The sequence below is a fragment of the Schistocerca serialis genome, chromosome 4, assembly GCF_023864345.2.
Source record: "Schistocerca serialis cubense isolate TAMUIC-IGC-003099 chromosome 4, iqSchSeri2.2, whole genome shotgun sequence".
In the NCBI taxonomy this organism is placed as follows: domain Eukaryota; kingdom Metazoa; phylum Arthropoda; class Insecta; order Orthoptera; family Acrididae; genus Schistocerca; species Schistocerca serialis.
This window is the reverse complement of record NC_064641.1, coordinates 117,557,378-117,679,273: the sequence shown is the minus strand read 5'-3', so window position 1 is coordinate 117,679,273 and position 121,896 is coordinate 117,557,378. Positions and strand designations below refer to the sequence as shown.

The following is a 121,896-nucleotide window of genomic DNA, read 5'->3' as shown; positions in this document are numbered from 1 at the left end:
TGGATCTCGATCAACGCGAGCAGCAATGTCGCGATACAATAAACAGCAATCGTGATAGGCTACAATCCGACCTTTATCAAAGTAGGAAACGTGATGGTAGGCATTTCTCCTCCTTGCACGAGGCATCACAACAACGTTTCACCAGGCAACGCCGGTCAACTATTGTTTGTATATGAGAAATCGGTTGGAAACCTTCCTCATGTTAGCACGTAGTAGGTGTCGCCATCGGCGCCAACCTTGTGTGAATGCTCTGAAAAGCTAATAATTTGCATATCACAGCATCTTCTTCCCGTCGGTTAAATTTCGCGTCTGTAGCACGTCATCTTCGTGGTGTAGCAGTTTTAATGGCCAATAGTGTAGGTTGTCTGGCCGCAAGTAGCAGGAGGTGCCCTCCAGTGGCGCATTTGTGAAATACGCCACTGGCCCGTCTCACACAGTGGTCCAGCTCTCCCAGAGTTTCCCTATTATTTCAGTACCTCTTATCTGTGAGTGTGTGCGGTGGCTGCCTATGGTACGTTTGTGGGGTGTCGATTCAGTTAGCTACGACCACGTTTCATTTAAGGAGGCTGATAAATGGGCCCTATCTTTAGAAGAAGGGGAGGGACGTCGGCACAGCGCTGTGACAAGTACGAAGTGTCGGATCGTGCTGGCGGACGCGGTGAGGCGATGGGGCCACAGCTCAGGGGTGGCGGTCACGTAGTCGCCATCAGCCATCAGCGCCAACGAGACCCAATTGGCGCAATGAGAGAGGGAGATCGCCGCGGCGGTTCGCCCCCACGCCCACACACTTCGCCTCACTCTGCGCCGAATCGCCGCCCGGGCCGCACACTCGCTCCGCCTGATCGACGCCTACACGAGAGGGAAAAATAAAAGGACAAACCGGTGAGTACAGCCGGGGCCCGGACACGGCTGCAGCTGGCGCCTCGGTATTAATTGCCGCTGAGCGGCGCCTTCAACTGCTTGTCGTGAGATGACTAGAGCAGCATCTGTCGCGAGATCTTCGTGCTGTCCTCAACTTAAGCCGGGTTCACACAGGCAACCAAAGGTATCGCCACTGCTAATGGCGAACTGCAGTTGCTTTGTAGTGTGAACTCCTAGTTTTCGGTGGCGTCATTTAAGAAGCGCAACTTTTGTCACGCCACAAATAGTTGAACTCGGCTCTACTTTTTTGCGCCATTTTGCCTTCTCCATAATCGAATAACGTCATTCGATTGCTACCTCGCGGCTGGATTCAAACCTTTCTAGTGCGTATTCGTTCGCAGATAGTGCTTTTGTTTGTGCGTTTGCTATTAACATGTCGAAAAAGTGGTCAACAGCGGCAATTATGAGATTCTTGGAGGTGTATCAAGAACGAGAATGCCTTCGGAACCACAAAAGCGAATCATATAAAGACAGAAATTTGAGAGATGCTGCATTAATTGAAATAGTAAACAGTATGCGTGAATATGTATCTGGAATTGATGTAGCTACAACAAAATTAAAAATTCGAAGAATTCGAAATGCTTACATGAATGAACATAAAAAAGTACTGAAATCACTTAAGAGTGGTGCGTCTACAGACGGTATTTATTAACCCAGCCTTGCTTGGTTTGAAGCTGCAGACCGGTTCTTAAAACGTTTAGTCGAGACAAGAGAGACGAGAAACACTTTGGTAAGTAATATTTTACATTTATTATGTTTCCAAAACATCTTATTTAGTAAGATGCACAGCCGTTTAATCAGCTGAGACAGGTGACGCCATTTTGCAAACTGCGCAATTACGAAGAATTTGTGGCGTGAACGGTAGCTCACAGCGCCACTCCAGAATGACTTCACTTGTGGCGATACTTTCGTTGCGTGTGTGAACCCGGCTTTACTCCAAATACTGTTCCTACCAGTCGCGTTTTGTGCGCCAACTCTAGCGCCACAGACCAGAAGTAACCATGGGTCAGTAGCATCAGGACGTCAGATGGTTAATTTGTCCAACATAGCTCACGTAAATAACAGTGATAAAAGTTTGGGTGGATGGTGGTCTGCAGTTACCATCTACTTGATAAATGATATTTTTTTTTCAAACATTTTAAGCTAGGTATACACGTGAGAGTTTTTCACGCTTATAGAGTTTGCGAGTAAAGGCGCGTTTCCATTGAGCACAGAACATGTTTTTGTCCGGAACATTGTGTGCAACTTGTTCCCTCAACATGTTGACAACATTGTTCGCATTCCCGTTTACACTAGCGGCCAACATTTCTACGTATTCGCATAGTCTGCTGCGATGAACTGACAGGTTACTTTGTGTATTCACATCAAGAGATACGCTATGTCAAGTGAAGAGGAAGAATTAATGACATTTGGTGATGCATTAATAATACTTAACGAAAGGAACAGACGAAGTAAACGACGTAGTCGTCGTTGGTGGACCAAAACATACTATAGAAGACGTGGCAGGAATGACATGCTTTGTGAGCTGAATTTGGAAGACGGTTCTGGCTTTTGTAACTTCACTAGGATGTCGCCGTCAGATTTTGAAATGCTGTTGAATATTATAGAACCAGTTGTTTCAAAGAAAGACACAAATTTCAGAAAAGCAATCCCTCTATACCAAAGACTTGCTGTTACTCTTCCTTTTCTGGCATCAGGAAATGGTTCAAATGGCTCTGAGCACTATGGGACTTAACATCTGTGGTCATCAGTCCCCTAGAACTTAGAACTACTTAAACCTAACTAACCTAAGGACATCACACACATCCAAGCCCGAGGCAGGATTCGAACCTGCGACTGTAGCAGTCGCGCGGTTCCGGACTGAGCGCCTGGCATCAGGAGACTCCTATCAAAGCCAGCCATATCTCAAATAGTTCCATCATCAATGAAACGTAGATATTTAAATCCAAACCACTGCGTTTCGTAAAGTGTGTCAGTACCACATCCAGAATTCTTAGTTCCCTCTATTTTTCTTTTCTCTCGTCGGTACTCAGAAAAGAGACATTTAATTTTTTTGTCCAAGTCACTGCACCAGCAGTAACTTTTTCCAATGAATGATTCCGGCCGGAGTGGCCGTGCGGCTCTAGGCGCTACAGTCTGGAACCGAGCGACCGCTACAGTCGCAGGCTCGAATCCTGCGTCGGGCATGGATGTGTGCGATGTCCTTAGGTTAGTTAGGTTTAATTAGTTCTAAGTTCTAGGCGACTGATGACCTCAGAAGTTAAGTCGCATAGTGCTGAGAGCCATTTCTTTGTAATGAATCATGTTTGATTTTAGTATTTTTGTAACCTGCGCGACGTACATTCCACAGGCACTCCTCTGCCTCATAGAGCGCTATCAACTGGAAAATTTTGTCTTGTGACCACTCCATTTCAAATAAAAATGAAGGGACATAAAATAAACGCACCACTACACTCCAGCAAAACAAACACCAAAACACTCACTCAGAGCAAACGAACACTAGCGCTGCGTAGCGGAATTTAGTGGAAGCAGTCCACGGACAATGTTTCTTTTATCTCTACCGACGCAGCCGTGGAAGGAGGAGGAGGGGGAGATTAGTGTTTAACGTCCCGCCGACAACGAGGTCATTAGAGACGGAGCGCAAGCTCGGGTTAGGGAAGGATTGGGAAGGAAATCGGTCGTGCCCTTTCAAAGGAACCATCCCGGCATTTGCCTGAAGCGATTTAGGGAAATCATGGAAAACCTAAATCAGGATGGCCGGAGACGGGATTGAACCGTCGTCCTCCCGAATGCGAGTCCAGTGTGCTACCACTGCGCCACCTCGCTCGGTGCAGCCGTGGAACACTGATTTTATGTTGCGAACATGTTGCCAACATGTTGCGAACATCGGTAGTTTATTACTAGCTACGAACAATGTTGCGAATAATGTAGTAAATAATGTTGCGAACTCAGTGTAAGCGCGCCTTAATCGTGCAGTGTAGGCAGCAGAGACAGTCAGCTCGCCAACAGTGTCCGAGAATCCAGCAAGAACAGCCGCGTGGGGTAGCTGCTTGGTCTAGGGCTCTTGTCACGCGTCTACCCCCGTCGGAGGTTCGAGTCCTCCCTCGGGCGTGGGTGTGTGTCGTTCTTAGAGTAAGTAAGTTTAAGTTAGATTAAGTAGTGTGTAAGCCTAGGGACCGGTGACCACAGCAATTTGGTCCCATAAGACCTTACCACAGATTTCCAGATTTTTTATTTATTTATTTATTTATTTATTTTTCAGCAGCATCTCAGAGAGTCGCACTCTGCGAGTTCAGACTTCTCGTGTAGGTAGTCGCCTCCATCTCTCGATAGCTATTCGCCGTAGTTCTCAGACAAAGAAAAATAACTACACCGGCATTGTCGGGAGAGCAGAGAGTACTGGGAGGGTACAGAATGTCCATACTGCGTCCCAGAATTGTGCCGTATTCCACATTTTGTACACTACCACTCCCTGGTAATATACTTTGCCGTACTCATGTTCACTTTAAATAAAATCACCCACGAAAGGGCGTGTTTTGAGCCATAATATGTAGTAGCTATGTCATGTTTCTGAGGGAAAAAATCGCCCGTTTCACCTCCTAAACGAGCAATGCCAGCAGTTAGCCTGTTCCGAAAGTTCCAGATTTAAATAATGTTACGCGGTAAGTATCATATAAACACTTCACAGACAACTACATAGAAGTAACAAACGAAAATAAAAAAATTGTCGCTGAATATACTCGATCCCGCGTTATAATACGACAATGTGAAAGAGAGACCGGCGCGCTACGCACTGTGTCACATCGACTCTGTAACACGCTGCTCTAACAATGCGTACCGCCATTGCCGGGATACGCACTGTGAAGTGAATATCAGCGATGAAGAAAGAGGCCAAGAAGTGGACTCCGGGCGAAGTTTCGCATTTAATTAGTTTGTACGAGGACGGGCCAGCGTTATGGAATGTACAATTTCTCAGGTACAGGAACAGAGGTAAGAAACAAAGTTTGCTGGCCGAAATGGCTACAGTTTTTAACACCTCCACAGATGAAATTTACCAGAATATGAACACTTTAATGAATCAGGTATAAGAATTTTATTACTTAATTTGATTAACATACAGAAACAAGTGAAATTATCTTTGAAAGTAATCGTTTTGGAACTCGGAAAACTGCCGTTTAACCTCAGGTGACACAGTTGTATCTACAATTTTATGTGACATGGTGTTTATTGATTATATTATTGTTCTAGGTGTTGAAAAACAGACCTTCAGGAACTGACGAGCGATTCCGTAAGTCAATACACGTAAAAACGTTCAAATAACTGTATGTCCAGAAATTCTTCATATATCAAATATCCACCCTATTTGGCATTTGAACGTCTATGGGTATCAATATAAAATTGCTGTAATGTTATTTCGTTACAGTTGTTACTTCGCCAAATATTAATGAGAGTAAACGACTGATGCTATAAATATTAGTGTCACAAGCCGTTTGTCTTTAATAGTAATCGATTTACGCGTACTAGTTTCCAGACTGGCAATTTTGGGCCAGTTTATAAAAAGTATTTCTTCCTTCTCCATCGCTAGCATTCTCGTACAGTTTCGATATTGTTGTGAATTTTGTGTCACAAGCTCTGCAATGAGATTCTTGCGTGCTCTCAGCACGAAAAAGGTAGTTTATGTTTTTCTCTTGCCACTATAAGTATGAAAAGTACAGCTGCACCCCGCTCTTCCATCGCAACCTATCCCTTCAAGCACGTAACTACGACAGAAAAATCTCGCGGAGAGTGAGCTCTCAGCTCTCACAGACATTCTCATCCTGCTGTGTATAAACACTTCTGACATCATCTCTTGGAAGACTCACAGGCAACTCTCACAAAGATGTATCATACAGTAACTATAATCGAAAATTCGTCCCGAGTATAAACCATTCTGCGAGTACTATCTGAGAGTACCAAAGTGACTGAGAGCAAAATACTCCAACTATGATTGTCTAAGCTGCGTACAAATTATTTACTATTCGAACGGTTTTCTTACTAGCCTATCATCTGGATCCTTGTAAATGGACACAAAATTGCCAAACAAGGCACTATTATGGGTAAATCCGTTGTTTTTCAAGACAGACTGCTTGTGAGACTAACGTTTCTAGTATCGGATACGTTAATTCTCTTTGGTATTTGGTAAGGTAACAATTACGATGAAACAATATTATGCCAGATTTGATCATGATACCCATACTCCTTCAAAAGCCAGTGCGGATATCTGATAAATAAAGTATTTCCGGACATATTTTCATTTCAACGTTAGGAACCGCTTGTAAATTCCTGAAGCTCTGTTCTTCAACATTCAATATAATAATATAATAAACAATCAATAAATACGTCATAAAATTATAGATACAGCTTTTTTACTTGAAGTTAAATGGCAATTTTTCGAGTTCCAAAACGGGTACTTCACTCGTTTCTCCATGTTAATTAATCTATGTTACAAAACTACTTTGCCCGATTCCTTAAATAGTGAATATTCTCACACAGTTCTTCTGTGGAGCTGTTAAAAGCTACATCTACACCTAAATGGATACTCTGCAAACCACATTTAACTGCCTGGCAAAGAGTTCGTCGAACCACCTTTACAGTTCTCTATTATTCCAATCTCGTACAGCGCTTGGAAAAGACGAACACATATATCTTTCCGTAACTGCTCTGATTTCCCTTATTTTATCATGGTGATCGTATCTCCCTATGCAGGTCGGCGTCAACAAAATATTTTCGCATTCGGAGGAGAAAGTGACTGGAATTTCGCGAGAAGATCCCTCCGCAACGAAAAACGCCTTTGTTTTAATGATTTCCATCCCAAATCCTGTATCATGTCAGTGACACTCTTCCCCCGTATTTCACTATAATACAAAACATGCTGCCCGTCTTTGAACTTTTTCGATGTACTCCGTCAAGCCTATCTGGTAAGAATCCCACACCGCACAGAAATATTATAAAAGAGGACGGAACAAACACTGGAAGCAGTTACTTCTGTAAAATATCTGGGAGTATGCGTACGGAACGATTTGAAGTGGAATGATCATATAAAATTAGTTGTTGGTAAAGCGGGTACCAGGTTGAGATTCATTGGGAGAGTCCTTAGGAAACGTAGTCCATCAACAAAGGAGGTGGCTTACAAAACATTCGTTCGACCTATACTTGAGCAATGCTCATCAGTGTGGGATCCGTACCAGATCGGGTTGACGGACGAGATAGAGGAGATCCAAAGAAGAGCGGCGCGTTACTGAGATGTTTAGCAAACTCAAGTGGCAGACTCTGCAAGAGAGGCGCTCTGCATCGCGGTGTAGCTTGCTGTCCAGGTTTCGAGTGGGTGCGTTTCTGTATGAGGTATTGAATATATTGATTCCCCCTACTTACACCTCCCGAGGAGATCACGAATGTAAAATTAGAGAGATTCGAGCGCGCACGGACGCTTTCCGGCAGTCGTTCTTCCCGCGAACCATACGCGACTGGAACAGGAAAGGGAGGTAATGACAGTGGCACGTAAAGTGCCCTCCGCCACACACCGTTGGGTGGCTTGCGGAGTATAAATGTAGATGTAGATGTAGATGTAGAACAAGCGTAGTGTAGGCAGTCACCTTAGTAGATCTGTTACATTTTCTAAATGTTCTGCCAATAAAACGCAGTCTTTGGTTAGTCTTCTCCACAACATTTCCTATGTGTTCCTTCCAATTTCAGTTCTTCGTAATTCTAATTCCTCGGTATTTAGTTGAATTTATGGCCTTTAGATTTGACTGATTTATCGTGTAACAAAGTTTAACGTTCCTTTTAGCACTCATGTGGATGACCTCACACTTCCCGTTACTTAGGGTCAATTGCCAGTTGTCGCACCATACAGATATCTTTTCTAAATCGTTTTGCAATTTGTTTTGATCTTCTGACGACTTTACTAGTCGATAAACGTCAGCTTCATCTGCAAACAAAGTAAGACGGCTGCTCAGATTCTCTCCCAAATCGTTTATAGAGATAAGGAGCAGCAAAGGGCCTGCAACACTACCTTGGGGAATGCCAGAAATCACTTCTGTCTTACTCGATGACTTTCCGTCAATTACTACGAACTGTGACCTCTCTGACAGGAAATCACGAGTTCCAGTCACACAACTGAGACGATATTCAATAAGCACGCTGTTGCTGTAGCCATTTCAGCCACCAAACATAGCTTGTTATCTCTGTGCCTTTAGTCCAGTAACAGTAAAATCCATGACGCTGGCCTTTCCTCGTAGAAACTAATTAAATGCGGAACTTCTGCCCGACTCCACTTCTTGGCCGCTTTCTTCATCACAAGTCGTCACCGACATTCGTGACATTCACTTCAAAATGCGTAGGGATGGCGACATTGGTCTCAACTGTCCCGACAAAGCTGGTACTCGTTTACAGAGCAGCTGCTTGCACTGTCTGTGTGTCGCAACAGATGATGCGTTATTCTTTCGTTCAATGTAAGATCGAATCTTTTCGGCGACAATTTTTTTTCGTTTGTTATTTGTATAATGTTTATGATGATTTTACTGGTTCTTTCTTAAGTTGCATTGTTGTATAGAACTTTCGAAATAGGCTAACTGCTCGTGCTGTTCGTTTAGGAAGTTAAACGGACGGGCAATTTCTTCGCTGAGAAAGATGCCACGGCCACAAATTATGGCTAAAAGCACGCAGTTTCGTAAGTACTTTTATTTACTGTTTGCGTGAGTGGGGCAAAATATATTATTTAGGTGTAGTAGCGTAAAACCTGTCAAATACGGCGCGAATCCTGGACGCAATATGGCCCCTCTGCACTCACATGGCATTCTCTTGTCTCCCGACGATGCTGGTATAGTTTTTCTTGTCTGAGAGCTATGGCGAGCAGCTCTAGGGAGATGGAGGTAGCTGTCTAGACGAGAGTTCTAAATTCGCAGAAAGCCACTATCTGTGGTCTTGCCCGCTCTATGTCAGTGCGAGCGAGCCGACTCTCGGCGGTGTTTACACGGCATTTATCTACTTTTGTGGCGGCGTTCGTAGCGACAAACAATTCGCTGTAGAAACGGCTTACGAAGTCACCGCCACACTTTTAATAGCGGGCCGACCGGTCCGCTGGAACAGTGAACAGAAAGATGAAAACCCAAACACTGATTAAATAAAAGTCGGTACTTATCTTTATTAACGAAGATACAGAAACAGTAGTGAACTCCGTGTCTACAGAAATCTGTCTAGTTCGAGTCGGAGCGGCTAGGTCAGCGTCGGCTGACGACAAACAACAACTCTGCTGCGATGAACACACAACTGACTAGCAAGTACACAATTCGGTGGCGAGTATACAACTGAGCGGCGAATACAGAACTGTCCTAGCGCTCGCGACTCCAACGCTTAAGAAACCAGAAGCCAGCGGTGGCGCGCGCAGACTTGCGGCGATTTCCTGTCTCGCTGGCGCTGCTTATGCGGACGGCGTCCGGACTTTGATGCTGCCAACCTTTTGGCAGCGGGCTCGGGTGGCAGTACTGGCTAGGATACAACACTCCTCCCCCCCCCCCCCCCCCAAATCGCCGCACCGTCGTTGAATAATGACGTGGCGAGCGTCGACGGCGGGGGAGGGGTCTGGCCGCAGGCGTAGCAGAAGAGACCGGGGCGGAGACTGTTGTCGGTGGCAGTCCCCGGTCCGCACCCCAGCATTGGCTGCGCGGGGCCTCGGGAAACACCGACTGAAAACCGAGGTCAGGGTGCACGCCTGTGACCACGGGCGCAGCTTCTGGTACTGGACGCGACGGGGCGTCGGGACCCACGAAGAGAGGCAGCGTCTCCTGACGCTGCGTCGACGGCTGCTGAGTGGGCGCCGGACAAGGCGCTGCGGTGTCAGACTCCTTGGGGGTGCCCAAGGAAAGCGGCTTCAGGACAGGCTGCACAGCCACCGCTTGGGAAGGCGGCCCGGCTGAGGAGTCGACGTCCATCAGCTCCGAAGGCGGTGGCGACTGAAGAGGGACCGCAGGCGCCGGAGCGACCACCTGGGGCGCTCCCGGATGAAGCTGCGCGGGAGGCATCAACGGGACGGGCTGTCGGCGTGGTAGCGGCAACGGCTGCTGCTGCTGCCCTGGGGGCGGCAGCGAAGTCGGAAGGCGCGGCTGGAACCCGCCGCGGACCAAATCTGTGGACAAAGAACGAGCGGCAGAATCCGGGCGGCCAGCGCGGCGCAACTGGTTCTGATGCCTCCTGTGCACCCCAGTAGCACCTTGAACAGTATAAAAACCGCGACCCTGGACACTTATCACGGTACCACGTTCCCAACGACGGCGACCGTGATAAACTCTGAAAAAAACGGCGTCGTTGCGCTGAAAACGCGTGCGATGCTCAGAAGCGGCGGGTCGATCCGGGGGGTGCAACAACCGTAGTAGGGTGCGATGACGACGGCCGTGGAGAAGCTCCGCAGGCGAAGGGCCGTCGCGTGGCGTGGTCCGGTACGACGACAGGAACGTGATGAGGGCCTGCTGACGAGAGTGCGTAGCACGAAGGCGGTCCATATGATCCTTGAATGTACGTACAAAACGTTCCGCTGCACCATTCGATTGAGGGTGGAACGGCGGAGTAAGAACATGGCGAATGCCATTGGCAGAACAAAAACTTTCAAATTCAGCAGAGGTAAATTGTGGACCATTGTCAGACACTAAAACTTCTGGAAGACCCTCAATACAAAAAATTGAAGTCAACGCCTGTATAGTTTGTGCAGACGTTGTAGACTGCATGGGCACAACAAACGGAAAATTACTAAATGCATCTATCACGATGAGCCAACGAGAATTCCAATATGGACCAGCGAAATCAATATGTACTCGCTGCTAGGGACCGGCAGGGCGTGCCCACTCAAAATAGCGTTGGGGCGGAGCAGCTTGGTGTTCGGCACACGTCGAACAATCTGTAGACATCTGCGTAATCTGCTTATCAATACCGATCCATGTACAATGACGGCGGGCAAGCTGCTTGGTGCGGACCACTCCCCAATGACCTTGATGCAACAAGTTGAGGACCTTGGATTGGAGCACTTGGGGAACCACTACACGAAGCTGGTCATTCTCGGTGCGTAACAGCAAAACTCCGTGCGAAACAGACAACAGATGACGTTGCGGATAATAGCGACGAACCACAGGATCCGATATGTCCTTTGCCTTGGACGGCCAACCGCGTTGAACAAAACGTAATAGTAAACTCAGATGAGGATCCGTAGCTGTCTCACGTGCCACCTGACGATAATCAATCGGAAAATCCCGGAGGGATTGATGCTCATCGGCGTCAATCTGATGGCAAGAGTCGTCAGAGGAATCGAAGACATCATCCGCAGCAATCGCCAACCTAGAAAGCGCGTCAGCGTTTGCATGCTGAGCTGTAGGTCGATACAGTATCTCATACTGGTATTGTGATAACAAAAGAGCCCAACGTTGTAGTCTCTGAGCTGTCCGCTGAGGAACTGGTTTAGACGGATGAAACAGTGACGTCAGGGGCTTGTGATCTGTTACTAAATAGAATGGTCTACCATAGAGGTAGTGATGGAATTTTGTGACACCGAACACAATAGCCAACGCTTCCTTGTCCAATTGGCTATAATTACACTGAGCTTTGTTTAGCAATTTAGATGCGAACGCATTAGGACGTTCGGTGTTACCGACTCTGTGAGACAACACAGCACCGAGGCCGAAAGAAGAGGCATCACAAGCTAACACCAGAGGCTTGTTAGGGTCGTAATGGACCAGACAACGATCATTCAATAAAGCCTCTTTAAGCTGCTGAAAGGCTGATTGGCAATCAGCTGACCACACAAACGGAACATTCTTACGGCGGAGACGATGCAACGGTGCAGCAATCTGTGATGCATTAGGTATAAACCTAATATAATATGTCAATTTGCCAAGAACTGCTTGCAATTCCTGCAGATTGCGAGGGGCGGGCAAATCACGAATAGCTGCTAAATGTGACTGGGAGGGATGAATGCCTTGAGCATTAATAACATGTCCCAGATACTCCAACTCCGTAAGGAAAAATGAACATTTATCGATGTTGCAACGTAGGCCTGCCTGAGACAACGCTGTAAACAAACACTCCAAATTACGGAAATGTTCAGCAGGCGTCCGACCGGACACAACAATATCGTCTAAATAGTTGCAACACGATGGCACATTAGCCAGAAGTTGTGACAAAAAACGCTGAAAAACAGCTGGAGCTGACGCACAACCAAAAGGCAAACGCAGAAAACGGAACAACCCCAACGACGTGTTTATGACAAAATACTGTTGTGATTGCTCGTCGAGGGGCAATTGCAAATATGCTTCACGGAGATCAATTTTGGAAAAGAAACGAGCTTCCCCTAACTTATCCATCAGCTCGTCCGGTCTAGGCAAAGGAAAAGAATCAATGACAGTCTGAGGATTAACTGTCGACTTAAAATCAGCACACAAACGTAACTTGCCAGACGGTTTCTTTATAATAACTAAGGGAGAAGCCCACTGGCTCGCTGAAACGGGTTGAATAACACCGTTGTTTTGCCAACGACGAAGTTCATCTTCTACAGGTGCCCGGAGGGCGTGAGGCACTGGACGAGCACGACAAAATCGAGGCTGAGCGTAATATGAGCGGCAAAGTTCGCAGCACAACCTAGTTCGTCTTTAAATATGTCACTGTATCGTGTACACAAATCGGTTATGCTGTCTTGAGGAACAACAACAGAATTAATTTGCAACACATTGTCTTGGATAGACAGGCCAAACAAGTCAAACCAGTCTAATCCGAAAATGTTTACACTGTCTGTAGCGCGGAGCACTGTGAATGAAACTGTTTTTTGTATTGCCACGGAATGTGGCTGGCACGCTACATACACCTAACACAGGAATTTGTTCTCCTCTATAAGTAGCCAAAGAATGTTTTGCCGCTGAAAGTTAAGGGCGGCCGATAGCCGCATACGTAGCACTATTTATGAGAGTCACAGACGCACCAGTGTCTAATTGAAAATTGAAGGTCTTATCCTGGATGCGTAGCTTCACAAATAGTTTATTACACTGTCTCTGGATCGGTGCAGTGGAGGCGGAAGACACAAAATCAGCGCGTTTAGCGCGTGTTCGCTGCTTACGACAACTCGTGGGTTGGGCGGGTGGAACAACTCCCGCTTCACTTGCAGTCTGTACATTACGTTTTACAGCGTTTGAATTACGCTTGGGTCGCATAGCAGAGGGCTGGGTGGGTGGCTTATTGCGAACAAGTTTAGTACCCACACGAACCGTGGAAGAGTCTTTAAACGCGACCTTCTGGGCGGGCTGGCTTTGAAGAACATGAATATCCATGGGCTGGGCAGCACTAGAATTGTTCTTGCGTTTACGCAAACAAACAGTCTGGATATGTCCTTTCCCTTGACAAAAGTGACAAACCGCGTTTCTTAACGGGCAACGTTCACGAAGATGAGCAAGAACACACTTAGGGCAAGACTTAACTCTATCATTTTGCACACGCGGCTGACGAATGTGTTTAACATGACGCGGCCGGCTAGTGTTTACAGTCTGACTCTGCCGGTGGGGCCGTGGGCGTGACATAACTTGCTTGGCACAGGCAATTTGAGAAATACATGGCTGATCTAACTCACACTCAGCATAGTCAAAAGTATCTTGGGCTTCAATGATGTTCATCACAGTCTCTAATGACGGGTCAGGCAACTTTAAGATAGCAGCACGAATACGAGAATCTGCAATGTTTTGAGTAATAGCGTCTCGTAACATGACATCACTGTAGGAAGCTCCACACACACAATTAAATCGGCACTGACGGGTGAGGCCCCGTAAATCTGTTAACCACTGTTTATTAGATTGATGTGGCAGTTTCTTTAATCTGAAGAACTTGAATCTGGCTGCTGCCACATGAACTCGCGACTCGAAATACTCAGCAAGCTTGTTAACAACAACGTCATAGTCTAAAGCTTCTGGCTGGGATTCCGGGAACAACTTACAAAGTAGTCGATAGACTTCCACGCCTGCAGTGGAAATTAAATAAAGCTGCCGCTCAGTACCTGTGATTTTGTAGACTGTCATGTGCGCCTGCAACTGCGCGAAATATTCTCGCCATTCTTCTCTTGATGCATCAAAAGCACGGAAAGGTGGTGCTGCCTGTGCTTGTTCCTTTTGTGTTGGTGGATTAGCCGCTTGTTTGGCGATTGCTTCCACCAGACTTTGTATTTGCTGACTCTGTAACAAGATCAACTGCTGTAATTCGGCAGACATGGTGAACACAAATTAAACCAGCCCGGCACACGAGTTCGGAAGTCCTCGTCGCCAGTTTTGTGGCGGCGTTCGTAGCGACAAGCAATTCGCTGTAGAAACGGCTTACGAAGTCACCGCCACACTTTTAATAGCGGGCCGACCGGTCCGCTGGAACAGTGAACAGAAAGATGAAAACCCAAACACTGATTAAATAAAAGTCGGTACTTATCTCTATTAACGAAGATACAGAAACAGTAGTGAACTCCGTGTCTACAGAAATCTGTCTAGTTCGAGTCGGAGCGGCTAGGTCAGCGTCGGCTGACGACAAACAACTCTGCTGCGATGAACATACAACTGACTAGCAAGTACACAATTCGGTGGCGAGTATACAACTGAGCGGCGAATACAGAACTGTCCTAGCGCTCGCGACTCCAGCGCTTAAGAAACCAGAAGCCAGCGGTGGCGCGCGCAGACTTGCGGCGATTTCCTGTCTCGCTGGCGCTGCTTATGCGGACGGCGCCCGGACTTTTGATGCTGCCAACCTTTTGGCAGCGGGCTCGGGTGGCAGTACTGGCTAGGATACAACATCTACATCTACATATATACTCCGCTAGCCACCAATCGGTGTGTGGCGGAGGGCACAATTCGCGCAAAAGTCACATTTCCCTCCTCTGTTCCACTCGCGGATCGCGCGAGGGAAAAACGACTGTCTGAACGCCTCAGTACGAGCTCTAATTTCCCTTACCTTTGAATGGTGATCATTGCGCGATTTGGAAGTTGGTGGTAATAATACATGCTCTACATCCTCGGTGAAGATCGGATTTCGGAATTTAGTGAGCAGCCCCTTCCGTTTAGCGCCCCGTCTATCTGCAAGTGTGTCCCATTTCAAACTTTCTATGAGATAAGTAACGCTCTCACGATGGCTAAATGTACCAGTCACGAATCTTGCCACTCTTCTTTGGACCTTCTCAATCTCTTGAATCAGACCCTACTGGTAAGGGTCCCATACAGACGAACAGTATTCTAAGACTGGACGAACTAACGTATTGTAAGCTAGTTTCTTTGCTGAAGGACTTCATCGCCTCATGATTCTACCAATAAACCGCAATCTAGAGTTTGCCTTACTCGTTACTTGTGTAATCTGATCATTCCATCTGAGATCATTTCGAACAGTCACACCCAGATACATGACGGATGTTACCGCTTCCAAAGACTGGGCAATTATTTTGTACTCGTACATTAATGGGGATGTTCGCCTTGTTATACGCAGTAGATTACACTTACTAATATTGAGAGGTAACTGCCAGTCATTACATCACGCATTTATTTTCTGCAAATCCTCATTGATTTGCTCACAACTTACGTGTGACACTACTTTCCTGTAGATTACAGCATCATCGGCAAATAGTCTAATGCCGCTGTTAATACCATCAACCAGATTGTTTATGTAAATCGTGAAAAGCAGCGGACCTATTACGCTGCCCTGGGGCAGACCTGAAGTTACGCTTGTTTCTGTTGAAGTCACCCCGTTCAGGACGACATACTACTCCCTGTCTATTAGAAAACTTCCTATCCAACCGCATATGTCATCGGATAGACCGTAAACGAGCACTTTTTGGAGCAAGCGACAGTGCGGAACTGAGTCGAACGCCTTTCGAAAGTCGATAAATATGGCATTATCCTGGGAGCCCGTATCTAGAGCCTGTTGCACAAAGAGGGCCAGCTGTGTCTCGCATGACCGCTGTTTCCTAAAACCGTGCTGGTTTCTGCAGCTGAGCTTCTCAGAGTCTAGAAAGGTCATTATGTCTGAACACAAAATGTGTTTCATGATTCTACAACAAATCGATATCAGTGAAATTGGCCGGTAATTATGTGCATCCGATTTTCTACCCTTTTTATAGATTCCTGTGAAATGGGCCTTCTTCCAGTCCCGTGGAATTTTCCGCTGTTCCAGTGATTTATTACTCGCAAAAGTTCTCTGGGAGTGCAAAACTCACACGTGTATGCCTGGCTTATACTCGTACTAATAATATCCAAGTGAGCATCACATGTACTGACTAGGAGCTGCCAGCGTGATGTTTGTCAAGAGGAAAACTTTAAAAATAACTTTAAATCAAAAGAGGAAAAAAACGACGCATCATGAAGGAGTTAACCGAATGGGCCGGAAATCTAGATGTGAAGTACATGTACAGACAAACGAATGATTCCAATTTCAGAAAAACTGGATGATTGATTCGAGAGAAACAGCTCCATAAATTGATCAAGTCAATAACGCGTAGGTCCACCTCTGGCCCTTGTGCAAGCAGTAATTCGTCTTCGCATTGGTTGACAGAGTTGTCTTGACGGATATCGTGCCATATTCTATCCAACTGGCGCGTTAGGTCGTCAGAATCCCGAGATGGTTAGAACGGTTTGCCCATAATGCTGTAAACGTTCTCAACTGGGGAGAGATCAGGAGGCCTTGTCTGACGAGGCCTGGTTTGCCAAATACGAAGACAAACAGTAGAAACTTCTGCCGTGTGCGGGCATTATCTAGCTGAAATGTAAGCCGAGTAAGGGATGGCATGAAGGGCAACAAAATAGAGCGTAGAGTATCGTCGACGTACCGCTGTGCTGTAAAGGTGCCGCGGATGACAACCAAAGGGATCCTGCTATGAAGAAGGATGGCACCCCAGACCGCCACACCCGGCTGTCGGGCCGTATGCTGGGCAACAATCATGTTGGTATCTCACCGTTGTCCGGAGCGCCTCTAGACACATCTTCGGCCTGGAATCTCACGGAAAGGAGTAAAACTGTCTTCACTGATGAGTCCCGCTTCGAACTGAGTCCCGATGACGTGTCTGGAGACGGTCCGGACAGTGGTGGGATACCAACCAGACTGTCGCCCGCCATGTTGTTGTTGTTGTTGTTGTTGTTGTTGTTGTGGTCTTCAGTCCTGAGACTGGTTTGATGCAGCTCTCCATGCTACCCTATCCTGAGCAAGCTTCTTCATCTCCCAGTACTTACTGCAACCTACATCCTTCTGAATCTGCTTAGTGTATTCATCTCTTGGCCTCCCTCTACGATTTTTACTCTCCACGCAATCAGGAGTGAAGGTCTGGGGTGCCATTTCTTTCCGCAGCAGGACCTCTTTGGTTGTCATCTGCGCTACCCTTACATCACAGCGGTACGTATAAGATATTCTACGCCCCGTTTTGTTGCCCTTCATTTCAATGTTATATAAAAACGTAATAATGAATAGTACTTAAATTCCGTTCCAATAAAGTGGAATTTATCAATTGAAGATATGAAGTCTATATATGAGTACGCTACCATTTTATTTTTAGCACCTTTATTTTCACAAGTCCGTCTTGATCACATAGATTTTTTTTACACTTTATGACCGGTTTCGGCTTAATGCCATTGCATATAGTATATCAGTATATGTTTTAATGACAGACGCTCGTTTAGCCAAGGGGGAAAATTTTTTAGCTAAAGACAATGCATACCGCATTTTAATCTTTATATTGGCGGCATTGGTTTACTATGTACTCTGGCTAAGTGCCCTCTGCTGGCATTAGGTTTTTGTCCAAATAGTGACGCAATCGGAATATCAGCACGCACATGTTTAACTTGACTATGATTTATATCGGAATATTTTAACGGTATGTATGGCTGCCATACATGGCTATAAATATTTTATATTTCATGCATCACTAATACTTGTATAGATTTAATCTTAACTAATTGAACCTGGTCGCTTACATATTTATAACTACAACAGATCTAAAGACGACAATAAGTTGAAACCGATCATAAAGTGTAAAGAAATAAACGTGAGCAAGACGGTCTTGTGAAAATAAAAGTGCTAAAAAGTGGGATTTGTGTATTTACTGTTTATAAACGCTTGTCAGAGACTGAAAAATGTTAGGAAATGTGTGTTTGTTATATTAAGTTATTAATTAAAATTATGTTAGTGTAAACTGTATGAATTATACCAATGTTAATATTTTTAAGTATTATTATAGAGATTATGATCCATCTCTCCTTGTCTAGTTTACGATACGTGCGCTGCAGGAAAGGCATTAAAACGTGGGACAAATCTTATAAAAATAATTTGGGCTGCGGAAATGGGACAGGATCCGGGAATACAATTTTAAATGGGAACAGTATTGTCTATAAAATAGTAGTAAACTATTGTAAATACCTGTTCTTGTTTATTCTTTTTCGAAGACTCGCTCAATAACGTTTGAATATGCCACATCTAATCTTTTAACACTTTTAAAAATTAATCTGTTTCAGTTACTATAAATTATTTAAGTTTAATGCTGCATTTCGGTGCAATAATAGACAATTTGCTCGCTCTCCTCTCTAATGTTGGAATCGAACTGCTTCAACAAAAAATGGACACATATCATCTTCCCTTTCGGAATGAAAAACATTAGAAGGTAGGCAGAGACATACTTTTGATCGTTATCTGTGACTTTACATTATTTCACATTGAGGTTAGTCATTGAATTACTATTTTAACATTTTATTGAAAATTTGCGACATAATTTCTGCCTATGACGGAAGGTAGAAAGCATACGAGATGTTACAGACTTTCTCACTTAAACTGTATGAAGAACCATAAAGCAAGCAGGGCAGGAGTTGTTATACAGTACCGTTACGAGAGCCACATTTTAAGTTTTTGGCACTATTGAGATTTGATACTAGTATTCTTTTAGTGCCATTTGTCGTTAAAAAACTGCAGCTTAGAAAACGGTCAAATAGTTTCATTGAAGCGAGGATTTAAAGAAACAGTCTTCTAATGAAACTCAAATTTCATCGTTGAACGATTTTTTACGATTTTCGTAAAGCCCCAACTCAACAACAATACCACGAATCGTTTCGTTCAATTTTGGTAATTAGTCACCTTTAGAAAAGACTGTTTAAAATTAGTTTCCGCAGTTGCTTTTGGTCATGCTTCCGTCGACGGTGAATTTCGAGAAGATCAACCAGAACCTATTGCTGAGCCGAGAAACGTTGATGTTGTGCACGTTATTAAAAAGCGTAGCCGTGTGACCTACTGTTCGATAGGCGCAATCTTAGTCATACATTCGATTCTGCATGAATAATTACCTGTAAAAAAATATGTTTCCGATGAATTCAATACAAAAATATCCTCGCAGGTACTGGTGTAAGGAAATATTTAAAAAAAGTCGACTGAGGAAACGTGTAATCCGTATACTACGCACTAAGCGTGTTGCCACCCTTGCTGTTCATATTGTATACTAATGACCTTGCGGAAAATATTAATAATGAGCTCAGATTTTTGCAGATCGTGCAGTTATCTGTAATGAAGTGCTCTCTGGAAAAAACTGCGTAAATATTCAGTCCGATCTCGATAAGGTTTTAGAGCGGAAAAAAAAAAAACAAAAAACCGGAAACTTACTTAAGTTAAGAAATGTAAAACTGTGCACTTCTCAAAACGAGAAACAGTAGTATCTTATTGCTTTAATATCAACGAGTCACTGTTAAAATCGTACAACCCATACAAACAGCTGGGTTTACAGTGTCACAGAGATACTGTGTGCACTGTAAATGTACATTACAGATTTTTAGACATCTATGGAAATGCCATTTCCAACTCTTTATATTGATTTCGAATTCAATCGGGGGACGCTGCGGGAATTAGATTAAGAAATGAGACGCTTAAAGTAGTAAATGAGGTTTGCTATTTGGGGAGCAAAATAACTGATGATGGTCGAAGTAGAGAGGATATAAAATGTAGACTGGCAATGGAAAGGAAAGCGTTTCTGAAGAAGAGAAATTTGGTAGCATCGAATATAGATTTAAGTGTCAAGAACTCGTTTCTGAAAGTATTTTGTATGGAGTGCAGCCATGTATGGAAGTGAAATGTGGACGATAAATGGATTAGACAAGAAGAGAATAGAAGTTTTCGAAATGTGGTGCTACAGAAGAATGCTGAAGATTAGATGGGTAGAGGTATTGAATGGAATTGGAGAGAAGAGAAATTTGTGGCACAACTTGATTAGAAGAGGGGATCGGTTGGTAGGGCATATTCTGAGGCATCAAGGGATAACCAATTTAGTATTGGAGGGCAGCGTGGAGGGTAAAAATCGTAGAGGGAGCCGAAGGGATGAATACACTACACAGATTCAGAAGGAGGTAGGTTGCAGTAGGTACTGGGAGATGAAGAAGGTTGCACAGGATAGAGTAGCATGGAGAGCTGCATCAAACCAGTCTCAGGACTGAAGACCACAACAACAACATTTTGATTTGAAAATGGGCTTTGCCCCCAACTAGCCATCGTATGAAAAATAAAATATTTGCAACCTGAACTGGCTTTTCGTTCTATTGATTAACAGAAGCTGCTGACCCGAGCTACTTCAGCAAGCTTGAAGTTCATGCGATGGAATGATTACATAGGCTCAGTCGTGGATAAAACAGGAATCGTGAGGATAAGATCGGAATAATTACTGCGTGCACAGTGGCATTCATACAATCATTCTTCCCGCGCTCCATACGTGAATGGAACGGGTACAGTGGGACGGACCCTCTGCCATGCACCTCATGGTGGTTTGCAGAGTATAGATGTAGATGTAGAAGAGGGGACGAAATTTGAATGTATTCTAACGAGCCGGAAACTAACTAGCAATAACGGTTTGCGTCTTCCAAGATGACCCGGAACCAACAAAAGTCGTTTTTCGCGAAGCACTTCCAAGAAAATGGTAAATTGTTTTTTCGGTTGCTCTCGACGTGTCCCAACTACTGTGGATGATCGAGAAACAGTTATTGCCGAATGTAACATACCAATTTCTTCGCAACAAGTCATACATTAAATCAGGAAAAATAACGTAAAACAGTTCATTGCTCATATAATGTCACATATCACAAAATTTCAACACAAAGAACTTGATAGTTACATCGACCAATCTCGACAACAACTCGAACTGTAATGGCGCGTTTGGCGCCTAAAATTTCTGTAAGTATTACGTACATAGCTTCCAGGTCCTTCCAGAACAGAATATAGTTGAAATGAATTTTATTATGACTGTCTTGACTGAAACTACTTTTCAGCTATAATCTACATAATGTATTCTGGAAATAATTATCTATATAAAGATTTATGCTGATAATAATTAATACTGAAGGTTGCAAATTTCGACTATATAAAAACTATCAGTTTCCTGTTTCTGCATAATTGTCCACTGCAGTATCAATAGTAAAATTAGAAAAATGAAAGCAGAAGTTTTGTTTACAAGAAAAATAAAGCATAATATTAGTTGGACTGTTAATTGTTTTTGACTCATTTAAGTTAACAATTGTGATTATTAATTTTCATGGTTCAAGGTCGATGGTGCTAAGTGGATCAAAAAATAAAATTATATTATCAGAAAAATAGTGTTTGATGATCAAATATTTGCAAAATTAGCTTAAGATGTAGAATATATCATTTAAGTTTAAAAGTGAACTCAATCCGAAATTTATAAGGAATCGAATATTTCAATTGAAGTACTAAAGTTCTGAGGAGGCAAGATTCATTACACTCCTCGCTATGCGAAATCCAGCTTTGAAAAATCTGATTGTTTGGCGGAGAATTCACTAGACTTATGACATGATGGCTTTCTTTTGCTCCCTTGTGTGAAACTTATTTGCTGGATTTATTCCAGTTTCTGTCTTCCAATAAGGTTTTTACCCTCTAGCGCCCCTTCAGATACCAAGGAACGTATTTCTTGATGTTTTGACACATGTCCTGTCATTCAGTCCTTTCTCCTTATCAGTGGTCCATGTGTCCCACTCCTCGGCAATACTGCGGAGAACCTCCTCATTACTGTCTTACCAGTGCACCTCATTTTCAGCATTGTTCTAAAGCTTCGATGCTGTTCTGTTCCCATTTTCCCACAGTCCATGATTTATGTCCTTACAATGCTATTTTCCAAGCACAGTACTCAGAAACTTCTTTCTCAAATTAAGGGCACTGTCTGATATAGTACTTTTGGCCGTGCTAGTCTACTTTTTATGCCATCCTTGCTTCGGCCGTTATGTGGTTCTTTTTTGATCCACAGACAGCAGAATTCTATCACTTTGACTGCTTAATAGTCATCAGTTTTGATGTTCAGGTCATCGCTTATCTCATTTCTGCTACTCAGCATTCTTTCGTCTTTCTTCTGTTTACTCTCAATTCACAGAGTGTTCTCGTTAGACTATTCAATCCATTCAACAGGTCCTGCAATGTTTTATTCTTCTCGACTTTCACTGAGGATAGTCATACCATCAGCGATTCTTATCACTGGTATCCTTTCACAATGAATTTTAATATAGCTACTTAGTCATCATTTTATTTTTTACTTGCTTATTCGTTGTATACATTGAACACTAGGGGCGAAAGACTGCATCCATGTCTTAAATCCTTTCTTATCCGAGCACTTCGTCTTTGGTGTCCTATTCTTATTTTTCGCTTTTTATGGATTACACCGATTTTTCTCAGAACTTCGAATATCTGGCACTATTGTACAGGGCCGAACACTTTTTCCAGGTCGACAGATCACATGAGCGTGTCTTGATTTTTCCTTAAGTCTTGCTTTATTATGAAGCACAACGTTAGAACTGCCTCTCATGTTCCATTACCTTTTCAAAACCAGTCATCTAACTTTCCTCAAATTTATTTTCCTGCCTTCTCTATGTTCTTCTTGTCACCAACTCGGGTGCAAGAGACGTTAAGCCGATTGTGCGTTAGTTCTCGCACTTATCCGGCCTTGCCTTCTTCGGGATTGTATGAATGATGTTTTACCGAAAGTTTGATGGTTTATTTCCAGATTCATATACTGCACGAACCAACCTGAGTGCTCATTGGATTACCACTTGCGCAATAATTTTAGAAATTACGAAATAATGTTCCCTAACCCCTATGCCTTGTTGCCAGGCCCTTTTAAACTCTCCCCTATGTTGTTCTGACACGCCATCAGACAGCTCCTTCCCCACGTAGAGTTTTCAGTGCAGTCTTTCCAACTGTCCTCTCTATCCTCTGCGTTTAACAATGGATTTCCTCTTGCCGCATTTGGCTCAAACGACAATTTTCTTCTATATCTTCGCACTGTTATTGCATCTTTGGCTTTGTTGATCTTGCTATTTTGTTTATTCGTGAATGACTTACATTGCTGTATTCATGAACATTTTTGACTCCCTTTTTTCGTCGGTCAGTTGAATTACTTCTTCTATTCTTTCTTATTTTATGATTTCTTCTATTATTCGCACTTCCTTGAAACTTGCGCAGACAGGTGCGCAATACACTGCAGCATCCATTTTCAATAAGCTACCACAAGAATTCAAAAATCTTAGCACTAATCCACGCGCTTTCAAATCGAAACTGAAGACCTTCCTCATGGGTAACTCCTGTTCTGTCGAGACGTTTCTGGAAAAATTAAGCTGATTCCTATGTTATAATGTTGATTTGGTTTTCTTAAACGTATGGCTTTCCTCTGAGTTTATAAACGTTTTATTTTATCTGTTATTACTCTTATGCTGTAATTTCACGTACTGACACATTTCGTGGCCCTGGAGATTTGCTCCTCAATTTGGTCCTATGGAACTAGACACGTAAAATGAAAATAAATAAAATTACGTAAGATTTCTTCCCAGTTTCTTTTATTGTACATATATTTGTCTGTGCAACTTCCGTCATTGTCCTTTTAAGAGATGCCATTCCTCTTCTACGTAACCTTACAAGATCGGAGCTAGTACGCTGTGTGCAACGAGTCGAAGCCACGACCCATCCTGAAGATGTCATCCACACAAGAAGGCGAAACGTTTGGTTTACCAGCCAGATCCATTCCATCACAGAAAAGCAGGCTGGAAAATATTAACATCTGTACCATTTGTGGCATCGAAAGCTTATATTTTGCGATTTACACTATCCAGCAACTCGTAGAATACTTTTTGACTATGGGTTCTGTAGTTTCTAGGAACAGCCTTGGAGAAACCAAGACCTGTTTGAAAAATACAGGGTGTCCATAAACTCCCTTTACAACTTCAAAATTTTATTACAACGGCAGTTGTTGAAATATTTTAACATCATTTCTTTTATTGTAATCATTGTTTATCAAAGTGTTTTGACAATGTTTAATAGACCTCTACATGGGCGCCTTTAGTTGCACGAAGCACATCAACACGGTACTCGATTTCTTGCCATGTTCGCTGTAGCATGGCGTCCGTCATCAGCGGTGGCAATGGCAATTACGAATCCTTTGCTTCAAGTCAGCAGTGCCCCGTATCTGTGTTTGATACACGATATTTTTTTGCATACCTCCACAAGAAAAAGTCCAAGAGAATGATAACGTGGCGAACGCGGTGGCCAAGGAATTGGCCCATCCCTCCCAATCCATCTGCCTGGAAATGTTTCGTTGAGGAACCGACGAACATGCAGTCCCCAATGTGGTGGTGCACCGTCTTGCTGGAAAATGATAGTTGGTTGTAAGTCAATCAGTTGTGGTGCTACATATTCGGTCAGAAAGTCGAGCTAAACATCTGCAGTAATTGTTGACTCGTTGAAGAAAAATGGACCAAATATTCGGCTGCACATTATTCCACACCACACATTCACTTTTGGACTATCCCGGTGAAGCTCTCTAGTCACATGGGGGTGTTCAGATCCTAGATTCTCACATGGTGTTTGTTTAATGTCCCAGAAACATGAAATGTTGCCTCGTCACTGCAATAAACTCGCTTGAGGAACGCTCCATCCTCCGAAAGGCGTTCCAGCATGTTGAGTGCAAACTCTGTCCGTTTTTGGCCCAAGTGTCTGTAACGGTTGTACTTTGTAAGCGTACAACCGTTAATTTCTTGTGGAGGACCTTATGCACAGTTGAACGTGGCAGTTGCAACTGTCTGGCAGCAGTGCGGATGGACTTCGTAGGTGAACGAGTGAAGGCGTTTAAAACGCGATCGAGGTTTTCCTCGGATGTTCTAGGTCGCCTGCTCCTCCCTTTATCCAACACCGTCCCTGTCTCCATAAATGCGCCATGCACAGATTGAAGGGCACGATGGTGGATCTCTTCCGTACTTCGTTCTGAAGTTTCGTTGAGTCTGAACATACGATTTTGTCTCAATAAACCAGGATACATTGTGCCTTCCCTTGAGGAGTTACCATTTTATAGAGGTTCAGTTCCTTCCATGAACAATCTGAAATACAAAAATTTTTTATTTTTGGACAACATGGTTGTGGAGAGAAGCAGCGATTAGTATAAATAATCAATAATTCAAGAACAGTCTTAATCGCATTTATTATCGTTATAATGCCGCCAACCGGTTTCAACCCGACGTAGGGGTCATCTTTTGGGCGTTTACACCATTGGTCGACTGCTGGTGGTGTCACTCCTGTCTACATAACATGCAGTCGACCAATGGTGTAAACGCCCAGAGGATGACCCCTACGTCTGGTTGAAACCGGTTGGCGGTATTATAACGATAATAAATGCGATTAAGGCTGTTCTTGATCTACTGACAAAATTTTTGTATATGTAAAAACTTTAGTAAACAGTGATTACAATAAAAGAAATTTTGTTAAAATATTTCAACAACTGCCGTTGTAATAAAATTTTGAAGTTGTAAAGGGACTTGATGGACACCCTGTATATCTATACTCACAAGCCATCTTACGGAGTGTGGCGGGGGATACTTCTGATACCATCCTCAACCTGTTCCACTCGCGAATGGCTCGTAGGAAGAATGACTGTCGGCAAACATCCGTATTTAGCTGTAATTTCTCGAGTATTCTCGCGGTGGTACTTCCGTGACACGTATACGAGAGGAGGTCATTTGTTTCCCAATTGCTCCCGGAACTTACTCTCTCAGTATTTCAACAATAAATCTCTCCGCGACACAAAATACCTGCCGCGTAGCGTCTGCTGCAGGAGTTTGTTAATCATCTCCGTAGCGCTCTCGTGTCGACTACCGACCCCGTGATGAAGCGCGCTATTCGTCGTTGGGTCTAGCGTATATCATGCAGAAGTCGAACCTGGTAATGGTCACGGACTGATGAGCCATTCTCAAAAATCAGTCGAACAATTGTTTTTTAAGTACCTCTTTCGTGGAAGAATTACATTTCTTTAGGTTTCTTCGAACGAATCTCAACCTGGTCTCAGCTGTTCCCACAATTATTTTAATGTTGTCTTTGCACTTTACATCGCTCCAGACGGTTTCTCCGAGATATTTTGTGGTAGTTACTGCATCCAGTTAGAGTTCGTCAATCCCATAATGTAACAGTAATGATCCTACTCGCCAATTTGTGAGCAACACGCTATATTTCTTCTCGTTCAGGCCCCTGCACTAGAATTGTTGATATTATTAAAAATATAGGGAATCCGTTATATCGATATTTAAGAAATATCATAGCCGCCTCGATCATGGATGTATCGTAATTATGTATCGATATATAGCCGACAAAATACGACTTACCGGCCTACAAAAATATCGGCTGCACTAGTAAATATACTGCGTCTTAGAGCTGTACATTTAAGTGCTGATTTATTATTACATATTCTGTACAACAAACAAGCTAGCAGTCTGCTTATTACCCTTCGAGCAAGAATTGAATGGAAAACGATGCACTTTCACACTTGGCAATAAGCACTTTACAACGGTAACTCCATGTAAGTGGCACAACAAAAGCTATCTGATGGGTCTGTCGTTTGGTTCCGTCACATATCGGATCTGTCCAGGTTTTTGTTTACCATTTTCAGCATCTGTTTTTTAAGAATGCCGACGTGAAGAAATAACACACTAGTTGCGCTAAAATTGTTTTTTAACGCGACTGGTATGCTGTCTCTTCACATCGGGAATCTTGTATTCCATTTAAACAGTTCCCCCCCTCCAGTGCAAACCGTCCTACTTGTTTGTGCCATCTATATTTGCTTCTCACAGTCAAAGAGAAAGACTGGACGTGATGGAAAATCAGAAAGTAGCAAGACTCCTTGACACACTGAAAATAAAATTATGTTCTACTACAATTTCAACAGAACAGTTTCAAATATTTACTGAAAATTGCGAAAAAAATATAATATAAAATAAAAACATCGGAACTCGAAGCTGCCACTTCGATGTCGAAACATCTATATATCGGAAAAACAAATAGCGGATCTCTATCGATATTTTCGGAAGAAATATCAATATATATGTATATAAAAATCTAAACTCTGTCCGAACAGGCCATGTAGGCCCAACAGTACCAGTGTCCTCAGCCCACAGGCGTCACTGGATGCGGATGTGGAGGGGCATGTGATCAGCACACCGCTCTCCCGACCGTATGTCCGTTTACGGAACGATATATATATATATATATGAATGGTGTAGGATAGGGCTGTTGATAAAATACATCACACCGCTCTCCGGGCCGTACGTCTATCTACGAGACATATATAGGGTGAGTCGCGCAAGACGTAACACCCCCTTTATTCCGGGGGCACGTATCGGCATGCGGTTTTCGGCGAATCATAGCGGACTATGGGGCACATGCGTTGGTACGTGCACAATAATCACAACGTTTATATTGACAGAGATAATGAGGCAAGAACTTGTTTTTTAAATGGGACGCTATACTTTTTTTTACCATCATTCGAACGCTCTGGAAAAGACGCGTATAGTGATGTAACGCATGTTGGTATTGTGATTCAAACTTTGCTTAAAAGAGAGCAGATGAGGATTTACTTTCGTAGCGTAGGCCGTTCATGCTGCATAGAGCACGGCAACTCGGCCTGCGGGTCGCGCGAGGCGTGTTTACAGTCTGCAGCCGCTTCCGACCGCCTCGACCTCCAATCGTACAATATTTCCCAGCGTCTTTTAAGCGAAGCTTGAATCACAATAGGCGGCCGCTGGTGGCCGAGCGGTTCTGGCGCTTCAGTCTGGAACCGCGCGACCGCTACGGTCGCAGGTTCGAATCCTGCCTCGGGCATGGATGTGTGTGTTGTCCTCAGGTTAGTTAGGTTTAAGTAGTTCTGAGTTCTAGGGGACTTACGACCTCAACAGTTGAGTCCCATAGTGCTCAGTGCCATTTGAACCATTCTGAATCACAATAGCAACATGCGTTACATCACTATACGCGTCTTTTCCAGAGCGTTCGGATGATGGTAAAAAAGTATAGCGTCCCATTTAAAAAACATGTACTTGCCTCATTATCTCGGTCAATATAAACGTTGTGCTTATTGTGCATGTACCGAAGTGTGTATATATATATATATATATATATATATATATATATATATATATATATATATATATATATCGTAAATAGACGCGATATATTTTATCAACAGCCCTACCCTACACCATTCATCGATCCTTCGCTAAGGCCTTCTGACGTTTCAGCATTCCTAAAGAAAACAGCACATTTCACGAACAGTCTCTGAATAGTCCCGAAATTATGTTTACTTATGACGATTTCGTCGTTTAGATTTAGAGTTCCATCTGCAAGGAAGTCCTCAATGCCGTCACAACTCCAGTCTGATGCTCGATAAGGTCGTATTTTGTTCGCTAAACCAAAGAGCAGAGGCGTACCGAATGCTTTCCTGAAGTCAAGCCACACGGCGTCGACCTGCATGCCGTTGTCTACAACGCTGTGGATCCCGTAAAGGAACAGAGCGACCTGAGTTTCGCACCATCTCTGTTTGCGAAATTCATGTTGATTTTTATAGAGCAGATTTTTAGTTGTCAAAAAACGTCCTAATTCGTGAGCATAATACGAGTTGCATTCAAGTTCTAAGGCCTCCGATTTTTTTTTCTCCGGACTGGAAAGAGATAGAAACATGCGCATTGTTTTAAAATGAGGCCGCGTTCATTGTCAATATGTCCCAGAGATGGCAGCACCGTACAGCAGATGGAATTTTACCGCCAGCGGCGAGAATGAGAACTGTTTTAAATACTTAAAATGGCGACGTTTTCCTCACTTGAACAGCGTGCAATCATTCGTTTTCTGAATTTGCGTGGTGTGAAACCAATTGAAATTCATCGACAGTTGAATGCGACATGTGGTGATGGAGTTATGGATGTGTCGAAAGCGCGTTCGTGGGTGCAACAGTTTAATGAAGGCAGAACATCGTGTGACAACAAACCGAAACAACCTCGGGCTCGCACAAGCCGGTCTGACGACATGATCGAGAAAGTGGAGAGAATTGTTTTGGGGGATCGCCGAATGACTGTTGAACAGATCGCCTCCAGAGTTGACATTTCTGTGGGTTCTGTGCACACAATCCTGCAGGACGACATGAAAATCATCCAGGTGGGTGCCACGAATGCTGACAGGCGACCACATGGCTGCCCGTGTGGCATGTTGCCAAGCAATGTTGACGCGCAACGACAGCATGAATGGGACTTTCTTTTCGTCGGTTGTGACAATGGATGAGACGTGGATGCCATTTTTCAATCCAGAAACAAAGCGCCAGTCAGCTCAATGGAAGCACCAGATTCACCGCCACCAAAAAAATTTCGGGTAACTGCCAGTGCTGAAAAAATGATGGTGTCCATGTTCTGGGACAGCGAGGGCGCAATCCTCACCCATTGCGTTCCAAAGGGCACTACGGTAACAGGTGCATCCTACGAAAATGTTTTTAAGAACAAATTCCTTCCTGCACTGCAACAAAAACGTCCGGGAAGGGCTGCGCGTGTGCTGTTTCACCAAGGCAACGCACCCGCCCATCGAGCTAACGTTACGCAACAGTTTCTTTGTGATAACAACTTTGAAGTGATTCCTCATGCTCCTTACTCACTTGACCCGGCTCCTAGTGACTTTTGGCTTTTTCCAACAATGAAAGACACTCTCCGTGGCCGCACATTCACCAGCCGTGCTGCTATTGCCTCAGCGATTTTCCAGTGGTCAAAACAGACTCCTAAAGAAGCCTTCGCCGCTGCCATGGAATCATGGCGTCAGCGTTGTGAAAAATGTGTACGTCTGCAGGGCGATTACGTCGAGAAGTAACGCCAGTTTCATCGATTTCGGGTGAGTAGTTAATTAGAAAAAAAATCGGAGGCCTTAGAACTTGAATGCACCTCGTACATGTTCCATAATTCATCGATTGACGGAAGCGATAAAGGCCTATACTGTTGTGCATCGATCCGCCGGCCCTTCTTACGGCTGAGAATGTCCTGCGCATTTTTACCATCACTTGCTACGCTTAGCTGCTGCAGCAGCCTAAGCAAACTGCTACTAGAAGTGGAGCACGTATTGTCACGTAATATCTGTAGAATCTCACAGATGTCACATCAGGAATTCTTACTTTGCACTACTGATCGATTTGTCTATTCCACGATCTACAAACATACTCCGAAAACCACCGTATGTGCCACAAGTAGCCGTTTCTTTTCCTTTTCCGCTGGCAAACAGATCGAGGGAAAAACGACTGTCCGTATGCATCCGTGTGAGACCTAATTTCTTGTTATCTTTATTGTGGTTAAGTGAAATGTATGTTGGCGGCAGTGGAATCGTTGGGCAGTCAGCTTCCAATGGCGGTTCTCTAAAGATTCCCAATAGCGTTCCTCCAAAAGAACGTCGCCTTCTCACAAGCGATTCCCATCTGAGTACCAGAAGCATCGCCATAACACTTACGTATTGTTCGAACCTATCAGTAATAAATCTAACAGCCCGCCTCTGATTTCCTTTCATGTCTTCCTTCAATCCGAACTGGTACGGATCCTAAACACTCGACCGGTACTCAAGAAAAGGTCGCACTAGTGTCCTACATGCAGTATCGTTTACAGATGAGCTACACCTTCCTAAAACTCTCCCAACAAACTGAAGTTGCCCATTCGCCTTTCCTACTACAGTACTCACATTCTCGTTCCATCTCATATCGCTTTGCAGTTGTCTCAGTATCTGCTATTTCGTTGTTCGCATCGTGATGAGGAAGGACGTACTGCAATAAGAAATTTTGCAGTGCAAGCCTTTTGGAAGGCTTAATTTACTATTTTGGCCTTCTACCTGTCATATTTCTTTTCGGGCCAGTATGCTCTCTAAAGTAGCTGACAAGGGAACCTCCCCATCGCACCCCCGTCAGATTTAGTTATAAGTTAGCACAGTGGATAGGCCTTGACAAACTGAACACAGATCAATTGAGAAAACAGGAAGAAGTTGTGTGGAACTGTGAAAATATAAGCAAAATATACACACCGAGTAGTCCATGGGCCACATAGGCAACATCATGGAGACCGGCAGCCCAGGAGCGCCGAGGTCCCGTGGTAGCGTGAGCAGCTGCGGAACGAGAGGTGCTTGGTTCAAGTCTTCCCTCGAGTGAAAAGTTTACTTTCTTTATTTTTGCATAGTTATTATCTGTCCGTTCATTCATTGACGTCTCTGTTCACTGTAATAAGTTTAGTGTCTGTGTTTTGCGATTGCATCGCAAAACCGTGCGATTAGTAGACGAAAGGACGTGCCTCTCCAATGGGAACCGAAAACATTTGATCGCAAGGTCATAGGTCAACCGATTCCTCCACAGAAAAACACATCTTATATATTCTATACGACACTGGTGACGGCATGTGCGTCACATGACAGGAATATGTTGTCGACCAACCTAACTTGTACACTTGGCGAATGGGTAAAAAGATTCTTCTACCTTGCCCGATTTACGTTTTCTTGTGAATGTGATAATCACTCCCAAAAAAAGTGATGGAAACATAAGAGTTTGTCACATATACTGAAAATAAAAAATTAAACTTCTCACTCCATGGAAGATTTGAACCAAGGTCCTTTCGTTCCGCAGCTACTCACGTTACCACGAGACCACGACGCTCCTGCGCTTCCAGTGTCCTTGATGTTGCCAATCTTCCATGAACTACTCAGTTTGTATATTTTGCTTATTTTATCACAGTTCCACACAACTTCTTCCTGTTTTCTCAATTGATCTGTGTTCAGTTTTTCAAGACCTATCCACTGTGCCAACTTATAATTAAATCTGAGGGGGGTGCGATGGGGAGGTTCCCTTGTGAGTATGTGATTTCGGTCCGCCCGCTGGCTTTACATTGGATCGAAACCTCTTAGGATTTTTAGTCTGATCAATTGCCCAAATTGTACTTTATTTAGTGAGCGGTGTCCGCCCCCGGTAGTTGAGTGGTCAGCGCGACAGCATGTCAATTCTAAGGGCCCGGGTTCGATTCCCGGCTATGTCAGAGATTTTCTCCGCTCAGGTGACTGGGTGTTATGTTGTCCTAATCATCATCATTTCATCCCCGTCGACGCGCAAGTCGCCGAAGTGGCGTCAAATCGAGAGACTTGCGCCCAGCGAACGGTCTACCCGACGGGAGGCCCTAGTCACACGACATTATATTATTATTGAGCAGTTACCGCAATGTTCCCCTTACGCTCTTTTGACTATGACCGCTTAAATCTGTGATAAAGTTCTCTTAGCTTTCGTAGGAACCTCCTAACACATCTACTGACCATAGGTGAACCTTTGCCATCAGTCATTATCTTTATCGGGATATACTAGTGTAAGGCGTATTGTACAATGCTTTTGAATTTTATCCCTTGTGTTTCACAGCTTCTTTCAGACTACTAAATATCTGATGCTGACTGATTCGTTCCTTCACAATCTGTTTGTTGCTAAGCCAAAATATTTTGCTAGGTTCTTTAAAAATCCTTGCAACATCTGCAGTCGTTGATGAAGCGTTCTTTCATCGAAGTACGAGGTCTGTCTAAAAAGTATCTGACCTCTGATTTTGCCGCGCAAAATAGAGACGATACCGCGGCGCCATTATACACAGTGAAGGAAGAGACCTTTATGCGCCGACCAGAGTGGCCGAGCGGTTCTAGGCGCTACAGTCTGGAACCGCGCGACCGCTACGATCGCAGGTTCGAATCCTGCCTCGGGCATGGATGTATGTGATGTCCTTAGGTTAGTTAGGTTTAAGTAGTTCTAAGTTCTAGGGGACTGATGACCTCAGAAGTTAAGTCCCATAGTGCTCAGAGCCATTTGAACCATTTTTTACACCTTTATGCACATAATTGAATTTTGTCCCCGCCTTCAGGCGCGTCAGTCGCTGCCTGTCGGTCGCTGAGTGAGGTGCCACACAACGTGTTCGTCGGATCACCGATTCTCTCAAGATGACTGAACGTGTTGAGCGAAGATACTGCTTCAAATTGTGCCAAAAGCTTGGTGATTCCCAAAGCAGGTGTTTGGAGAAGATGCGATGGTTGTAACACAAACGAAGGAGTGGTTCAACTGATACAAAATGGCCGCACAACAACGGAGAGTGAACAGCGTTCTGGCAGGCCCCAAACAGCTCGGAGCAGTGTGCGATTTGCAGGGGGGGGGGGGGGGGGATGGGGGGAGGGATTTCCCCCCCTCTGCATCAGACCATCCCCTCCTCTGGTTTTTTAGTTTGTGCATCCCAACCTGGGATGTTTATTTCCCACGCACTGGAGTAAAACTTTACAAATAATTTAAATTTGTGGAGTCTTACTACTAATACTATTAATATGTTTCAGTTTTTTATTATAAAAATAAGCACAACTTTTCACAAATGTGCCTCTGCTTTTTGAATTCCCCTCGTATATCTGTACCCGTATGTAGATGATTTTGTAAATAAGCTTTACCTATAATGTACTTTTAAAGATATAACAAGGGATGGCTCTTCTGATAGTGCATACGCGTCAATAGTGAGTTTCGGCTTTAACATCTATTTATAAATAGCTCTTTAACCATGCGTAATGCCACGGTCCAAGCTAGTAACATATATAATTCTAAAAAACCCCTGAGACATCCCCCCCCCCCCCCCCCCCCACTGGTTAAAGCACAAATCGCACCCTGGCTCGGAGTGCATCTGTTGTTGAGAGGGTGCAAAATTTGGTGATGGCAGATCGTCGTTAGACCGTGCAGGAGATTTCCCAAAAGGTTGGAGTGAGTAAAGATTCTGCCCATGCAATTTTGCGTGATGATTTGAACATGCTCCGAGTGGCTGCGAAATTCGTGCCCAAGTTGTTGTCGGCGGAACAAAAAGACCCCCGTTTTGACGTTGCACAGGACCTTCTGGACACCACCAACACTGATCCTGGGTTTCTGAACACCGTGATAACCCGAGATGAGTCGTGGGCGTACGGGTACGACCCAGAAACAAAAAGACAGTCGTCGCCATGGAAGCATCCCGAGTATCCAAGGCCAAAGAATGTGCGGCAGGGGCGGAGCAGAATCAAGGTGACGACTGTTTTCTTTGATTTCCCTGGAATTATGCATCACGAATACGCACCGGAAGGACAAACAGTGACAAAGGAGTACTATCAAGATGTTCTCCGACGACTCCGTGACGCACTTCGACGTAAAAAGACCCGACATGTGGACGGCGATAAACTGGCAACTGCATCACGACAGCGCCGCCGCACATTCATCCCACTTGATCCAAAATTTCTTGGCCAAACATGGAATTACAGACGTTCGCCAACCTCCCTATTCTCCAGACATGACACCTTGCAACTTCTGGTTGTTTCCAAAATTGAAGACGCCACTTAAAGGATCCCGTTTTGAGAGTAGAGAAGAAATAGTGCGGAACACGACGACGGGGATGAACACCTCTGGAAGAAGACTTCCAGAGGTGTTTCTGGCAGTGGAATGATCGGTGAGCTAAATGTGTGCAAGCAAAGGGGGCCTACTTTGAAGGGGGTTAGGGTCCCAACCCCTCAGGTATTGGAAATATTTTTTCTGGCAAAAGGTCGGATACTTTTTAGACAGGGCTCGTATTTTTCAGACAAGGCATTCAGAACGATCTGACCCGTGTTACTGCCTCTGATATCAGTTTTAATGGATGGAATCTCGAAATCTTTATCTGGCAAATTGAATTTTCCACCTATTACAATAGCATGGTCAAGGTACTTACTCGCGTTGGCCTGCAAGTCTTCCCTGTTACACTCTGCCACCACAGTTTCCGAGGCACGTGATCGACGACGTTTTTAGTTGTCATCTTCATTTCGAAGACAGGTTTGATGCAGCTCTCCACGCTAGCTTACCACCTGTAAGCCTCTTCATCTCTGCAGAACTACCGTAACCTATATTCATTTGAAACTGAAGACATAGTCGAGCCACCGTCTGCCTCTACATATTTTAACCCCACACTTCCCTCTATTTCCCAATTTACGATTCCGTGATGCTTCAGGATGAGGCCTATCAAGTGACGTGTTCTTTAAGTCCGGTCGCACCACAAGTCAATTGCGTTCTGTATCTCCTCATTAGTGGACAGGTGGAAAGAGGGTACTGAGGACCTCTATGAGGGTGAACTTATCTGATGACGTGATAGAAGAATCTATAGGGAAGAGATAGGGGATCCAGTGTTAGAATCAGAATTTAGAACAAGTTTTTAAGACTTAAAATCAAATAAGGCAGAAGGGGTAGATAGTATTCTATCAGAACTCCTAAAATCATTGGTGGAAGTAGCAACAAAACAGCTATTCACGTTACTGTGTAGAATGCATCAAACTGGCGATGTACCATCAGACTTTCGGAAAAACGTCATCCACACAACTCCTGAGATTGCAAAAGCCGACAAGTGCGAGAATATCGTACAACCAGCTTAACAGCTCATTCATCCAAGTTGCTGACGAGAATAATACAGGGTGTATCAAAAAGGATCATCCGATTTGGCACGTCTATATTTCTGAAACTAATAAACATATGTAATGAATTTTGTTTTCTGGTGAACGGGAAACTCAAAAAGTTCTTTTTCATACCTTTTCATAGGTGTTCAACGTGCGCCCTTGATATGCACGTCACATGTCAATGAGTTATTGAATTTGTTCCCACACTGCAGCGAACATGTCTTGAGTTACAGCTTCCACAGCTGCTGTTACGTAATGTCTCAGTTCATTCATTGTTGCTGGTAATGCAGGCACATAAATAGAGTCTTTTATAAACTTCCACATTAAATAACCACTTACAGTCAGGTCCGGTGACCTTGGAGGCCACAAATTTAACCCTGAATCATTTTGTCCAGTGCGACCGATCCATGGTCCAGTAATCCTCTGATTTAAAAATTCCCGCACTTCCAGATACCAGTGCGTGTAAACGTTGGCGCGACACACACCAGACAGACATCGGGGGCACGTTGAACTGTCGAGCTGCACGGCGAACGGATTTCTGCGGACTCCTTGTGGAACTATGGCCGATGCGTTCGACGTCTGTATCAGACATTCGGGGACGGCCCAGCGATTTGCCGTTACACAAACAACGTGTTTCTCGGAATTGTTCATGCCATCGTCTAATCCTCTGTGTTGTAGGAGGATTCACACCACACCTAGTACGAAAGTCACGCTGAATAGTTATTACTGACCGCACTGCGCAAAACGTAGAACACAAAACGCGTTCTGTTGTCTGGACACCATTTTTACTAAAACTGAAGTGAGCGCACACTGCTGCTACCTAGTGGGAACCATGTAAAACTCGAGAGTTTGGTCTTTCCAGCAGTACGCTGTTCATGCATATATCTCAAATAACATAATAGTTATGATTTTTTTTAATGGAATGGTTCTTTTTCATACACCCTGTATAAAGAAGAATGGGAAGCGAAATTGAGGATGAGTTAGATGACGATCATTTGGCTTTAGGAAAGGTAAAGGCACCAAAGAAGCAATTCGGACTTTGCAGTTGATAATAGCAGCAGGACTGAAGAAAAATCAAGACACGTTCATAGGATTTGTCAACCTGGAAAAAGCGTTCAACAATGTAAAAAGGTACAAGATGTTCGAAATCCTGAGAAAATTAAGGGTAAGCTATAGGGAAAGATGGGTAATATACTGTATGTACAAGTACTGAGAGGGAACAATAAGAGTTGAAGACCAAGCACGAAGTGCTCGGGTTAAAAATGATGTAGCCCAGGGACGTAGTCTTTCACCCCTGCTGTTCAGTCTACACGTCGATCAAGCTATGACAGAAATAAAAAAAAAATATGCAAGAGAGGGATTAAAATTCAGGGTGGAAAGATATGAATGTTAAGATTCGCTGATGACATTGCTATCCTCAGTGAAAGTTAAGATGAATGAACAATCTAATGAGTAAAAAATATGGATTGAGAGTAAATCGAAGAAAGACATAAGAATGTGAAGTAGTAGAAATTAAAACAGCGAGGAACTTAACACCGTAACTGGTACATGAAGTTAAGGAATTCTGTTACCCAGGCAGTAAAATAACCCGCGACGGGCGGAGCAAGGAGCACATGAAAGAGCAGACAGTCAATGGCAAAGGGGCATTCATGGCTCATGGCCAAGAGAAGTCTTCTAGTATTAGACATTGGTTTTAATTTTAGGAAGAATTTCCTGCAGTGTACGTTTGGAGCACAGCAGCACTTTATGACAGTGAGACATGGACTGTGGGAAAACCGGAACGGAAGAGAATGGAAGCATTTGAGATGGGGTGCTATAGGAGAATGTTGAAAATATTGTGGACTAATAAGGTGAGGAATGAAGAGGTTCTGCTCGATTCAGTGAGGAAAGAACTATTTGGAAAACGCTGAGAAGAATGAGGAACATCTGTTAACTCATCAGGGAATAACTTCCATGGTAATAGACGGAGCTGCAGTTGGTAAAAACTAAAGAGAAAGACAGAGATTGGACTACATCCAGCAAATAATTCAGGATTTATGTTGCAAGTGAAACTCTGAGGAAGAAACCTCCTCATCAGTTACTCAGTCAGTCATCTAATCTTAAGCATTCTTTTGAAGCACCGCATTTCAAAAACTTCTGTTGTTCCTTATTTGAACTGTTCACCGTCCATGTTTGACTTTCGTACAAGGTTACGCTTGTCTGTGAAAGCATCGGATTAACATGATTCATCCACCTTTGATACTTTGCTTCGCCCGAATCACTTCATATTAGGAATCTGTAATAACGTCATATGACACCATCAAGTTCTACGCCGCGATGAGTATGCTTGCTAGCCTATCCCTGCAATACGTAATCCACCTGAATTTAAGGTTACGTTCCTATCCACTTTCGGTTTCAGTCAGCTTTAACTATGACACAACCGAGATGATGATGACTGAAAGCATACCGGTATATTATACTTTATTGAATTTCGATTCCCTCCTAGGGGGGGGGGGGGGGGTGGCGACGAGAGGGGGGGGGGGGGGGGTAAGCTGGCAGTAGCGTAATATGCCGCTCTGATGCCTACAGAAGAATTAAAAACATGCGGAGGAATCAAAACAGTAAAAACAGGCGAGAAAACGGTGACTGTTTAAAACTGGAACATGGCGAAAAGTTGCGAAGTGAAAATATAAAAACAATTCTTTTGTATCGGTTGTGAATAAATAGTTGCCACTATGTAAGTTCCAACCCTCGTACTTGCATGTTCTTCGTACCTACCGATAACAAATCTAACAGCCCAGCTCTGAACTGCTTTGATGTCTTCGATTAATCCGACATGGTACAGATCCAAAACATTCGAATAGTTACTCAACAATGGGTCGCACTAGTGTCCTATAAGCTGTCTCCTTTATAGATGTACCACACTTTCCTAAAATTCTCCCAATGAACCGAAGTCGACCATTCCCCTTCGCTACTGCTGTCCTTACGTGATAATTCCATTTCACATCGCTTTGTGACTTTACGCCTAGATATTTAGTCGGCGTGACTATGTCAAGCAACAAACTATTAATACTGCATTCGAGCATCATGGGTTTGTTTTTCCTACTCATCTACATTAACCTGCATTTTTCTACATTTGGAGCTAGCTGCAATTCATCACGCGAAATAGGAGTTTTGTGGGAGCCATCTTGTATCCTCCTACACCTTCCCGTACGTTACGGCACCATCAGCAGCCAGCCGCTGGTTACCCTGTCCGCCAGATCATTTATGTCCATAGAAAATAACAGTGGTCCTGTCACACGTCCCTGGGCATTCCTGACGATACCCTTCTTTCCGATGAACACTCGTCGTCGAGGACAACGTACTGGGTTCTGTTTCTTTAGAAGCCTTCGAGCCACTCACATATATGTGAACCTATTCCATATGCTCGTACCTTCTTTAACAGTCTGCAATGGGGCGCCGTGTGAAATGCTACACGGCAATCTAGGAATATGGAATTCGTCTGTTGCCCTTGATCTACGGTTCGCAGGATCTCATGAGACAGAAGAGCGAGAGAATTTCCGCACCAGCGATGCTTTATAAAACGGTTCTGATTAATGGTCAGAAGCTTTTCCCTCGCAAGGACATTTATTGTATTCGAACTGAGAATGTTTTAAAGGATTCTGGAGCAAACCGTTGTTAAGGATATTGGTCTGTAATTCTGGGAGTCCGTTCTTTTATCCTCCTTATCTACAGGAGAAACATGCCCTTTTTTCCAGTTTCTTGGAACGTTGCGCTAGACGAAAATTTCTCGATAAAGGCAAGGTAAGGAGCCAGTGAGGCAGAGTATTGTCTGTGACACCGAACTGGGATTCCATCAGGACCTGCCGACTCATTTGCTTTCATCCCTACACTAGCGATGTTTATTATATGCCCTCCCATGCGGGAGTCTGTGCGATGGTAAAACGACGGTATGTTTGTACGGTTCTCCCTCGTGAACGATTTCTTAATCGCGAAATTTAAACATCGGCTTTCCTTTTGCTCCGTTCTAATGGCACATCACGCTGGTTAACGAATGACTGGAAAGAAGCCTTCGAGAATGGAGGAAGGCCATCAATACTAAAGGGATTCAACTAGGAAGGAATTCAAACAAGATCACTGTCTACTATTTAGCCTTCGCACATGACATGGCATTGATTACAGATTCGCTAGATAATGCCCAAGAACAAATAAGAGAACTGCAAAAACAAGTAGCCAAAGTAGGACTACAAATATCCTTTGAAAAAACAAAGTTCATGACAAACATCTGTGATGCTCCTTAAAATATTGCAGTTGACAACAATACAATACACAAAACAGATTCCTTTAAATACCTAGGAGAGTAGATTACATACAATGCAAAAGAAAAGACAGCTACAGAAACTAGAGTGCATAAAATGGAAAGTGTGTTTCATATGACCAAAAACGTTTATATCAAAAAAATCCTTGTCCTAAATTAAGACACTACCAAACAGTGACCAGACCTGAATCTCTGGGTGCGGCAGAAACACTTAAACTAACAAGAAATGGAGATTTTGAGGTCAAAAGAAGAATTTTAAGGAAAATACTGGGAGCTAAAAGAATCTGTAATGCTGAGTACAGGTTAAGACCAAACAGAGAGCTATACTTGAAAACTGAAAAACCAACTGATGTAATGAGGACGAGAAGACTACAGTTTTTTAGACATATATTCAGAATGGATAACAATAGACTAACCAAACGGATATTCACATTGCTCAGTAGCTACTAATCCAATCACGCATGGTTCATAGAGACTGAAAAGGACATGGAAAACGCTGGAATTACAGTAGACACAATAGAAAACAGAACATATTTCAGAAAGGCAGTTCAAAAGGCAGAATTTCAGGAGAGAAAGAAAACTAGGCGAAAGTGGACTCAAGAAAAAAGGGAACAACATTCTAAAAGGGTGAAGGATATTTTGGAAACTAAGGAAATCTAAGACAATGAAGAGTAGCCAAAATTGATTCATCGTACCCTCCAAATGGGTTATTCGAAAGAAGAGGAAGCCTTCGATCCACTTAGCGGTTTTTCGTAGTACCAGAATTTTCTCGGGTTTTCGGCAAGGTCTGCTACTAAGGTATAACTATGGTAGTCGTATGCTTCAGGCATCGATGTTTTTACAGACGCTCGAACTCCTGTAAATTTTTGCGACTTTCAGCACTTGTCGTTTCCCTGGCTTGAAACACAACGTTACGTATGTCTATTGCAACTAGTAATTTGTACCACATTGAAGACATCAAGATGTACTGAAATGATTTCAAATATTTTGGAATGACCTTTAGTTCAATATGTGCCTTCACATTCAAATTAAAGCTAAAAGCAAGTTCAGTCGACTTTCGTAATCCCAGCGATTGCTTAGCAAACGGACCTGTGGCATCCATCCGTGCGCACCAACTCTTTTCTAATAGCGCGTGAAGGGGCGATCCAATATTTTCTTTTAAAAGTTTCTATCTTTGGAGACTAGACTTATTCATCAGTATCAGTTGATGGAAATTGATTGTAACACCTCCACGTAGGCTTGGTAGCAACAATATTTTTTTTCTGTAGTGTCTGACTTACTGGTCGCGCATTACAAGCAGAAACATAATGTTTTGCATTTATTTAACCGCTAGTTATATAGGTATATGATCTTTAAAAAACATCCGACGTGAGCAGTGGGGGCCTCCAGCGCTCTCGCCTCTTATTCAAAACCATATGTGTTGATTTTAAAATTTGCGTTTGATTATTTGTATTGTGTATTGTACGGGGGACCTAGAAACAACGGAGAGGCTTCGTCCTGTCATAGCCCTCAGTGGTTCACAACCCCACAACAGGCCGCAGCTGTTCACACACCTCACCGCCGCCCCAACATGAACCGAGCCCGAGGGTTATTGTGCGGTTCGGCTCCCACTCCCAGGGGGGTGGCGTGGGGTTTCCTACCGTGTGGTTTCCTACGAGCAGTGGCACACTAAACCTGTCAGAGGCCCGGGGTGGCAAAACAAATCGAGGCTCCCCTTGCTGCCCCCTCCCACCCTCTTCACCACACAGGATTTCTCCCAGAGTTTCAAACGCAAACGGAAGGAAGTCCCACATTGCTTCTCATCTTCATTTTGTGCCGTGTTAATTTACAAGGTATAACGTTAGTTTACGTAAAACTGAAAGTGACTGCTCTCGTAATCTCGTTACTATTATTTAATAGCTATGTTGTCCCTTATACGACAGAAATCATTACATGATTTCTGTTGTTCGAATCTATTATTTATGTTTCGCAACTAAGTCGGCATAGAGCGAGCGGGGTGTATAAAAATGAATTCCTATTTCCCAAACCAAGAGGAAGGTCACTGTCTACATAAAACTTCGTTCAGTGCATGGTGGAGGGTACTTCACTTACAGATTTCAACAAAAGCCACAGCGTTACTCCGATCTTGATGAAATTTTGTACATTTGATCTTCAAAACAAGGGGAACCTCACCGTATACGTGGAATTTCATACGGTGTACGGCGGAGGGTACCTTACAACAGAACTATGCACCGTTTGACTGATCAGCTTGGGAGTTGGCTCATGTATGTATCTTTTCGTGGTGGAGGCATTTACGCAAGCCAACGTATGCTGGCTGGCGGATGTTAAATAAATTCAACATCGTCTCGTCAATCAGCATGAAAGTTGGCAGATATACGTATTTTTTCATAGACGGGGAAAGAGGAGATGGCATGACGGAGGCGGAGGAGGAAATATACGGAGAGAGGAGAACGTGATAGGGCGGGGAGGGGGGAGGAGGTGCATCCAGAGAAGTGAGAGAGGCAGATTAAAAGAGAGAGGGAGCAGCAGGTAAACATAAACAGAGAAAGGGGGAAGGTGATTAATGACGAAATGGAACACTGTAATAAATATATAAATTAGGGGTGTTATTGTGAATTTGACGTACTATTAGAAAAAGCGGAGGAGGAGGTGGACAGAGACGGGAAGATGGATGGAGAAGGAGAGGAGGATGGAGAGGAGGAGGAAGTGCTGTGAGAGAGGGGGCAGATGGAGGAGATGGAAAGAGAGACGGATGGGCGGAAGGAGGAGGTGGATAGAGAGACGAGATAGGACAAGAGAGATGAGGGAAAAGGGGATGAACTGGCATAAAACTGGGATGAATAAATATCCGGGCAACGACGGGTTTACAATTAGTAATTAGATAAAGATTTACGCGACAATGGGCGTATTCATCTGAAAGAAATTACAGAATATTTCCCTATGGTTAGATGCGACGTATAAAGTCTCGATAACTATTGTTCTTGATGTCTACAGATGATAATATTCGTTGCTTAATGTAGATGAAATTTCATCTTTATAAAATGAACTACAAAATATTCAGCTGAAAAATGCTCTTTTGGAGCACAATAAAGGCAAATATGATCGTGTTTAAAAGTCTGACAGAAAAGTGTGCAACCAGCTGACTGAGTCCTCATTCCGCCTTCCTTACCAAAAATTCAGGAAGTTTCACAGGACGAGTGACCATGTTATGTAAGAAATTTACCAAGTAAAATTTCAGTTTTGTTGAGATAAAAATTCAATAAATAGCAGATTCTGTATTAGAACTTTAGAAATACCGTTAAAAGCGTACTTTTGTGACTGAGATCCACCAAACACAAAAAATTAGTTTCGTATGACATATATGACAAAACTCCAGACTCGGCAAGTTAACATTGCGAAATTATTGATGCTGATCGACGACGGCACTGTCTGAGAAACGGTGACAACACCTGCACTGAGGGTGAGCGACTGGGGTAGACAAGCAGTGGAGGAGGCTCAGTTCGTAAACACAGGGAATCGGTTGCTCTGGACAGCTTCGCTACCTGCTGCACCCTTGTAGGAACCCCCTCAGTGGGAAACCCCACGTAGCCCCCAGTGGACCCCCCCCCCTTCCCCCCTCCCTCCCCCCCCCACTCCCTGGAAAGTCTCATACCACACAAGTGTAGACCCAATGTTTGCGTGGTAGAGTAATTATGGTGTACGCGTACGTGGAGACAGTGTTCGCTCAGCATTCGTCGACAGAGTGTAACTGAGCTGGAATAATGGAAACCAGCCTGCATTCGTCGAGGCAGATGGAAAACCGACTTAAAAACCATCCACAAGCTTGCCGGCACGCCGGACCTCGACACTAATCCCCCGGGCGGATTCGTGCTGGGGGCCGGCACGCCTTCCCGCTCGGGAAGCAGCGCGTTAGACCGCACGGCTAGCCGGGCGGGCGTTGACTCTTATTTAGTCAGGCGCCTGAGGCCCGGATCACACATACAGCAACAGTCAGTGACGTAATAGAAGGAGTAAACGAATGTATGAATTCTCCACCCTGCGAACTTTCCGCCCCACTAGAAATCTGCGAATTCTCCACCTCGTACCTGCGTCCATTGTGTCCCGTCCTACCTGCAGCCGGACCGTCCTATCACCTTGCTCTACCTGTTCCCTGGACTATCACCTTGCTCCACCTGTTCCCTGGACTATCACCTTGCTCCACCTGTTCCCTGGACTCGGCCGAACTCCGCCCGCACAGTCCCGTCTGCTCTAGTTTTCGTAGACTTCGCATCGTGCCACTTGGCTACCTCAGTAGCTGTGATATGGAATTTTCAACGACAGTTCGTGGCAAGCCTAGTTGCCACTATGAAGGTTATTCTTACACACTGAAGAAAACGAAAGAAGATGGGACTGTGATTTGGCGCTGTTCAAAACAGAAAGAGAAGCATTGCCGAGGAAAGCTTAAAACCAAGGAATCTACAGTGCTCTTTTCGCACGAGCATCAATGTGGAGCTCCGGATGACGCAAGGTTGCAAGTACAGAGGACTCTGAACTTCAACTAATACACTGTCTTCTTTTGCATTTGAGTTATGTGCAAGATTTTCAACGTTTTCTTTAACTCCTTCAGTTTTATCAAGAACGACCTCCTTAATAAATGTTAAAAATGACGAAATTCCTCCAGCTGTATTAAGGTGTTGGTTTTATTGGCAACTAGTTTCGATGTTGTTACATCATCATCTTCAGACCCATACTTGTTGACAGCAACCGTATGTGTCTAACACTAGTAGTCAGTAGTGAGATAGGCGTGTTCCATGGGGAAAGCAGGTAGTAACCTCCTTAATAGGTTCTTCATTTTTGTTAGTCTCGTCAATTTTTTGATCATCTACAAATCCACTCTTGAACTATAATATTTTTGCGCCTTCTTTCATATCCTTTGGGTCGAATGCTTCTCTGATGTAAGTTTAACAAATTTCAGCATTGAACCAGCCAACAAACCGCCCTTCAAAAACCTGACCGCAATTAACTTCCTTAAATTTATTTACTTATTTTGTGTTCCACTTGGGCAACGTCGCTGTGTATTTGTTCGAAACCAAATATCTGCATAAATTAATAGAATCTTTTTTTTTTTTACTTTTAATCAGTAAGAACTCTCTACGTAAAAACGTATATATATCAGAACTATAACACTGAAATTGTTACATGCAACATATTGTAAAGACTTGTACCGTACAGCTTGAGCATGCTAGCTCGCGTCCCCAGGGGATTAGTGGGCCCTTGCTAGACCTTTTCTGGGTGGAAATTTCACAGGGCAGAGAACACACGGAGGATTAGTGGACCATTCCTCGACCTTTTCTGGGCGGAAAATTCACAGGACGGAGAATACACGACACAGGAGTAAACACCTTGGAATGGCAGTGGGCTCGTCATGTCGCTCGAAGAAAGGTTATCGGACGGTGAAAACAAACAACAGACTGGAGCCCAATTTACCAAAACTGTTAAAGGGGAACACTATTGGACAGATGGGAGACAGAGACTTATGAAAAACAGCTGGATCCACTTAGCAATGAGAAGCCTAAGATCGGCAGCCCGCCGACTCAGGAAGGTCACATCACCAAGAAATTGAAGTGGCTGATGATGATGGTATGATGACTATATGATGCGAAATTTAGGAGGTTAGGGACGCAGCACTCACCAGATACTGTCGTCATAACTGATTCACCGTTTCGTCAGCACAGTCGTGCACGCTGCGTGAGAAACCTCCCACTCGGCAATTGCCGCCGGCGTGATTATGTACTTCTGCACCTCGAGCAGAGTGGAGTGAAGTGGTCGGATTCATTTATAGCGTGCACCGCGAATCACTGCTCCTCACTGGTTTGACCTCCACACGTGTCGCTGATGGAATTAACCTTGCCGCGTTACGAGGCGACGGGTCAGGAGGCAGGAGAGGGGAGACCACCTTCACATCTACTTCTGCATACAATGACGGAACAAAAACACACTAAAAATGATAAATGTAGAGAGCATAATGGAATGTAGTCGAATTAAATCGGGTGATGCTGCGGGAATTAGATTAGGAAATGAGACGCTTAAAGTAGTAAGCGAGTTTGGCTATTTGGGGAGCAAAATAACTGATGATGGTCAAAGTAGAGAGTATATAAAATGTAGACTGGCAATGGCAAGGAAAGCGTTTCTAAGAAAGAGAAATTTGTTAACATCGAGTATAGACTTAAGTGTCAGGAAGTCGTTTCTGAAAATATGTGTATGGAGTGTAGCCATGTGTGGAAGTGAAACGTGGACGATAAATAGTTTAGACAAGAAGAGAATAGAAGCTTTCGAAATGTTGTGTTACAGAAGAATGCTGAAGATTAGATGGATAGATCACATAACTAATGAGGACGTACTGAATAGAATTGGAGAGAAAATTGTGGCACAACTTGACTAGAAGAAGGGACCGGTTCGTAGGGCATATTCTGAGGTATCAAGGAATCACCAATTTAGTATTGGAGGGCAGCGTGGAGACCAAGAGATGAATATACTAAACAGATTCAGAAGGATGTAGGTTGCAGTAGGTACTGGGAGATGAAGAAGCTTGCACAGGATAGAGTAGCATGGAGAGCTGCATCAAACCAGTCTCAGGACTGAAGACCACAACAACAACATATGGTCAAAGAGCACATCGGCATGAAAGTGTTACATGCTCACAATTGAAGTCGCACCCCTGACCGTAACTCTAGGTGTAGGTCTAGTGTGTAGATCTTCTGGATGCATTCCCTCAATTAGCCTCCTTCTAACCAACACACGGCCATCACTGGCACCGAGGCAGATCCAGCTTTCATCGGAAAACACAATAGACTCCCATCCTGCCCTCCAAAGAGTTCTCGCTTGACACCACTGAAGTCGCTACAGGCTGTCTATCTCTGAGCTGCCCTCGAAGTAACCGATTTTCAACAATCCGTTGTCTGACAGTAGTGCTAATTTCTGATGAAGTTACTACTGCAGATGCAGTGCGATGCGCCGGAGCCATACGCCAAATACGATGGTCTACCCTCTCGGTAGTGCCACGTGGCCGTTCGGAGCCAGGTCTCCTTGGGACCGTACATTCTCCCGTGACCATCACTGCCAACGATCATGCGCAGTGGCCACATGTCTGCCAAATCTTTCTGCAATATCGCAGAAGGAACATCCAGCTACTCGTAGCCCTATTGCACGACCTCGTGCAAAGTCAGTGAGGTGTTGATAATGGCGTCTTTCACGCCTTAAAGGCATTCTTGAACAACATCAACACGCAGTGGCCAGTCTCAGTCGCTCACGACCGTTGCAGCGCATATTTAAAGCAAGAAGGATTTTCATCCTCATAGTGGCGCTGCTAACACCACTCTTTTGCGACTGCAGCGAAATTTAACTAAACGTCATCTTGCAGATGTGGAAACATGTCTACCAACTTCCGCTTATGTCGCACAGCTCTTTCTTGGTGTTGCGATTTTTTCCTTCGTCAGTGTGTAAAGGGTGATTCAGCTAAGCTCTCACCTCAAATGCTTCCGAGACCATTTAACATATTGTGAATCTATTTTCACACAGATGAGTTGTGAGAAACTGCTCACCAAACGATGTTTAGTCTCTTTTCATAGCAATTTTTTTAGCATTCCGTCTTCAGGCCACGAGTGGCCTACCGGGACCATCCGACCGCCGTGTCATCCTCAGAGGAGGATGTGGATAGGAGGGGCGTGGGGTCAGCACACAGCTCTCCCGGTCGTTATGATGGTATTCTTGACCGAGGCCGCTACTACTCGGTCGAGTAGCTCCTCAATTGCCATCACGAGGCTGAGTGCACCCCGAAACATGGCAACAGCACATGATGGCTGGATGGTCACCCACGCCCAGCAGCGCTTAACTTCGGTGATCTCACGGGAACCGGTGTATCCACTGCGGCAAGACCGTTGACTCTTTTCATAGCCATATTATTGTATTTACACAGACATGTTTATTAACTTCGATTTTTCAAATGGAACTATAGATTTTTATATGCATGAGAAAATGTTCAAATGTGTGTGAAATGTTATGGGACTTAACCGCTAAGGTCATCAGTCCCTAAGGTTATACACTACTTAACCTAAAGTATCCTAAGGACAAACACACACACCCATGTCCGAGGGACGACTCGAATCTCCGCCGGGGCCAGCCGCACAGTCCATGACTGCGGCGCTTAAATGCGTGAGACGGCGGTGTTTATTTGTCTTTTATTATAACTATCAGTTTCCGCTTACACCGTCATGAAGGTTCCTGCATACAGCAAACAAAGCACGAAACAACTAGAAACGCGTAAGGTCCAGTCAGTTATGCATGGGTGGTATAATCTAATACTTGTCGAAGATCAAATATTAATAATATATCATAGCATATCATATCAATATCGTAGGCCATGTAATCTGAGCTATTGAACATCTACAGAACCAAACATGGCACAAGAGGTGCAACAGAACCATTGCACAAGAGAGGGTATTTCCAAAGCCCAATCTGATATCAAGTTATAACTAATCACTAGCTGAATATAAACCATAGATGTTCGTTATGGAGTAAAAAGAAACCGATATAACTAACAATGTGACACAGTTATGTAACCGACATTCTAGCTTCATTCCTTACACGAGTACGTATGTAATTATTCCAGCCTACCACTGTGCTAAATTTTAGACATATAACTTTTTAGGAGGATGCGCTATGACTTAGTTGGTGCGTTGAATGGGAGCTAGCTCTAAATATAGAAAAATGTAAGTTAATGCGGATGATCAGGAAGAAAAACCCGTAATGTTCGGATACAGGATGTAACGTTGCAAAGCGATATGAAACGGAACGAGCTACACTTCGAAAATTCTCCGAATGACTTTCTGCTGCCAATCCCAAACATTCCAGCAATACTCAAGAATGGGTCCCATTAGCGTCCTACACGCCGTCTCTTTATGGATGAGCTACACTTCCAAAATTCTCCGAATGAAACAAAGTCCAGTATTCGCTTACCCCAACTACCAACTGACGTGCTCATTTCACAATGTTACGTTTAGTTATTTAATCGACGCGACTGTTTCAAGCAGCACGTTACTAAAGGTGTATTCGACTGTTGCAGGATTGTTTTTCCTTCTCATCCGTGTCAACTTACATTTTTCTATATTTAGAGCAAGCTGCCATTCATCACACCAACTAGAAATTCTGTCTAAGCCACCTTGCTTCGCCTTACAGTCACTCCAGGACGAAACCTTCCCGTACATCACAGCATCAACACCAAACAATCGCAGATCACTGTCCATCCTGTCTGCCAAATCGTTTGTGTATTGTGCCGTGTGCTCCTGCGATTTGATTGTTCCAGTGTAGTGTGTTGTATCTCTTTCGATTCGCTTTGCGGTGCGTGGATTGTTGCGCCCTCTGGGATTCCGTGCAGGAAGCCGAAAGGGAATCTCGGGTAGAGAGAGGGGGCTGGGAGGGAGGGAGGGAGAGAGAGAGAGAGAGAGAGAGAGAGAGCGGGCCTGGGCGGAGCGACGCCGGAAGACCGCGGAAGCCGCGTCGGCAAGTGGTGTGTGTGTGGCAGTTTTGCATTGGGGCCGGCCGAGCGCGGAACTGGAGCTGCTGCAGTGACTCGCTGTCGTTCGTTCTGTTTACGAGTTCAACCTTCCTCACGCTGTGGCTACGGGCTGGTGTTATTCTGGCCATTACCTTATTAGCGGCATTTTACTTAATATTGTTGAAGGTGAGCTGTTAGTTTGGTGCATCTTCATCTGGTGTAGTTACAGCGAGACTTCTTTCCGTTGCATTCTGGTTTGCGCTGCTGAGCAGTGAGTGTTCCCACGTCGCGTGTCGAAATACTGACTTGTGCCCTGGTTGACTTACGTATGAACTGGAGTGCCTATGTGGGCGTGTTTGCTTAAATTGTTGATGAAGTTTTCCACGATACCCTTACTTGAGTGTCTTTAAACTGCATTTCAGTTCGTTACTGAACTTATGTCAGTTAAGGGACGCCCAAATTGTCGCGCTAGTCAAGTAAAGTTGAAGTCTACTGTGACACAACTGTTTACCTGTTGCCCTACGACTATTGATGGATTTCTGTGGTAAAATTCAAATGGAGGCACTGTCTTGTTAACTTGTCTGAACTGAATGTGCTTGCCTTGTAAAACAGTTCATTGCTGATTCTGAGTAGTTTAATCAGTGGTAGGGCACTCGTTATTCTGGATCAGACTGTACTTGACATTAATTGCATTGTCTTGGTAAATCGGTGTGCTGCGTAAGATTATAACGCTAGCGCCATTGTGGGTAATATTCACCATTTAACTATATGAGTTGGTTCTGTGAATCATAGTGTAGGACAGTGCTGTAGTGGACAGATATTGCTATACGTCTGTGATATTATTTCCTGTAAGCCATTGTGCCCATTAGGTTATGTAAGGCTTAAATAAAGTGACCAGTTTGGTAATTTTCTGTGTTTCGTAATAACATTTTACAAGCATTACAATTTTGGGTTCAAATGGTTCAAATGGCTCTGAGCACTATGGGACTTAACATGTATGGTCATCAGTCCCCTAGAACTTAGAACTACTTAAACCTAACTAACCTAAGGACATCACACAACACCCAGCCATCACGAGGCAGAGAAAATCCCTGACCCCGCCGGGAATCGAACCCGGGCGTGGGAAGCGAGAACGCTACCCCACGACCACGAGATGCGGGCCAATTTTGGGAAAGGTTTAAATCTCATATTTGCAGATTGTTTGATGTTAGATAACATGTTGATGATTCCTGTTAAATCAGCTGATGTACATTTAAATTGAACAAGTTATATGTCAATATGTTGTTACCAGTACCTTGCATGACTTTTCTTGCGCAATAAATTAAAATTTATATTCTATCCTCAATTTGTTGCTCAGCCTTCCACTCCAGCAGCCCCTGTATCCTGCTCCCAACCATATTATGTATATAGAGAGCAGCAGCGGTCCTGTTACACCTCGCTGGTGCACTCCTGTCGATACCCTTATCTCTGATGAATACTCACCGTCGAGAACGACGTACTTTGTTCTATTATTTAAAAAGTTTTCGAGTTACTCTCATATCTGGGACCTAAACAGTATGCTCGGTTCTGTAACAGCCAGCAGTGGGGCGCTGTGTCAAATGCTTTCCAGAAATGTAGGAATGCGGAATCAGCCTATTGCCCCTCATCCATAGTTCGCAGTATATCACGTGAGAAAAGGGAAAGCTGATATTCGCACGGGCGATGTTCTCTAAACCCGTGCTGATTGGTGGACAGGTGCTTTTGTGTCTCAAGGAGGTTTATTATATTCAATAATTCTGCAGCAAACCAATGTTAAAGATATTGATCGTCGTTATGCGGACCCGTCCTTTTACGTGCCTTATCCACAGGATCTGTACTTTTTTCCAGTCGCTTGGGGCTTTGCCCTGGGTGAGGGAGTCACGATAAACGCAAACTAAGGGGCCAATGCTTCCAGTTACTTCTCTCCGCCAGAGAAGCCCATTTCTACGTCCTCCACCCAGGAGTCTGTGCGAAGGTCAAACAATTGTTGTTTGTACTTTCTCCCACGTTAATGCGCGAAATTTAAAGTTTCGGCTTTCCTTTTGCCATCTTCTTTTGCCGCACCAGACTGACGAGTGGCTGAAGAGAATCCTTCCGCCCACTTTGCGATTTTACGTGTGAGCAACATTTTCTCGGGTTCTCGCCAGGGATTTCGACTTCCTTTTGCCTCTCGACATTTGAGAGTTCTTTTTTAAACCGACAGTGCAAAAGTATCTGGTTCCTCAGCATTCCGAATTTGATTATTAAACCACGGAGGGTTTTTCCCAACCTTAATCCACTTTCTTGGCATACACATCTCATCCATAATTCCTCTACGTCCGCCAAACTGGAACTAATGATGTCCATTCATTGCCTAAGTGGGATGCCAGCAACTGCTTATCTGCTTTTTTCTAGCATAAATACTCTCCTAGCCTTCTTGAGGGGTTTATTAACTTAAAACCATGATCGCCATCATGATCACTAATCCTTCTCTCTATTCTGAGACTGTCTATAAACTAAGGTCTGTTTGTAGCTACAACGTCTAAAATATGTCCATTGCGTAAGGGCTGTCGAACTGGTTTTTCAAGGCAGTTTTCGGAAAATGTGTTCGAAAGTACTTCACGAGACTGCCTGTTCGTACCACCTGCAGTGAATCCGTACACGTCCGAGTGTATATTCGGAAAATGTTGAGGGGACCTCATATGTACCAAAAATATGCCTGTACGTATTAAGTCGCCTTAATGAAGCAAGAGTCTGTAACATGCATGTGGTACACGTGAAGTCGTCTTAATGAAAGAAAGAGTTTGTAATGTCACGAATCACCATGACTGGCTCCGCGTCCATTAGATATTATGTTTCGAGATGAAATACTTGTATTCATTTCGTGATGGGATATACATATAGCAAAAGCTACAACACTCGTATATTCTTCGCCACATCATACTTGAGGTTCAAGTTTCACGATAAACCACACACATCTAAAGCCTATAAACTGAACTTAACACGTAGGCATTACAATTACGAATAACTTAAATTGGAGCGATAACATAGATAATGTTGTGGGGAAAGCAAACCAATTTGTTGGCTGTATTATCGCGAAATAAGTGAGCGAGTGGCACGAATTGGGGTGACAGTCATCAAAACCAAGTCGTTTGTCGCTGCGGCAGGATCTTCTCATGAAATTTCAATCAGCAACTTTTTCCTCAAAGTGTGAAAATATTTTGTTGGCGCCCACATACATAGGGAGGAATGATCATCATAGTGAAACGACAGAAACAGAGCTCGCAAAACTTTTTCTCGCCGATACCCTTCCCTCTCCTACCACCCCCACCCCCACCATAAAATGATGAAAGGAAAAAAATTCTCGTTCACTAAATTTTCGCTGTTCACGCAGTAGAACATAATCAGACAAGACGTTTTACTTTATTACTTCTTTACTACTAGCTCAGTTTGCAACACGTTTTGCAGACAGTATTCACATATACCACTGAATGTGCCTGCAACATTATATTACTGTACGAAGCACAGTTCAAGAGATACGGCGTCATACACATTGAGATGCCTCAAACAATAGCTCCTTAAAACAGAGCGCAAATTGCCGAGACTAAATTCACTCAGTGTTTGATAATGAGAGTACTTAGCGACTTTCAACAAATGTTAAACATAATTTGAGACCTTTCTAAACTTTTTCTAGCTTTCATGCTTAGTGTCAAATATTTAACAGACTAATTTGTAAACTCAAAATGGTTCAAATGGCTCTAAGCACTATTGGATCTAACATCTGAGGTCATCAGTCCCCTAGACTCAGAACTACTTAACCCTAACCAACCTAAGGACATCACACACATCCATGCCCGAGTCAGGATACGAACCTGCGCCGGCCGGTGTGGCCGAGCAGTTTTGGCGCTTCAGTCTGGAACCGCGCGACCGCTACGTTCGCAGGTTGGTATCCTGCCTCGGGCATGGATGTGTGTGATGTCCTTAGGTTAGTTAGGGTTAAGTAGTTCTACGTTCTAGGGGACTGATGAGCTCAGATGTTAAGTCCCATACTGCTCAGAGCCATTTGAACCATTTTTGAACGAACCTGCGACCGTACCAGCAGGAGCGCGGTTCCGGACTGAAGCGCCTAGAAGCGATCGGCCGGCAATTTGTAAACTAACAAGACGTTTGAAGTTGCTCTATACACGGGAGATCGATTCTTTAAAGTATCTGGGATGATGGGTTTACCGGTTGGTACCTATCACCATAGCCTCTGTCTTTTGGTACCACACCAACTAATACATGTTGTTCACGTTTCAGACATTACTGCTGACGTGTGTGTGTATACCTGGAACGTGTTGGATCGCAGAACTAGTTGTGTGAAAATACTGTACGTCCTTTTCTTAAGACGAACCTGACTATAAACAATACTGGGTGCGGCAGCGTTCATAGTTGTTGTTGTTGTTGTTGTGGTCTTCAGTCCTGAGACTGGTTTGATGCAGCTCTCCATGCTACTCTATCCTGTGCAAGCTTCTTCATCTCCCAGTACCTACTGCAACCTACATCCTTCTTCTTCTAGTCAAGTTGTGCCACAAACTTCTCTTCTCCCCAATCCTATTCAATATCTCCTCATTAGTTACGTGATCTACGCACCTTATCTTCAGCATTCTTCTGTAGCACCACATTTCGAAAGCTTCTATTCTCTTCTTGTCCAAACTGGTTATCGTCCATGTTTCACTTCCATACATGGCTACACTCCATACAAATACTTTCAGAAACGACTTCCTGACACTTAAATCTGTACTCGATGTTAACAAATTTCTCTTCTTCAGAAACGATTTCCTTGCCATTGCCAGTCTACATTTTATATCCTTTTTACTTCGACCATCATCAGTTATTTTACTCCCTAAATAGCAAAACTCCTTTACTACTTTAAGTGTCTCATTTCCTAATCTAATCCCCTCAGCATCACCCGATTTAATTTGACTACATTCCATTATCCTCGTTTTGCTTTTGTTGATGTTCATCTTATATCCTCCTTTCAAGACACTGTCCATTCCGTTCAACTGCTCTTCCAAGTCCTTTGCTGTCTCTGATAGAGTTACAATGTCATCGGCGAACCTCAAAGTTTTTACTTCTTCTCCATGAATTTTAATACCTACTCCGAATTTTTCTTTTGTTTCCTTTACTGCTTGCTCAATATACAAATTGAATAACATCGGGGAGAGGCTAGAACCCTGTCTCACTCCTTTCCCAACCACTGCTTCCCTTTCATGCCCCTCGACTCTTATAACTGCCATCTGGTTTCTGTACAAATTGTAAATAGCCTTTCGCTCCCTGTATTTTACCCCTGCCACCTTCAGAATTTGAAAGAGAGTATTCCAGTTAACGTTGTCAAAAGCTTTCTCTAAGTTCATAGTAGGATATTAAAAACACACGATCAGGCAGTAACTGTAATTTATTTGTTACCTCTTATGTCAATTAATATTTAAAGGTATGCCATTTACTAATGTGTAAGTCATTGTCCATTGCGTGGATTACTTTTTGAATATGACTCCTGTCAAATGATGCCCCTCTGCACAAACACATTCATCTAGGCGCCGTTGGAAGCTTTCCATAACTCGGCGTAACGTATTCCCTGGGACACTGCCGACGGCAGTTCTGATGCGATCCTTCAACTCAGGAATGGTGGCACAACGTGTCCGGAATACTTCTTGCTTCAGGTAGCCCCAAGGAAAAAGTCTGCACATGAAAGGTCAGGTGAACGAGGCGGCCAGGAAATGTCACGAAAACTGGAAATTACTCAACCGGGAAATGTCTGTCGCAAGAAATCCATTCAAATTCTGGCCACCATTCCTGAGTTGAAGGATCGCATCAGAACTGCCGTCAGCAGTGTCCCAGGGTTCAAATGGTTCAAATGGCTCTGAGCACTATGGGACTTAACTTCTGTGGTCATCAGTCCCCTAGAACTTAGAACTACTTAAACCTAACTAACCTAAGGACATCACACACATCCATGCCCGAAGCAGGATTCGAACCTGCGATCGTAGTGGTCACGCGGTTCCAGACTGAAGCGCCTTTAACCGCACGGCCACACCGGCCGGCCTGTCCCAGGGAATACGTTACGTCGAGTTATGGTAAGCTTCCAACGTCGCCTAGATGAATGTGTTGTGCAGAGGTGCATCATTTGACAGGAATCATATTCAAAAAATGATCCACGCAATAGACAATGACTTACACATTACTAAATGGCATACCTTTAAATATTAATTGACATAAGAGGTAATAAATAGATTACAGTTACCGCCTGATGGTGTGTTTTTAATATTCTACTGTGGTGTCACCGCCAGACACCACACTTGCTAGGTGGTAGCCTTTAAATCGGCCGCGGTCCGGTAGTATACGTCGGACCCGCGTGTCGACACTGTCAGTGATTGCAGACCGAGCGCCGCCACACGGCAGGTCTAGAGAGACGTCCTAGCACTCGCCGCAGTTGTACAGCCGACTTTGCTAGCGATGGTTCACTGACAAATTACGCTCTCATTTGCCGAGACGATAGTTAGCATAGCCTTCAGCTACGTCATTTGCTACGACCTAGCAAGGCGCCATTATCATTTGCTATTTATCTTGTGATGCGTGTACCGTCAGACCGATGTTCACCAATTATGGATTAAAGTTAAGTATTCCAGAAGCTACGTACCTTTTTTGCTAGTCTCTATTCCTTTAACTGTTCCAGACTTCACGCCATCCTGCGTGAGCTTAAACGCGTGCCCTTCGGCCTGCCGTCCTAGTGGATTGGCTGTCTTGCCAGTCCACAAAACCTACTATGAACGCTGCTGCACGCTGTAGCTTTATCAATAATTACCATAAAAAGCAGAACAGCTTCTTGCACCGGACTGTTGCTCGAAATAATGTCCTGATGCTTTTTACGTACGTTTGATGAAATGAAAGATAACTCTATTTCTATGGATCAAATAATATATTTTCTATAAAATCGACTTTATTGAGCCACTGGTAAAAGTAAGTAAATATGAATAGTTGATAGACAGTTGTATAACCTCTCTCGTCTATCTTCGTTCAGTCCCCTTTAAAATACATAAAAGCAGAAGCTATATTAATCTCGCTACTCAACCTCAAGAAGCCCTCACTGGTCTACCTCTAGCAGATGCTGAGAAAAAGAAGTATCCAACAGAAAGAAAATCTAACATTTAAAAATGCATTGTGTTGTTTATTACTTACTAGAACAGTAATGACACTGGCTTCTTTCTAAATACTGAGAGAGCACTTTGAGGCACTGAATATCCGTTTAAATGTTTCGTTGTAATTTAGATTAGAACTGGTCTCAGGTCTTATGATACAGCTCAGAAATTGACTTCCCACATAAGCTGATGCGGAGGCATGTAGACTATCGTTTTTCTTTCGCTCTGTCTGTGCGTGGAGTAGGAAAGGTACAGGGTCCGTCATTCATCGTATGGTCGCTTGCGGAGAATGTATGCAGATGTAGATACAGATGTAGATGTAGACATGGTCGCATGTTAATGTAACTTCATACACATACACAATATTGTTAGGTACATAAATGATAAGAGTTGCAATTCTCTGTCACAGGTGTAACGGCTACCATTAGTGTTATTACCAGATCTGGTAGAGTACATATGGCGTGTGAAAAGCAGCAGGTGGTGATTGATCACTGAAGGACACGGAGATGCTGCGTAAGTGGGTAAATCAGCAACATCAGCACCTACGAGAGATTGAAAGAGACTTCATTGTAGGTATCCATTTGGCCCGCTGGTCGAATAGTACAATATCTAGAATTTTTGGACAATCGGACACGACATTGCCCCGATGTTGAACTGTGTGGGAGTGTCAGGGCGAGCATACTCGTCTCCGAGGTTCCGGCCGGCCACGTCTGCCCTCCCCAGGGGAGGATCGCCTTATTGTGCACCAAGCACAGCGTAACCCCTTCTGTATCTCCATTTAGATCTACGCACTCCACAATCCACCGTATGCTGCATGCCAAAGGGTACCTTGTACCAGCACTAGCCATTTCCTTCCCTGTACCACTCGCAAATACTGCGAGGGATAAACGACTGTCTATACAGAGTGGTCCATTGATCGTGACCGGGCCAAATATCTCATTAAATAAGCATCAAAAGAAAAGACTATAAAGAACGAAACTTGTCTAGCTTGAAGGGGGAAGCCAGATGGCGCTATGGTTGTTCCGCTAGATGGCGCTGCCATAGGTCAATCGGATATCAACTGCGGTTTTTTTTTTTTAATACGAAAACCCATTTTTATTACGTATTTGTGTGGTACGTAAAGAAATATGAATATTTTAGTTGGACTACTTTTATCGCTTTATGATAGATGGCGCTGTAATAGTCACAAACATATGGCAACAGGTAGCTTTTTAAACTAAAATACAGAACGTAGGTACGTTTGAACATTTTATTTCGGTTGTTCCAATGTGATACATGTACCTTTGTGAACTTATCTTTTCTGAGAACGCATGCTGTTACAGCGTCTTTACCTGTAAATACCACATTAATGCAATAAATGCTCAAAATGATGTCCGTCAACCTCAATGCATTTGGCAATACGTGTAACGACATTCTTCTCAACAGCGAGTAGTTCGCCTTCCGTAATGTTCGCACATGCATTGACAATGCGCTGACGGGGAGAAAGAAATCTGGTGACGACAAATCCGGTGAACGTGCGGGCCATGGTATGGTGCTTCGACGACCAATCCACCTGTCATGAAAAATGATATTCAATACCGCTTCAACCGCACGTGAGCTATGTACCGGACATCCATCATGTTGGAAGTACATCGCCATTCTGTCATGCAGTGAAACATCTTGTAGTAAATTCGGTAGAACATTACGTAGGAAATCAGCATACATTGCACCATTTAGATTGCCATCGATAAAATGGGGGCCAATTATCCTTCCTCACATAATGCCGCACCATACATTAACCCGCCAAGGTCGCTAAATGATCCACTTGTCGCAGCCATCGTGGATTTTCCGTTGCCCAATAGTGCATATTATGCCGTTTTTACCGCTGTTGTGAATGACGCTTCGTCGCTAAATAGAACGCGTGCAAAACATTTGTCATCGTCCCGTAATTTCTCTTGTTCCCAGTGACAGAACTGTACACGACGTTCAAAGTCGTCGCCATGCAATTCCTGGTACATAGGAATATGGTACGGGTACAATCGATGCTGATGTAGCATTATCAACACCGACGTTTTTGAGATTCCCGATTCTCGCGCAGTTTGTCTGCTTCTGATATGCGGATTAGCTGCGACAGCAGCTAAAACACCTACTTGGGCATCATCATTTGTTGCAGGTCGTGGTTGACGTTTCACATGTGGCAGAACACTTCCTGTTTCCTTAAATAACTTAACTATCCGGCGAGCGGACCGGACGCTTGGTTGATGTCCAGGATACCGAGAATCATACATAGTACACGCCCGTTGGGCATTTTGATCACAATAGCCATACATCAACACGATGTCGACCTTTTCCGCAATTGGTAAACGCTCAATTTTAACACGTGTGATGTATCATGAAGCAAATACCGTCCGCGCTGTCGGAATGTTACGTGATACCACGTACTTACGCGTTGTGACTATTACAGCGCCATCTATCACAAAGCGAAAAAAGTGGTCCAACAAAAAATTTCATATTTCTTTACGTACTACACGAATATGTAATAAAAATGGGGGTTCCTATTTTTAAAAAAACGCAGTTGATATCCGTTTGACCTATGGCAGCGCCATCTAGCTGGTCAACCATAGCGCCATCTGGTTTCCCCCTTCAAGGTAGCCGAGTTTCGTTCTTTGTTGTTTTTTCGTTTGGTACTTATTTAGTGAGATATTTGGCCCAGTCACTATCAATGGACCACCCTGTATACCTCCGTACGAGCCCAAATTTCACCAACGTTTTCTTCGTGTTCCTTACGCGAAATGTACGCTGACGGCAGTAGAATCGTTCTGCAGTCAGCTTCACACGCCCGTTCACTGATTTTTCTCGATAGTGTCCCGCATAAAGAACGTCGATTTCCCTCCACAGATTTCGATTTGAATTCACGAAGCATCTCCGTAATAATCGCTTGTCGATCGGAACTACTGGTAACAACTCTAGCAGTCTTCCTCTGCGCTGCTTCGATGTCTCCCTTTAATCCGACGTGGTGCGGATCCCAAACACTCGAGCAGTACTCAAGAATCGGTCGCACTAGCGTTCTCTACGCTGTCATCTTTGTAGGTAAGCTCCACTTTCCCAAAATCCTCCCAATGAAACGAAATCAGGCATTCGGTTTCCCTACCACCGACCTTATGCGCTCATTCCATTTTGTTTCAGTTGGTAGCGTTTATGCATAGATATTTAATCGACGTGACTGTGTCAAGCAGTACACTTGCTGTATTAAAACTATATGAGTTTGTTTTTCCTATTTCTAATCTGCATCAGATACATTTACAGCAAGGTGCCATTCATCACACCAACTAGAAATTTTGTCTGGGGCATCTTGTGCGAGGGTCACTCCAAAAGAAACGAACACTAGTTTTGCAAAAAAAAACAGTTTTCATTCTGCATGTGCAAAAAGTTTTACGGGGTGTAGATACATCCTTCCCGCGTGTTTTCAAACTTAGTTCAACCTGTTCCCGTGAGTGGTGCCGTGATAGCATGTCTTCAAGATGACTGCTACATTTGACGTTCGTCAGAAGCAACGTGCTGTCATAGAATTGCTGTGCTGTGAAAACGAGACAGTGGGAAACATCCACAAGAGGTTCAAAAAGGTGTATGGAGATGCTGCTGTCGATCGCAGTACAGTTAGTCGGTGGGCAAGCAGGTTACGTGATTAAAGCGGGCACGGCAATATTGTGGATTATCCTCGCAGCTGCAGACCTCGTACTGCACACACTCCAGACAATGTGCAGAGAGTTAATGAATTAGGGACTGCTGACAGACGCATCACAGTGAACGAATTATCACGCAACGTTGGGATATGGGAAGGAAGTGTTCGCAGAATACTGAAAGTGTCGGCGTTAAAAAGGTTTGTGCCACGTGGGTTCCCTGGATGTTGACAGTGGCTCACAAATAAACAAGAAAAACGGTATGCAGCGAACTTTTGGAACAGTACGAGAATGGTGGAGATGAATTTCTTGGAAGAATTGTGACAGGTGATGAAACATGGCTCCATAATTTTTCACCAGAGACGAAGAGGCAATAAATGGAGTGGCATCATGCAAATTCACCCAAGGAAAAAAAAAAATCAAAATCATATCTTCTGCTGGAAAAGTTATGGCTACGGTGTTTTTCGGTTCCGAAGGACGCTTGCTTGTGGACATCATGGCAAGTGGAACCACCATAAATTCTGATGCATATGTGACGACACCGAAGAAACTTCAAGTTCGACTGAATCGTGTTCGACCACATCGGCAAAAGCAATATGTTTTACTGTTGCACGAGTGAGGAGTGCCCCAGGCAAGTGCGACAGGATCGCTCTTATTCTCTACATATGCCTCTACATTTACAACTGTACTCCCTGCAGTCACTTTGCTGTGTGTGGCGGAGGGTACTTGTGTACCACTATCACGACAATGCACGGCCACATGTCAGTCAAAAAACCACGGAAACGATCACAAAACTCGGATGGACAACACTATCACTTCACCGCTTTCCTGGCACAGTACAGTACAGGATAGGAAGAAGAACCGTGTGGGCTCAAATACCATCTATCTACGTGAATGATCCGATGGACAGGCTGTCCAGCAGTCTGCGGCTGTTTGCTGAAGACGCTGTGCTATACGGGGAAGTGAGCCTAGCCGATCTGAGATGTGCACTTGGTACTTTTTACCTTCATACGGGCTCACTTGGCCTGCTGGGTTGCCTGTATATGGCATGGGTAGAATACACAGACTTAAGTCAACAGTCATAGCAACCTAACAACGAAGACATATGGCTCGTATTTTACTTTTCTTGTTTTCTGAGCAACTGAGCATCTCGCGATAATCAGGGGAGCACAGTTAGTAACCATTCCTCTGTGTAAAGAACACCTTTCTAATGACCATAAGCAAAAGCAGATCAAAAAGTAAAAATAAAAATTAAAACTTGTCTCCATTCCCGAGCCATCAGTAAGCAATAAATTACTTAAAATCTTAACTTCTCCTGAAGGGTAGTTACCCTACAGAGGTTGGATGGTTTTGGAGTTTGATGGGGGCTAAACACCGAGGTCATCAGTCCCCTGCTCCAAACAGACAAACTTCTAAAAGGCCTATACAGTAAAAGCGCAACCTCTGCACCCAGAGGGAGGGAACACCAAGGGATACAGAGCTAAAATGAACACCACAGTAACACAAAACATAGGACACTTAAAAGGAGCAGAGCAAGTAGTCGTCGAGAGTAAAAAGGACTACAGTGGTTGATGGATCAGGTAAAAGGTCAACCACTCAACTACAAACGAAGACCCTCCAGCTGGAAAGCACTGATAGAGGTACCAACACAACTTGTTACCGTGTAGGCACTATTTTGGTATCCACGTCACAATTAAAAGTCACTGGAGTGGGTGTAGCCTGAGAAATTATGCGAGAGCGCCCACACTAGAGCCAGCTGCACGGATAAAACGTAAAACTGAGTCAGCTATAAAGGCATCGCCACCGAGAATTAAAGGAAGTGCAGCTGGTAAATTAAAGGACTGCCGCAAGGGGGCTAAAAGGGGGCAGTTCATCAGAACATGGACTACGGTCAGCCCTGCATCACAGCGACACTTGGGAGGGTTCTCACGACAAAGGAGATAGCTGTGGGTCAACCGCGTTTGTCCAATTCGGAGACGGCAGAGAACAACTGAATCCCTACGCGTGCTCCTCAAGGATGTGTTCCATACGACCGTGGAAGACATGACCATGCGGAGCTTATTTGGCGTGTTCAAGACAGACCATTCAGAGCTCCAGACATCGCGGACCTTGCGATGTAGGGCTGACTAGAGGTCTCTTTCCACGAGACCAAGCTCCAGGGGTGGCGAAGTGGTGGCCTGCTTGGCCAACCGTTCGACACGTTCGTCTCCTGGAATGCTGATGTGGGCTGGGATCCACACAAATGTTGCTGAACGACCACACTCGGAGAGAGCAGAAACAGCATCTTGAATACCGCGCACCAAAGGGTCCCGAGAAAAACACTGGTCGAGTGCTTGCAATCCACTCAGGGATTCACTGCATATGACAAATGACTCCCCAGCAAGAGAGGGGAAGAAAACCAATGTGCACTCTGTGTGCATACCGGGGGGAGTCATTCCAGATGTGGAAAGGGTCCTTCCGGATGCCATGAAGGGTACAGGGTGCACCCATCTGCAGGTGGTCGCTCATGTCGGCACCAATGATGTGTGTCGCTATGGATCGGAGGAAATCCTCTCAGGCTTTCGGCGGCTATCTGATTTGGTGAAGACTGCCAGTCTCGCTAACGGGATGAAAGCAGAGCTCACCATCTGCAGCATCGTCGACAGGACTGACTGCGGACCTTTGGTACAGAGCCGAGTGGAGGGTCTGAATCAGAGGCTGAGACGGTTCTGCGACCGTGTGGGTTGCAGATTCCTCGACTTGCGCCATAGGGTGGTGGGGTTTCGGGTTCCGCTGGATAGGTCAGGAGTCCACTACACGCAACAAGCGGCTACACGGGTAGCAGGGGTTGTGTGGCGTGGGCTGGGCGGTTTTTTAGGTTAGATGGCCTTGGGCAAGTACAGAAAGGGCAACAGCCTCAACGGGTGCGGGGCAAAGTCAGGACATGCGGGGACCAAGCAGCAATCGGTATTGTAATTGTCAACTGTCGAAGCTGCGTTGGTAAAGTACCAGAACTTCAAGCGCTGATAGAAAGCACCGAAGCTGAAATCGTTATAGGTACAGAAAGCTGGCTTAAGCCAGAGATAAATTCTGCCGAAATTTTTACAAAGGTACAGACGGTGTTTAGAAAGGATAGATTGCATGCAACCGGTGGTGGAGTGTTCGTCGCTGTTAGTAGTAGTTTATCCTGTAGTGAAGTAGAAGTGGATAGTTCCTGTGAATTATTATGGGTGGAGGTTACACTCAACAACCGAGCTAGGTTAATAATTGGCTCCTTTTACCGACCTCCCGACTCAGCAGCATTAGTGGCAGAACAACTGAGAGAAAATTTGGAATACATTTCACATAAATTTTCTCAGCATGTTATAGTCTTAGGTGGAGATTTCAATTTACCAGATATAGACTGGGACACTCAGATGTTTAGGACGGGTGGTAGGGACAGAGCATCGAGTGACATTATACTGAGTGCACTATCCGAAAATTACCTCGAGCAATTAAACAGAGAACCGACTCGTGGAGATAACATCTTGGACCTACTGATAACAAACAGACCCGAACTTTTCGACTCTTTAAGTGCAGAACAGGGCATCAGTGATCATAAGGCCGTTGCAGCATCCCTGAATATGGAAGTTAATAGGAATATAAAAAAAAGGGAGGAAGGTTTATCTGTTTAGCAAGAGTAATAGAAGGCAGATTTCAGACTACCTAACAGATCAAAACGAAAATTTCTGTTCCGACACTGACAATGTTGAGTGTTTATGGAAAAAGTTCAAGGCAATCGTAAAATGCGTTTTAGACAGGTACGTGCCGAGTAAAACTGTGAGGGACGGGAAAAACCCACCGTGGTACAACAACAAAGTTAGGAAACTACTGCGAAAGCAAAGAGAGCTTCACTCCAAGTTTAAACGCAGCCAAAACCTCTCAGACAAACAGAAGCTAAACGATGTCAAAGTTAGCGTAAGGGGGGCTATGCGAGAAGCGTTCAGTGAATTCGAAAGTAAAAGTCTATGTACCGACTTGACAGAAAATCCTAGGAAGTTCTGGTCTTACGTTAAATCAGTAAGTGGCTCGAAACAGCATATCCAGACACTCCGGGATGATGATGGCATTGAAACAGAGGATGACACGCGTAAAACTGAAATACTAAACACCTTTTTCCAAAGCTGCTTCACAGAGGAAAACCGCACTGCAGTTCCTTCTCTAAATCCTCGCACAAACGAAAAAATGGCTGACATCGAAATAAGTGTCCAAGGAATAGAAAAGCAACTGGAATCACTCAATAGAGGAAAGTCCACTGGACCTGATGGGATACCAATTCGATTCTACACAGAGTACGCGAAAGAACTTGCCCCCCTTCTAACAGCCGTGTACCGCAAGTCTCTAGAGGAACGGAGGTTCCAAATGATTGGAAAAGAGCACAGGTAGTCCCAGTCTTCAAGAAGGGTCGTCGAGCAGATGCGCAAAACTATAGACCTATATCTCTGACGTCGATCTGTTGTAGAATTTTAGAACATGTTTTTTGCTCGAGTATCATGTCGTTTTTGGAAACCCAGAATCTACTATGTAGGAATCAACATGGATTCCGGAAACAGCGATCGTGTGAGACCCAACTCGCTTTATTTGTTCATGAGACCCAGAAAATATTAGATACAGGCTCCCAGGTAGATGCTATTTTTCTTGACTTCCGGAAGGCGTTCGATACAGTTCCGCACTGTCGCCTGATATACAAAGTAAGAGCCTACGGAATATCAGACCAGCTGTGTGGCTGGATTGAAGAGTTTTTAGCAAACAGAACACAGCATGTTGTTATCAATGGAGAGACGTCTACAGACGTTAAAGTAACCTCTGGCGTGCCACAGGGGAGTGTTATGGGACCATTGCTTTTCACAATATATACACTCCTGGAAATGGAAAAAAGAACACATTGACACCGGTGTGTCAGACCCACCATACTTGCTCCGGACACTGCGAGAGGGCTGTACAAGCAATGATCACACGCACGGCACAGCGGACACACCAGGAACCGCGGTGTTGGCCGTCGAATGGCGCTAGCTGCGCAGCATTTGTGCACCGCCGCCGTCAGTGTCAGCCAGTTTGCCGTGGCATACGGAGCTCCATCGCAGTCTTTAACACTGGTAGCATGCCGCGACAGCGTGGACGTGAACCGTATGTGCAGTTGACGGACTTTGAGCGAGGGCGTATAGTGGGCATGCGGGAGGCCGGGTGGACGTACCGCCGAATTGCTCAACACGTGGGGCGTGAGGTCTCCACAGTACATCGATGTTGTCGCCAGTGGTCGGCGGAAGGTGCACGTGCCCGTCGACCTGGGACCGGACCGCAGCGACGCACGGATGCACGCCAAGACCGTAGGATCCTACGCAGTGCCGTAGGGAACCGCACCGCCACTTCCCAGCAAATTAGGGACACTGTTGCTCCTGGGGTATCGGCGAGGACCATTCGCAACCGTCTCCATGAAGCTGGGCTACGGTCCCGCACACCGTTAGGCCGTCTTCCGCTCACGCCCCAACATCGTGCAGCCCGCCTCCAGTGGTGTCGCGACAGGCGTGAATGGAGGGACGAATGGAGACGTGTCGTCTTCAGCGATGAGAGTCGCTTCTGCCTTGGTGCCAGTGATGGTCGTATGCGTGTTTGGCGCCGTGCAGATGAGCGCCACAATCAGGACTGCATACGACCGAGGCACACAGGGCCAACACCCGGCATCATGGTGTGGGGAGCGATCTCCTACACTGGCCGTACACCACTGGTGATCGTCGAGGGGACACTGAATAGTGCACGGTACATCCAAACCGTCATCGAACCCATCGTTCTACCATTCCTAGACCGGCAAGGGAACTTGCTGTTCCAACAGGACAATGCACGTCCGCATGTATCCCGTGCCACCCAACGTGCTCTAGAAGGTGTAAGTCAACTACCCTGGCCAGCAAGATCTCCGGATCTGTCCCCCATTGAGCATGTTTGGGACTGGATGAAGCGTCGTCTCATGCGGTCTGCACGTCCAGCACGAACGCTGGTCCAACTGAGGCGCCAGGTGGAAATGGCATGGCAAGCCATTCCACAGGACTACAACCAGCATCTCTACGATCGTCTCCATGGGAGAATAGCAGCCTGCATTGCTGCGAAAGGTGGATATACACTGTACTAGTGCCGACATTGTGCATGCTCTGTTGCCTGTGCCTATGTGCCTGTGGTTCTGTCAGTGTGATCATGTGATGTATCTGACCCCAGGAATGTGTCAATAAAGTTTCCCCTTCCTGGGACAATGAATTCACGGTGTTCTTATTTCAATTTCCAGGAGTGTATAAATGACCTAGTATAGGCAACGGCCTTACCGCAGTGGATACACCGGTTCCCGTGAGATCACCGAAGTTAAGCGCTGACGGGCGTGGCCGGCACTTGGATGGGTCACCATCCAGGCCGCCATGTGCTGTTGCCATTTTTCGGGGTGCACTCAGCCTCGTGATGCCAATTGAGGAGCTACTCGACCGAATAGTAGCGGCTCCGGTCAAAGAAAACCATCGTAACGACCGGGAGAGCGGTGTGCTGACCACACGCCCCTCCTATCCGCATCCTCACCTGAGGATGACACGGCGGTCGGATGGTCCCGATGGGCCACTTGTGGCCTGAAGACGGAGTGCTAGTATAAATGACCTAGTAGATAGTGTCGGAAGTTCCATGCGGCTTTTCACGGATGATGCTGTAGTATACAGAGAAGTTGCAGCATTAGAAAATTGTAGCGAAATGCAGGAAGATCTGCAGCGGATAGGCACTTGGTGCAGGGAGTGGCAACTGTCCCTTAACATAGACAAATGTAATGTATTGCGGATACATAGAAAGAAGGATCCTTTATTGTATGATTATATGATAGCGGAACAAACACTGGTAGCAGTTACTTCTGTAAAATATCTGGGAGTATGCGTGCGGAACGATTTGAAGTGGAATCATCACATAAAATTAATTGTTGGTAAGGCGGGTACCAGGTTGAGATTCATTGGGAGAGTGCTTAGAAAATGTAGTCCATCAACAAAGGAGGTGGCTTACAAAACACTCGTTCGACCTATACTTGAGTATTGCTCATCAGTGTCAGGTGCAACGGAGGACTTGGAGTGGCACGACAAATCCAAGCAAAGCCGCAAGCGAGGGAGGGACCAAGGAGGGGTAGAAGAAGAGGGCCAGAAAGATGGAGAAAAGGGAGAAGACTCGAGTGACGAGAGAATGGAACGAACGCGGATCGCGATCGGGAGACCCGACCTAGGCCGCCGTCGTGGGGAGGGGAGTGCAGAAGACGGAAAAAGGAGCCTGCAGTTTGGGTAGTCAGGCGCGGCATGGACGCGAGCGATGTATGACGCAAGCAGCTGTTGTCGGCGGAATCGTAGGGAAGCGATTCCAGCTTCTACAAGAAGGCTAGTCACCGGACTAGTGCGGAAGGGACCTGTCGACAGTCTGACGCCACAATGGAGAATTGGGCCGAGGATTTGCAACGTTGAAGGTGCTGCCGAGTCGTACACCACGCTCCCGTGGTCGAGACAAGACTGGACTAAGGCATTATAGAGCTGTGGGAGGGTTGTTCGTGCAGCCCCCCAAACAGTGTGGCTGAGGGAGTGAATGATGTTGAGGTGCCACCAGCACCGTTGTTTAAGCTCGCGAAGATGAGGTGTCCAAATGAGGTGAGCATAAAACAGCATGCCAAGGAAGCGATGTGTCTCCTCAATATAAAGGAGTTCATTGGCAAGGTAGAGCTCTGGATGGAGGTGGACCGTTCGACGACGACAGAAATGCATCACTCGTGTCTTAGAGGCTGAGAACAGAAAACCGTGGTTGGATGCCCAAAAATGTGCCTTACGGATAGCTCCCTGCAGCTGCCGTTCAGCGTCACTGATGCTTAGGGAACTGTAATAAAGACGGAAGTCATCTACATATAGAGAGGAACAGACTGATGAGCCCACTGCACCCGCAAGACCATTAATCGCCACCAAAAAAGAGGGGATCACTGAGAACCGAGCCCTGCAGGACACCATTCTCCTGAATATGGGCAGAGCTAAAATATGTGCCAACTCTAACCCGAAAGGAGCGATTGGAGAGAAAATTCCGAAGAAAAATCGGAAGTGAACCCCGTAAGCCCCATTCATGGAGCGTAGCAAGGATATGATGGCGCCAGGTGGTATTGTACGCCTTCTGAAGATCAAAGAAAACAGCAACTAGATGTTCTCGCTAAGTAAAATCTGTACGAATAGCTGACTCTAGCGAGACTAAATTTTCGATCGCTGAGCGGCCCTGTTGCTGGGCTAGGAGGCCCCGAGCTTTGAGGATTCACATGAGAAGCCAAACTCACCATCCATTCCAGGAGTTTGCACATAACGTTGGTAAGGCTGAGAGGGCGATAGCTATCAACCACCAGCGGATCTGCACCAGGTTTCAGCACTGGGATGGTAATGCTATCCTGCCAATGAGTTGGGAAGACGCCCTCCATCCAAATGCGGTTAAACAGTGCGAGTAATTCACCCTGACAGTGCGCAGCGAGATAGCGAAGAAACTGATTGTGAATTCGGTCTGGACTTGGGAGGTATCGGGGCAAGCTGTAAGGGCACTTTGGAACTCCCATTCACTTAACGGGGTGTTGTATCATTCTCAATGGTGTGTGCGAAACGACAACCGTGTATGCTCGCCTGCTCTTTAATGGCGCGGAATTCTGCGCTGTAGCCTACTGTCGCGGAAATACGAGCGAAGTACTCTGCCAGATGTTCGGCGATGGTGATTGGGTCAGTATAAAATGTACCCCGAAGAGAAAGGCAAGGGACAGACGCATGAGGGCGAACGCCAAAAATGCGCTGGACCCGCGGCCACACCTGAGATGGGGAGGTGCGAGAACCTGTGGTGACAACATATCGTTCCCAGCAGCCCTGTTTGTTCCGCTGGATTAACCGCAGAGCCCGGGCCCGCAGCCGTTTAAAGGCAACCGGATTCTCTAGGGAAGGATGACGCCGGTGTCGTTGGCGGGCTCGCTGGCAGTCCCGGATAGCTTCTGCAATCTCTGGTGTCCACCAAGGGACTGACTTATGCCTTAGGGTACTGGAAGAGCAGGGGCAGTTGCCTCAGCAGCAGAAACAATGGCCATAGTGACCTCGTCCACTGCCAAATCAATGTCACCAGGAAGTGGAGTGATGGCCATAGTAGCTGAGGTGTAGGCTGCCCAAACAGCTCCACAAAGAGACCATTGTGGCAGCTGATCAGGGGGTTGGGATTGAAGAAGAGAAACCAGGATAGGAAAGTGGTCGCTACCACAGAGGTCATCGTGGACCCTCCAACTGGGGTATGGAAGAAGCCTGGGCTAATAAGAGAGAGGTCAATGGCTGAATATGTGCCACGAATCAAGCTAGAATGTGTGGGAGCACCAGCATTAAGGAGGCAGATGTCCTGCTGTGCCAAGAGGGCCTCAACGTTCCTACCCTGGCCCGAGATCTGGGCCCCACCCCATAAAGTGTGGTGGGCATTAAAGTCCCCCAAAAGGAGGAATGGCGGGGGAAGCTGGGCAAACAAGGCAGCTAGGTCGGCAAGAGGGACAACCTTATCTCTGGGAAGGCAGAGGGAACAGTCGATAAGCTCCATTTCTGCCCAGATTCTAACAGCCACAGCCTCGAGAGCCGTGTGAAGTGGCACTGGGGCACTAGGAACAGTGGCAAGAACATGAACACAGACACCGCCAGACACCCTGTCATATTCTACATAGTTCTTATAGTAACCCCGGTAGCCACAGAAGGAGGGGATCCGCCGGCAGGAAACTAGGTTTCCTGTAGGGCCAGACAAGTGGCAAGGAAGTGGCACAAAAGCTGTTTCAACTCAGCAAGGTGGTGGAAAAAACCATGGCAATTCCATTGAACGATAATAGTATCCAACTGTGAAGACATGAAAGAACCTGGAAAGGGGGGGGGGGGTCATAGGTTATGCCTTAGAAGTGCTCGCCGCCACCGATTGCGAAGTAGCCTGATCAATTTCCATAGCAGCTCTGGGTCGAGCAACATCTAGCTCCTGAGGGGACGCTAGATGCTCCACATCATCTTCAGGTGCAGTGGTGAACTCCTTTTCTGTCTCTATGTCCGTCTCCTTTTGCTTTTTCTTCTTTTTGGTAGGGTCCCGTTTGTCCTTCAGTTTATCAGGCTGAGTGGGCTTTTCTGACCCAGTCTCATGGACTGAGGAAGACCTGGAAGCCCTACGGCCCTCAGGTGCTGGCTTTTTCAGCCACTGGCTGACATCTGGAGAGGCAGTAACTGTGGAAGGGAGGGCACCAAGCGATCCCTTCCGTGCGAGGGGAGCCGGAGGCAGCAGGCATTTCTCCGGCTCAGAGGTGGGGACTGAAGTCCCCAAAGAAGGAGGGGTTGTTACTCCCGATGTTGATAACAGGGGAGCAACGAAAGAGGGTGTTCCCCAACTACCTGGGGGGCAGGAATAGATGGCTGGGCTGGAGGGCCGACAAGAAGCGGCTGAGGTTGGGGGCTCGTCGCCAGGGATGGCAACATCGAAGCTGCTGCAGCAAACGTCGATGAAATGCTTCACAGGGTGAAGTCGGTCATACTTGCATTTAGCATCTGTGTTAGCGAGACTATCCAAGGTCTTATACTCCATAATCTTCCGTTCTTTTTGATAAACCATGCAGTCTGAAGAGCAAGGTGAATGTTTCTGTCTGCAGTTGACATAAACAGGGGGCAGCGAACACGGGACTTTGGGGTGAGAGGCACGTCCACAATCCTGACAGGTAGGGTTGGCGTCACATCTGGATGACATATGCGCAAACCTCCACCACTTAAAGCAGCACATGGGAGGAGCGACATAAGGCTTAACATCACATTGATATATCATCACCTTGACCTTCTCGGGCAGGGTGTCTCGCTCAAAAGCCAAGATGAAGGCGCCGGTGGCGACCCTACTATCTATAGGTCCCCTGAAGTCACGTCGTACAAAGTGGACATTCCAGATTTGCACGGAGCTCTTCGTCAGACTGCAACAACAGGTCACGATGAAAAATAAGTTCCTGAACCATATTGAGGCTCTTATGAGGCGTAATGGAGACTGCAACATCACCGAGCTTGCCACAGGCATGCAATGCCCGTGACTGTGCTGGGGATGCTGTTTGTATGAGGACTGCTCCAGATCTCATTTTAGACATGCCCTCAACTTCTCCAAACTTGTCCTCCAAATTTTCCACAAAAAACTGAGGCTTTGTGGTCAGAAACGAGTCCCCATCTGTTCGGCTGCAAACCAGAAATCGAGAAGAATACGTCTCACCAGGTAATTTAGACCACCGTTCCTCCCCTGGTGTGGGCAGGGAAGGGAACGATTGGGGGTCATACTGTACAGCATTGAACTTTCCTTTTCTAGAGACTCGTGCTTGCACACTATTTGTATTTTGTTTCATGGTGGTCCCACGAGCAGCTAGGGGAAGGAATGTCCATCCAGATAGAGCCCCGCTTGCCTGGGTAAGCCTAATACAACTGGGGGCAGCAGGTTCCCCAGAGGTCGCCCACTAGCAACTGTTCTAGCTCAACAGCCATGTGTCTCCTCGGTGCGCAGCACACCTTGAGATTGAGGGGTTTTTATAGAGATTTATACCATCCTCGCGACCCAGGCAGTTAAGCCAAGATCCCCAGGCTCTGTAGTGTACAACATTCCACCGTCACGCCTTACAGTGGTCGTTGAACCACGCTCAGAGCTTTTGGTATTGAGGAATGGTGGCGCTTCCCAGTCCCCAGCTCAGGGACCCCGGGGTCGCCAAGCCCGTACCCAGCAACTAAATGCTGAGCCACCTGAGAGGACCCTACAGAGGCAGGCAGACATCATGCTCAGAAACAAGATACTTTGTAACGTGTAATGTTCTCACATCAGTACTGTATAGAAGCAGAATCCACTATTTACTCGGGGGGAGGGGGGGGGCCGGGGGGGGGGGGGGCGGGGGGGGCAGCTGTTTTCTCAGGTTCCACCAAAACCACATCCTCAGAAATCACAATGTATTCAGAAGAAACAATCAAATATTTGTGACAGAAAAGATACAGGTTTCACAGCTGTCCTGTTAGTATGGCAACAATGATTTAAAGTAGTGATACCACAGACAAAGGCAAAGTTTAGAATAAGTGTAACAAACTTTTTAGGTAGCTATCTTAAGTCAGCAAAAGTTCATAAGTTTCCTTAGTCGGAATACATTAAAAAGAAATCTTTCCCAAGTAGCTCGTTTTGCAGTTGGCTGGAGATGAATTGAAGCAGCCCGCTGAAAAAAATCTTTCAGAAACGAAGAAATGAATGAACTGTAGAATGTGCTATCATCAATATCCCTTCTGCTCTCCAAAAATCTCTCTCCGTAGTTCCATACCCAAAATGGTTTTTATACTTGAGTACCACTTGCATGGCCAGACTGAGTGATATTTTGTCTTTTGGGCCATCGTTTAAAAATAATAAAGAGCATCCTTTCAAAACGTATTAAATGCAGCCAAGGGCAAAATACAGTTTGACACATTAAATCTTATTATGTACATCGCAGTCGATGGTTCAAAAACATATTACGTTCAGGGCAAGTTTCTCAGCTATGTTATTAGCCTGCTCTTTTTCTTGCTGTTTCTGCTGTTTTCGTCTTACAGCTCACAGTGTGGTGTTGATTACAAGATAGCGCACAGTGATGTTGCCTTTTGAAAGTTCCACCAGTCTTCAAATAACGCTAACATTAAACTGCGATAGATATGTAACGAGGCTATTGTAGTAGTGTCTACATATTTTTAACTACCACATCACTAGTGTACGAATCAGAATCTGTTTTCCTCTTCTTTCTTGTTATAAACTCATCCCTAATTAGGAACTATCACAACAGCACACAGTGCAAAAACATTAAGCAGCAGCACTTTCATTAAATTCAACTGCAAGTAAGAGCTGAACTGATTAAGAAAACAACAGCTGAGATCAAGGAAGACCATTAATGTACAGAAACTGGTCTTGTCTGAAGTAGGGAGGAGCGATAACTGATAGTGCTCTCGATATATCTACAGTAAAATCTATCAGTGGCGATATTTACTATCGGCAGAGCCGGATAGAGGGGGGCAAACTGGGGTATCTGCCCCGGGCGGCAATTTCAGGAGGCGCCAAATTTATATTCTAGAAGAAAAATAAACAATGTTTCACAAAGCGCCTAGTATCCAGCGTATGTCAGTCCATCTATTGTTGAAATAATTTTGAAACAAACTGTTGGTTTTTGAACACATTCTAAGTTGATTTCTGAAAGAATCATAAGCTGATTTTTGAATGTATGCATAGTGTACGTCATGACTCTGCCTGGGCAATCCCCGTCGCATCTAGAAATAAGAGACTTTCCCGTGGACAAAAGAGGACGGGGCTATACGAGCTGAGCCGAATTAACCCGAACGGGTGAATACCAATCGCTGTTTGCTTATGTGGTTGATTGGGTGTGTGAATCATAAAGCTTTGTTATAACTCTTCGCGAATCCCCTTGATTCAGACCACCACAGTGGAAATAAACGACTAACAGGAACAGCAGGTGAAAAAGATTACATATCCACTTGGTGTATCCTAGAAAGTGAAAGTTAGAGAGAAAATTTTTGCCAGCTCGCTACATTACGAAGGGCCAGTTGTACAATCCCTGGCTATCAGCCGCTTAATTCTGTTTTCGGAATAAAATGCGGAATAACTACACCGGTGATTTTGGCAGGCTTAGTGAAGTTAACCAGAGAATAAGTTTTGACAATAGCAGGAGTAGTTACACAACTAGCGATGACAAGATTGACTGTTAGAACGAGGAAGGAGACGAAACAGGGATATCGCACAATTTATATGGGAATATGAAGATACTAGATTTATATAAAATTTCGTACTACTACCACTTTTCGATCTCATGCCTGAGAAACTGGAACATATGAATGAAATGAACTATTTCCTAACATTCAACTTTTTGCATGTGGTAGGCCTTTTGATATTGGTACTTCGTGAATTATATTCTGTCTTGTTATTTATGTAAATGAGGTCGATAAAAATGATAATTTACGCCAAAACAGTATGGCTTATTTGGCGTGTGTTACAATTGCTGTAATAGTAGAAAGGTCTATTTCGTTTTCTCCAGCAGACAGTGACAAAATAGACGTAATCAAATCGAGAAACCACACCAGTCTTGGGTACTATACGTATTTAATTTGTGCGGACAATAAGTTGGGAATGTGGGCCTCACGGGAGGCGTGTCAGAGATAAGTCCCTGCGGTCGCACTATCTTCTGTGTCCTCGGTGGCTCAGATGGATAGAGCGCCAACCATGTAAGCAGGAGACCTGGTTTCGAGTCCCGAGCGGGGCACACATTTTCAACTATCCCTGTTGACTTATATTAACGCCTATTCGTAGCTAGGGGTATTCATTTCATTTTAATTTCATTCTAACGAGCTGCGTGGTCACCGATGGTATCTGTTCTTTCGGACATGTAACTATTCGTATTAACAGCTTTTCCGGTGTAAAGCAACGACGTTCTGATTTTTCATGTAGCAAGACGTTTGACGAATGTTGATGAGGTAATAGATTCTTTCGCAGAAAGAAAAGCACGCCTTGTAAAGCTGTAGCAAGGTCAGAGAGAGAGAGAGAAAATGCTGGGACCTAAGGATCGAAGAAATGTGTACTGTCTTGCTTGTCTCTTGTCTTTACTGCTTTTATGTTTCGTATATTTAATTTTGTGTTAGACAGAAGAGAAAGTTATTAGCTAATGGGTAATAAAGAGTGCAAATTTTCTGGAGAATTCTTATTCTTCCAGTCACAAATAATCCCACTCAGTATTAATTATGAGGTTTTTTTTTGTTTTTTAAGTTTTTTTTTCTTTTAAGGGGGGTAGGATGTCAAACCGGCCATCTAGGAGCAGGACACTGAATATCGGTTTGATGGCGTCTATTACAAAATATACATGTTTGAATTCCACAGAGCGAAATAAAGAGAGGCGTGACACAATAATGCTGTGTGAAGAAGCGTGGCACTGCACTTTGGCACACTTAAAACCAGATAACATTTCTTACATTTCCTCGATCGTATATGTTGTATACATTAAACTCTCTAGAAAGATGTGTGATATAAAATGAACTTAGTTTTGAAAAATAGATTTTTTTTAAATTTTTGACGTCCTACTTCAAATGCTCGAGGATGAGGAGGGAGGGAGCGCGACAATAACGTTTTTGCCCCAGTTCGGAAATAGCATTCGTCGAATGCAGAAAACCAAAATATTATTCAATTTCACTACATAGCAACTGGGTTGTGTTTAATTTCATTTAGGTGATTTCGGAGGGGGGGAGGGGGGGTCGGACCCCTGGATCCCACCTTTAGCTACGTCCTTGGTAGGTGACAGGATGTTTGATGCCCGCGTCTCACCGCAGCACAGGACAATCTGAGGCTTACCCACTTCATTAAGCAAGATTGGGGGTGATCTGTGACAGGTCTGACGACAGATTACAATCCTGGTATAGGCAAAAGTGTTCTGAACATACTGTTTAGCACTCAATTTTGAGCCTGGGATTCGACAACAGACAACTCAACGTCTTTCCATGTTGACCCATCCACAGCACCAATTAAGTTTGCAATTGGTATGAGGTCGTTGATACGGGACCGTGGATCAATAGTAACGTGTCGCCTGTTAGATGAATCACGTTTCCTGCTATATTAGATCGATCGTCGTGTCCGGATTCACCTTCATTTAGGTGAACATCTGCTAAAAACATGAACCGCGCCACACAGCCTATGCACGCCAGCGGAGGTCGGGAGACATTCGTCTGGGTTTCAGCGGGTCCTGTAGTACTGTACACTTAAAGTAGTAAAGGAGTTTTGCTATTTGGGGAGCAAAATAACTGAAGATGGTCGAAGTAGAGAGGATATAAAATGTAGACTGGCAATGGCATGAAAATCGTTTCTGAAGAAGAGAAATTTGTTAACATTGAGTATAGATTTAAGTGTCAGGGAGTCGTTTCTGAAAGTATTTATTTGGAGTGTAGCCACGTATGGAAGTGAAACATGGACGATAAATAGTTTGGACAAGAAGAGAATAGAAGCTTTCGAAATGTGGTGCTAGAGAAGAATGCTGAAGATTAGATGGGTAGATCACATAACTAACGAGGAGGTATTGAATAGAATTGGGGAGAAGAGGAGTTTGTGGCACAACTTGACAAGAAGAAGGGACCGGTTGGTAGGACATGTTCTGAGGCATCAAGGGATCACAAATTTAGCACTGGAGGGCAGTGTGGAGGGTAAAAATCGTAGAGGGAGACCAAGAGATGAATATACTAAGCAGATTCAGAAGGACGTAGGTTGCAGTAAGTACTGGGAGATGAAGAAGCTTGCACAGGATAGAGTGGCATGGAGAGCTGCATCAAACCAGTCTCAGGACTGAAGACCACAACATCAACAACTGTAGTACTGTACAGGGTGGCCAAGATAAACGAGGTCTCGTGTTATAGTAAACGTGATATTTGAAGCTATCTGTCACTACATTTACATGCAACACATCTTTCGAAAGACGAAAAGCGAATTTCGGAAGCAATTTTTCGCTGTCGGTATTTACCTGTTAAATATCTGAATCAGAGTTGTTAGCCCAGTTAAATATGGCGCCTGGAAAACAGCTGTTTCAGTTCCTGATTTAGTTGGTACAATCGCTATTTCTGTCCAATTAGACGAAGTGTAAATAGCTTCAATCTCATATTTCTACTTATCCTTCAATGTACAAAAGGCCACTACCTGTACTTCAATGCACAAAAGGCCACTCCGGCCATATTAGCCAAAAAATTTTGAAAACAAGACGAAACCTGACAGCCCAAGCACTTTTCATAGCGGGTTGCGTTTACAAGGAAGCGATAATAGATTGCGGAATTGGAAACCCGACAACTAGAAATGTTTACGTGACCACCCAGAAGGCGTATTGGGAAATCGGTTTGCAGCGTGTGTGTGTGTGTGTGATTTCTTAACGCTCGGCCGGCACTCGATCGTAGTTATGTGATAGTGATCAGTGCTGCGTTGTCAATAATCAGTTTGCAGCTTGTGAATACAGTTCTGCAGAATACCTTTTGCAATCGAATTTACTGTTGAAACTTTTTTTCGATCTAAATCGTTTAACATGTGAAATGGAAGTTTCGTGGTCCTGCAAAAAGTGTTGTGCACCAACTAATCACTTAATTTAGAGCAACAGATTCAGTCACTAACGCCAAACGTAACTGTGTAAAGAAAGTTTGTTCACTGGAAAATACTGAACGTGTTCAGGAGACTACGGTAAAAAGTCCATGGAAATCAACTAGATGTCTATCCTCCCAACGGAACGGGGCGGAGGCAACAGCAGCAGCAACAACAACAACCACAACAACACTATCGTGACTGGTTACTCATGCATGTCGCTGATGGTTATCTACACCGAAATCTCCCCTTCAACTCAGACGAATCATGGTTTCATCTTAGCGGGAACGCGACCTCTCAAAACACACGCTCGTTGTTAACAATCCCAAGGAACGCTTTGAGGTGCCTCTGCACTATTTGAAAGTAGGCTTTAAGTGTGCAGTTTCAGGCCAACGGATTGTAGGCCCCAATTTCTTTAACAACACCGAGAACTCTCAAGTATGTGTAACGGAATAAGAAACTTCCTGGCAGATTAAAACTGTGTGCCCGACCGAGACTCGAACTTGGGACCCTTGCCTTTCGCGGGCAAGTGCTCTACCATCTGAGCTACCGAAGCACGACTCACGCCCGGTACTCACAGCTTTACTTCTGCCAGTATCTCGTCTCCTACCTTCCAAACTTTACAGAAGCTCTCCTGCGAACCTTGCAGAACTAGCACTCCTGAGCTAGTAAAGCTTCTGTAAAGTTTGGAAGGTAGGAGACGAGATACTGGCAGAAGTAAAGCTGTGAGTACCGGGCGTGAGTCGTGCTTCGGTAGCTCAGATGGTAGAGCACTTGCCCGCGAAAGGCAAGGGTCCCGAGTTCGAGTCTCGGTCGGGCACACAGTTTTAATCTGCCAGGAAGTTTCATATCAGCGCACACTCCGCTGCAGAGTGAAAATCTCATTCTGTAACGGAATAGTTGCAACCATTCATAGCGCAGCTAACTGAGGAAGAACGAGTGGTTGCGTCCATGAAGTTTTCGGAGCAGGTTTATGGCCTCCATATCGCCCTATCTGTCTACCTGTGATTTTTATTTGTTGGGTAATTCAAAGGGTAAAATCTACAGTAACAACCCGCATAAAACAGAAGAGCTGAAAGCAAATATTCGCAATGCGATTGCGGAAATCATAGCAGATGAATTATGTTGAGATGAGCTGATTGTGTATTGAAGTTAATGGTGAACATTTTCAGCACCACCTGCAAACTATTGACCTACTGAATGTTCAGTGCCTTGTCTTTCGTAACAGTTATTTGCTACTCTACAATTACAATAAACAAGGGAATCTTCTGTAAGTCGATTATAAAGCATGGGACCTCTTATTTTGACCACCCTATAGTAATCGAAGGCACCATGGCAGCTAAGGCCTATGCTAACATTATTATGGAGCACCTGTATCCCTTCATACTTCATGTCCTTTCGACGGGCGATGCAATCTTCCAGCGGGATAACTGTCCATGTGAGAAGGTCAGAATCATGCTTTGTTTTTTGAGGAGAATGGTAGTTAAATGACGATATCTTAGCCATCAAATTAACCATATCTAAAACCAATGAAAACGACTGGAACACTATAGTGCACCAGCTCCACACTCACAAGCCAATGGCCCCAAATTCACATGAACTGTGCATCGACATCAGGAGGTATCTCTATAAAACCTACCAGAGACCTTTCGAATCCTTGCTAAGCAGAGTCACTGCTATATTGCATTCCACAGCTAGACCACCACCATTAGGGAGGTGGTCATAATGTTTTGCCTCGTCAGAGAGGGAGAGAGAGAGAGAGAGAGAGAGAGAGAGAGAGAGAGAATCTACTGCACTCTTCAGCCCTCCAGCCCTCCTCCTCAAAAAGCCACAAACTTGTGTGCACACAACTGGCGGCTATCGGATTCGGTCACATACTTGGGACTTCCCATCCTGTAACTTGTGCACATTGTCGGTTCGTGTGAAATACGGGAATCCCTCAAGATGTCCCCCTGGCCAGAACTCTAATGGAATAAAGTCACATGGGCACTGGACCACCTCAACTAGTCCAGTACTCAGTAAACGTTTGTTTCATGCTTTGTGTAGAAAACAGTATGGTGCACTAATGGTGTAAGACAGGCCTATGTGCTGTGTGTGACAACACCATCACAGTATTTTAAAAAAAGTACAGAGACAAACTTCGTCAATAATTAATTAGCAATAAACGACAAAAGGAAGAAATCCTACCACCACTAAGAACCGACCATTCTCAACAGAAGTGAACTGGCCCATATCTGAACAAGTATTGGCTTCTCGACTTCTTTGTCTAGTTTTGTCTAGTACTATTTTCTGTCAGACACACAGGGAGACATTTTTAAACATCTTATATCTGTATCGTGGCAGCTAAAACAGGCCATCCAAATCTTATTCGAAATGAATAAATATAATGAGGTGAGGTTATCACTGTCTTATAGTGCACAGTGTGACCAATTTTCAGAGGGTTTTGTGAGCCAGCCTGGTACTTACCTTTAGTTCAGTTCATGAATGATAGTGATTCGCAGAGGTTGAGGCACCAATGAGGACTGCATTGTTCCCAGTTCCAAGTGAAGAAAGCGCGTATCCCATAAATCCATAAATTACATCTCGTTGCATATGCAGAAATTTGCTGCTTACCACCACTATCAGCAATAACGACTCGCAACAAATTCAATGAAAATCCACTAAATGGCTCGCCATGATCACATTTAATGCTCGCATTAGCTATGAAATTCACAGCAGACTGTTCAGGACAATCACTGGCTTTCGGAGAATGCGTGACGTACGCGCGCAGAACGATCCAAAATTTCACCGGCATCATTCATGACTCCAACTATAGTTGGATGTGAGAAACCACCTAAAAACCACGTCCAGACTAGGGTGATATAAAAAATTAATATAATTGAATATGATAGAATTATTAAAATGTCTGTGCTTGATTTTTCTTGGCGATCGGCCTTCGCTTACTTTTTAGTTTAGTAGAGAAAGAGAGAGTGAGAGAGAGCGCGGACGGCTGAGCCATAAGCTAATTTCGTTTATACATTTGCTTCACTTTAAGCGGTATGTTACTTCTCATTGCTGTTAATTTTATGCCTACGTGTACAAGTCAAAAGAATCACTTATGCTTGTACACATTACTTTACCTTAAAATACACTCCAGAAGAAAAATTACACTCATAATTGCGTACACCATATACAGGGTAGCGCACGAAATGTGTTACCATTTTGTTTTTGAATATAAACTTTATTTTCAGTACAATCTGAAAGGAAGAGCCGTCCATGGAGATTTGTTCTAACTCAGCACATGCTCAATATGTCCACCATTTCGTTTTCTAACTTCCTTCAAACGAACACTGAAGTTAGTGATTACCCCACGGCACATGTCTTCCGTAATTTCACTGCAAGCTTGAAGAATAAGTCCTCTGAGCTCCATTAAATCACGTGGACGTTTCAGGAAAAAATTTTCTTTTAGGTACCCCCAAAGAAAAAAGTCACATGGATTGAGGTCTGGACTATTGGGGGGGGGGGGGGGGGCAATTTTGTCCGTCATTGAAGCGACCTGGAAACCTGAGTGAAATGATCCGCATGTCGAAATGCTTATGTAAAAACTCCATCACAGTGTTTGCAGTATGTGGCCTTGCTTCATCTTGCATGAACCACTGAGTGTTGAAGGGCAAGGCAGTAGCAAGAAGCTGTGTAACGAAGCTGTTCACAGTTTCTTCAAAGAAAAAGGGTCCAATAAGTCTGTGACTGAAAATTGCTGCCCACGCTGTAACCCTCGGAGCATATGTTGTCGTTCATGAAGCAATTGTGGGTTTTCAGTGGCCCAAAAGCATACATTTTGTTTGTTAACCACACCGTCTAAATGAAAATGCGCCTCGTCTGAAAACCAACAACGTTTCTTCCCTATCCTCCGCCCCCTGAGCAAACAGTAGTCTCTGCTGTTTGTGTTCTTCAGTGAGCTTCTGCACACAGGTCATATTGTATGGGTACATATGGAGGTCACTTTTAGGAATGGTTGAACGGAGCGTCTGGATATTCCCAGATGCACTGCTGCCTTTCTACACGTTTTCCCGGGACTTCTCTGTACAGCAACTCCTACCGCTTCAGTATTCTCCGGCGAACAAACAGGCTTAGGCCGAGGTCGCTTCGCTTCCAATACTGTTCCGTCCTGCACAAATTTATCGTACAGCTTGTGGATGGTCTTCTCGCAAGGGACCCATCGTGTGTTAAACTATTGTCGAAAACGCCTCTGAGTCACAAGGTTTTCGTTTCATGAAAAAGTAACACAATTGCCGATCGTTGCTGTGTCGTCAGCAGTGATCTCTGTACTAAGGAGATCACTGGTCGTCAGTCTTCCACTGTCAGCCATTGCTGCTTACTAGTCTCCTAGCGGCACTATCGTGAATTACACGTCATTTCGTAACTCATTTGTTTTTCCAAGCTCTGCTGGTACTGCTGTAGAGATCCCAGCGGGATACCTAATGTGCGTCGTAAATTGTGAAAGAAACAATTGGTAACACATTTCGTGCGCCACACCGTACAATTACCTTGCGATAAAAAAAGTTACAATGCTTCGTCATTCTATTAAGGCTTTTATATCTTGTCTCTCCCTGTTTTCTCATGGGCTAATCTGTACGTCCCAGGGTATGGTAATTTGGAAATTACATATGGTCCTGAACAGTGTACTTTACTTACTTACTTACTTACTTATCCTTGGCTTGGGCCTTTGTGACCATATGCCTGCTCCACACTCCTCTTCCATCGTTCCCAGTTGCGAGCCTCCTGCCAACACTCGCCCGATCCTAGTCCCATGTCCTCGGTGTCCCTGTCAAAGTTGTCCTTCCATCTTGTCCGTGGTCGTCCCCAGTACCCGGTTCCAGCTACAGCTCCCAGAAACACATCATAGGGTATCCTCCCTTCATTCATCCTTGTTACATGTCTAGCCAAGGTCAACCTTATTCTTCTTATAATGTCAGGCTGTGCGTAAAGCTCTTTTAGTTCTTGTTTTTTTTCGAATTCTCCATTCCCCGCTTGTGAATCAATCACAGGACCATATATTTTTCGGAGGGTTTTTCGTTCGAAAGCAAGTAGTTTCTCATCATCTGTTCTCCTAAAGGTTAGGCTTTCACAAACGTACATAACCACTGGCATAATCATACTTTGGTACAGACTGATCTTAAAACGTCTCGACAGGGATCTTTTCTTCAGTACATTCTGAAGGCTAAAATTATGCTCTGTTGCCTCCGACAATTCTTGCATTTATTTCGATTTCACAGTGGTTCTGATCACTGCAAAGACTACGAAGGTATTGGAAAGTATTTCACCGTCTGAATTGGAGACTGTCCACCGTGAGCGGGTCCCCATCTCTCGCTGACTTGCTCAGGACCACGTATTCTGTCTTAACTTCACTGATTTGCAGGCCTGCCCTACAGGCAATCTTGCAGTACGAGCCTGCCATTGTAACAGAGTAAATGTACTAGAGTAATTGCCACTTCTTATTTAGTTTGCCAATTTTTGTCGAATTAGGATGCGTCCTTGAGAGGACTCGTTGCCCTTCAAAAAGTTGTGCAACACTTTTCTGTTTCAGTTTCTTGTAACAAATTTTCTTTATATACTCGGCCCTGTTATCTAGTGTAACCATGGCTTGTTTGATTTTGTCTTGTGTCATTTCTGTAGTGGGTGCCTTTGGTGTGGGCGACTCCTATTCATTCCTTTGTTTTGTCCGGAACATCAATTCATTAGGTGTGAAACCTGTTGAAGAATGTGGAAGGCTATTGACAATTTGCATGAAAGGAATTACGTATTCTACCCATCGGGAGTGTGTGTGAGGGGTGTGTGTGAGGGGTGTATGTCCTAAAAAAACCATCTAAATTCTTTAAAGACTCGTTCAGCTGGGCTTGCTTCTGGGTGATAATGGCTTACTAATATTTGCTTTATGCCCTGTGAGGTCATAAATTGTTTCTACTTTTGCCCAACGAAACATGAAGCATTATCAGTTAGTAGTACCATTGGTTTACCAACTCTTCTCAAACTGTCTACGTCAGTCCTTTTTCCGATATTTGTGGCTGTTGCATTTTTAATGGTATACATTTTGATATGTTTCGAGAAAATATCTTATAGTGCTACTACGTATTTTACTCCTTTACTTCTTGGATATGGACCAGCTATGTCCAATGATACTATATCTAGAGGGTTTTTTGTGAGTACTGAGTGTAGCTCATTATTTTTTGACACATTGGACTGTTTTGATTTTTGACATATTGCACGTTTTCTTAATACCTGTGGGACTCGCCTTTTCAAATCGTTGCAATTTTTGCAGTACATTTGCTCACTCCATAATGTCCCCATACTTCATGTGTGTGTCTTACAAATTCGTCGATATAATCTTCAGGAATACACACACATCATTGATCAGATTTTTCATGTTTCCTAAGAAACAAAACGCTCTTGTACTCCTGATGCCATGACTTTACTCCATCTGCTATCTTGCTGTTGTATAATTTTCATCTGCTTGCAAAACTTTTCGTGATCAGACTTGTGTTGCATTAATAAAGTTCTGAGTTCTGCTTCTTGCTCCGTTAATTCACCAAATTCCTCTGAACCTTGTGGTAGCCTAGACAAGGCATCTGCAATAACGTTCTGACTTCCCAGAACCAAAGCGTATTTTTTCGTATCAAGTTGCGCAGTGCATCACTGTTCATGAGTTGCTGTGGTACGAATTTACGAAAAACGAAGAGTCCTAAAAAAGCTTTTAGTTGTTTTTTATTCCTTGGAGCTGGACAATTGTATATGGCATCAAGTTTTTTTTATAGACAGTGACTTTGCTAAGCAATTATGGTCCTAAAACCTTTTCCAGTGCAGATTTAAACACTCTTGCGCTAATGTTCCATCCAAAAAGTAGAATACGGAATTCATAATTTCTGCCGTCACAAACAAATGCTGTATGTATATTTTCTTCACGGAGTGTCAATTGCCAGTGGGACATTTTGAGATCGAGTATACTGAAATATTTTGTATTGTAAAACTTTAGAAGCTGTTTGTCCAAGTTGTCTGGTCTTATGCGTACTGACACTATAATCTTATTGATACCTCTAGCATCGAGAACTAATCTTACAGAATCATCTGGTTTGCTTACTGGCAATATTGAACTACAGTAGAGTGAAAGGTTGTATAATTCCCCATTTAATCATACGATTCCGTTACTGCCTCTCGTTTTACCCATGGAATAGGATATGACATTACACAAAATGTCCCATGTGGATGGACTTCAAATTTATATTCATAGTCTTTGTTTACTCCTGCCTCCTTACTGAAAACAGTGGCATACTTAAATAACAAGTTAGAAAGTTCTTGTCGTTGGATATCATTTAGTACCTGTGATTCACTTAGTTTCTTCTCTACCATTTCGTTTGCTTCCTGTTCAGTATCAAATTTGTTTGTGAAATACACAGCTGGACAGGCGCATTGTACTATTACATTTGACTCTGGTTTGTTTTTGTTGCTTTCATCAGGTGTTTTGACTAAACCAATAGCAAAAATCTGATCCTTAGCAAAAAAAAAAAAAAAATGGTTCAAATGGCTCTGAGCACTACGCGACTTAACTTCTGAGGTCATCAATCGCCTAGAACTTAGAACTAATTAAACCTAACTAACCTAAGGACATCACACACATCCATGCCCGAGGCAGGATTAGAACCTGCGACCGTAGCGGTCGCTCGGCTCCAGACTGTAGCGCCTAGAACCGCACGGCCACTCCGGCCGGCGATCCTTTACACAAAAATGGCATTTACTATTACCTATGTCAATAAGACAATTAACTATAAGTTTGTCATGTATAAGAAAGTTGCACTTCACTGTAAAATGTTCAATTTGTAATGGGATAAGTGTCTGATTCTTAACCACTTTAGTGTTACTGCCTGTAGCAGTCTGTTCCGTTTAGTTTTGTATAGGAAATGTTAGGAATATGCCTCTCTTCTTCAGCTCACAAAAAATGCATTTGACATTAGATTGGTAGTTGAACGTGTACCTAAAATTAACTGTGTGTCAATGTAAAATATTTTCACCTAAATGATTGCTTGTACGCGTTCTACCTTGACTTTATCTACTATATCTAACTCACGCTGATACAAATCATCCTTGATTTCACCTGGTTTGTCAAATCATATGAAACATGTTTGTAGTTCCGCCTTGCCCCCACTCCCTGACAGGTCAATAGCCTGGGGCTTAACTACAACCGGTTGGTGTTTTCCGCCGGCGTAGTGTGACTTAGTTCATTACCTGGAGAAATTTCAGATAGTTGCACGTGTGAGTACTTCGCCAATTTGTGTCGTTGGCTGCTGTGCTGTTATTTTGCTACCCAAGGGTCGGCTGTACGTGCTGTACAGCGTAAGGCATGGCACTGTTGCCGCACGTCGGCCACTGCTGCGGCTGTCTGTATCTATTCATGATCGGCATACGGCCTTGTGATGGTGAATTGCAGTTCGCTCGTGCGTTGAAATTATTCCTGTTGTCTTGAAAATTTCTTTTAAATCGTTTGTTTTTTTTATGTTCCCGTTACCGCACTCGTTATCTCTAGGAACGTAAATTTGCTGTTGTGTGTTTCAAAATGTTCAAATGTGTGTGAATTCCTCAGGGACCAAACTATAGAGGTCATCGGTCCCTAAACTTACACACTACCTAAACTGAGTTAAACTAACTTATGGTAAGAACAACACACACACTCACGCCTGAGGTAGGACTCGAATCACCGGTGGGAGTGGCCGAGCAGCTCGTGACAAGACGCCTCAAATCGCGCGGCCAGCTGTGTGTTTCAATCACGTATTGCTGACTGATTTACATAATTATGTTGTTGTTGTGCCTGATTTTCTGTTCCTTCGGTACACGTATTTCTTCATACACCACTGGTCATTAAAACTGCTACACCACGAAGATGACGTGCTGCATACGCGAAATTTAACCGACAGGAAGAAGATGCTGCGACATGCAAATGATCAGTTTTTCAGAGCACTCACGCAGGGTTGGCGCCGGAGGCGACACCTACATCTTGCAGACATAAGAATAGTTTCCAACCGATTTCTCATACACAAACAGCAGTTGACCGACGTTGCCCGGTGAAACGTTGTGGTGATGCCTCGTGTAAGGAGGAGAAATGCGTACCATCACCTTTCCGACTTTTATAAAGGTCGGATTGTAGCTTATCGCGATTGCGGTTTATCGTATCGCGACACTGCTGCTCGCGTTGGTCGAGATCCAATGACTGTTAGCAGAATATGGAATCGGTGGGTTCAGAAGGGTTATACGGAACGCCGAGCTGGATCCCAACGGCCTCGTATCACTAGCAGTCGAGATGACAGGCGTCTTATCCGCATGGCTGTAACGGATCGCGCAGCCACGTCTCGATCCCTGAGTCAACAGATGGTTAGCAAGACAACAACCATCTGCACGAACAGTTCGACGACGTTTGCAGCAGCATGGACTATCGGCTCGGAGACCATGGCTGCGGTTACCCTTGACGCTTCATCACATATAGGAGCGTCTACGATGGTGTACTCAACGACGAACCTGGGTGCACGAATGGCAAAACATCATTTTTCGGATGAATCCAGGTTCTGTTTACAGCATCATGATGATCGCCTCCGTGTTTGGCGACATCGCGGTAAACGCACATCGGAAGAGTGTATTCGTCATCGCCGTACTGGCGTATCAGCCGGCGTGATGGTATGGGGTGCCACTGGTTACACGTCTCGGCCGCCTCTTGTTCGCATTGACGGCACTTTGAACAGTGGACGTTACATTTCAGATGTGTTACGACCCGTGGCTCTACCCTTCATTCGATCCCCGCGAAACCCTACATTTCAGTAGGATGATGCACGACCGCATCTTGCAGATCCTTTACGGGCCTTTCTGGATACAGAAAATGTTCGACTGCTGCCCTGACCAGCAGATTCTCCAGATCTCTCACCTGTTGAACACGTCTGGTCAATGGTGGGTGAGCAACTGGCTCGTCACAATACACCAGTCACCACTCTTGATGAACTGTGGTATCGTGTTGAAGTTGCATGGGCAGCTGTACCTGTACACGCCATGCAAGCTTTGTGTGACTCAATGCCCAGCCGTATCAAGGCCGTTATTACGGCCAGAGGTGGTTGTTCTGGGCACTGATTTCTCAGAATCTATTCACCCAAATTGTGTGAAAATGTAATCACACGTCAGTTCTAATATAATATATTTGTCCAACGAATACCCGTTTATCATCTGTATTTCTTCTTGGTGTAGCAATTTTAATGGCCAGTAGTGTAGATTAAGTCGATAGAATCAAGTACTGACAAAAAATATTCAGTATCATGCCCTGGCGTTGTGACTAATTATTCTCTAATATGCAGAGATAAACGACTTTCTAAAATGTTTAACACGTCCACCTGTGATACTGGGTTCGTCCAGTAGCGTCTCTTGTTCAGGTATTTTTCAAAGTATCCACGTAGACTACCATATTTGCCGTCGAATGGCGCGGGGTTGAAAACCTCGTGTCTGATTCTCTCTTGCACTGCCTCAGACCATTCCTTGTCGAAGAAAGCTCGTTCAAACTGGATATAAGTGCTGCAACGTTCGGCCACTTCAGTTGCCCATAAAAGAACATCACCTTGCGTATAGCCCACGACAAATCTGATTTTACGTGCTTCCGTACAGTTGCGTGGAAATACGTGACGGAAAGCACTGATAAATACTACTGGATTCATTATTTTACCTTCCGCAGGAAACAGTCGATGTCTCAGCAAACCTTCGTCTGCAAAAGTAATTGATAGACACGTGGCAGCTTCAGTCGTATTTATGTTGCTGTTGTAGTTACCTGTAATTCCGGTTGGTAATTGTTCAGGTATCGGAGTTATGGGTATGCTTACTATTTGCACTCTACAACTGTCACTGGTACCTGCTGTGGGCCTCGTGACAATTTGTGGATAAATACCAACAGGTTGTGGGTTGTTCACTGTAGCCTGTGTATTATTTACATGCACAGTTCGAGATATCGTAATACTTTCTACTAAAAGATTGCGGATCCTACTTTTCGCGGCTTGTGGGTTAATGTTTACCTTCTTCACGATTTCATTTTCTTTACTCTGAATAGCCTTTTCTGCTACATCTGTGTATAACTTGCAATCCGTTACTAACTTCTCTGCAATAGTAGTAATCTTATCTAACGAACCTGCTTCATCTTGACTAACGTTGTCACTCATATTTTCATTAATGTTCTCTCTCGCCTTCTTAGCAATGCCGAGTCAACTTCTAATGTCGCTACCCTTAACGTTACCTCTTCTACAGTTAGAGGTACACTTTCGTAGTCTGTTTAGTCTGTTAACGACAGTGATTACCTTTTTTACTGTCGAAACCAACTAGTTTTGTGTGGCTTCAATGTTTGTGTTTGCGTCTGATTTTCTTTATCTGTTGCTCTACTCGATAGTGGCGGTCATTAAAAGAATCTACCTTCTGTTTTACCTCCGTAATGTTACTGTTAACTTCAGGAAGTATTTCATGCTTTACGTATGTTTTCATATCATTCAATTTTTCATCTGTTTCAGTGCGAAAATTTTTGGCTGAGTCATCGAATTTCTATGAGACCGTGTTTTGCAAATCCTTGAATACTTGTTCTTGTTTCATTGCATTTAGATCTTGTGGAACAGTGTTTTGTCGCTGTTTTACCGTGTTCATGTCTTGTGTCAAATTATCAATTTGGGTATTCATATCTTGCTTCATATTGCTGAGATTGGTGTTTATATTGTACGAGGGCTGTGCAGAAAGTAAGTTACGATCGGTCGCGAAATTGAAACGACTATGAAAATCCGATAAAGCTTTGCAAAGATGTGTTGGGCAGTGTCTCTAGTATGACTCTAGGTAGAATTATGTCGCTCTTTTCATTCCTGAGCTCTTAGTGAGCGCGTAAAGATGTTATAGAAAATAGTGTCTCCCGCCAAGTACGAGGGCCTGGTGAGAATTTTCCCCTGAAGCTATGCAACCAACATTACATAACTGTCGTGCGGTTTCTACTTCAAGACAATTCTCAGCCTCATTCTGCAGGCGCAATGAAGATGTTCCTGCATCGTTTCAATTGGAAATGTTTGGTTACCCACAATACAGCCCGTAACTGTCTCCCACTGAGTTTCATCTCTGCTCAAACGAACCGCTGGCTATGATGACAACATTTTGGCATAAACAACGAGCTTTAGGCCAGCGTAGAGAATTGGCGGAAAGCACTGGCGGCTGCCTTCTATGATGAGGGTATTGGAAAGTTGGTACAACGCTACGACGAATGTCTGAGTCAGAACGGCGACTACATAGAGAAGTAGCTGAAAGGTGTAGCTAACTGTTACAAATGAAACATTTCTGATTTTCACTGTGATTTTCATTTCGTGATCAAACGTAACTTACTTTCTGGACAGCCCTCGTATAATAACTGCTACAGCAGTGCGTCAGTTTTACTAACGTGGTTGCTGTCCGCTATACTTCCCAAGTTAATGTTTTGTGTTGTGACAAGTGGTGTTTGTAACATGTTATCAAGAATCATATTTGGATCGCTCTCCGACGTTTCATTCATGAGCGGTATGCCGCTCCGGTAGATGCGTGACATTGTCTCGTCAGTGGTAAACATTATGTCGTCCAGGTTATTCTGTTGTGCAGCGTCGCCATCATTTGTCACTCCTGCGACACTCTTCTATGATCTACTTGAACCTTCTGCAGTGGGCATGCATGGCACCTGAACTTCAATTGTTAGATCTCGCAATTCTACACCATCTTGGCTGATTTCGTTTTTGCTATCGCTATCAACAATGGGCATATACTTTTCAGCCGTGTTATATGAATATGCAAAAAATAGAAATTTCACAAAAATGTTAAAATTTCATACGCTAATTATTACAACTGATAAATGTAATGCTTGCTTTACGATTATTATAAAGTGCAAACTATTGTGTAGCAATTCTTTATGTCTTACTGACAATGCATATCACACTGAAAAACTCCTGTAAATTTTTCGCCAATAAAATTCAAGGAAGAGAATAGTGAGATAAAGGTTTCTATCTACATCAAAAGAGTCGCTACCAACCTTTGCAGCGCTGAATAAAACAGCTTACTACGGAAAATTTTACGTGACCTGGGTCCAATTCTTAGTCCTCTCAAAAATTTTCTCCTCAATTTAGCCTTTATGCATTACTTGCTCCCCGTCGTGATTCATGCAAACAGAAAATAGAGGCTATTAGTTTTTATAATTCATAACAATGTCATAGAAATTTCTTACTGTAACAATGATTAACAAACACCACTCACGACCGTTGCATCTAAGCCCTCGCACATAGGTCGACAGTTGTAATATTAAAAAAATTTAAATAAATGTAATTGAATATGATTGCGTTATTAAAATGTCTGTGCTTATCTTACTTTTTCTTGGCGACCGGACTTCGCTTACTTTTTAGTTGAATGTGCAGGCAGCGACTCTGGAAACACCGACGCTTGTCGTAATCACGAAAATCCTCTTCCCATAAGCTTCCTCTTCACTTCATTAAATAAATGCTTGATACTGTTTTTTAACATCATATTACTCATGCACACACATGATACTTCAACATCGCAATACTTCAAAATCGCACATCTTCATCGTCCTTCTACATACGAGAGCGACAGTGTGTGTCTAAAACAAAAAACTGTACAAAAAATGAATGAAAAAATATTTTTGTTTGTCTGCACCTTACCGCGCATTCATAATTAACATCTTTGCTAATGCTTCTAGTCGATCGGTGTTTCAGTTTTGTTTTGTTCTTTAATAAGTAGTAATTTTGCGGCATCCTGGGGGTCTTTCATCATGTACTTATACACTAACCAGCACACAGACCCTGGTTGTTAATCCACCACGCAGATTCTGTTCAGAGATGGGGTATCTCCGGGAAGCAATGCTTTAATACGCATGCGTATCTAGGCAGCTGCCAATTTCCATTGTTCATTCACTGTAAATCCATAAAATCACTTTCCCATTTCAAAAACATAATCAAGGCCTTATTGCACTTGTAGTTTAATGATTACGTTCCACAAACTTCACATAATTTTTTTACCACCTACTGCATCTCTATTTCTCATGGAACTCTCCTGTTCAACTTATTACATGGTACGTGACATTGCTTTGGTGCTGTAGAAGAAGACATCATTTTTATTGCCTCTATCATATTTCATTGCGCAAGTGCCTCATGTTCGTTTTTATGATACATGCAAGACAACTTCAAAACTGAAACATAATCAAATAGTAACAAGATAACAGTGCTGCAAACCACTGTCCTATCTCCAGGAAACATGGCCCCACAAACGTCTGTCCCAGGAAACACAGAACTCAGGTATTGTTTGTGTCTTTACCACTGCATCTGAGGCCTATTACTCTGTACTCTGCACAGCACAACATGTATATGACATTTGAAATATGGAAATGGAAAAAAGAACACATTGACACCGGTGTTTCAGACCCACCATACTTGCTCTGGACACTGCAAGAGGGCTGTACAAGCAATGATCACACGCACGGCACAGCGGACACACCAGGAACCGCGGTGTTGGCCGTCGAATGGCGCTAGCTGCGCAGCATTTGTGCACCGCCGCCGTCAGTGTCAGCCAGTTTGCCGTGGCATACGGAGCTCCATCGCAGTCTTTAACACTGGTAGCATGCCGCGACAGCGTGGACGTGAACCGTATGTGCAGTTGACGGACTTTGAGCGAGGGCGTATAGTGGGCATGCGGGAGGCCGGGTGGACGTACCACCGAATTGCTCAACACGTGGGGCGTGAGGTCTCCACAGTACATCGATGTTGTCGCCAGTGGTCGGCGGAAGGTGCACGTGCCCGTCAACCTGAGACCGGACCGCAGCGACGCACGGATACACGCCAAGACCGTAGGATCCTACGCAGTGCCGTAGGGGACCGCACCGCCACTTCCCAGCAGATTAGGGACACTGTTGCTCCTGGGGTATCGGCGAGGACCATTCGCAACCGTCTCCATGAAGCTGGGCTACGGTCCCGCACACCGTTAGGCCGTCTTCCGCTCACGCCCTAACATCGTGCAGCCCGCCTCCAGTGGTGTCGCGACAGGCGTGAATGGAGGGACGAATGGAGACGTGTCGTCTTCAGCGATGAGAGTCGCTTCTGCCTTGGTGCCAATGATGGTCGTATGCATGTTTGGCGCCGTGCAGGTGAGCGCCACAATCAGGACTGCATACGACCGAGGCACACAGGGCCAACACCCGGCATCATGGTGTGGGGAGCGATCTCCTACACTGGCCGTACACCACTGGTGATCGTCGAGGGGACACTGAATAGTGCACGATACATCCACACCGTCATCGAACCCATCGTTCTACCATTCCTAGACCGGCAAGGGAACTTGCTGTTCCAACAGGACAATGCACGTCCGCATCTATCCCGTGCCACCCAACGTGCTCTAGAAGGTGTAAGTCAACTACCCTGGCCAGCAAGATCTCCGGATCTGTCCCCCATTGAGCATGTTTGGGACTGGATGAAGCGTCGTCTCACGCGGTCTGCACGTCCAGCACGAACGCTGGTCCAACTGAGGCGCCAGGTGGAAATGGCATGGCAAGCCGTTCCACAGGACTACATCCAGCATCTCTACGATCGTCTCCATGGGAGAATAGCAGCCTGCATTGCTGCGAAAGGTGGATATACACTGTACTAGTGCCGACATTGTGCATGCTCTGTTGCCTGTGTCTATGTGCCTGTGGTTCTGTCAGTGTGATCATGTGATGTATCTGACCCCAGGAATGTGTCAATAAAGTTTCCCCTTCCTGGGACAATGAATTCACGGTGTTCTTATTTCAATTTCCAGGAGTATATATATATATATATATATATATATATATATATATATATATATATGGTCAGCAAATTCATTCTATCACCCATTAAAACTTAGTGATGACGGCATATCAGTATATTTATTCATTCTGTAGATATTGTGGGTGGCCTGCATCTGCTGGCTAACTCCCTAAGTGCAGATATTTTTGTATGTTGTAGTGTTACCTTTTCCTCGTGGTTCTGCCGTGAAAAATATAAAATAGAAAATCTGATTGATGTCTTGAATTTTGGTGGTTTCAGTTATGGATAAGGCGGACTTATTATTGATTGAGATCGTGCTGTAATTTGACCGTGCATGGCAGACCGGGTCGGCAGCACTACAAAAAGCGACTGTACGGAAATAGCATCAGAAACTAATTGAAATTTACCTTATAATCTTGTTAGATACGCAGTATTAATTACAATATAGTCTTCATGGCTGTCCTCCTCCTAATTTCTCTTGTAGGATGACCCGTCTGTCACTTCTCTCCGTCTGTTGAAAACTTCAAGTTGTCACTGTCATGATCAATTTACAAATTTGATGATAACCACCTCGAATCACTATTGAAACAACCTCGCTTTGTAATGTAATTTTAATTTCCACCCAAAAGCACATTAAACACATCGCCGAAAAATACACGTCTTTCGTATGAAGACAAGAGTGAGAGTGTCATCAATTAGTTGTTAAAAACAAAAACCTACGCAAAAGTAAAAAGACGAACAAAATTATTTATAAAAATCGGTCGCTGGCGTAGCGCTCTTCTGCGTGCGCGATCGTAAATTATATCTTTGTATTGGCGGAGGCGCGCAAGTCAAAGTACCATTACAATGCCTCCTCTACTGACACGCTCCGCAAGCGGGCGTGGCAGTATAGAAAATTTACATAGATACATATATATATGAGAAAATAAGAAATTTACATATTACAAAAAATATTTCTGAGCACAATGCTCTTTGCATATCAGTCTTTGTATACAGTCTCTTTGGTGTGTATCTTCTTTAGGAGTCGTAACATAAATGTCTTTGAATTGCAGCGTATTATCGTTGCTTAGCACAGCGTTTGAATTCAGTTCACGTGATTCGTGTTTACAATGGAATTAATTCGAACAATAAATGTTTCTATTATATTGCTCCAATGTCTTTAAACGTAGTATCGGATTCTGAGTGTGTGTGTACTGCCTACATCTCTTTGCGTTTGACTTGAAGAAAATCCAAAGCTTGTTCAATGTGTCAACACGAAATTGTGATCTCCAGCAGTTGAATTTTGGTGGCGTCTACCGGGGTATAAATGGTCAATGAGGGAACAGGAAACACCTCACTGCCTACGACAGGTGATGAGCTTCTCTTTTACACCAACCTGAAGACCTGCCGGCTTCCACTACACCATACACTTCAAGGCATATTGACACTACGTAAATATTTCTTGACCAGTGTTCCATCACGTTGGTTTCTTCTTTGCATTTTCAGTTCCATTTATATGAAACAAGTGCTACATGCACAAGTCCTTTGCAGTTCATTAACATCTCCTTAAAATACGTTTCTTGATATAGTAAGTACATAAATATACAAATATTTACAATTATTCATTACATGAGATAGTTACATTGTTGTCGTATAGTACATATACAGAGTTAAATGAGAAATATAGTAAATTTTTACGTTACATTCAATATCATTGTGCTGACATGTGAATTACATTCAGATTGAAATATACATTTTATTTGTTAGCTCATTCTTTTTTTCTTTTCTTTCCTTTTTTGTTCCTTTCCCTTTCGTTACACTTGCAACATTTGAAGATAATTGTGGCAACTCGCTAGAATATTCAACTTAAAATTCATCTTGCCTCCTGGAATAAAATTTACACATATTTCAAGCTTCAAGACAGCCCTCTGTAGGAGGATAGGTTCATGGGATGGTTGCTAGCTACTTCATAAATACTAGTAAAGTCATCTCCTACAGTGGACTACACAAAATAAAATATGATAAATAAAATGCATGTTAACTTAATATAATGTAAAAGTTCCTATGCCTAATACCGTTTCTAAGTGTGGTGTCCCCACTATTGCTGTTTCTAAGAGTAGTACCCCTCTATTACCGTTTCTAAGAGCGGTGCCCCTCTAAATATCTTAGGATCCTACAAGTATGAACATCAGTGTGGTAAGTGTGTGTGTGTGTATATATATATATATCTAGTTCAAGTCAATCATGTTCCTATAAAGTTTGTGTAGTTCATCTCCTTTCTTTAATCAGTATCAAGCAATATAAATAAATGTTTTACTTAATAAATGAACAGATCTTCTTAGATAATTGCTGCTGCGTTCCATGCTGTATATCCATTCTGTATTTACCTTGTGGTACCTGTAAAATTCTGTTCATAAATAAATATGTGTGTATGTCTCTCCATACTGTCAGATAATCACAAATTATATAATGTCAAATATTTCATCAACATGTATAAATTTTTGTAAGGGATGGATGAAAGTATGAGCCGCAACAGAGGACTGAAGTTTTGTTTTCTCCTTTCTATTTAATGGTGCATTAGTTCAGTTTAGTAGATGAGCTTTAATTATGTCATTAGATGACTGCTAAATATGTTCTCTTAAATAATTCTTCCAATTTGAAGTGTCAAGCCTACATAACTCCAAAAATTTCATTACAAGTTCCCATTAGATTAGTGTTAAAGTGTTATAGATTTAAATCTTCTAGTATATTTCCAACAGCGGCTGCTGTAAATAATTCTTTCCACATAAATCTATACTTTCACCTTTAGTTATAAGAATATATAAGACATCACATAAGTTGTTATCTCAGGCATACCAATCTTTCAATAAATAATATTCTTTCCAGTACTTTCATTCTATATTCCATGAGTACATGTGATAGTGTTCAAATCTAGTTTCTCTCCTCTCAACATATTCTCAATTACTCATAACATTCTCACCTATCCATTATTCATTCTTCACGAAATAACATACTTATTCTCAGCATTATATATATATATATATAAACAAAGATGATGTGACTTACCAAACGAAAGTGCTGGCAGGTCGATAGACACACAAACACACACACAAAATTCAAGCTTTCGCAACAAACTGTTGCCTCATCAGGAAAGAGGGAAAGACGAAAGGATGCGGGTTTTAAGGGAGAGGGTAAGGAGTCATTCCAATCCTGGGAGCGGAAAGACTTACCTTAGGGGGAAAAAAGGACGGGTATACACTAGCGCGCGCGCGCGCGCGCGCCCACACACACACACACACACACACACACACACACACACATACATATGTCCATCCACACATATACAGACACAAGCAGACATATCATGTCTGTATATGTGTGGATGGACATGTGTGTGTGTGCGAGTGTATACCAGGCCTTTTTTCCCCCTAAGGTAACTCTTTCCGCTCCCGGGTATGGAATGACTCCTTACCCTCTCCCTTAAAACCCACATCCTTTCGTCTTTCCCTCTCCTTCCCTCTTTCCTGATGAGGCAACAGTTTGTTGCGAAAGCTTGAATTTTGTGTGTATGTTTGTGTGTCTATCGACCTGCCAGCGCTTTCGTTTGGTAAGTCACATCATCTTTGTTTTTAGGTATATTTTTCCTGCGTGGAATGTTTCCCTTATATATATATTTTCCTCTTATTCATCATCATATACTTTTTTACTTCAACAATAATAATACCCTTTTCTCATCTTATATTCCATTTACCTCTCTCCATATTACTATTTATCCTCTTATTAAACTAAAATTACATTCACTCATCTCATTCAGTCACTCACATCACTCATGTAAACATTACTATTATCACATGCCTCCTAAAGAAAATAATTCTGTTCAGTTCTCTGCCTCCTCTAATGTGTATATACCTCAATAGCAACTCCTCTTGTAACCAAATATCTTATTAGCTATTGGATGGTTCACATTGCTTTCTAGACTTACCTGCATTCATTAGACTGTAAATATCTGTATAACTTAAATGTAGGCTCATTATAACTGTATATCATATTAATTATCTTCTCCTCATTAGCTATCATTTTACTCTATGTATTTTTTCAAATGTCTGTGTGGATGTAGACCTCTGGGTTTATGTGTTAATGGATATTCTAATGAATAACAGCCAGGGTGTGGAATATTTGCAATTCGGTATGGTCCAGAGTATAAGATCTGCCATTTCCTGTTTAAATGTTTCAGTTTTGTGGGTTTAGGATGTGTTCTTAGTAAAACTAACTCATCAACTTGAAATGTTTGTGCTTTCCTGACACCTCTGTCATATTTCTGCTTTCTTTCCTTAGCTTTGTCACATAATGTTGTGTAAGCTTGTCTTACCTTTTCTTCTAAACTATCATGATTTGTTGTTGCTGTAAATTTAGGTAGAGGGTCTGTCCATTCATTTCTTTCTGTTTTATCCATAATTAATTCAGTTGATGTGTATCCAGTAGAAATGTGAGTTAAATTGTTCACTATTTGTTCAAATGGTGCTAGGTATTCTACCCATTTTGTGTGCTTCTCTGGTGTGTGTGTTCTCATAAACTGTCCAAATTATCGAAATGTTCTTTCTACTGGGTTACCTGCCGCGTGAAATCTTGAAATTAAAATATGTTTAACATTCTGTTCTTCAATAAAAGTCTTCCATTTTAAACTGGTAAAATATGCTGCATTATCCGTGATCATAACTTCAGGTTTTCCTATTCTTACAAAATAATCTGTTAATAGACGTCTGGTAATAGCAGTGGTAGAAACTGAACGTAAAGCATATAATTTTAAATACTTTGTGAATACATCTAACACAGCAAGGATGTATTTCATTCCTCCACGTGCTTGTGGATAGGGTCCTGCAATATCTAAAGAAATTAGCTCTAATGGCCTCTTAGGTATGATTGGGTGCAATTCATTCATGCTTGTGCGATTAGAATATTTGGCTTTCTGACATATGATGCATTTCCTAATATTACTCAATACTCTTCGCCTTAAATTTGGAAAATAGCAATATTGTATAATCGTATCTGTACATTCGGTTACACCATAGTGTCCCCAAGTTCTGTGTGTAAATAAAATAAAATCATCAACATGAGCTTCAGGTAAGCAAACACACCAATGCTGTGATTCAGGGTTTCGTCGGTGAAATAATACTTCTTTGTGTAATGTGTAATATTTTTCAAGATGTGGGTCTGTTCTTGCACGTAATTTATTCTTTATCTGGATCCACCTGGGATCATTGTCCTGCAATATGGCTAACTTCCTGCACATGTTTTTGTAGTAAGGTGCAAATGTACCGTCATACATGAGTAAAATTTTGAAATCTAATGTTTGTTCTGTCACATCTGAAAATTCTTGTAGGCCTTGTGGCAAACGAGATAGAGCATCGGCTATAATGTTGGATTCTCCTTTTATGTATATAATATCAAAATCATATTCTTGTAGTGATGCACACCAGCGTGCAAGACGTGAATGTAATAACTTGCATGCTAGCAGGAAAGATGATCAGTATAAAGCTTAGTACGTTTTCCCCAAAGAAAGTAGCAAAACTTGCGAAATGCCCATACATGGCAAGTGTTTCGCGTTCGGTCACTGAATGACTTTTCGCATTCAGTGAGCGTGCGGCTAGCAAAACTTATAGGTTTGATGACTGTTTGTTCATTTTCTACATGAATTTGGAATAAAAATGCTCCGAGCCCATAGGAACTTGCATCTGTTACTAGGCAAAAGTCTGACGTCATGTCAGGATGACATAATAACGGTGCATTTACTAAAGCATTCTTAATCGCTTCAAAATCTGACAGAACTCTGTCCATTTCCAAATATTATTTCTTTTGAGTAAAGATAGAAGATGTGGACTGTTAAGAAGGTGGTAGGTTACAAATTTCCTGAAGAATGAAGATAGACCAAGAAAGGCTTTGAGTTGTTTACAATTCTGTGGGGATGGAAAATTCTTTATTGCATCAATTTTTCTTGAGTCTGGATAAATGCCTTCAGTTGATATGATGTGACCAAGGAATTTGATTTCTCTCCTCCCTAATTTCGTCTTTGATAAATTGATAGTGACACCTGCGTCAGAAAATTTAGTCAGAAGTTGCTTCAAAAGATTAACATGTTCTTCCCAAGTAGTGGTGGCAATGACAATGTCGTCAACATAAACTGTGATTTGCGATAACGATTGTGGTCCAAGAACAGCATCTAAGGCTTCAATAAATACTCCAGCACTCACTCGTAGACCAAAGGGTAGAACACAAAATTGATAACTACGTCCCTCACATAGAAATGCAGTGTATTTACGACTGTTTTTATGGAGGTTCACCTGCCAAAATGATGAGCGGAGGTCGATATTGGTTAAATACTGTACATTATGAAATTTTAAAAGTTGTTCTTCCAAATTTATAGGTCGTGTGTTGATTGGGATTATAACTTTGTTAATTTCTCGTGCGTCCAGCACTAACCTTACACTACCATCCTCTTTATTAACTGCTAGTATCAGACTGCAATATGGTGAATGAGACCTTTCAATGATACCCCAAGCTTGCATTTTTTCAATCTCTTTCAAAACTGCGGGTTTCTTTGACCAAGGAATATTATAATATGTTCTACAGTATGTTTTGTGTGGTTTAACATCCATCTCATAAGTATAGCCTCTAATAATTCCAGGTTTCTCCACAAATACCTCAGCAAATTGCTGCAAAACTTCAAATAATTCAAGTTGTTGTTCCTTCGTCAGATATTCAGATTCTGTGCATTTCTGATGTAAATCGTTAGGTTTGATTCCCTGAGATACAGCTTCATTAAAAGTTAAATCACATATGTTTGTTGCTGGTGGATACACAAAATGTAACTGTTCAAACTTACCTTGTTTACTGTTTAAGTTTTTACCCTGTGTTAACTCTATTGTCAGTTGTTGTTGGTTTACGGTTAAATGACATTTCCCTTTTCCTAAATCTATGATTGCTTGATATTCATTCGAAAAATCAATCCCTAATATGCAATGCATAACTAATTTGTCTACTACCAGAAAACTGTAATTGAGTGGTATATTTGAAAATGTGAAGTTAATTAGCGCTTGAAATTTCACATTCTTTGGTTTGCTACCGGTGGCACTTATAATGTGACAATTCTGTACTGGCAATGTTTGTATGTTCATTATTTGTTTGAGTTCATTATATAAGGACATTGAAATGACACTTGCTGCTGCTCCTGTATCTAACATTACTTCCACTTCATAACTACCAATCATAACTCGTGTTATAGCCTGAATAATCTTCTTTGTTTTACTGGTACTATTAAAATCTACATCCAGATATAATTCTTTTTCTATTTTCTTACTGTCATCATATCGGAGAAAACAAATCATCGGTTCCGTTGCGCTCTGCTCCCTATCGACCGTAACTCGAGCGCTTAGCTCGGTCGTCGTTCGTTTTCCGGCAAATTCGGTTGTTGCTGCTGGTTGGGTTCATTGCCCAACTCAATAATATTTACATTTCTGTCGCGCATCACCCAAGTATCAGCTGTTTGGTTGTTGACATTACCTCGCGTCGCATTGGGAGTTCCATTAGGTAGGAATTGAGGGTTACTGTATTGCACGTGTTGTGGCGGTGGTCCATTGTGATTTCCCCATACATTATTTCGCCCATGACTGTAACTGGTGTTGTCATTACTGTTATTCCTGCAATACATGTTTGGATGTTGTTTCTCTGAAAATATCCTGGATGGTACCTGTTATCCTCTCTTCTTTGATCTCTATGATTTTGGTTCCTTCTTCTGTTGTTGTTGTTTTGAATATAACTGTTATTGTTCTGATTGTAATTACTGTTCGGATAACCATTATAGTAATAATTACTGTTTCTTTGCCAATGCTGCGAGTTGTTTCTCCTAATATTGAATGGATTTTGCCCCAGTGTAGTGCGAATTGTTTCTTTGAGTGTTTTGTTGTGGTGTCGGAGGCGGACTCCAGTAGCCTCTGTCATTTCTGTTGTGCGTACGTGAATTGCTTGGATGGATTGGATAAAATTGATCTCATCTCTGTAAACAACATCTATCTCATCAACATAACTGAAAAAATTCTTTATGTTGTCCTCGGACACTCCTATTAATTTATCACGGTAAGGAAATGGTAAGTGGCTTTTAAGTGTTCTAATTACGTCTGGTTTTGTCCAATATAATGTTTTGTCTAGGTAGCGTTCAAAGTATTGACGTAAAGTCTCTTTCTTCGGGTTGTAAATTTCTGGATTGTATACTTCTCGTTTTAAACTTTGCTGTTTTGTGATCGACCAGAATTCCTCAAGAAATGCTTGTTCAAATGTTAAACATCGTCTTTTCATTGCTGCTCCCCACTTAGCTGCTCTTCCACGTAACAAATTTGTAACATACCGAATTTTATCGGCTTCTAACCAATGTCTCGGGAAAATACCATCAAAAGAGCGGATGAAAACAATCAGATGCACTTTGTCTTTCTCATCACATGAAAATGTCTGAAAGTATCCATGTCGTACTAATGTTTCATCAGCTACTCCCGATGGTATTATGGGTCCTGCATTTTGTGTCAAACTGTGCATAGTATATGGTGATGTCTGATAGTAATTTTGATCTTGTGGTAGGATTGAAAATGGTTCATTGGGATTTGTATCACTCATTCGTAATTCTATTTTCGGCTGTGTGCTGGGTCTAGCATTATTCGGTTTTTCATTTCAGTTACGGATAAGGCGGACTTATTATTGATTGAGATCGTGCTGTAATTTGACCGTGCATGGCAGACCGGGTCGGCAACACTACAAAAAGCGACTGTACGGAAATAGCATCAGAAACTAATTGAAATTTACCTTATAATCTTATGAGATACGCAGTATTAATTACAATATAGTCTTCATGGCTGTCCTCCTAATTTCTCTTGTAGGACGACCCGTCTGTCACTTCTGTCCGTCAGTTGAAAACTTCAAGTTGTCACTGTCATGATCAATTTACAAATTTGATGATAACCACCTCGAATCACTATTGAAACAACCTCGCTTTGTAATGTAATTTTAATTTCCACCCAAAAGCACATAAAACACATCGCCGAAAAATACACGTCTTTCGTATGAAGACAAGAGAGAGAGTGTCATCAATTAGTTGTTAAAAACAAAAACCTACGCAAAAGTAAAAAGACGAACAAAATTATTTATAAAAATCGGTCGCTGGCGCAGCGCTCTTCTGCGTGCGCGATCGTAAATTATATCTTTGTATTGGCGGAGGCGCGGAAGTCAAAGTACCATTACGGTGTTGTACTTTATATGTACACACACCAGTGGTTGGCTGTTTTTCCTATGCATCAAACAATCTGTCCACAAAAAAGTCATAAACTTTACAACCTGACGTTTTCTGCACAGTCATGCTACACCACTAAGCGGACTATGACTTTCAGTAAAAAAAGTAATGTTCGGAATGTAACTATGTACAAATTAATTAATTTTCAATGTGAATGTATAATGAGTTGTTCCACGTCATTGCAATCCGTTGTGCAAAATGATAAAAAAAAATGGTTCAGATGGCTCCGAGCACTATGGGACTTAACTGCTGAGGTCATCAGTCCCCTAGAAATTAGAACTATTTATACCTAACTAACCTAAGGACATCACACACATCCATGGCCGAGGCAGGATTTGAACCTGCGACTGTAGCGGTCACGAGGTTCCAGGCTGTAGCGCCTAGAACCGCTCGGCCAATCTGGCCGGCACAAAATGATCAATGGAACATATTACAAACTAACTTTTTTGCATCCATGCATCCACACTTCAGCAGTTGACCTGCCACCCAGGGAAAAGTAAGCATTAATGGCTTGCTGTTGCCGCATGTACCTGGAGGTACTGACCAACCTAAAAATATATGACTTGTAATGGCTATAATTATTAGTCTGGTAATAATGTAAATATAGATGTGACATTGTTCAGTACACCGTCCTCAGTCACCAATATAAATTCCCGGACTTATACCCATTATACCCTGTATATGTCCTTCGATACTTGCATTCCGGAGTATCCTATGTAGAGCACAAATTTCAAATAAGATTGATGTACTGTAATTACAATAAAAGTATTTGGATTTCAAGAACATTCATGTTAATTGTGTCCCTAACGGTTTTAGTACATTGCGAAAAGACATGAAAATTTGTATATTGAAGTCACAAGGCTAAATGTATCTTGTGATATTGTTTCAGATATGGAGGCACCATCTACGGTGTTTGCCTTCTTGCTGTCTCTTGCAGTTCAGTGGCTTCTCGTGTCAGCCAATCTGAGTGGTGCCCCACCTACCACCACAACGGGCCTTGCTGCTGACACCACCAGTACAATTCCATATGGCGCACCTCAAATTGGAGAAAGCCCCACGGCAAAGCTAGACAGCTTCACAGTGGATCTGGATGCACCGACCACAAATCAACAAGCCCACTCTGGAGAAGGAGGTACCTCCAACATGGCCCTATCTACCCTCACTGATATTCCATCCACTACCAGTAAAGTACAGGATGTTACAGGTGTTAACCCCACCACTGTTACAGTGGATCGAGATGGCATCACGGAACGCCCTACTGCTGCCACGACAGACCTGCGCCCGGTCACTACATCCCGCGGCTGTATCGCTCGTAATGCAGCTGGTGTCTCAGCAGTCCAGAGAGGCAGCAAGAGGCTGAGCGCACACAACAAGAACCCATCCACTGTCACCACAGAAGCCACGACGAAGCCGGAGACTCTTACTGCCCGTCCCACAAAACCAAAACCCGAGCCCATCTGTCCGGCCGGCTGCAAGTGTGAGAACCTGGAGGTGCACTGCTCACGGGCCGGGCTGGTGGCCTTCCCTGAGGGGCTCGATCCACGCACCACCTACCTGGACGTGGGCCACAACCGCTTGACTGCCATCGCCGATGACGAACTGGCTGAGCTGGGCCTCACCAAGCTCACCAGCCTCATCTGCGATGACAATGCCATCGAGACAGTCGGGCTGTATGCCTTCCGGGGCCTCCACGACCTGGCACTATTGCAGCTGTCTGGAAACCGTATCCGCAAACTGTCCCCATTCATCTTTGTAGGCAACAGGGACCTTCGCCACATTGACCTGACAGGTAACCCTTTGCAGCTGGAGCACGGACCGCTGCTGATGGTGCAGCAACTCGAGTGGCTGGACCTCGACCAGTGCAACATCACATACCTGGCACTGGACGCGTTTCGCGACATGCGAGGCCTGCGCTACCTCAACCTGAGTGGCAACCGCTTGACCTGGCTGAGACTGTCACACTTCTCCGGGCTCAACTACCTGCGCTACATCAAGCTGAATGGCAACCCACTGGTGTGCGACTGCAGCACAAAATCCCTCTGGCGCTGGTTCAAGCAGCAGGCAGTCCACGTGGATGCCAAGTGCATTGCCCCTAACAATGGTACTACGCATTCCTGGAATTTCTTGGAGGTGCTGCACTGTGTTGATGAGACCGAATATTATCCACCATTACCATGAGAATTGTCAATGTTACAAATACTCTCTAAAAATCACAGCTCTGAACGCTGTGTTGTATTACTGTTTCCCTTACTTTACCTGCACGTTTGCCAACTTCTGTGGTGTTTTATCACTCTATCCTTGGCACAAAGCTGTTCTGAAACAAAGGACCACAAGAGATCTTGAGCCCTTAAGAACTCCCACTCTTTCAGAGATGCCACATGCAGACCCCAATATGGTTTCTTGAGTGACATTTATCGTGACTTCCAAATATGATGTCTTGTCCTGGCATCTTATCTGCAGTTTCACTCAACCAAAAACAATATTTTTTTATATCTTCCATTTCCTTTCTGGGCAGTTGACCCACAAATTCATTTTCTCCCTCGTCTTCTTCTATATGGTACCTAGGGATAACAAAGCATGATGAAATGGCTAAGAGAAGTAGAAAATGAACGTGAGCTAGTACATTTGACATTCATTATTACTGGTATATCAGAATTCACAAATGTTCTAAAGAATGTCAAAGATCACTTGCTTGTTTCTTAGTAGTCAAAATATGAAACCAATATGTTCATGTACAAAATGCTCATGTAAAATTTATCACCTTGACTGTAAATGAATTAAACATTTACTAGTTGTTGTACAAAGGCAAAATATTTTGTTACAAATAAATGTTTGCAAAAATTCTCCTTATGTGATCATATTGACCCTTTTACTATTTTCGAACTATTATTCCATCCAGCACTGTTCCTCTCCCAGTGCTTGAGAAAATTACAGTTGAAAAATGCTCACCTCAGTTACTTCTGCCACTCTGAAATTTCCTGAGATTAACTGGTTAACAGCAGAGGTGTAACTGGTAAGAACACCTTTTGACTGCATTGCATTTATTGATGGATCTGTGTACGCACTCAAGGAGGTAGTAAAAATCCATTCTTGCAGGAATACTATACTTCTGTTATAGCTACATTGTGATGTCTGTTTCAGTGAGTCGGCAAGCTGAGGGTTAATCACAGTTGTTTCTCCAGCACTGGGTGCTCGCTGTGTTGCATGTTTTGCAGGTACATGTAGATCTTATTCACATGTGGCTGGCAGCATGCCAGTAACACTGTCTAATGCCACCATGCCACCCTCCTCCCCATTCCCCCCAACCCCGCAAATTTCGAGTGTCCCACAAAAAATATGAGCATCTTACACCCAAGATTTAAGTAACAACGAACTAATTACAAAATAGTAGTAACATTTAAAAAAAGGCAGTTACCTGTTTACAAGAGATACTTGAAGTGGTTGCCATGGGCATGCAGGCATCACTGACTTCATGTGATGATGTTAACAGCAACATGCTGTAATTCTGCACGCATAATGTTGCTAAGTTCTCTAGTAATTTTACGTTTAAAATCGTTATTGCCTGAGGATTGACAACATATACTTTGCTTTTTAGTGTGTCCCGTAAATAAGAATCACACAATGCTGAGTCTGAAGACCCTGGGTGCCAGAGGCCTTTGCTGACTAGTCTGTCTTCAGGGAACATGTTGATGATGTGAGCCATACTTTGGCTGGGTGTGTGAGCTATTGCTCCATATTGTTGGAATACTGCACCAACTTCTCTGCATATGTTAATTGTGCAAAGTAAGAATCAAAGATCTACAGATATCTAACACTGTTTAAGGTGTGACAGACAACACACACCACACACCTATCTTCTCCGAGTGGAGAGATTCTTCATGTTCAATATGTGGGTTGTCCTGCAGCCAATATCTGACATTCTGGGAGTATACATAACCTGAAAAATGAAACCAGGCCCGATCTGACATGAAGTAAAGCAAGGCATCCAATTACTGTTAGTAACCGATGTTAACAGCAGTTACAATAGTGAATTCTTTTCCCCCCAGTCCTCAAATTTCAACTCTGGAACCACACTCACTTTTAATCATATCTTTCAGTAGATGATGTATGTGATTCACCAACCTGCTGCGATGACCTTACTGATTGCAGGGACTTCTTTTAATGACCGTGTGAATTCTGACAGGGGCCCTCACTATCGGTTGCCTATTGCTCTGCACGTTCTGAATGGGATCTACAGCCCTCCATTTCTTGTACAGATCTTCAATAATGGTGGTCATGGGGAGTTTCCTAACAGGATATTTCACTTGAAACATTTCGTAACATTCCTTGATAGTGCCTGTCTTTACAAAAGAATTCACAATATCAATTCGCTGTTCTTAGGCAAACTGCCCCATTTATTTAACAACTCAACATTACGAGCTCCTCTTAACAACTGATGCACAAACACAGAGCTGCACTGAACATTCTGATAAAATGCAGTGTAACCAACTTTTGAGGCAGTATTGACATTTCACATGCAATTCAATTAGAGATGATTAACTGGTATGTGAGGAGTACATGTTTTATGTGGGAGACCCTGTATTATTCAGTCAAATCTACTACAGATTACAGGTGCTTAGCATGGTCTAAACTGTACGAGCTTACCAACGGCAAAAACACTGTCTTATGTTGCAATGGGCTAGACAATAGTGCAGTCACAAATGGCAGACCAGCTGTATCAAGACAGTGTCTTAAACCACATAGCAAAACTACCAACAGGCCAAACATACATATTAGGGCCTTCAATATAGCTCACATGTATAAAAGCCTTATCTTTACAAACAATACCTGAAATTTTGCTCCTCCCTTTTAGTTGTGGAATGTCATGCTCTCCACATTATACTCCACAACCCACTACTCTCTCCTGTATGCATCTTTTGTCAGTTTATCAAGTTCCAGTCCTTCCTAAAATTCCTAAAAGAAGTATGAAAATCCTACACATGCAGCAGTCTTGACCAGCAGACTCTTAGTACAAGACAATTCCTCATGAAACAGGATTGCTGCAGGCTTCAACCAAGTTATACGCCCACTTCTTCATCTTTGAAACCTGTCTTTGCATCATGATCATCATCATCATCATCATCATCAACAACAACAAAACTCCCACTTTCTGATCCAATAGTACATGCAGACAACTACTTTTCTTACCATCTATTGTTTCTTCCTCACTGATCTCTCCAAATTTCAAAGCCCGACTATCAATACCCTTATTTCCTATCCACTCATCAGCAGCCACTCTCCACTGCACACACATCCAAGTTAGTTTAAATCCTTCCCACAAGCTCTTGAAAACAAATTACCTCTCTTTCTTCACAACCACTTATCTTACCATTTGATTTTACTAGGAGTAGTTAACATTTCTTTAGCAGTCCATAGTGTATCAAAACCCCAATTTTAAAAAAAAATGTTATTTTTACTTAGAAAATCTGAGATAATAGTTTGGCTATAGCTATGCTACTCATAGAATCAGTCAGAAGCTTTTGTCTGTGACTCACCAGTCTAGTGAAAGTAGCAGCATTTCTTTCACATAACATTTTTTTCTACATTGTACTCAGATCCTGAAATTTTGAAACAGAGGCCATTGCACAGTGTATCACCTTAAGTAAAAGTCCCTGTTTAATTGTTCAGTTCATATAACAACATTTTTAACTATTTTGACAAAGCAACAGAAACTTTGTCATCATTCACTGCACATGCATTTAGACAGTCTGGCAATGACCACAGAGTGGATGAAACCAGTAACTGCATTTTCAAATGTTTTTGTGAATGTTGTCACAAGAAAATAAATGAAGAGAGGTAGCCACTTATTCACCACTGACAATGTCATTTTCTCAACTGGTAGCAGGTATTACGGAATCATTTTACTGTCACAGACTTCTGCTAGTTGTAAATCGGTGTGTAAACATTTCTTTTGTGACATAAACTGTATTAATACACACTATTGGAAGTTTCCTGAGGGAACTCTCTGATCTCTCAAACATATTTTGAACACCAGTTGTTTATATGTAGATCTACACTTTTGTCTTAAATTAGTTTCTAATAGTACTTTGATTCTCGCGTAGTGAATCATCTTCTTCACAAGTGGGTCTCTTCAAATTTATTTTTCTCCTTTATTACCTCTGTTGTTGACAATGCAATGTGATCACAGATTCCATTATGAAAGTGAATGGCAGCAAAGAGGATAGAGAGGCTTGTAGACTGCACTTTTAACACAGATCCATTGCCCTGAGATCCATGGCAGTTATCAGAAAAGATGTACTGTATATAACAGTGGTAGTCAACTTGGGCCCTACTGCCCAATAGTGGACATTCCAGCTTTCATAGTGAGCAGTAGGTGGTACTGGTTTTAAAAATATTTTCATTATGTTTTCGAAAAAAATTGTGTAGAGTATTTGAGAAGCAATTTTTATTATACAGGGTGTTACAAAAAGGTACGGCCAAACTTTCAAGAAACATTCCGCACACACAAATAAAGAAAAGATGTTATGTGGACATGTGTCCAGAAACGCTTAATTTCCATGTTAGAGCTCATTTTAGTTTCGTCAGTATGTACTGTACTTCCTCGATTCACCGCCAGTTGGCCCAATTGAAGGAAGTTAATGTTGACTTCGGTGCTTGTGTTGACATGCGACTCATTGCTCTACAGTACTAGCATCAAGCACATCAGTACGTAGCATCAACAGGTTAGTGTTCATCACGAACGTGGTTTTGCAGTCAGTGCAATGTTTACAAATGCGGAGTTTGCAGATGCCCATTTGATGTATGGATTAGCATGGGGCAATAGCTGTGGCGCGGTACGTTTGTATCGAGACAGATTTCCAGAACGAAGGTGTCCCGACAGAAGACGTTCGAAGCAACTGATTGGCGTCTTAGGGAGCACGGAACATTCCAGCCTATGGCTCGCGACTGGGGAAGACCTAGAACGACGAGGACACCTGCAATGGACGAGGCAATTCTTCGTGCAGTTGATGATAACCCTAATGTCAGCATCAGAGAAGTTGCTGCTGTACAAGGTAACGTTGACCATGTCACTGTATGGAGAGTGCTACGGGAGAACCAGTTGTATCTGTACCATGTACAGCGTGTGCAGGCACTATCAGCAGCTGATTGGCTTCCACGGGTACACGTCTGCGAATGGTTCATCCGACAATGTGTCAATCCTCATTTCAGTGCAAATGTTCTCTTTACGGACGAGGCTTCATTCCAACGTGATCAAATTGTAAATTTTCACAATCAGCATGTGTGGGCTGACGAGAATCTGCACGCAATTGTGCGATCACGTCATCAACACAGATTTTCTGTGAACGTTTGGGCAGGCATTGTTGGTGATGTCTTGATTCGGCCCCACCTACACTCAACGGAGCACGTTATCATGATTTCATACGGGATACTCTACCTGTGCTGCTAGAACATGTGCCTTCACAAGTACGACACAACATGTGGTTCATGCACGATGAAGCTCCTGCATGTTTCAGTCAAAGTGTTCGTACACTTCTCAACAACAGATTCGGTGACCGATGGATTGGTAGAGGCGGATCAATTCCATGGCATCCACGCTCTCCTGACCTCAACCCTGTTGACTTTCATTTATGGGGGCATTTGAAAGCTCTTGTCTACGCAACCCCGGTACCAAATGTAGAGACTCTTCGTGCTCGTATTGTGGACGGCTGTGATACAATACGCCATTCTCCAGGGCTGCATCAGCGCATCAGGGACTCCATGCGACAGAGGGTGGATGCGTGTATCCTCGCCAATGGAGGACGTTTTGAACATTTCCTGTAACAAAGTGTTTGAAGTCACGCTGATATGTTCTGTTGCTGTGTGTTTTCATTCCATGATTAATGTGATTTGAAGAGAAGTTATAAATGAGCTCTAACATGGAAAGTAAGCGTTTCCGGACACACGTCCACATAACATATTTTCTTTCTTTGTGTGTGAGGAATGTTTCCTGAAAGTTTGGCCATATCTTTTTGTAACACCCTGTATAAGTTAATTTGTTGCAACTCTGCTTCATACATTTTTAAACATAAAGTTACTTCTCTAACTTATAAATCACATTTACTGTGGAACTGGTGGGTGGATAGACAATTTTATTACTAATGAAGATACAAAAGTGAGAAGTAGGAAAAAGAGGTTGACTACCCTGGAATATAATAACCTGTCTTGATTACAAACGGACTAACTAATCTCTTGGCAGATTATTAAAGAAAAAGAAATCATCCGCATTACATATGCCTTGGAACAGCTACAACCTTTGAGCTCCACAAGAACAGATCTGGCATGTCAACTTATCCAATTCCCTGAAATGGCCCGATTTGCCCTTCATTGCACTTTGCTTTTTCTTTCTATTATATAAGAAAAGCTGAACTTTTCTTTCACAACTGTGTAAATCTCATGTTCTTTAAAGAGTGCTGGGGTGACAGCTACTGTATCTACTAGAAAAGAAGTGCAGCGCTAACCTAACTCTATACAGACATCACAGAAGACTGTATGCAGAATGAATTACTCTAAGGTGCTCCTATTCAGCAGACTAGAATCATTTTTGACACATTCAGCTGAAGCAAAAATAGAACAAATTAGCCCATGGTAAACAGCACAGGGCAGAAATCATAAGTTCCTGTAAAGGTGTCACAGGTAGTAGAAAGGTGTGTGTGTGTGTGTGTGTGTGTGTGTGTGTGTGTGTGTTACTTAAAAATCTATGATGTTAGAAGGAACTATAAAATTTCGACTGGCATTAAGAACTTCATCTTGACATAATAGTTTACTTTCTACTTGCCTGAATATAAAAACATTCTTGTAGAACAGTGTACAGTGTATTTATTTGACAGTACAAAATTAAGTAATAACTTACCTACTGCTCATCCATGAGCAACCACACCAAGGCAGACACACGGAAATGGGAATACAGAAATTTGAGATTTTGGTGCTATAGAGAAGCTCCATCTGGAACAAAAGAAGGTAAAAGCAAAATGATCTGATGAATGAAATGCATTAAGCCATGGTTTGAGGTGCCTAACGTTTTTCTGTGCAACCTTTCTGTACCTGTTCTGGTTTCCATTCTACTTTTTTCTTTCTAATGAATAACAATTTTTAATCTTCCAGCATGTCTAGTTCCAAGGATTGTTTCCTCTGTGAGCTTGTGATCAGCATTTATATGTTGAATGTCAGTGTGGTGAGCATAATTTGGCAGCTCTCATCATTGAACAGTACAGCTAACAATTACAAAATGGAATTCTTAGGGTGCCATTGGACATCACTTGTGATACTAACCCCTAGAGATTAGACCACAGGAGGTCACTCTAAGATCTGTGACTCACTGTTCATTGTCAACAGTCTTAAGGTAATACTACTACAGTACTACTTCAGAAAAATTACACCTTTTTCACCAGTTTGATTTGCTATATTCAAGTCAATGTTTAACAGAAATTGCTGCTGCTGCTGCTGTTATAAATCCTTTATTAAAGGCACAACCGGTTTCATAATTGTGTGTATTCCCAACGGAGCCCCCAGTCTTCCCCATTGCCCCCCCCCCCCCCTTACCGCACAGGTATGGGCAAAGTTATTTCATGTGCACTCTACGGAATGGGTCTTCAAATATGCTTACTCACAGTTTTTATTTTTATTTATTTCATGTGGTGCTGTTGCCTACTATGCAGCTCTATTGGTACTGGTTTTTACTCATGCCATGGCCACAAAGTAATTTGTTACTTCCCAGTTAGTGCCACAGTGGCTCCCTCCCACCACACACTGCCTCGCAACAACCACTCTTCAAGTACGTGCATTAGCCATGCCTGTCTATCATTTGACAATGTTCACCCCAAATCATCCACATGTTCATCAACGAGTTCAGTATTTTAATTATTCTTTCAAATTATGTAGATTCATTACTGAAATTCATCTTAAACAATTCCTCACAAATTGAGAATATTTGTGTCCACAGCTAAGAGACCATTATTATTCAGTTCTAAAGCTGTCAGAGAATCACAAGAGAGTCCAAACTGGGGGAAAAAAAAAAAAAAAAAAAAAAAAAAAAAAAACTGATTACTTGTGCAAAACCATAACAACTGACAGGAAGAAAGAAAGTTTTTCAATCTAGCATAAAATCACTTTTTCTATATAACTACTATTCCACACACAAGTTTTCCATTAAAAACTAGTACTTGTAAAAAAGCACCACATTTTAGTGTACAACTGGTTACTAAGCAGTAGAAAAGTCTAATACAATAATTCCTATCAAATACACACTGAGGTGACAAAAGTCATGAGATACCCCCCTCATATCATGTTTGACCTCCTTTTGCCTGCCATAGCACAGCAACTTGACAAGGCATGGTCCCAAAAGTCACTGGAAGTACCCTGCAGAAATACTGAGCCATGCTACCTCTACAGCCATCGATAATTGAGGAAGTGTTGCCAGTTCAAGATTTTGTGTGCGAGCTAACTCTCGATTATGTCCCATAAACATTTGGTGGGTGGCCAACACATTCGCTTGAATTGTCCAGAATGTTCTTCAAAACAATTGCAAACAAGTGTCTCTCAGTGACATGGCTCACTGTCGTTCACAAAAAATTCCATCGTTGTTTGGGAACATTAAGTCCATAAATCATTGCAAATGATCTCCAAGTAGCTCAATGTAGCCGTTTCCATTCAATAATCAGTTCAATTGGACTAGAACACCCATTCCATTCCATGTAAAAACAGCCCACACCTTTATGGAGCCACCACCAGCTCAAACAGTACCTTTTTGACAAATTGTGTGCATGGCTTCGTGGAGTTTGTGCCATACTCTAACCCTACCATCGACTGATGGTGATGGTGTCGTCATCGTTGTCTTCAGTCCAGAGACCAATTTGATGCAGCTGCCCATGCTACTCTATCATGTGCAAACTTCATCTCCAAGTAACTACTGCAACCTATGCCCTTCTGAATCTGCTTAATGTATTCCTCTCTTGGTGCCCTCCACTACTAGATTGGCGATCCCTTGATGCCTCGTAATGTGTCCTACCATCTGATCCCTTCTTCTAGTCAAGTTGTGCCACAAATTTCTCTTCTCGCCATTTCTATTCAGTATCTCCTTAAGCACCACACTTTGAAAGCTTCTATACTCTTTTTGTCTGAACTATTTATTGTCCACGTTTCATTCCATACAACAACTTTCAGAAAGGAATTCCTGACACTTAAATCTGTACTCTATGTTAACAAATGTCTCTTCTTCAGAAACGCTTTCATTGCCACTGCCTGTCTGCATTTTATATCCTCTCTATTTCAACCATCATCAGTTACCTAGTTTGCTTTCCAGATAGCAAAACTCACTACTACTATAAGTGTTTCATTTCCCAATCTAATTCTCTCACTATCACCTGTTTTAATTTGACTACATTTCATTATCCTTGTTTTGCTTTTGTTGATGAACATCTTATATCCTCCTTTCAACACACTGTCCATTCTGTTCAACTGCTCTTCCAAGTCCATTGTTGTCTCTGACAGAATTACAATGTCATCAACAAACCTCAAGGTTTTTATTTCCTCTCTTTGGATTTTAATTCCTAATCCATATATTTCCTTTTGTTTCCTTTACTGCTTGCTTGATATACAGATTGAACACCATTGGGGATATGCTACATCCCTGCCTCATTCCCTTCTCAACCACTGCTTCAGTTCCGTACCCCTCAACTCTTAAATTGCCATCTGGTTTCTGTACAAATTGTAAGTAGCCTTTCGCTCCCTGTATTTTACCCCTGCCACTTTCAGAATTTGAAACAGAGTATTCCAGTCAACATTTTCAAAAGCCTTCTCCAAGTCTACAAATGCTAGAAACGTAGGTTTGTCCTTCCCTAATCTTTCCTCTAAGATAAGTCTTAGGGTCAGTATTGCCTCGCGTGTTCCAACATTTCTACGGAATCCAAACTGATCTTCCACAAGGTTTTTCCATTCATCTGTAAAGAATTCATGTTAGTATTTTGCAACTGTGAATGATTAAACTGATAGTTCAGTAATTTTCACACCTGTTAAAACCTGCTTTCTTTGAGATTGGAATTATTATATTCTTCTTGAAGTCTTAGGGTATTTCGCCTGTCTCATACAGCTTGCTCACCAAATGGAAGAGTTCTGTTATGGCTGGCTCACCCAAGGCTGTCAGTAGTTCTAATGGAATGATGTCTACTCCCAGGGCCTTGTTTTGGTTTAGGTTTAGGTCTTTCAATGCTCTGTCAAATTCTTTGCACAGTATCATATCTCCCACATCATCTTCATCTATGTCCTCTTCCATTTCCATAATCGTGCCCTCAAGTACGTCGCCCTTGTACCGACCTCCTATATACTCCTTCCATCTTTCTGCTTTCCCTTCTTTGATTAGTACTAGTTTTCCATCTGGGTTCTTGATATTCATACAGGTGGTGCTCTTTTCTCCAAATTTCCCTGTAGGTTGTACCTACCTTACCCCTAGTGATATACACTTCTACATCCTTACATCTGTCCACTAGCCACCCCTGCTTAGCCATTTTGCTCTTCCTGCTGATCTCATTTTTGAGACGTTTGTATTCCTGTTCGCCTGCTTCATTTTTATATTTCCTCGTATCATATCTATATTTCATCTCTTAAAGCTACCCATTCTTCTTCTACTGTATTTCTTTTACCCGTTCTTGTCAATCGTTGCCCAATGCTCCCTCTGAAACCCTCTACAACCTCTGCTTTTTCAGTTTATGCGAGTCTCATCTTAAATTCCTAATTTCTTTCAGTTTTAATCTACAGTTCATAACCAATAAATTGTAGTCAGAGTTCACATCTGCCCATGGAAATGTCTTGTAATTTAAAACTTGGTTCCTGTACTTCTGTCTTACCATTATGTAATCTATCTGAAACCTTCCAGTGTCTCCAGGCCTCTTCCCCGTATAAAATCTCCTTTAGCTATGATTAAGTTGTGCTCTGTGCAAAATTCTATCAAGCGGCTTCCTCTTTCATTCCTTACCCCCACTCTTAAATTTTTGTCTCCCTTAACTACCTGAGTAATTTCTTTTATCCCATCATACATTTCTTCAATCTCTTCATCATCAGCAGAATGAGTTGGCACAGTAACTTGTATTACTGTGGTAGGCATGGGCTTTGTCTACCTTGGCTACAATAATGCATTCACTATGCTGTTCATAGTAGCTTACCCACATTCCTATTTTTTTATTATTATTAAACCTAATCCTGAAATGCCAATATTTGATTTTGCATTTATAATCCTGTATTCACCTGACCAGAAATCTTGTTCCTCCTGCCACCGAACGTAACTAATTCCCACTATATTAAATTTTGATCTATCAATTTCACTTTTTAAATTTTCTAACCTACCTGCCGATTAAGGGATCTGACATTCCACGCTCCAATTCATAGAATGCCAGTTTTGTTTCTCCTGATAACTTCCTCCTGAGTAGTCCACGCCTAGAGATCCGACTATTTTACCTCTGGAATATTTTACCCAAGAGGATACCGTCATCGTTTAACCATACAGTGGAGCTGCATGCCCTCGGGGAAAAATTATGGCTGTAGTTTCCCCTTTCTTTCAGCCATTTGCAGTACCAGCACATCAAGTCCGTTTTGATTGATGCTACAAGGCCAGATCAGTCAATCATCCAAACTATTGTCCCTGCAACTACTACTTTTCAGGAACCACGTTTGTCTGGCCTCTCAACAGACACCCCTCCATTGTGGTTGCATCTACGGTACGGCTATCCGTATTGGTTGGTTGGATTAGAAGAGGGGGAAAGGGACCAAACTACGAGGTCTTCAGTCCCTTGTTCCGAATAAAACAATGCCGCAAGTGTGAGAATAAAACAAACAAGACTGACAACTCAAAACGGAATGAAAGGAAAAATCACAAGAATGGTGAAGGGTAACAAACATGTAAAGGGGACAAGAAAACCACAGAAACGCAAGAAATGGGATGAAGAGATTAAAACAACAAAGCAGATTACCTGACCATGAAAATAAAAAAAGGAGAAGCCACCCACTCTGCAACACATTAAAACCTCGACCCCAGAAGCACTAGTGTGGACAATGGGACAAAGGACATGCACTAAAACTTAGATCAAATGATAAAACCCACCCTCATGAATAAAACGTAAAACTAAATCAGCAGATGAGGCGTTGTCAGATAAAATTAGCGGCAATCAGTCCGGTAACCCAAGACTTCGTTGCTGGGCAGTCAAAGTGGGACAGTGGACCAGAGTATGAGGCACTGTCAACTGTGCACCACACGGACACTCAGGAGCATCTTCACGGCGCAGGAGGTACCCGTGCGTCACCCAAGCGTGGCCAATGCGGAGCTGGCAAACTGATTTCCTACGAGAGGCCTGCATGGAAGACTTATACACATTCATAGTCTCCTTAATGACAGGCACTTTGTTGTGTGTACTGTTATGCCATTCTGTCTTCCAAAGCTGAAAAACCCTACAGCATAAGTCAGAATGCAGGTCAGATTCAGAGATTCCCATCTCCAGAAGTGGTTTCCGCTTGGCCTGTTTGGCCAGCCTGTGGGGAAGTTTGTTGCCTGGGATGCCGACGTGTCCTGGGGTCCACACAACCACCACTGAATGACGGGAGCGGTCCAGGGCATAGATGGACTCCTGGATGGACGTTACCACAGGATAGTGATACCCTCACTGGTCAATAGCTTGTAGGCTGATCAAGGAGTCAGTACACAGAAGAAACGATTCCCCGGGGCATAAACAGATGTACTGAAGTGCATGAGAGATGGCCACCAGCTCTGCAGTGAATACACTGCAGCCATCAGGCAAGGAATGCTGTTCAAAATGGCCTCTGTGGATGTAAGCAAAGCCAACATGACCATCAGCCATTGAGCCATCGGTGTAAACCACTTCAGAGCCCCGGAACACATCAAAGTGACAGCGGAGAATGGCAAGAGTAACTGAGTCTTTAGGGTCATGTGAAAGGTCCAGACGAATCTGCAGCCTAGGTGTACACCATGGAGGTGCATGCGGACAGACCTGGATGGGAGGTGGTGTAGGGAAGGACTCCAGTTCAGACAGAAGGGATTGCACGCAATCGTTAACCCTGACCTGGGCCGCCGATGCGGAAGATGAACTGCTGCAGGTGGAAAAAGGAGATGGTAACTGGGATGCTCAGGAGAACTACAAATGTGTGCAACGTAACTGGCGAGCAGTTGTGCATGTCGGATCTGCAGTGGAGGGACTCTGTCCTCCACCAGGACACTGGTCACCAGACTCTTTCTAAAAGCTCCCGTAGCTGGGCAAACACCACAGTGGTGCACTGGGTCAAGTACACGCAATGCTGAGGGCACCGCTGAACCATAAATCAGACTCCCGTAGTCAAGGTGGGATTGAACAAGGACTTTGTAGAGCTGCAGCAGAGTAGAGCTATCTGCACCCCAGTTGGTGTTGCTCAGGCAGTGGAGAGCATTGAAGTGCTGCCTGCACTTCTGCTTAAGCTGACACAGGTGAGGTAGCCAAGTCAATTAGGCATCGAAAACCAGTCCTAAGAACCGATATGTCTCCACTACAGTGAGTGGATGTCATGAAGGTAAAGTTCTGGTTCCGGATGAATGGTACGATGCCAACAGAAGTGCAGGACACACGACTTAGTGGCTGAAAACTGGAAGCTGTGGGCAAGAGCCCATGACTGCACTTTGTGGATGGCTCCCTGTAGGTGCCTCTCAGCAACACCAGAGGTAGTGGAGCAGTACGAAATGCAGAAGTCGTCTGCATACAGAGGGGATGAGTTGGATGGCCCTACAGCTGATGCTAGACCGTTAATGGCCACTAAAAATAGTGATACACTCAATACGGAGCCCTGCAGGACCCCATTTCCCCTGGATAAGGGGAGAACTATGGGAGACACCAACTTGAACACGCAAAGTACTAAGCAACAGGAAATTCTGGATAAAAATCTTGAGCGGGCCCCTGAGACCCCACCCGTATAACGTGGCATGAATATGGTGTCGCCAGGTGGTGACATACACTTTGCGTGGATCAAAAAAGACAGCAACAAGGTGTTGGCATCTGGAAAACGCTGTTCGGGTGGCAGACTCGAGGGACACAACATTATCAGTGGTAGAATGCCCCTGGCAGAAGCCGCCCTGACATGGAGGCAGTAGGCCACATGACTCCAGGACCAATCCCAACTACTGACACACCATGCATTCCAGCAAAGTTGGTGAGGCTGACGGGCCGATAGCTATCCACATCAAGCGGGTTTTTGCCGGGTTTGAACACTGGAACAATGATGCTCTCCTGCCATTGCGATGGAAAGACGCCATCATACTAGATCCCTAGATCTGGTTGAAGATGATGAGGAGATGGCACTTGTAGTCAGACGAGAAACATTTAATCATCCGGCTGTGGATCTGATCAGGCCCAGGAGCTGTGTCGGGGCAATGTGCAAGTGCGCTGAGGAGCTCCCACTCCACAAATGGGGCATTACAGGGTTCACTGTGGCATGTAGAGAACGAGAGGAATTTCCTTTCCATCCACCATTTGTGGGTGCGAAAGGCTGGGGGGGGGGGGGGGGGGTTAGCTCTCTGATGCAGAGGTTTGAGCATATTGCTCAGTGAAGTGCTCGGCAATCACGTTTGCATTGGTACATAGCATGCCACTGGCAGTAATGCCACTGACAGTAATGCCAGGGACACCTTTTAAGGTCTCGTACCCAGAAAGACGTCTGATCTTTGTCCTGACCTGGGAAGGTGACGTATGGCACCCAATGGTTGACCCGTACCCCTACCAACACTCCTGTTTCTGTTATTTTATAGGCTGGCGTACACGGGCACGGAGCCACTTAAAGGCTGTCAGATGCTCTAGGGAAGGGTGTCGCTTACGTCGCTGTAGAGCTCGTCGACACACACTAATTGCCTCAGCATCATCCGGCGACCACCTGATCACCAAGGGACTGTCTTTCCCCCGGGGCACCTTAAAGAGCGAGGGATCGCGTATTCTGCCACAGAAACGATTGTTGTAGTCACCTGCTCAACCATCACATCAATGTTACCGTGTGGGGCAGAGTCAACGGTGACATCAGGTGAAAGTTTCTGAGTCCGCCTTCTTTAAATCCCATCTGGGTAGGTGTCTGTGGGCCTGACGCTGGGGCAGTGACAGGAAGATGGGGAAGTGGTCATTACCACACAGGTCACCATGTACTTTCCAGTGGATAGATGGGAGAAGTCCTGGGCTATAAATTGATAAATCAATGGCCGAGTAACTTCCTCAAGCCACAATGAAATGTGTTGCGGCCCCAGTATTTAAGAGGCACAGGTTGAACTGAGATAGTGAAGTTTCAACATCTTTGCTTCGGCCAGTAAGCACGGTGTCACCCCCCAAGGAGTTATGGGCATTAAAATCTCCAAAGTAGGAAAGGTTTAGGGAGTTGATGAATCAGTGCAGCTAATACATTCAAGGGTACTGCAGCATCTGGAGGAAGATATACATTGCAGACAGTTATTTCCTGTGACATCTGTATTCTGACAGCCACGGCTTCAAGAAGGGTTTGAAGGGGCACAGGTTCGCCACAGACTGAGTTTAGGACATAAATGCAAACTCCACCTGACACTCAATTATAGTCACTATGGTTCCAGTAATATCCCCTATAAGCACTGAGGGCAGGGGTCTCCATTGCTGGGAACCAGGTTTCCTGGGGGGTCACTGCAGAAAACAGGTGTAAGGCTCAACAGTTGCCGTAGCTCAGCCGCAATTCCACTGGAGGATGACATCATCGTGAGACTGGGAAGGCATGGAACATGCAATGAGGCAGTTTACGCCTCAGGGTCACCTGCTGCCACTGACTTTTTGCCTGAGCAGTCTATATGCTTTGTGTCTGAGGGTTCGGCAAGATCCAGGTCCTCAGCGGATGTCAGAATCTCCTCCTCAGACGCAGAGCTTGTAGGCAGCAGTTGTGTGGGTGCCACAGCAAGTTCCTTACTCTTAGGAGTCTTCTTTTTCGATTTTTGCGCTCTTTGGGTTTCCCTGGCTGGGAGGACTTCACTGAATCAGTCTCCGGGACTGAGGATGAGCGTGAAGCCATACTACCAGCTGCTTTTGGGCTCTTCAGCTGCTGGCAAGTGTCACCTGTCCCACTAGCAGAAACCTGGGAAGGGAGTGACGCAAGGGACCCCTTCCCAGCGAGAGGAGCCGAAGAATCCTTACGCTTCTCTGGCTCAGAAGTGGGGACTGAAATCCCCGACCCAATGGTTGGGGGGAAAGGGGAGGAGGGGGGGGGGGGGGTTGCTGCTCCCGAAGTAGGTTTAACGGGAGCAACAGGGAGTGAAGTGCCCCCCCCCCACCCCCACCATCAAGGGGTCAGGTGCAGTCTCCCGGTACTGACAGGTGACAGGAATTTGAGGAACTGGTGGGGGCGAGAACTGTTCTGGTAGTGGCGGCATATGAGGTGGTCATAGCTACAGGCTGTAGGTGCTCAAATTTCCTCTTAGCCTCAGTGTAGGTCAGTCCATCCAGGGTCTTATATTCCATGATTTTTCCTCTCTTTCTGTAAAATCCTGCTGTCTGGCGAGCAAGGTGAATGATGCTCTTCATGGTTGACACAGAGGAGAGGGGGGCACATGGAATATTGAGATGCGATAGACGTCCACAATGTCGACAGGTGGGGCTGGAAGTACAGCGGGAAGACATATGGCCAAACTTCCAGCACTTAAAGCACCACAATGCGGGAGGGATATGGCTTGCTGTCACAGGGGTAGACTGTCACCTTGACCTTCTCGGGCAATGTGACTCCCTCGATGGCCAAGATGAAGGCACCGGTGACAACCTGGTTATCCCTCGGACCCCGATGGACGCGCCGGACAAAATGAACACCTCGCTGCTCTAAATTGGTGCGCAGCTTGTCGCCAGATTGCAAAAGAAGGTAGCTGTGGAATATAACAACCTGGACTATATTTACGCTCTTATGAGGAGTGCTGGTAACTGACAAAAGCGAGTAATGCACCTGACTGGGCAGAGGATGCTGTTTTTATCAAAACTGACCCAGAGCACATTTTGGACAAGCCCTCCACCTCCCCAAACTTTTCCTCCAAATGCTCCACAAAAAACTGAGGCTTCATCGTCATGAAAGATTCCCCATCAGCTCTGGTACCAGGGCGAATAAGATCCGCTGCCATCCTTAGCCTGGAGTTCCTCCCATGGTGTGGCCAGGGAG

At 43.7% G+C, this 121,896-nt stretch overlaps 1 protein-coding gene and 1 pseudogene across 3 annotated transcripts; both read left to right on the top strand.

Moving 5' to 3' along the window:
• The first annotated feature begins 737 nt into the window (after positions 1-737).
• LOC126474086 (protein slit-like) lies at positions 738-105,537 on the top strand. 3 transcript variants are annotated; one of them, XM_050101499.1, is made up of 3 exons: positions 738-882; positions 103,583-103,825; positions 103,922-105,537. In XM_050101499.1, exons 2-3 carry the CDS (start codon positions 103,585-103,587, stop codon positions 104,869-104,871), a joined length of 1,191 nt encoding a protein of 396 aa, XP_049957456.1. In that variant the 5' UTR covers positions 738-882; positions 103,583-103,584; the 3' UTR covers positions 104,872-105,537. The 3 variants fall into 3 exon arrangements, with proteins under 3 accessions (XP_049957456.1, XP_049957455.1, XP_049957454.1); XM_050101498.1 differs by lacking the exon at positions 738-882 and adding an exon at positions 94,591-94,732; XM_050101497.1 differs by lacking the exon at positions 738-882 and adding an exon at positions 94,675-94,813.
• Positions 66,697-66,814, top strand: LOC126475964 (5S ribosomal RNA; annotated as a pseudogene).
• Positions 105,538-121,896: the final 16,359 nt, after the last annotated feature.

Bases quoted from the DNA above. Each gene is read 5' to 3' on its own strand.
- LOC126474086 (XM_050101497.1), top strand. From the start codon at position 94,690: ATGGTCAATGAGGGAACAGGAAACACCTCACTGCCTACGACAGGTGAT. The intron at 94,814-103,582 runs GTAAATATTTCT...ATATTGTTTCAG, and splicing joins TCAAGGCATATTGACACTAC to ATATGGAGGCACCATCTACG. The intron at 103,826-103,921 runs GTACCTCCAACA...CCACTGTTACAG, and splicing joins AGCCCACTCTGGAGAAGGAG to TGGATCGAGATGGCATCACG.